The sequence below is a fragment of the Henckelia pumila genome, chromosome 3 (genome assembly GCF_033568475.1).
Source record: "Henckelia pumila isolate YLH828 chromosome 3, ASM3356847v2, whole genome shotgun sequence".
In the NCBI taxonomy this organism is placed as follows: Eukaryota; Viridiplantae; Streptophyta; class Magnoliopsida; order Lamiales; family Gesneriaceae; genus Henckelia; species Henckelia pumila.
The window spans coordinates 199,062,173-199,202,679 of record NC_133122.1 but is presented as its reverse complement, the minus strand read 5'-3'; the positions used below and the strand labels follow the sequence as shown (position 1 = coordinate 199,202,679).

At 36.0% G+C, this 140,507-nt stretch overlaps 10 protein-coding genes across 17 annotated transcripts; 8 read left to right on the top strand and 2 right to left on the bottom strand.

Annotated features, from left to right (window-relative positions):
• Positions 1 to 34,179: 34,179 nt before the first annotated feature.
• LOC140887404 (subtilisin-like protease SBT2.2) lies at positions 34,180 to 40,461 on the top strand. Its single transcript, XM_073294632.1, has 10 exons — positions 34,180 to 35,119; positions 35,689 to 35,842; positions 35,960 to 36,357; positions 36,439 to 36,534; positions 36,767 to 36,839; positions 37,206 to 37,488; positions 38,410 to 38,738; positions 38,871 to 39,141; positions 39,221 to 39,502; positions 39,923 to 40,461. The coding sequence occupies exons 1-10, from the start codon at positions 34,878 to 34,880 to the stop codon at positions 40,342 to 40,344; spliced, it is 2,550 nt and encodes an 849-aa protein (XP_073150733.1). The 5' UTR covers positions 34,180 to 34,877; the 3' UTR covers positions 40,345 to 40,461.
• A 2,809-nt stretch (positions 40,462 to 43,270) lies between these two features.
• Positions 43,271 to 60,705, top strand: LOC140891628 (alpha-glucosidase). The gene is made up of 5 exons (XM_073300216.1): positions 43,271 to 43,631; positions 57,859 to 58,556; positions 58,653 to 58,883; positions 58,975 to 59,621; positions 59,718 to 60,705. The coding sequence occupies exons 1-5, from the start codon at positions 43,369 to 43,371 to the stop codon at positions 60,600 to 60,602; spliced, it is 2,724 nt and encodes a 907-aa protein (XP_073156317.1). The 5' UTR covers positions 43,271 to 43,368; the 3' UTR covers positions 60,603 to 60,705.
• Positions 60,706 to 60,750: 45 nt separating this feature from the next.
• On the bottom strand, positions 60,751 to 74,544 carry LOC140891626 (vacuolar protein sorting-associated protein 54, chloroplastic). Of its 3 annotated transcripts, none has more exons than XM_073300214.1 (19): positions 73,500 to 74,544; positions 72,009 to 72,071; positions 71,853 to 71,932; positions 71,317 to 71,416; positions 69,871 to 69,945; positions 68,975 to 69,110; positions 68,665 to 68,753; positions 67,887 to 68,137; positions 67,128 to 67,299; positions 66,949 to 67,032; positions 66,457 to 66,869; positions 65,806 to 65,959; positions 65,444 to 65,525; positions 65,094 to 65,173; positions 63,863 to 64,024; positions 62,629 to 62,696; positions 61,966 to 62,046; positions 61,648 to 61,889; positions 60,751 to 61,055 (listed from the first exon to the last, which is right to left on the bottom strand). In XM_073300214.1, exons 1-18 carry the CDS (start codon positions 74,301 to 74,303, stop codon positions 61,751 to 61,753), a joined length of 3,033 nt encoding a protein of 1,010 aa, XP_073156315.1. In that variant the 5' UTR covers positions 74,304 to 74,544; the 3' UTR covers positions 60,751 to 61,055; positions 61,648 to 61,750. The 3 variants fall into 3 exon arrangements, with proteins under 3 accessions (XP_073156315.1, XP_073156314.1, XP_073156316.1); XM_073300213.1 differs by having other exon boundaries at positions 60,751 to 61,031; XM_073300215.1 differs by lacking the exons at positions 60,751 to 61,055; positions 61,648 to 61,889; positions 61,966 to 62,046; positions 62,629 to 62,696 and having other exon boundaries at positions 63,887 to 64,024; positions 65,094 to 65,166.
• A 1,528-nt stretch (positions 74,545 to 76,072) lies between these two features.
• LOC140887095 (vacuolar protein sorting-associated protein 2 homolog 2-like) lies at positions 76,073 to 80,328 on the top strand. Its single transcript, XM_073294130.1, has 10 exons — positions 76,073 to 76,284; positions 76,573 to 76,617; positions 78,599 to 78,633; positions 78,747 to 78,797; positions 79,030 to 79,134; positions 79,266 to 79,337; positions 79,436 to 79,507; positions 79,724 to 79,840; positions 79,922 to 79,977; positions 80,195 to 80,328. Exons 1-10 carry the CDS (start codon positions 76,245 to 76,247, stop codon positions 80,256 to 80,258), a joined length of 657 nt encoding a protein of 218 aa, XP_073150231.1. The 5' UTR covers positions 76,073 to 76,244; the 3' UTR covers positions 80,259 to 80,328.
• Positions 80,329 to 81,026: 698 nt separating this feature from the next.
• On the top strand, positions 81,027 to 83,372 carry LOC140887097 (protein LOL2-like). Its single transcript, XM_073294132.1, has 7 exons — positions 81,027 to 81,269; positions 81,656 to 81,769; positions 81,884 to 81,994; positions 82,206 to 82,330; positions 82,797 to 82,877; positions 82,964 to 83,035; positions 83,137 to 83,372. The coding sequence occupies exons 2-7, from the start codon at positions 81,658 to 81,660 to the stop codon at positions 83,167 to 83,169; spliced, it is 534 nt and encodes a 177-aa protein (XP_073150233.1). The 5' UTR covers positions 81,027 to 81,269; positions 81,656 to 81,657; the 3' UTR covers positions 83,170 to 83,372.
• Positions 83,373 to 83,493: 121 nt separating this feature from the next.
• Positions 83,494 to 84,961, top strand: LOC140887096 (CASP-like protein 1B1). The gene is made up of 3 exons (XM_073294131.1): positions 83,494 to 84,147; positions 84,310 to 84,433; positions 84,644 to 84,961. Exons 1-3 carry the CDS (start codon positions 83,912 to 83,914, stop codon positions 84,890 to 84,892), a joined length of 609 nt encoding a protein of 202 aa, XP_073150232.1. The 5' UTR covers positions 83,494 to 83,911; the 3' UTR covers positions 84,893 to 84,961.
• Positions 84,962 to 90,553: 5,592 nt separating this feature from the next.
• Positions 90,554 to 95,748, top strand: LOC140886386 (lysine-specific demethylase JMJ18-like). 3 transcript variants are annotated; one of them, XM_073292943.1, is made up of 11 exons: positions 90,554 to 91,684; positions 91,861 to 91,926; positions 92,065 to 92,142; positions 92,235 to 92,741; positions 92,821 to 93,042; positions 93,136 to 93,297; positions 93,387 to 93,755; positions 93,842 to 94,517; positions 94,618 to 94,721; positions 94,812 to 95,009; positions 95,122 to 95,748. In XM_073292943.1, the coding sequence occupies exons 1-11, from the start codon at positions 91,673 to 91,675 to the stop codon at positions 95,470 to 95,472; spliced, it is 2,745 nt and encodes a 914-aa protein (XP_073149044.1). In that variant the 5' UTR covers positions 90,554 to 91,672; the 3' UTR covers positions 95,473 to 95,748. The 3 variants fall into 3 exon arrangements, with proteins under 3 accessions (XP_073149044.1, XP_073149042.1, XP_073149043.1); XM_073292941.1 differs by having other exon boundaries at positions 90,554 to 91,693; XM_073292942.1 differs by having other exon boundaries at positions 90,555 to 91,684; positions 91,855 to 91,926.
• Positions 95,749 to 100,338: 4,590 nt separating this feature from the next.
• Positions 100,339 to 104,088, top strand: LOC140891445 (primase homolog protein). Of its 3 annotated transcripts, XM_073299935.1 has the most exons (14): positions 100,339 to 100,659; positions 100,759 to 100,892; positions 101,269 to 101,324; positions 101,405 to 101,456; positions 101,548 to 101,658; positions 102,177 to 102,257; positions 102,717 to 102,797; positions 102,984 to 103,049; positions 103,130 to 103,246; positions 103,353 to 103,400; positions 103,502 to 103,587; positions 103,712 to 103,772; positions 103,847 to 103,974; positions 104,029 to 104,088. In XM_073299935.1, the coding sequence occupies exons 1-13, from the start codon at positions 100,476 to 100,478 to the stop codon at positions 103,925 to 103,927; spliced, it is 1,158 nt and encodes a 385-aa protein (XP_073156036.1). In that variant the 5' UTR covers positions 100,339 to 100,475; the 3' UTR covers positions 103,928 to 103,974; positions 104,029 to 104,088. The 3 variants fall into 3 exon arrangements, with proteins under 3 accessions (XP_073156036.1, XP_073156037.1, XP_073156035.1); XM_073299936.1 differs by lacking the exon at positions 104,029 to 104,088 and having other exon boundaries at positions 102,720 to 102,797; positions 103,847 to 104,019; XM_073299934.1 differs by lacking the exon at positions 104,029 to 104,088 and having other exon boundaries at positions 103,847 to 104,019.
• Positions 104,089 to 105,347: 1,259 nt separating this feature from the next.
• On the top strand, positions 105,348 to 114,972 carry LOC140887283 (twinkle homolog protein, chloroplastic/mitochondrial). 2 transcript variants are annotated; one of them, XM_073294443.1, is made up of 21 exons: positions 105,348 to 105,777; positions 106,329 to 106,465; positions 107,182 to 107,237; positions 107,339 to 107,396; positions 107,473 to 107,586; positions 108,572 to 108,655; positions 108,900 to 108,980; positions 109,163 to 109,228; positions 109,358 to 109,474; positions 109,892 to 109,939; positions 110,025 to 110,110; positions 110,199 to 110,259; positions 111,817 to 111,999; positions 112,178 to 112,309; positions 112,669 to 112,730; positions 113,007 to 113,090; positions 113,890 to 114,021; positions 114,202 to 114,298; positions 114,372 to 114,506; positions 114,610 to 114,661; positions 114,752 to 114,972. In XM_073294443.1, the coding sequence occupies exons 1-20, from the start codon at positions 105,519 to 105,521 to the stop codon at positions 114,625 to 114,627; spliced, it is 2,010 nt and encodes a 669-aa protein (XP_073150544.1). In that variant the 5' UTR covers positions 105,348 to 105,518; the 3' UTR covers positions 114,628 to 114,661; positions 114,752 to 114,972. The 2 variants fall into 2 exon arrangements, with proteins under 2 accessions (XP_073150544.1, XP_073150543.1); XM_073294442.1 differs by having other exon boundaries at positions 114,594 to 114,661.
• A 1,058-nt stretch (positions 114,973 to 116,030) lies between these two features.
• LOC140892595 (condensin-2 complex subunit H2) lies at positions 116,031 to 122,594 on the bottom strand. The gene is made up of 11 exons (XM_073301535.1): positions 122,341 to 122,594; positions 122,141 to 122,240; positions 121,133 to 121,239; positions 120,900 to 121,042; positions 120,394 to 120,820; positions 120,117 to 120,292; positions 119,878 to 120,051; positions 119,698 to 119,796; positions 116,842 to 116,943; positions 116,609 to 116,767; positions 116,031 to 116,485 (listed from the first exon to the last, which is right to left on the bottom strand). Exons 1-11 carry the CDS (start codon positions 122,528 to 122,530, stop codon positions 116,195 to 116,197), a joined length of 1,968 nt encoding a protein of 655 aa, XP_073157636.1. The 5' UTR covers positions 122,531 to 122,594; the 3' UTR covers positions 116,031 to 116,194.
• Positions 122,595 to 140,507: the final 17,913 nt, after the last annotated feature.

The following is a 140,507-nucleotide window of genomic DNA, read 5'->3' as shown; positions in this document are numbered from 1 at the left end:
AAGTAGAGGAGTTAGTGGGTGAAAGGTGGAGACTTGAATTTTTTCTACTATGGCTAAGGCCAAGTAGAGGAGTTAGAGGGTGAAAGGTGGAGACTTGAATTTTTCCTACTATGGCTAAGGCCAAGTAGAGGAGTTAGTGGGTGAATGGTGAAAATTCATATTTTTCTACTATGGCTAAGGCCAAGTAGAGGAGTTAGAGGGTGATAGATGAAGAGTTTCATTTTTTCTACTAATATTATAACCTAGTAGAGGAGCTTAAAAGGAGGAAGGTACAATGCATATTTTTTCTATTAAGGTTATAACTTATTAGAGGAGTGCGAGATGGCAGAGGGCCTAGTAGATGTGTAAAGATGAAGTTTTTGATGTTTTTACTGAAGAAAATCCTTGTAAAGGAGTTGACTTAGTTGTGAAAGATGAAAATCTTAATTTTTCAACTAAAGATCGGCGTAGTAGAGAAATTAGTGGGAAGTAGAGGCAAATTTCAATCTTCATACTAAAATCATGATTTGAAGAGTTAGTAGTTGGTAAATTCAAGAAAGCAAAAACTAGAGCATTTACAATTGAGGGAAATAATCGAGCAAGTTGAACTTCACAATTTATCGATCACTCGATGGAGTGCTATGCAAAGGAGGCAAGGATGGAGGTGCGACGAGAGGAGGTGAGGGGGCAAGGATGGAGGTATGGGGCGAGGGTGAGGGTGGAGGTGACGGGGCGAGGGCTGCGAGGGGAGGGGCGAGGGCTAGATGGCGAGGGGGAGATAGGCTGGGCGAGGAGGAGGCTCGGCGAGGGAAGTGAAGGTTGGGCGAGGCTGGGCGAGGGCTAGATGGCGAGGGGGAGATAGGCTGGGCGAGACGGGGCGAGGGCTGCGAGGGGAGGGGCGAGGGCTAGATGGAGAGGAGGAGATAGGTTGGGCGAGGAGGATGCTGGGCGAGGGCTAGATGACGAGGGGGAGATAGGCTGGGCAAGGACGAGGCTGGAAGAGGCTGGGCGAGGGAAACGAGGAGGATGCAGGACGAGGCTGTGGCAAGGGGGCGAGGGAAGTAAGGAGGATGGGTTGGGATCCATTCATTCAAAATTTAAAAGTCAAGGGTGAGAGATGGGCCTAGGGTCCTCAACCCAAACAACTAATCCAGCAAAAGTCATCATGTCGCACCGCGAAGATTTTCGGGTTGGTTGAAAAGAAATTCGGATCACCGGGCTCAAAAAGTTCAACTTATTGAGGATTCAAGAAGTGAGGAGGGTGAAGAGCTTGAAGTGTGAAAGTTGAGGTTCATGCTTATCCTACTAAGACTAAGTTTAAGAGCTTGATGCGATAAAGATGACATTTCATTTTTGCTAGTAAGGGTAGAATCTGCGAGGGGAGCTCGAGTTGAGGGTGTGGATGAAAATTTCGAATTTCCTACTAAGGCTAATCCTAGTAGAGGAGTAAAGATGTGAAAATGAAAATTTTAAATTTCCTACTAAGACTATGTCTAGTGGAGGAGTTAGTGGTTATAGGTAAAAAATTACAATTTTCTACTGATGTAATGCCTAGTAGAGGAGTTAGTAGTGATTGATGAATGAGATAGAAGATAAACAAACATTTGAGTATTTTTGAGTAAAGCCAATGGTCAAACAGTTGGTGAGGCAGCTAGAGTAGCTACTTGTGATCGAAATGATGCAGATAGGGGTAAGAGGGCGAGGATGGTAAGGGTTGACGAAGATTGGGTGTAGTAGCCCGTAACCAAAATCAGCGATTAAGAAATTAATCATAATTACTTGGGGAGGGTTCGGAGGCTCTGAAGGTGAGTTCGGAAGCTCCGATGAGCGATCGGAGGCACCGATGATATTACGTCATCCATGACGTGTGGTTGGATCGGAAGCTCCGATCACCCCGATCCAAAGTCAACAAGTATTATTTTGACACGTGGCAGATCAGGATCTTCGGAAGCTCCGATGGAAGGATCGGACGGTCCGATCGATGTTCGGACGTTCCGATCGAGGATCGGAGGCTCCGATCGTTGTCTATAAATAGAAGGCCGAGAATTCACTTTCAATTGCCAATTCCGGATTTCCTCTCTACTCTAGTCGTATTCGAGTTGTTCTAGCCTTCCTAGGCTTGACCCGGGAGTCGTCAAGGCGTTCGATAGTCGTAGCGGAGTTGTGCCCAAGTTCTGGAGGCATCGACATCAAAGGGCTAACGACGGACGAAGGTATAGCTTTTGATTCCTATAAATATTTAGGAGTATGCAATAGCTTAGTTAAGACTTTTAGAGCACTATAATAATAGTAGTATCATTTGGCAGTGTAGAGCAGACTATAGACGTGGACCTAGAGTTGGTAGAGCTTGCACTGATTTGAGGTACGAAAGTAATGTTCGAGATATCCTGACTGAGTATGCATGTATTATGTGACTGCATGGTTTATATGTCATTGATTTATGCTGCATTCATTTGCATACTGAGCTATCTCCTTTGAGATGTCTGTTAGTAGGGTTTTTCCCTATCCTATTAGTGGTTGGACTTTCATCGATTTGGGTCCGGCATATCCACTGGTATTATGGTATGGGAGCCACCTTCTGAAGCGACGGCACAACATGCTACATACCAGGGCCCGGTCTATCTCTGTTATCTGATCCTTGACCTCGAGTTTATAGGGAGTTCACTTTGCATGCATGTATACTCATACTTTTATACTGAGCGTTTTATGCTCACGTCTCGTACTCTGTATTTTTGGACACCCTATTCCATGGGGCAGGTTTGCGTTTGGATGAGGCGGGTGGATCCAAGAGAGGCTAGGCGGTGGTTGGTCAGCTGGAGCTTCGCCTAGGTTTTTATTTCTGTTGTTATGATACAGTTGTTCGATCTGCTTGTATAATATTTGGGTATTTACAGATTCCTTTACTTGGGATTGTATAATGTTTATGGTTTCCGCAGTTTTATTCTGATATTCATTTAATTAAGTTAATTGCATGCCTAAGTTCTGTTTAGTAGGTGATTCAGGTAAGGGTCACTACATTGGGAGCAATGTTGTAAGCTATGTCGTAAGAGGTGGGCGAGGGTGAAGGCGATGAGGTTGAGGCTGGCCAAAGATTAAGGAATGAAAAGATTTCTAATGAAGGATGATGAAATATACAGCTCGGTCTCTATTTAAAAATATTAAAATCAAGATCTTGTCTATGAAACTCAAACAATCGAGTTTTGAACCTGCGATTCAACTCGACTTGAGAGGGGGAGACTGGTGATACCCCATGAATGGGCCCATCACATGTTTAGGCCCAACTGGAGTCCACGGCCAAGAAACAAGGCTCAGGTCTAGGTCTAAGTGTTAAGATTGGCCCATGGCGGTAGGTGGTTGAGGCAAGACATGTTGGGCTTGGAGTGAGAGTGGGAGTTGGAGTTAGAGTTGAGGATGAGCCTAAGAGTGGAGGAGTGGAAGGAGGTGAGAAGGTGATGAGGTGAGGTGTTGATGAGCCTAAGAGTGGAGGAGTAGAGCTGAGGATGAGCCTAAGCGTGGAGGAGTAGAGATGAGGTGAGAAGGTGATGAGGTGAGATGTTGATGAGCCTAAGAGTGGAGTTGGGGCTGAGGATGAGCCTAAGAGTGGAGGAGTAGAGCTGAGGATGAGCCTAAGCGTGGAGGAGTAGAGATGAGGTGAGAAAGTGATGAGGTGAGATGTGGATGAGCCTGTGATGATGTGAGGTGTGGATGAGCCTAGTAGTTTATGATGACGATGGCGGAGGAGAGTAGCTAGGGTAGAGCATACCCGAGGTGGGTGAGCTCTTAGCCTAAGATTCGTCTCAATGTCAATACCTCTTAGCTTCAGCCTCGCCTCAAGGGCGAGTCCCAGATGAACAAGCGTGTGAGTCTCACTCACGTGGTCTCCTACGGAATGTGCGTGGTCCCCTACCTTCTACTCTATAAATACCGGGTTTGCTCACTTCATTTGCAACTCATTACTTTCATTTTTTAGGGGCGCCCAAGCTCTCATCTTCACTCATATTTTCGACTCTGACTTGAGCATCGGAGGGGCTACGCCGGGACACTCTCCCGGCCCCCTCTAACACTCTTTGCTTGGTTTCAGGTTCGCCTACGGACTTGGAGCTTTGGGCTTAGGTTGGACTCGGGTCATCAAATTTTAATGAGTATCAGGTAGATATACTTTGATGTCATCAAAACATACCAAAATGGTTTTTAAAAGTGGCTCAAATTTTATAAAATAGTAAAGATAAAATAGTAAAGATTATATATGTCAAATAAAGCAATTGTTCGGTAGAAAATGTTAAGCGTTAATTTATACTAGCGGTCAAGCATACACATTGCGTGTGTAACATAATAAATTATGCATGTCGATTGTTCTTCTGACTATGAAGAATTGAGTTTCTAATCATTTACCAAAATGCATGTACAAAAATGAACGAGCAGTTTTGAAGGATTGTGCTAGAACGTGTGTTAGTGTATTGGAGTTGGAAGGGTCTTCAACTTTATACAATAACCCATATAAATTTTTTTTATTGTTGATATGAAGGATTTATTTGGCAAATCACATAAAAAATATTAAATATGATTACTATTACATCCTCTTGATTTATTAAATAGTAAGATATTTTTGTTTTTTATTATAATTAATTAAAAAAATTGTTTCGCCCCCGCCTCTAACAAGAAAAAAAAATGTTTACTTGTTTGCTATTTATAGTTGCGGAATAATTTTTTTTTTTTCACATTTTAATGTTCAACAAGATCCATATAAATACTTAGAATATATTGGCATATTCTCGATGTAAAAATGATTTATGAGATTTTACTAGGGGTGGTTTTTTGGTATACTTTACTACAAATATTGGTATGAAAAAAAATTCATACCGATAGTAAAATTCCAAAACTTTGGTACGAAAAAAATCCATATTGATACCGTATAGATACCGAAAAAACATTCGGTATACCGAAAAAATGTCTGTATATCGAAAAAATTTTGGTACGATATGCTAAAATTCCGGTATTTTGGTATGATATGTCAGCTCTAAATTTTACTATATGTTCACGATTTTAAACCTTTTTTATGGGGGTAGGAAATTTTTCTTTTGTTTTACTTGTAAGAAGTTAGAACATAAGCCCCTCCTCTTTGCAGAAGTAGAGATTATGCTAACTCATCTATAAGATGGTGGACATACTAATATAGAATGCTTATATTTTATTTGGTATCTAGATTCCAAATTTAGAAAAGATTTTGTGTTTGAGATGAAATTATAATAATAAAAAAATAGGAGAAAAAACATTTTGTTTATCTATCTTTACTTGTTTTATCTTTTAGTCTTCTAATTAGTCAAAGTTCTGTATTGGTCCTCTAAGTTTTATAATTTGGCTATATTGGTTTGATTTTTTATCGAAATATCTAATTTATGTCAGAAATTGTTGATTAGCAATAAAATTTGATGATGTGACTTTTCAATTTGAAAGACAATACTTATTTTTATAAATTTCGGTATGTTAATAGAATAAGTATGTGTTTATAATTTTTTTAAAAAAAACTAACAAAATCAAAGTCAAAAACCGTGGACTTCAATTCGAATTCTTTAATTATCTCAACTTTTGAAATAATTCTTGTTTCTCTATTTGAGAAAATGGTTTCCTCCCCAACCAATAAAAATAAAAAAAGAATTAATGTTTAACTCGATTTATTTATTTTTGAATTTGGTTTTGAATCAGGAATGAGAAGGTAAAAAAATGTGATCATGAGCTTTATAGCTCATGTTTTTTCTCATGAAATATGAAAAATTAATTTTTAAACTCAATTACAAACCTCTAATAGTTGAATCTTCATTGTGTTTTTTTTTTTTTGTGACATTTGATTTTTGTTCATGTGTAAATTGTGTCTTTTCTCTAGAGTTTTTGAGGGATCGCTAAATCTGGGCTGAGGTTGTTGATTAGGATTGAAAGATACAAGAAACATGTTTATCACATCTATTTTTTGTATTTGCTTATTATTATTATTATTTTTTTATAGTTCGGTTTACTAGGGTGAAATTAGGGATGTAAACGAGCCGAACTTTTGAATGTTCAAGCTCGGTTCATTTATAAACGAGCCGAGCCCGAGCTTATTTAACGAATATATTCATGGCTCACGAGCTTATCCGAGATTTTATCGAGCCTAAACGAGTTTAATATATTTAAATTATAAATTTAAATATTCATTAAATTAATTAAAAATTAAATTATATATTTGAAAAAATATAATAATATTATTAAAATTTGTAATTTTATTCTAATAAATTAATTTTTATATATTTTTCAATATTTTTCATAAGTAAAGAGTAAATTTATAAATTAAATATCAATACTATTATTTTTTCATCTAAGAGATGACTTACGATCTTGTTAACGAGCCTGTTAACGAGCATGTTCACGAGCTAACGAGCCGAATATTGTAAAGCTCGAGCTTGGTTCGTTTGTCTTAACAAGCCTCATTAAACGAGCTCGAACGAGCTTTTAACGAGCCGAGACCCAAATTGTTCGCTAACTGTTCGTCTCATTTACATCCCTAGGTGAAATTTAGGTGGCATTCTAAATAATATGGTATCATTTCAAATTGAAAAATTCCAAAAATTTTTTGACATTCCGATAAAAATCGGACCAAAATAACCAATTTAAAAGTTAGAGGATCAGATAAAAATAAAAAACCAAAATGACTTTTCTCTTTAAAAAATATATTCCAAACTCGGAAAATGAAAAAAGGGGAAAAAAGGTGAAAGAATGTTTTAGAAAGCAAAAAAAAAAAAAAAAAAAAGCCACAGTACCTAACAAATCCAAGTGGTTAATTTAATTGCTTTAATTAATTATTATACGTGGATGATAAACAATAACAAAGATAATATGTTTTGCGTCTACCAAGATGTGTGCATGTTGATGTAGTAGGTGAAAGTGAAGTTGTGAACACTTTGACTAATGATAATGTGTTTCATTCACTGCTAACAATATATCGAGTATGTTTGTCACACATGATTTGTTTAGTGATATTTACTTGACTAACGTAGTTTGTGAGCTAGTGTGTTAGTGTTGGGTTAAACATGCATAAATGAGATTAATACTAGGGTGGGTGACCTCGTGTGAAACTCTAGTGCATCAAGCTATTTACATTGCATTGCTTGATCTGATTGGCTAGGTGGGCCGTAAAATAGAGACAACATGTCTTAATTGTCTCATGTCTTAATGGGTAATATTGTCTTTGTTGGGGACATGACCGATGGTAGAGAAAGGATAAGACTGATCTCGAAGGTATATGATACAACACCAGCAGTAAGACACACCCCCTGGATTTATTGGCTTAACAACCCGACTCATTTGCGCTGCCACAATTATAAGAAAATAAAGTGATGTCTTGCCTAACACTTGTAGCTTTTGACCTAATGATAAACAGTTAATCCTAACCGTTAATAAAAAAATATCCAATATATATTAAAAAATAACTACTGCAAGTTATATTGTCGTAAAACATAATGGAGAGAATAATGCGTGATACCCCATGAATGGGCCCATCATATGTTTAGGCCCAACTGGAGTCCACGGCCAAGAAACAAGGCTCGGGTCCAGATCTAAGTGTTAAGATTGGCCCATGGCGGTAGGTGGTGAAAGAGTGGGTGTCCGGTTAGAAAACTTGTGGCTAAGGGCTTTTATGACTCTATGTATAAACAATCTTTGTTTAATATAATTTACATTCATTAATGGCATTTTCTTTGTCTTTCTTCATATTGTTATATTGTGATATACTATTGTTGTTTTGATAAAGACCTTGAATATACTATAGCGTAAGTAAGATGAGATAGTGAATAAAGAGAGATCACTATTATGAAACACATCTTATAGTCACTGTATATTCTAAACAGTTCCTAGTCAATTGAGTCGTCCGCTAATAAAGATAAGGATCGCTCGAGATTGAGACTAGCATTTGTGATGCCAAGTACCATGTTTCATTGGTAATGGACATGGAGATGTTCAAAGCATGCAAATGGATATTCATATGATGAATGATCGAACTACCCTATTCGAAATTTCCAAGTGGTTATCACTTATCGAGTGGATAAAGTCCGCGGTTTTGGTTGTACACCATTAGTCCTTACTACTTGAAACATCATTGAGACTCTATATGCTAGTACTGTACTTTGACTCGTTTACCGACTCTATTGGGGTCATCAGGTGTCGGGATTGGGTACAGTTACGACACATATAGGAGTCGATGCTTTGTTGTCAAGGATTCACCACATACTTGCGAGTATGGATATCCTATGCGATCTGAGGAGATATTAGTGTGACGAATCTCTGTCCAGAGTACATGATGTGTTTTAGGTTACTCGGTTTTCGTAGTAACACATGCAATGTCACTATTTGATCTCCAAGATGTAATGCATAGTTATCGAATCTCGAACGACTCTCGATGCACCAATGGTTGTTGATTCGATCGGGATATATGGATGAAGGGACCGTACTGTACGCTAACCAAAATCTACTGGTTCTTGCAGACACTATCAGTGATACCTAGGGAATCATGGGGCGATGTTGCTAGACGCTCTTACCATGATTCGTTGGGCAAGTCGGAAATTGTTGTTCCGAGTCACAAGGAGTTGTGAGCCCACGGCTAGCTGTATGCCTGAACCATTGAGGATCATACAAGTAATGGATTACTAAATCCCATTGAGATAGTTAAATTTAAAGAGTTAAATTTAATGAAAGAGAAGTTGGACTTCTTAAATAAAAGGAGTGGAATTTCCTAAAATGACATAGGGATGGACATTTTTTGAAATCACTGAATTCGGATTCAGAAAAATTATCTTGACTTTAAAAGGTGCAGAAATGGTTTTTGTGCACATTGGTGAAATCGGTTTATCAATCGGAGTCATGATGAATTTTATATTAATTTCTATAATAACAGGCTTGGCTTGTTGGGCTTAAGTTATGGATTGTGGGCCCTAAGAAGTTAGAGTCCTAATACAATTATAACTTAATCTAGTCTAAAAATTATCTATAAATACATGTGTAGTGTTCGAAAATCATAAGCTTTCAGTCTTGCAATTTTCAAATTACACATATATTTTCAAGAGGAATTTTTGAAAATCCTCTGCTCCTTTTTGAGATAATTCAGTCTGTAATTTTTGTGAAAAATTACTTTCTGAATTGACAGATCAAATCTGTTTATTCTCTTCGATAAACATCTGATTGATTTCTAGTGCAATCAATCAGAAGGTTTTATTTTTCTATTCGTGGACTTAATTCCGGAGGTTGATCGTGATAGTCATCGGTTCCCGGGATTTACAAGAAGAGCAGATTAAATTCTGTTGGAGTCCATAATCAAGCCTTTGCTTGAATAGGTAAAAAATATTTAATTGTGTATTTATATTTTTACTTGCAAGATTTTAATCATTAGGATTTGATACCCACGATATGGAATCGTTCCATATCGAAAAATAAAATTTTTAAACTTCCGCTGCTCCGGGTATCACATCCGTGTGATCAGAGAACGCGTGTTCCAACAGTGGCGTCAGAGACAGGTCGTAAACTTTGATCAAACGATTAAAATTAATCGATTGTACAAAATTTTTAGCCTCGATTTTTGAAACAAAACGAAAAATTTTAAAATTAAATTTGAAAGGAAACAAGGCAATCGGGCAGCGACAAGCTGCCCACCTCCACATGGGCAGCCCTGTCCCACGTGGAGGCAGGGCTGCCCGGGAATGTCCCGGGCAGTCCGGAAATTTAAAAATTTGAATTTTTGAAATTTTTAAAATTTTAGTTTTTGGTCCGATCGAAAATTGTTTTTGATTGGTCCACGAGGCATCAGATCAAATTGTTTGAGTCCGAAATTTTTAAAATTGATTTTTGGATAAATTTGAATTTTTGGAAAATTTATAAATTTTATCCGTTAAATTAGATTTTATAAAATTAATTATTTTGGTACAATTGATGATAAGATATGATCTTATGAAAGGATAAGATAAAATTTGATTTTATCTTTTTAATTATGATGTCATTGAATGTTATCCAATTATTTAATTATTGAATTAATTATTGGATAAAAGGATGATCGATTGCCATGACCAATTTGGTAGGTATATGTTAGGTTATTTACATTTGGTTTTATTGTTGTTGGGTTTTATTATTGGGCTTGGTTTATAGCCCAATTTGAATTGTCATTTGTAATAAAAGTGGGCCTGGTTTATGGCCCGTTCCCACCCTTAAATATGTATCCCCTACTTGTCATCGAAATTTATTGTAAATTTATTAGACTTAGTGGGAGATAAAGATTTGAAGACAAAGGTGGACCCAGCAGACAATAAAGACCGAAGAAATGTAAATTAGAAGCACAATGTAATAGGATTGTATTGCATACTTGCATATCACCTAGGATTGGACTTAGACTCGTGATTGAAAACCACAGGTCGATTAGTGATTGAGATCGATCATCCTTTAAATAATATATGATATTATTGTTGTATGCATGTTCAGACTAAATTGTATGAATTCCGCAAGCATACAAACTTTAAAAGATGAGACGAATTTTCAAAATTAAAAATCCCTCATTTTAAATATGATTTAAAATTGATATCAAAATTTATAAAATGGAATTTAAATATTGTTTAAATGTTCCTACCTTCTATCAACGATCAATGTATGAGATGCTACCCGCGGGCACGGTCCGGCTCATATTATTGGGGGGGACCGTTCGTCGAAAAGCTGTACATTGGATCGACACATGTTGTAAGTTGGGTGGAACTCCCATGGGATTGGCTCATATTATTGGGGATCCACATGGCGACCGTCCATCACAACTTAATATTGATGGGTAATCTTGACATGTCACAATAAACGGCGTCATATTATTGGGCCCTTATTGGACATGAGGTAAAAACATGGGGGTTGCTTTGGAAGCAATTGGGCTCTACCTTTTGAAAATTATGGTTGGCTGATATTATTCGGGACTATAGTTTGTCAATTAGAGGGCTAATTGCATTCACACCCCCTGTGAAAAGTCTAAAAGACATAAAACCCCCTAAGAAATATTAATAGGCTAATGCATCCCTCAATTTTTTAAAATGTAGCACATTTCACCCCTATGTTATACAAACTCGGGCACCTTTATACCCTCTCATAGGGGTTTTATGCTAATTTTTTTAAAACATAGGGTCTAACATGCTATTAATTTTACACAGGGGGTTTTATGTGTTTTAGAATTTTCACAGGGGGTATGAATGCAATTAGCCCGTCAATTAGACTCCATGTTCCCACTAAGGAAACTAGTTTCCCGTTTTCACTAGAGGGTAGTGAAACCGTTAAAATAGTGGGAGTGAAATTCATAAAATAAATTTCGCCATATTTTATGTCTTAGTAAATTAATTAAGCAATCATCGATTATTGTCTGTTTCATCTCAGTATATCATTATGATGAATCTTCGTAATCCACATGTTTCAATTCTCGAACAAAACAAACTTTCTGGCGCAAACTATACGGAATGGTTCCATAAGTTAAGATTGTCCTGAGTTCGGAAAAGATTTTCTAAGTGTTAGAAAAGGCTCCTTCGAAAAACAGCCCCGGCTGATGTAACTTCGGAAAGGTTGGCCGAACTATAGAAATGGTAGGACCATGATCTCAAGTCCAAATGTTACATGCAAAGATGGACAAGTCTAAATAAGTTTGCCATCACTGCAAGAAACCCGGTTACTGGAAGCGCAACTGCAAAGAATGTATATCGAGTAGTTACGAACTACAAAGGATATATTTTATAAATGTTTCACTTAATACTATTTCTTGGGTATTGGATACCAGATGTAGATCTCACATTTGCAATGAGTTGCAGATGATGACAAGAAGTAATAGACTAAAGATGGGTGAGACCCAGTTAAGGCTCGGGAATGGTTCCAGAGTTGAATCCAAATCTATGGGAAACATTTGTTTAATTTTGCAAAATAATTTTAAGTTATATTTTGAGAGAGATGTTTTTATTTGTGCCAAGATTTCATTAAAACATTATTTCTATTTCTATGCTTGATAGAGATGGTTTTTCTTGTAATTTTGCGAATGGGATTTGCAATATTTACAAGAATGAATGTTTGATTTGAAATGGACAACTTGAAAATGATCTATATAACTTAAAATTAAAATACGTTCCAATTAATTATGTTGATAAACCGGTAACAACAAATAAAAGGAAAAATGATAGTCAAAACCCGGCAAACCTTTGGTATGCTAGGCTAGGTCATATTTCCTCAAGGAGGATGAACAAGCTAGTGAGAGAGGGCATGTTTGATATGTCTGATATTAACTCTACACCTACTTGTGAGTCCTACCTAAAAGGAAAAATGACTAAATCTCTTTTCAAAGGGAAGCCTGAGCATAGTCAAAATCTGTTGGATTTGATCCATACAGATGTTTGCGGATCATTTAGTATCGGTACTAAATTTGGTCACACCTACTTCATTACCTTTACTGATGATTATTCTAGGTTTGTGTATTTATATTTAATGAAATATAAGTCTGAATCATTTGAAAAGTTCAAAGAATTCAAGGCTGAAGTAGAAAACAAACAAGGTAGAAGTATTAAAGCACTTCGATCGGATCGAGGTGGAGAATACTTAAGTACCGAGTTTTTGAGCTATCTAAAAGAGAATGGGATTCTCTCTCAGTGGACTCCTCCTATGACACCTCAGTTGAATGGTGTCTCGGAGCGTCGCAATCAAACTTTGTTGGACATGGTTCGATCTATGATGAGCTTCACTGAGCTCCCTCCTTCGTTTTGGGGCCATGCACTTGAAACGGCGGTGTTGTTGTTGAACAATGTTCACACCAAAGCAGTGAATAAAACTCCATACGAGTTATGGAATGGCAAAGCTCCTAAGTATTCGTACTTGAGGATTTGGGGATGTCCTGCTTACGTGAAGCAGACAGTGGGAGATAAGTTGGATAGTCGATCCACCTTATGTTATTTTGTAGGATATCCGAAGAATTCAATCGGATATTATTTCTATCATCCTAATGAAACAAAAGTGTTTGTTTCGAGGAATGCCACCTTCATGGATAAGGAGTTCTTATTAGATAAGAAAGGCAAGATGATGGAACTCAAAGAAATTCGAGAAGAACCCGAGATACAAAATAACGATCCCACACCTTAAGAACCTTCAGTGGACACGCCTACACCTAGGAGATCCGAGAGGACTTCTAGACCTCCTATTCGATATGGTCTTCTTCTTGAAGGGGATCAAAGTGAACCCGACATTGGATGTGATCCAAGAAACTTCAAGGAAACAATTTTTGATGCGGATTCGAATTTATGGCTTGATGCTATGCAGTCGAAAATAGACTCGATGCATACAAACCAAGTTTGGTTTTAGTAGATCCTCCCAATGAAATTGTTTCAATAGGGTGTAAATGGATCTACAAGAGAAAACTTGGGCCTGATGGCAAGGTACTAACCTACAAGGCACGATTGGTAGCAAAAGGTTATACTCAAAGACAAGGAGTTGACTATGATGAAACTTTTTCACCAGTCGCAATGTTCAAGTCCATAAGAATCCTTATTGCCATAGCAGCATGGTATGACTATGAGATATGGCAAATGGATGTGAAGACTGCATTTCTTAATGGAAACATTAAGGAAGAAATCTATATGATGCAGCCCGAGGGATTCACATCCATGGGAAGCGAGCATAAGGTATGAAAGCTTCAGAGATCAATTTATGGTCTCAAACAAGCATCAAGAAGTTGGAACCAAAAATTTGATGAAACAATAAAGGACTTTGGTTTCATCAAAAACCCGGAGGAACCATGCGTGTACAAGAAAGTAGTTAAGGATGCGGTGACGTTCTTAGTGCTTTATGTTTTTGACATCCTACTCATTGGGAATGACGTAGGGATGTTGCATTCAACAAAGATATGGTTATCAGGTAGATTCTCGATGAAGGATTTGGGTGAGGCCTCCTATATTCTAGGGATACAGATCTATAGAGATAGATCTAAGAGAATGATAGGACTCACTCAAGCAACCTACATCGACACCATATTGAAAAGGTTTTCTATGGATGAGTCCAAGAGAGGACATCTACCTATGTGTCATAGAGTTTCTCTATCCAGGTCTATGTGTCCCAAGACTGATGAAGAGATAGAGAAAATGACACACATACCATATGCGTCAGCCATAGGTAGTATTATGTATGAGATGATATCTACCAGACCGGATGTAGCCTTTGCTCTGAGTGTCATGAGCAGATATCAGGCCAACCCCGGTCAAATGCATTAGAAAGTCGTGAAGGATATTCTTAAGTACTTGAGAAGGACTAAGAATATATTCATGGTTTATGGAGGAAGAGAATTGAAATTGGAAGACTATACCGACTCTAGCTTCCAAAGCGACGTGGATGACTCGAAGTCAACCTTTGGATTTGTATTCATGCTCAATGGCGGTGTTGTCTCTTGGGAGAGTTCCAAGCAGGACACCACAGCGGATTCCACCACTGAGGCAGAATACATTGCAGCATCAGCTGCTGCTAAAGAGGCCGTTTGGATGAGGAATTTCGTCCAAGAGTTGGGCGTAATTCCTGAAGCTGTTGGTCCAGTTCCGGTGTACTGCAACAACACTGGTGCCATTGCTCAGGCAAAGGAACCAAGGTCTCATCAAAGATCCAAACACGTACTGAGGAAATACCACATCATCCGGGAGATTGTGGAAAGAGGAGACATCACTGTCGAGAGAGTGGCCTCTACAGACAATATCACTGATCCACTTACTAAGCCCTTGCCAGGACCATTGTTTGACAAATATCGCGAAGTAATGAGATTACGTAGTATGACTAGTTGGCTTTAGGGCAAGTGGGAGATTGAAAGAGTGGGTGCCCGGTTAGCAAACTTGTGGCTAAGGGCTTTTATGACTCTATGTATAAACAATATTTGTTTAATATAATTTACATTCATTAATGGCATTTTATTTGTCTTTCTTCATATTGTTATATTGTGATATACTATTGTTGTTTTGATAAAGACCTTGAATATACTATAGTGTAAGTAAGATGAGATAGTGAATAAAGAGAGATCACTATTATGAAACACATCTTATAGTCACTGTATATTCTAAACAGTTCCTAGTCAATTGAGCCGTCCGCTAATAAGGATAAGGATCGCTCGAGATTGAGACTAACATTTGTGATACCAAGTACCATGTTTCATTGGTAATGGACATGGAGATGTTCAAAGCATGCAAATGGATATTCATATGATGAATGATCGAACTACCCTATTCGAAATTTCCAAGTGGTTATCACTTATCGAGTGGATAAAGTCCGCGGTTTTGGTTGTACACCATTAGTCCTTACTACTTGAAACATCATTGAGACTCTATATGCTAGTACTGTACTTTGACTCGTTTACCGACTCTATTGGGGTCATCAGGTGTCGGGATTGGGTACAGTTACGACACATATAAGAGTCGATGCTTTGTTGTCAAGGATTCACCACATACTTGCGAGTATGGATATCCTATGCGATCTGAGGAGATATTAGTGTGACGAATCTCTGGCCAGAGTACATGATGTGTTTTAGGTTACTCGGTTTTCGTAGTAACACATGCGATGTCACTATTTGATCTCCAAGATGTAATGCATAGTTATCGAATCTCGAACGACTCTCGATGCACCAATGATTGTTGATTCGATCGGGATATATGGATGAAGGGACCGTACTGTACGCTAACCAAAATCTACTGGTTCTTGCAGGCACTATCAGTGATACCTAGGGAATCATGGGGCGATGTTGCTAGACGCTCTTACCATGATTCGTTGGGCAAGTCGAAAATTGTTGTTCCGAGTCACAAGGAGTTGTGAGCCCACGGCTAGCTGTATCCCTGAACCATTGAGGGTCACACAAGTAATGGATTACTAAACCCCGTTGAGATAGTTAAATTTAAAGAGTTAAATTTAATGAAAGAGAAGTTGGAATTCTTAAATAAAAGGAGTGGAATTTCCTAAAATGACATAGGAATTGACATTTTTGGAAATCACTGAATTCGGATTCAGAAAAATTATCTTAACTTTAAAAGGTGCAGAAATGGTTTCTGTGCACATTGGTGAAATCGGATTATCAATAGGAGTCATGATTAATTTTATATTAATTTCTATAATAACAGGCTTGGCTTGTTGGGCTTAAGTTATGGATTGTGGGCCCTAAGGAGTTAGAGTCCTAATACAATTATAACTTAATCTAGTCTAGAAATTATCTATAAATACATGTGTAGTGTTCGAAAATCATAAGCTTTCAGTCTTGCAATTTTTGAATTACACATATATTTTCAAGAGGAATTTTCGAAAATCCTCTGCTCCTTTTTGAGATAATTCAGTCTGTAATTTTTGTGAAAAATTACTTTCTAAATTGACAGATCAAATCTGTTTATTCTCTTCGATAAACATCTGATTGATTTCTAGTGCACTCAATCAGAGGGTTTTAGTTTTCTATTCGTGGACTTAATTTCGGAGTTTGATCGTGATAGTCATCGGTTCCGGGATTTACAAGAAGAGCAAATTAAATTCTGTTGGAGTCCATAATCAAGCCTTTGCTTGAATAGGTAAAAAATATTTAATTGTGTATTTATATTTTTACTTGCAAGATTTTAATCGTTAGGATTTGATACCCACGATATGGAATCGTTCCATATCGAAAAATAAAATTTTTAAACTTCCGCTGCTCCGGGTATCACATCCGTGTGATCAGAGAATGCGTGTTCCAACAGGTGGTTGAGGCAAGGCATGTTGGGATTGGAGTGAGAGTGGGAGTTGGAGTTGGAGTTGAGGATGAGCCTAAGAGTGGAGGAGTTGAAGGAGGTGAGAAGGTGATGAGGTGAGGTGTGGATGAGCCTAGGAGTTGAGGATGACGATAACAGAGAAGAATAGCTAGGGTAGAGTATACCTGAGATGGGTGAGCTCTTAGCCTAAGATTCATTTCAAGGGCAAGACCTCTTAGCTTCAGCCTCGCCTCAAGGGCGAGTCCTGGATGAACAAGCACGTGAGTCTCACTCACGTGGTCCCCTACGGAATGTGCGTGGTCTCCTACCTTCTACTCTATAAATACCGGGTTTGCTCACTTCATTTGCAACTCATTACTTTCATTTTTGAGGGGTGCCCAAGCTTTCCTCTTCACTTATATATTTCCGACTCTGACTTGAGCGTCGGAGGGGCTACGCCAGTACATTCTCTCGGCCCCCTCTAACACTCTTTGCTTGGTTTCAGGTTCGCCTACTGACTTGGAGCTTTGGGATTAGGTTGGACTCGGGTCATAAAATTTTAGTGAGTATCACTTGGCGCCGTCTGTGGGAAGTTTGAGTTGAGACGTAGAGATGGTTGGAAGGAGAGGGAGTAGAAGAGCTCACACCACCTGATCTCGCCTAGGGCCGATGATGGAGGAGCCTCCCCCTAGGAATACGGTGGGAAGTATGACCTTGGAAGAGCTGGGCCAATTTATTACCAAGGTTGTGGGAGAGGCCTTGAAGAAAAATCAGGAAGTCTCGCAAGGCCAAGGTCGTGAGGAAGAGCGAGAGCAGGAGCAAGAACAAGAACAAGAACAAGTGCAAGTGCCAGAAAAGGATGAAATGGGTCAGCGGAGTCAGGTAGGGGGAACCCTACCCCCTCCGGGCATGGATGATCAAGAGAAGGAGGAAATGTGGAAGGAGATAAGGATGTTGAGACAACAACTTGGAGGCAAGGGTTCAACTCTTAAGAAAGAAAGTCCTTTTTCCTTTGCGATTTTGGAGGAAGAACTTTCAGCTAGTTTCAAGAAGCCAAGTATGGGAGAATATGATGGAAGTACGGACCCGGAGGAACATATGGGAAGATTCGAGAACGCCGCCTTATTGCATCAATACTCCAATGGTATAAAATGTCGAGTATTCTTGAGCACGTTAGTGAAGTCCGCCCAGCAATGGTTCAATATGTTGAAACCCGGTTCCACAAGGTCTTTCGATGATTTCAGTGTGGTTTTTATGCATCGGTTTTCTAGTAGCAAGAAGTACCAAAAGACCTACTTGAGTTTGTTTGTGATGAAGCAACAAGTCCAAGAAACTTTGAGGGAGTTTATCCAACGCTTTAATGGTGCGGCTTTGGAAGTGCCGACTGCCACTCCTGATATACTGATAAGTGCTTTTACCCAAGGGTTGAAAGGAGGTGAATTCTTCAAGTCTCTGGTTAAGAAGCCTCCATCAAGCTACGACGATCTTTTGGCACGAGCGGAGAAGTACGTGAATCTAGAAGACGCTCAAAGACACAGGAGGACCGAGCAAAGGCAAGGAGGTAGTAATGTGGAAGGGGCGGATAAGGGAGGTAGGAAGCGAGGAATGGGAGAAAGAGAAGATGATCGAGCACGAGGCAAAGGGCAATTCTCACCCTATGCTCCCTTGGCTCAAAATTGGGACAAGGTGATGGAGGTGGAGGAGAAAAGAAGAAATCAAGGAAATTCGCAAAGGATTGATTAAGGCCCTAAGTTGCCTCCACCTATGAGGAGATCAAGAACTCTGTCAAGAGGTAATCAAGAGTTTCATTCGCCCCCGAGGCGAGGGCGAGGCCCTCCTTGGATAAATCAAGGAATGGAGGAGCCGAGAATGGATATAGAGGGTCAGGGTCCTCCTCAAGGATTTGACCAAAGAAGGAGGATGATGGACGAAGCTAACAATCCTATGAGAAGTATGATTCATATGATTTCAGGAGGTGCCACCGATGGTGATTCTGGGCGAGCACGTAAAGCACATGGTAGAAGGATGGAGAACTTTGAGATATCTAAAGAACTGAATTTACCACAAGATCCCGTTATTAGTTTTGGACCCGAGGACCTACGAGGTGTTGTGGCTCCACATAATTACGCCTTGGTGGTGACAGTTACAGTTGCGAATTATGATGTAGCAAGGATATTTGTTTACAGTGGGAGTTCAGTGAACACATTGTTCAAATGGACGTTGGACCAAATGAAGATAGAAGGATGTGAATTAAAGTCGATCTCTACACCATTGTATGGATTCACAGGTCATGTTATTCTACCAATGGGACAAATTGATCTCCCAGTGTCCATGGGAAGCGATCCTAAGAGGGTAACGAAGACGGTGAGCTTCACGGTGGTAGATGCTCCCTCATCGTACAATGGAATTTTGGGTCGGCCGACTATGAAGGACTTTAAAGCCATCGCTTCTACATATCATCAGAAGCTCAAGTTTTCAGTAGGGAGAGAAGTTGGGGTCTTGCGTGGGGATCAAATGGTGGCACACAGATGTTATGATGAGGTGGTGAGAGAGGGAGGTAAAAGGGCGCGGATGGAGGTTAACATAATAAGAAGTAGAAGGAATATGTTGTCGATGGTTGAGGAAGAAATTCAGGTACTAGAAGAGGAGGAAAGTCATGATGAAGTAGAATTGGGGTCCTAGGAGGAGAAACTTAGTTCTTTTGCTTACTACTAGGAGACGCACATGGCGGGGGCTTGGAAGAGGTCTTGGAACCCTTGTCGCCTTAGAAAATGTTATCCTTAAACTAATTGTTGATGTATTTCATTTTTAACTATTACTCGTGTAATCGTTTGAATTTCAATGAAATCAACTTCTCTTTTTAAAATTAATAAGTGTTATTTTGATCGAGGGTGAAGAATGGTTTTGTTGGGTCCTTAGGTGTATTTCGCCTATAATGAATTTTTCCTACTATGGCTAAGGCCAAGTAGAGGAGTTAGTGGGTGAAAGGTGGAGACTTGAATTTTTCCTACTGTGGCTTAGGCCAAGTAGAGGAGTTAGTGGGTGAATGGTGAAAATTCATATTTTCCTACTATGGCTAAGGCCAAGTAGAGGAGTTAGTGGGTGAATGGTGAAAATTTATATTTTCCTACTATGGCTAAGACCAAGTAGAGGAGTTAGAGGATGAAAAGTTGAAGTTCATATTTTCCTACTGTGGCTTAGGCCTAGTAGAGGAGTTTGAGGGTGAAAGGTGGAGACTTGAATTTTTCCTATTATGGCTAAGGCCAAGTAGAGGAGTTAGTGGGTGAATGGTGAAAATTCATATTTTTCTACTATGGATAGGCCAAGTAGAGGAGTTATAGGGTGGAAAGTTGAAGTTCATATTTTCCTATTGTGGCTTAGGCTAAGTAGAGGAGTTAGCGGGTGAAAGGTGGAGACTTGAATTTTTCCTACTATGGCTAAGGCCAAGTAGAAGAGTTAGAGGGTGAAAGGTGGAGACTTGAATTTTTCCTACTATAGCTAAGGCCAAGTAGAGGAGTTAGTGGGTGAATGGTGAAAATTCATATTTTCCTACTATGGCTAAGGCCAAGTAGAGGAGTTAGAGAGTGAAAGATGAAGAGTTTCATTTTTCCTACTAAGATTATAACCTAGTAGAGGAGCTTAAAAGGAGGAAGGTACAATGCATATTTTTCCTATTAAGGTTATAACTTATTAGAGGAGTGCGAGGTGGCAGAGGGCCTAGTAGATGTGTGAAGATGAAGTTTTTGATGTTTTTACTGAAGAAAATCCTTGTAAAGGAGTTGACTTAGTTGTGAAGGAAGAAAATCTTAATTTTTCAACTAAAGATCGGCGTAGTAGAGAAATTAGTGGGAAGTAGAGGCAAATTTCAATCTTCATACTAAAATCATGATTTGAAGAGTTAGTAGTTGGTAAATTCAAGAAAGCAAACACTTGAGCATTTACAATTGAGGGAAATAATCGAGCAAGTTGAACTCACAATTTATCGATCACTCGATGGAGTGCTATGCAAAGGAGGCAAGGATGGAGGTGCGGCGAGAGGAGGTGAGGGGGCAAGGATGGAGGTGTGGGGCGAGGGTGATGGTGGAGGTGACGGGGCGAGGGCTGCGAGGGGAGGGGCGAGGGCTAGATGGCGAGGGGGAGATAGGCTGGGCGAGGAGGAGGCTGGGCGAGGGAAGTGAAGGTTGGGCGAGGGCTAGATGGCGAGGGGGAGATAGGCTGGGCGAGGAGGATGCTGGGAGAGGGCTAGATGGCGAGGGGGAGATAGGCTGGGCGAGGAGGAGGCTGGGCGAGACGGGGCGAGGGCTAGATGGAGAGGGGGAGATAGGCTGGGCAAGGAGGATGTTGGGCGAGGGCTAGATGGCGAGGGGGAGATAGGCTGGGCAAGGAGGAGGCTGGAAGAGGCTGGGCGAGGGAAGCAAGGAGGATGCATGACGAGGCTGTGGCAAGGGGGCTAGGGAAGTGAGGAGGATGGGTTGAGATCCATTCATTCAAAATTTAAATGTCAAGGGTGAGAGATGGGCCTAGGGTCCTCAACCCAAACAACTAATCTAGCAAAAGTCATCATGTCGCACCGCGAAGATTTTTGGGTTGGTCGAAGTGAAATTCGGATCACCGGGCTCAAAAAGTCCAACTTATTGAGGATTCAAGAAGTGAGGAGGGTGAAGAGCTTGAAGTGTGAAAGTTGAGGTTCATGCTTATCCTACTAAGACTAATTTTAAGAGCTTGATGTGATGACGATGGAATTTCATTTTTGCTAGTAAGGGTAGAATCTGCGAGGGGAGCTCGAGTTGAGGGTGTGGATGAAAATTTCGAATTTCCTACTAAAGCTAAGCCTAGTAGAGGAGTAAAGATGTGAAAATGAAAATTTTAAATTTCCTACTAAGACTATGTCTAGTGGAGGAGTTAGTGGTTATGGGTAAAAATTTACAATTTTCTACTGAGGTAATGCCTAGTAGAGAAGTTAGTAGTGATTGATGAATGAGATAGAAGATAAACAAACATTTGAGTATTCTTGAGTAAAATCAATGGTCAAACAATTGGTGAGGCAGCTAGAGTAGCTACTTGTGATCGAAATGATGCAGACAAGGGTAAGAGGGCGAGGATGGTAAAGGTTTACGAAGATTGAGAGCAATGTTGTAAGCTATGTCGTAAGAGGTGGGCGAGGGTGAAGGCGATGAGGTTGAGGCTGGCCAAAGATTAAGGAATGAAAAGATTTCTAATGAAGGATGATGAAATATACAGCTCGGTCTCTATTTAAAAATATTAAAATCAAGATCTTGTCTATGAAACTCAAACAATCGAGTTTTGAACCTGCGATTCAACTCGACTTGAGAGGGGGAGACTGATGATACCCCATGAATTGGCCCATCATATGTTTAGGCCCAACTTGAGTCCACGGCCAAGAAACAATGCTCGGGTCCAGGTCTAAGTGTTAAGATTGGCCCATGGCGGTAGGTGGTTGAGGCAAGACATGTTGGGCTTGGAGTGAGAGTGGAAGTTGGAGTTGGAGTTGAGGATGAGCCTAAGAGTGGAGGAGTGGAAGGAGGTGAGAAGGTGATGAGGTGTGGTGTGGATGAGCCTAGGAGTTGAGGATGACGATGACAGAGAAGAATAGCTAGGGTAGAGTATACCTGAGGTGGGTGAACTCTTAGCCTAAGATTCATCTCAAGGGCAATACCTCTTAGCTTCAGCCTCGCCTCAAGGGCGAGTCCTGGATGAACAAGCGCGTGTGTAACACCCGGTATTTTTAAATACGTAAATTCGCATGCATAATTAGGAAATTTATTTATTTAAAATTTTAGATTTATGGGTTAAATAATCATGTGAAATTATTTGTGCATGTTTTAAGTTATTTTTAAGCATTTAACCCATAAATAGTGATTTTCACGATTTGTGGAAATTAATTGTTTTGATCGCGTAGACGGGACCGTGGACGGACGAAATGACAACTTTCTATCCAATTTATTTCATTAGCATTTTTAGAGCCCAAAAATATTATTTTGAGTTTTATTTTCTCAATATTTTTAGTATTTAATTTTATATAATTTTAGGAGTTCGTTTTATTCAAAATAAGCCAAAATAATGACTTTTTAGTATTTTTAAAATTCTCTTAATTAATATTTCGGGATTTTAATTTAGTTATCAGATTTTTACTTCTTATTTAGAGTTTTTAAGTTATATATTTTATACTTAAAAATCCTTATTAATATTTTAATTAACCAAACCCCTATTTTATTTAAATTACACCCTAAATCTACCCTAAACCCCACGTTTTCAAGCCTGGGCCGCCACCCCCTCCTTTGTTCATCAGCTTCTTCATCGACCAGCCATCCCCAAGGACTCCATAGCCACGTTTTTGAAGCTTCCAAGTTGATTGTCATCGCCCCGTCGTCCCGGATTCGTTCTACACGCTCCTACCTCTTCTTTTATCGGTGCAAGGCATATTTCCTTTCGTTTTATTGTACTATATCAGTGTTCATGTGTGTGTGAGTTTGTATACATCAGTTTTATTCAAGGAATTTCAGAAAATAATTGAAATTGGTTGGATGTATGCGCTTTATTCATGTTTTGTGGAATCATGCTCACGTTTTTAAGCCATGGGTGCGTCTAGCTGCTGGCCAAGGATTCCTAGGTGGTGTGAGGGGGGTCTGGACTCGAGTGGCTTGAGTGGTTCGAGCCAAAAGAGCCCAAGAAGCAAGCTAGGTTCGATCGGGTTCCAGGAGTGCGCAGGTTAGGGTTTTGAGAAGGAGGTTCGGTGATGGGGGTCTAGGCTGCATGGGGCTGGGGGCTGGTGCAGGTTAGGTCCGCCCAGACGTGGGCTACGTCTGGGCGGTGGCGCTCCGGCCAGGGGCGGCCGGAGCAGGCCGCCAGCAGCCAAGGAGTGGCTGCTGCTCACGGCCGCAGCCGAGACGGGAATAGGGCGACGAGTTCTAGGGTTTCAGGTGGGTTCCGGGTCGGGTTAGTGGTCCGGGTGAAGTCCGTGGGTCATGGGTTAAGTTAGTTGGGTTCGGGTCTGGGTTAAGTTAATTGGGCTCGGGTATTTTTAATTTTAAGTTAATTATTAAGTTTAAGTGTTTTATTGGGCTAATTAGAGTAATTAAATTAATGGGCTACTTTTAAGTTTATTAATGGGCTTGAATAATTTATTTAAGTTAGTTCACTAATTTTTATGGGCTTTAGAGCCCATGGAAATTATTGGGCCAGTATTTGGGCTTTTGGGCCCATTGGGCCAGAATTTAAGAAAATGGGCTTGAGTGTTAGGGCCAGCAGTTCAGTACAAACCATGAAAAATTGCATGTGTCCTAAATATATATTTAATTATTTTATGCATGAATGTTATTTTAGTATTTATATGTTAGTATAAAAATTAAATTAAATATATATGAAGGACACACATTTTATTTAAGTATATGCATTCATGAAATAATTTTTATGCATGATTTAATGTTTAAGGTTGAGCAAAAAAAAATAATTTTATGTTGAAAGTTGAAGTAGTGTGACAATTTAAGGGAGATTCGTCCCCATATGTGAACTATTGAAGGGCAGTTTACTGCCAATTTAAGAGGTGATTCGTCACCGCCACGTACGTTGGTTTCCACGCTGATCAGTATTTAATGTATGATTTAAGGTTACACTATGGATACAACCATGCAATGTTAGAAAATACTTTGCTCAGCAATGTTTATGTATTATGTAGGATTATGATATTTAAGTTAATTTAAGTTATGTTATGTCATGATATGTTTTAAGCATGCTCATTCATGTATATGTTACATATTAGTATTAAAGTGATTTAAATTATTTTAAACCCTTGTTATGTTAGCATGTTGGGCCTCTAGGCTCACTACACTGGTATGGTGCAGATGAGTACGTAGAGGAGGATGTGGTACCCACCGGCGGCGAGGACATATGAGCGGACATGCAGTGACCCCGTGACCGTGATAGTCTTCTGAGTCTTTATGCATGTTTTGAATATTTTAGCATGTTATACATTTATTTATTTATTTTCACTGGTTGTCAGTATGGAATATTTTATTTAAATATTTTCAGTGCATGCAAATTTTATTTATTTTTGCTTATGTCAGTATTTTATTAAATGTTTGACTCAGATATTTAATTTATTAAAGGTTGAATTTTTATTTAGTTTATTTATTTTTAAATCTATTTATTCTGTGCATATATGTATGGGCATGTATGTACATATCTTTACTTAGTAAGTATAAAAAAAAAAAAAATTCCGCATATTTAATTATATTAGAGAGTTAGGGTTGTTTCAGTTGGTATCAGAGCATGGTCCTTGGAGGGGTCATTACTGCTATGCGAGCTCAGAAATCCACGCTACCGGTCTGTAAGTTTTAAGTGTTTATAGCATGATTTACTTTTAAGAATTTAAGTTAGCATTAATGTTAAAACACTTAGTTATGCATGGCGATTTACGTAAGGAAATATGTGGTGGTGCAGAATGCCTCCCAGACCGATGAACAGACGTGGGGAATCTACACCTACAACTCCACCTCCACCTCCACCTCCACCTCCGCAGAACCCACTTGCAGCATTGGAGCAGGCCAATGCTACTTTGATGGCAGGGGTTACTGCTCTGTTAGAGCAGCAGGCTTCACGTCCTAGAATGTCCCATGAGGAGGACGTAGCTGAGCGGTTCCAGAAGAAGGGGCCGAAGGAGTTCATTGGTACCACCAATCCTTTGGTGGCTGAGGGGTGGATTCGTTCTTTGGAGTTCATCTTTGCATATATGGGGATCACAGATGCCGACAGGGTGAACTGTGCGACGTATATGTTGAGGGGAGACGCAGCTCTTTGGTGGGAGGGTGCTGCCAGGGGAGTACACCTTCCTACACTGTCTTGGGCGGAGTTTAGGCGTATCTTCTACGCCAAGTATTTCACGGAGGATGTGAGGAGTTGCAGCGATGGAGACAGAGAAGATGAGGCAGTTTGTGGAGGGACTGAGGGCGGATATTAAGCATGACGTACGTATGATGGACGTCGCTACATATGAGGCGGCAGTTAGTAGAGAACTGAGGTCAGAGGAGGGTAGGAGAGAGATACAGCGAGAGCAGCAGGGGAAGAGACAGATTCAGTCTGGGTATCAGCGACCATCTTCGCAGCCTCCTGCGAAGAAACAGTTTACTGGGCCGTCTAAGGGCTCGAATCCGCAGCAGAGGCCACAGCAGTTGAGGGGCGGGGCCCCTAATGCTATAGGTTTTCCTACTTGCCCGAAGTGTCAGAAGATGCATTCGGGACCTTTTCTGTTGGGAGCAGGAGTTTGTTTTCACTGTAGGGAGCCAGGGCATCAGATAGCTAACTGCCCGAGGAAGAAGAACACCGCTGGTAGAGTGTTCGTCATGCAGGCAGAGGAGGCAGATCCAGACACCTCCTTGATCACTGGTATATCTTACCTCTAGTATTTTATAATTTCTTCTTTTGGTTAAGAATTTCGTTTTCTGTGGAATTGTTGTTATTTGGATTATCTATTTTCATGTTAGAATAAGAAGCATGTTTTACTTGTGATTAGAATTAAGGGTTTTAGCGACTCTTTGGGGAAAGTTTAGTAGTGGTATGAAATTGTTGGGATTCTTCTGCGTGCAGGAAGAATTCTAGTTGGAGGCAACTCCACGTTTGCGTTGCTAGATTCAGGGGCTACGCATTCGTTTATCTCCCTGGAGTTTATCAGACGGATAGGCATCACACCCGAGATTGTTGACAGTGGTTATGATGTTACTATGCCGTCAGGACAGATTATTTCTACCTCTAGTATCATTCGAGAACTGGAGTTGGAGCTTCAGGGGCACTCCATTCGCGCAGATGTGGTGGTTTTGCCATTGAGTGGATTTGATTTGATATTGGGTATGGACTGGTTGACAGTCAATGGAGCTTCGATTGATTTTCGTCGAAGGACAGTGTCAGTGAAACCGCCGGGAGGCGACCCGTTTACTTTTCATGCATCTCAGAGCAGTGATATTCCTCAGGTGATATCTCTTATTCAGGCGAGGAAGTTGTTGAAACGGGGTTGCCAAGGTTTTCTAGCAAGTATTGTCACGGCCTCAGAATCACCTAGCAGATCATTATCAGAGATAGAGGTGTTTCGTGACTTTCCGGACGTCTTTCCGGAGGATGTTGCAGGAATTCCACCAGTGAGAGATGTGGAGTTCAGCATCGACTTAGTGCCAGACACCGTGCCTATCTCTAAGGCACCATACAGACTTGCTCCTACCGAAATGAAAGAGTTGAAGGAGCAGATACAGGAATTATTAGAGAAAGGCTTTGTTCGTCCTAGCTTTTCTCCATGGGGAGCTCCAGTGTTATTTGTGAAGAAGAAGAATGGCAGTATGAGACTGTGCATCGATTATCGAGAGCTCAATAGGGTCACAGTGAAGAATAAGTACCTACTGCCAAGGATAGAGGACTTATTTTACCAGTTGCAGGGAGCTTCGGTGTTCTCCAAGATCGACCTGCGATCTGGTTACCATCAGCTGCGAGTTAGAGAGGCAGATGTGTCCAAGACTGCTTTCCGGACACGTTATGGGCATTATGAGTTTTTAGTGATGCCATTTGGGATGACCAATGCTCCAGCGGTTTTCATGGATCTCATGAACCAGGTATTTCAGCCGTATCTTGATCAGTTCATCATAGTCTTCATTGATGATATCTTGATCTACTCTAGGAGCGTTGAGGAGCATAGGCAGCATCTACAGACAGCCTTGCAGACTTTGAGGGAGCATCGTTTGTATGCCAAGTTCAGCAAGTGCGAGTTTTGGCTCGAGCAGGTGGCATTTCTTGGCCACATTATTTCGAGAGATGGGATTGCAGTGGATCAGTGGAAGGTTGAGGCAGTGCAGAAATGGGGTATTCCGAAGAATGCTTCAGAGATTCGCAGTTTCTTGGGTTTGGCAGGATACTATAGGAAGTTCATCAAGGGTTTTTCCTCTATTGCAGTACCCTTGACTTCCTTAACCAAGAAGAACGCGAAGTTTATTTGGAGTTCAGACTGTCAGAGGAGCTTCGATCAGCTGAAGGAAGCACTCACTACTGCACCGGTTTTAGCGATGACAGTACCACACGAGGAGTTAGTGGTGTACACCGACGCGTCTAAGCTAGGTTTAGGCGCAGTACTTATGCAGTGTGGTAAGGTTATTGCTTATGCGTCGAGGCAGTTGAAGATTCATGAGCAGAACTACCCGACACATGACTTGGAGTTAGCGGCAGTGGTTTTCGCTTTGAAAATCTGGAGGCACTATCTGTATGGCGAGAAGTGCAAGATTTTCACTGATCATAAGAGCCTCAAGTACTTCTTCACTCAGAAGGAGTTGAACATGAGGCAACGGAGATGGTTGGAGTTGGTGAAGGATTACGACTATGACATTAGCTACCATCCGGGTAAAGCTAATGTAGTGGCCGATGCTTTGAGTCGGAAGTCGTCAGTGGTATCGTATTTGTCAGTGCAGCTACCACTGCAGAGTGAGATTCAGAGGTTTGATTTGGAGTTTTACTCGAGTGGTCATGCACCGAGCTTGTCAGTGTTGACGGTGCAGCCAGTTCTGCGAGATCGGATCAGGGATGGACAGTCTACTGATGAGGAGTTGCAGCGATGGAGACAGAGAGATGAGGCCAAGGGTAATCTTCTGTATACAGTTGTGGATGACATTGTTCAGTACCGTGGTAGGATGTGGGTACCGAACGTTGATCAGTTGAGAGCTAAGATCTTAGCAGAGGCTCACACATCTCCATACTCCATTCACCCCGGAAGTACGAAGATGTATCGAGATTTGCAGCTATTGTATTGATGGCCCGGGATGAAGAGAGACATCGGGAGAGTTGTGTCAGAGTGCTTGACTTATCAGTAGGTCAAGGCTGAGCATCAGCGTTCAGCAGGACTTCTTAGACCTCTTCCTATTCCGGAATGGAAATGGGAGAATATTACGATGGACTTTGTAGTTGGCTTACCGAGGAGTGCCAGAGGTTGCACAGCTATTTGGGTGATCGTGGATAGACTCACCAAGTCAGCTCATTTTTTACCGGTGAGGACTACTTACTGGTTGACACAGTATGCAGAGCTTTACATCAAGGAGATTGTTAGACTGCATGGCATACCAGTGTCGATAGTATCAGACAGAGATCCGAGATTTACGTCTGCGTTTTGGAGGAGTTTGCACACTGCATTGGGGACTAGACTTTTGTTCAGTACAGCGTTCCATCCCCAGACAGATGGTCAGTATGAGAGAGTGATCCAGGTTCTCGAGGATCTACTGAGAGCTTGTGTCATCGACTTTCAGGGCTCGTGGGAGACTAGACTGTCATTAGTGGAGTTTACCTATAACAACAGTTTTCAGTCGTCTATAGGTATGACTCCTTATGCAGCATTGTATGGGAGGAGGTACAGATCTCCTGTGCATTAGGATGAGGTCGGAGAGAGGATTTTACTTGGTCCTGAGATTGTGCAGCAGACAGCTGATATTATGACACAGATTCGGGATCGCATGAGGACTGCTCAGAGTCGTCAGAAGAGTTATGCAGATACTCGACGACGATATTTGGAGTTCGCTCTAGATGATCACGTATTTCTGAAGGTGTCACCTATGAAGGGAGTAGTGCGATTTGGCCGGAGAGGCAAGCTTAATCCGAGATATATAGGGCCATTCGAGATCTTGGAGAGAGTTGGCACGTTGGCCTACCGTTTAGCTCTACCACCAGGGCTAGCGGCAGTGCACAATGTATTCCATGTATCCATTCTTCGGAGATACATCTCGAACCCGTCACATGTGTTGGATTTTGAGCCTCTTCAGTTGACACCGGAGTTAGCATTTGAGGAGAGACCTATACGGATCTTGGCTAGGGAGGAGCGCAGATTGAGGACACGGGTTATACCGATGGTCAGAGTCCAGTGGCTGAATCACTCGGAGGAGGAAGATACTTGGGAGACCGAGGCAGATATGAGGACTCGCTACCCGGAGTTGTTCGGGTAAGTACTTTAATTTCGAGGACGGAATCCAATTTAAGGGGGGGGGGGGGGGAGAATTGTAACACCCGATATTTTTAAATACGTAAATTCGCATGCATAATTAGAAAATTTATTTATTTAAAATTTTAGATTTATGGGTTAAATAATCATGTGAAATTATTTGTGCATGTTTTAAGTTATTTTTAAGCATTTAACCCATAAATAGTGATTTTCACGATTTATGGAAATTAATTGTTTTGATCGCTTAGACGGGACCGTGGACAGACGAGATGACAACTTTCTATCCAATTTATTTCATGAGCATTTTTAGAGCCCAAAAATATTATTTTGAGTTTTATTTTCTCAATATTTTTAGTATTTAATTTTATATAATTTTAGGAGTCCGTTTTTATTCAAAATAAGCCAAAATAATGACTTTTTAGTATTTTTAAAATTCCCTTAATTAATATTTCGGGATTTTAATTTAGTTATCAGATTTTTACTTCTTATTTAGAATTTTTAAGTTATATATTTTATACTTAAAAATCCTTATTAATATTTTAATTAACCAAACCCCTATTTTATTTAAATTACACCCTAAATCTACCCTAAACCCCACGTTTTCAAGCCTGGGCCGCCACCCCCTCCTTTGTTCATCAGCTTCTTCATCGACCAGCCATCCCCAAGGACTCCATAGCCACGTTTTTGAAGCTTCCAAGTTGATTGTCATCGCCCCGTCGTCCCGGATTCGTTCTACACGCTCCTACCTCTTCTTTTATCGGTGCAAGGCATGTTTCCTTTCGTTTTATTGTACTATATCAGTGTTCATGTGTGTGTGAGTTTGTATACATCAGTTTTATTCAAGGAATTTCAGAAAATAATTGAAATTGGTTGGATGTATGCGCTTTATTCATGTTTTGTGGAATCATGCTCACGTTTTTAAGCCATGGGTGCGTCTAGCTGCTGGCCAAGGATTCCTAGGTGGTGTGAGGGGGGTCTGGACTCGAGTGGCTTGAGTGGTTCGAGCCAAAAGAGCCCAGGAAGCAAGCTAGGTTCGATCGGGTTCCAAGAGTGCGCAGGTTAGGGTTTTGAGAAGGAGGTTCGGTGATGGGGGTCTAGGCTGCATGGGGCTGGGGGCTGGTGCAGGTTAGGTCCGCCCAGACGTGGGCTACGTCTGGGCGGCGGCCGGAGCAGGCCGACAGCAGCCAAGGAGTGGCTGCTGCTCACGGCCGCAGCCGAGACGGGAATAGGGCGACGGGTTCTAGGGTTCCAGGTGGGTTCCGGGTCGGGTTAGTGGTCCGGGTCAAGTCCGTGGGTCATGGGTTAAGTTAGTTGGGTCCGGGTCCGGGTTAAGTTAATTGGGCTCGGGTATTTTTAATTTTAAGTTAATTATTAAGTTTAAGTGTTTTATTGGGCTAATTAGAGTAATTAAATTAATGGGCTACATTTAAGTTTATTAATGGGATTGAATAATTTATTTAAGTTAGTCCACTAATTTTTATGGGCTTTAGAGCCCATGGAAATTATTGGGCCAGTCTTTGGGCTTTTGGGCCCATTGGGCCAGAATTTAAGAAAATGGGCTTGAGTGTTAGGGCCAGCAGTTCAGTACAAATCATGAGAAATTGCATGTGTCCTAAATATATATTTAATTATTTTATGCATGAATGTTATTTTAGTATTTATATATTAGTATAAAAATTAAATTAAATATATATGAAGGACACACATTTTATTTAAGTACATGCATTCATGAAATAATTTTTATGCATGATTTAATGTTTAAGGTTGAGCAAAAGAAAATAATTTTATGTTGGAAGTTGAAGTAGTGTGACAATTTAAGGGGGATTCGTCCCCATATGTGAACTATTGAAGGACAGTTTACTGCCAATTTAAGAGGTGATTCGTCACCGCCACGTACGTTGGTTTCCACGTTGATCAGTATTTAATGTATGATTTAAGGTTACACTATGGATACAACCATGCGATGTTAGAAAATACTTTGCTCAGCAATGTTTATGTATTATGTAGGATTATGATATTTAAGTTAATTTAAGTTATGTTATGTCATGATATGTTTTAAGCATGCTCATTCATGTATATGTTACATATTAGTATTAAAGTGATTTAAATTATTTTAAACCCTTGTTATGTTAGCATGTTGGGCCTCTAGGCTCACTACACTGGTATGATGCAGGTGAGTACGTAGAGGAGGATGTGGTACCCACCGGCGGCGAGGACATATGAGCGGACATGCAGTGACCCCGTGACCGTGATAGTCGTCTGAGTCTTTATGCATGTTTTGAATATTTTAGCATGTTATACATTTATTTATTTATTTTCACTGGTTGTCAGTATGGAATATTTTATTTAAATATTTTCAGTGCATGCAAATTTTATTTATTTTTGCTTATGTCAATATTTTATTAAATGTTTGACTCAGATATTTAATTTATTAAAGGTTGAATTTTTATTTAGTTTATTTATTTTTAAATCTATTTATTCTGTGCATATATGTATGGGCATGTATGTACATATCTTTACTTAGTAAGTATAAAAAAAAAAAAATTCCGCATATTTAATTATATTAGAGAGTTAGGGTTGTTTCAGCGTGAGTCTCACTCACGTGGTCCCCTATGAAATGTGCGTGGTCCCCTACCTTCTACTCTATAAATATCGGGTTTGCTCACTTTATTTGCAACTCATTACTTTCATTTTTGAGGGGCGCCCAAGCTCTCATCTTCACTTATATATTTTCGACTCTGACTTGAGCGTCGGAGGGGCTACGCCGGGACATTCTCCCGGATCCCTCTAACACTCTTTGCTTGGTTTCAGGTTTGCCTAGGGACTTGAAGATTTGGGCTTAGGTTGAACTCGGATAATCAAAATTTAGTGAGTATCAATGCGCTTTGCCAAAGAGAATGATTTCAAAAGCAGCACAAAAGGTGCACTCATTACTCAAATAATCTGTTCCTTATCCTTGATAAGCTCAACATTTCTTGCTAAATTTAAGGACATCCCACGGCTATTATAATATCATGTTTATCAAATTGCTGATTTATTTGGTATCGATCATAATTAACATGGCCCTCCTCGCCTCCCTCTCGCGGAGGGAGAGCTATGGAACATGAAATCATTATTACTCACATATTCTCCAAATCATATCATTATATTTCCCTTTTTCAACAAAAAGATGAACTTTTATAATTGATAGTCTTGTGATGAATTTATACACAAGACAGTGTACCTAAGTTCACACATATTTCTTTACACAACATCGCTACCGTCCAAAAGGGTCGATGATTATCTATAAAAAAATATCTCCTAATTGTTTTCCAACTTCAATCACATTATTTATACGACAGAGCTAGCTAAGGCTTAGTTTGTGGACAACGCCGAAAAAAATGTAGATATATATAGGTGCAAAGCACATACATAGATATATATTATATATAATTTTTAGATTCAAAATTTTAAGTTTTTATATGTTATTACTAGTTCAGGTTTAGCTATTCAAACTGGACCTAAAAAACAATAATATTTTATTTTTATATTTTTAACCCAAATTTTAGATTCAAATATTTACATATTAGTTATTATTATATAGGTACACAATATATAACTTTATGTTGAATGTACTTGTTCGTTTTGGTTAACAACAATTCCAATTGATATTACTTGTTTGATATCACAAAATATTTACTAAATCCAGAATTTCACCAAATTTTAGATTTTTCTCTTTCCTTCGATGTTCATTAATTATTAAGTTGTTTTTAAATTTTGTGCATTTTTTACAATCGAAAATATCTTTGTTTTATTTATTAATAATATATTATTGCCTACACTGAACCAAAATTCCGACTCAATTTCTAATTCAAGGAGTGTTTCGTGCGATGCAATTCTCTTCGAGACTGAAAAATGCCAATACAAAATGACTTAAACATTTATTTAGAATATAAGTAAAGGTTAAAGAAAGCACTTATATAAATACTGACAGAAGAATGAATACAACCAAAAGGATTCACTACTCACATGGCACTTTTTTCTCTTGCAGTAATAACAAAAGAATTGGAACGTTGGGAGGGATGACCCACCACCCACCCCCACTACTATCTTAATCATGGTAAAAACAAAAAAAGGGCCAAAAAGAATGACTGGGTCCGCCCCATAAGGATCTCCCTTAATTCTTTTTTTCACATTCATGTCACCAATCACTCAATCTTGTAATAAATCAATTATCATGCAAAAAAAAATAGTGTGATACCGTTTCATAAATGAATTTTTCGAGATTCGATCTCATGAAAAATATTATTTTTCCAAATCTAAGAACACTCTGAAAGTAAATTCTATCACTCCAAATGGATGATTTAGTAGTCTCGGTGTAGGGTAGAAAGAAGTCAAAAAGTAGGTGTTAATGCAAAATCTTTTAATATCATAATCCTAGTTTATTATTATATCGATTCAAGACTAAGCTAGGAGGGTTTGGCTTGTTTTTAATTAGTTTGGCATGTTTCTTCGACAGTCATGCGTGTCCACGACAGTGCATAAAACCCAGTACCATTACGAGTCAAAACGAGTAATAATACCAAAATAACGTTCCCAATTCTCTCCAATCTCCATCTTGCCTCACTCAACACGCCCCTTATAAACAAAACCTCCTTTGTACTCACCACCCAAGAAAGTTGCAGAAATCTGACTTGCTCCAACACACATACATACGTATGAATGGGACAAGTGATTCTTGGTCCATGATTTGCAGCAGTACTGGTACCGTATAGTCAAAAGGAGAGCAAGAAACTTTCTTTATGGCGAGACGACCTGTGATGAAACTTTTTTCTTGTAAATAAGGAGGTATGGGGAGAAGTTAATGGGGTTTTGGAGCTTCTTTCTACATTTGAGAGTGGTTAGTTCAAAGGGTTTAATGCTTTGTGAGTGTCCTCCACTCTGCTGCATTTAGTTTATTTTTCTGGGTACCTGAAAAAGAAAGCAGAAGATTGTGGTCCATTTCATATGGGTGGTTGTAATCATTGAAGAAAGTTTTGTACCTCAGAAATAGAAATAACAGTTCTAGCCTGAGAGGGAAGCTTGTGCTGAAACCAGAGTTGTAGTGGAAATGGATGGTTGAACTTCGTGAAATAAAGCTTGTACCTTCTACTGGTGGAAAGATCCCTTTTTTATTTCTATTTTACTGGTATTCTTGAAAAATGTTTGTTTCCTCTGAAATGGGGTGTGTTTGCGGAAGTGGATTCATGTTGGTGATGTTCAGTTTGGTGATCTTTGTAAGCTGCAATTATGCTCAAAACAGTGGAGATGCACTTCCTGCTGTGTATATTGTTACTCTGAAACATGCCCCCACCTCTCATTACTGTAGTGAGCTTAGAGTGAACCAGGGTCCGTATATTAAAAACAATGGATCTCGGAGAACGAATGGATTGGATACGCCAAGGTTCGTTTTTTTTCTCTTCCTTCCAATCGTCTGTACTAGTAATTTGGCTTATTTGGTTTTTTTAAGGTAATGACAAGTGTGAGCAGTTAATTTCTTGTTTGGAACTTTTTTTGCACGTGTACTTCTATACGACGTATCTTTCATTTGTTTTTATTCCTTGCTCTTGGTTTCTAGAAAATTTGCGGTATTATGGTTGTATTAGGAAATTGTTACCGAATCCCATTTCTTGAATATGATTTTTTGTTCATTTTGAAAGTTGAAACAATTGGGGTGTTCTTTGTGTTTGGTTTTTTGAATTCTCAAGAAGAGGATGGAATTTAAACTGTGCATTCAGTTACGGTTCTTATATGTGGATGTTGAAGGTTGATGTGATGTTTTAGAATCTTGTAACCGAGTATTGTATTCAGACCTTTGGAATAAAACTCGTAAATCTTTTGTTCTAGTAAAGCTAAGTATGATGTGGGGGAGGGAATTATTGAGAAAAAATGATTGTTTTGTTTGTTTAATGATTATATACATTTGTTGCATCTCTGTGCCAAATTGACTTGTTAGTATTTTACTGGCATCAGGATTACGACGAGAATAAATTGGCACAATGGATCATACATAGCGGGGCTACACGATTCTCTATTGAAAAAAACATTAAGGGGTGAAAAGTATCTAAAAGTGTACACCTACCACTATCTAATCAATGGATTTGCAGTGCTTGTCACTCCACATCAGGTTAGTATCAGTGACTTTGTATCTTCATTGCCTCTATTGTCCAATATTTTCGGAAGTGTATCAGACTTTCTCTCTTTTTGTTTTCTTGATTCTTACATTCTCAAACCGGTTTTGAAGGCTGACAAAATTTCAAGGAGAAGGGAAGTGTTGAATGTGGTTATGGATTTTTCAGTCAGAACCACCACCACTCATACGCCACAGTTTCTTGGTCTACCTCAAGGAGCATGGGCTCAAGAAGGTGGTTTTGAAATGGCAGGGGAAGGACTTGTGATTGGATTAGTCGACACTGGAATTGATCCCACACACCCCAGCTTCTCTGATGATACACCTACGAACCCATATCCGGTTCCCAAGCATTTTTCTGGAATTTGTGAAGTCACACGAGACTTCCCATCTGGATCTTGCAACAGGAAACTGATTGGTGCTCGTCATTTTGCAGCATCCGCCATTACCAGAGGGATATTTAATGCCACTCAGGACTATGCATCACCCTATGATGGTGATGGACATGGGACGTGAGTGTAACCGACTTGATAAAAAACTGGCATTATGATTTGAGGAAATATTTTAGCACATAATAAGGCAATTTCTTACAGGCACACGGCTGCTATTGCATCAGGAAATCATGGGATTCCTGTGGTGGTAGCTGGACATCACTTTGGAAATGCCAGTGGCATGGCTCCTCGTTCTCAGTAAGGAGTCTAAATCAACTTTTTACCTGTTTTTCACCACGAGAGTTATCAATATTCTTTTTGGAGTCATATATAGATGAAACAAACTAATTGATCTACCGTCATGTTCTGTTCTCAAGTTTCTCATTTATGGAGCAGCAGCTTTAACAAACTATTATTAAGTTCTTGTCCCAACCTGCTTACACTTAATTCCCCAGTCCTTTACAATCTGCTTTATTTATTAATTTTGTAGTATTGCTGTTTATAAGGCATTATACAAAAGATTTGGAGGCTTTGCTGCGGATGTTGTTGCTGCCATAGATCAGGTAACCCTTCCTAGTAATTTTAATAAAGGAAATTCTCGAGGCACATATCGAGCATGATGTGAGTATCCCATATTGAATTTATTTATAATGAAAAGTAATAATAGCTGGCATACTGGAATACAAAGACCACTTTCTTGTTTCTTGCTTCTTTTTCTGGCACATATGGAGTGAGATGTGAGCATATTAGTTTAAATAAATTTAATGAAAATAATAATTGCTGGCATTCTGGAACACGAAGACTGAGTTTCTTGTTCGTTGTTTTGTTCCATCTTCCCTTTGATGTTGTATCCTATTCACCTCTATGTAACTTCAGGTACATAACCACTCGCTTGCAAATTGATAGTTAATAATGTCTCATGTTTGTAGGCTGCACAAGATGGAGTGGATATAATAAGCTTGTCAATAACTCCGAACAGGCGGCCCCCTGGCATTGCCACTTTCTTTAATCCTATAGATATGGCTTTGTTGTCAGCTATCAAGGCTGGTATCTTTGTAGTACAAGCAGCAGGGAATACTGGACCCTCACCCAAGAGCATATCATCCTTTAGTCCATGGATCTTCACTGTTGGCGCTGCAGCACATGATAGGGTATACAGCAACTCTATAGTCCTGGGCAACAATATCACAATTCCTGGAGTTGGACTGGCTCGTAAGTCAGCATTCTTCAGTTCTTGATAGACTCTCCTATTCTTATGATTAATCACATTTAAAAGTTTCTGAAACCCAGCTAATTCATATATTAAAGTCGTTTTAACCTACACTAATGGTAAAATAAGATTCTTGGTATTTAGTTTGAAAGCATTTAATAGCATGTGCTCATGATCGATCACCTTAACCTTTTGCGCTGAGATTGTCAAATATATAGGTAATGGCATACAGTCTTTACCCTTCATTAATATTTCCCATATACATGCATATGTTTTTGTTATGAGATTTACTTCTAGATTGATCAACTGCACTCAAGAACTCACCTACGTATTTCCAAAAACTTTGATCTATTCGTGATAGATCAATGTCATAAGATCTTCGATCAGTAAGCATACAATCAAACACTTGGAATTCAAACACAATGCAAGAAAAGAAAAAAACACCAAGTTTTTGTGGTTCGGTTCAAAATGAAACTACATCCACGACAGCCAACAACACAAAACTTCACTATCACTCTTTGGAAGAAAAATGAGAGATTACAATATGAGTCTCAAATATCTATCACTTACCATTCACGATATGTGTGTGTGTGTGTGTGTGTGTGTGTACATATATATTATAGATTCAGTATTCTACATCACAACTAGAAGTCACGACTCCTAACTGTCTAACTATTTAACCAAGTGAATCAAGACCATTCTAACTCCCTCTAATTAAACCATCCTCCCAGTAGTAGTGCTCTTTTAATCCAGGAACAGGACCAATCTTTAACAGTTTTTTTTTATAGCACATAGCACAAAATTAAATTTCGCCACCCTGAAATCTTGAAATTATATGGTTTATTTTTAAATTTTACTACCTTTTATTCATTGTTTGGACCCATCACAGACATGATATTATGCACTTGAATTGGTTTGTCCAGCTGGAACCGATGAAAATGTCATGTATACCATGGTTTCTGCTATCGATGCATTGAAAGACTCGACAGCTGCAAAGGATATGTATGCTGGGGAATGCCAAGATGCCAGCAATTTTAACGTTGACTCTGTTCAAGGGAATCTCTTGATATGTAGCTACTCAATTCGCTTTGTACTTGGGCTTGCCACTGTCAAACGAGCTTTAGAAACTGCAAAAAACCTCAGTGCAGTTGGTGTTGTGTTCTACATGGATCCGTACGTGATTGGCTTCCAGCTCAATCCAATCCCAATGAGAATTCCTGGCGTTATAATTCCATCTCCAGATGACTCCAAAGTGAGTACTTGTCTTTTCATGCGTTTCATGCTGCTATGATACGAGCCCATCAAATTGAAATGTGCAATCCTTTATATTATTCATGAACAAAATGGCCTAAAATGGTGACTAAACTCAACATTTATGTGGCAGGTCTTTCTTCAGTACTACAACTCTTCTTTGAAAAGAGATGAAGCTACAAACAAAATTGTTAAATTCGGGGGCGTGGCTCGGATCTCTGGTGGAATAAAAGCTAATTTTAGCCACGCTGCTCCAAAGATTATGTATTATTCTGCCAGGGGGCCAGATCCAGAAGACAATTTCCTCGAGAATGCTGACATTCTAAAACCAAACATTGTTGCACCTGGAAATTCTATATGGGCTGCTTGGAGTTCAGGTGGCACAGATTCTATTGAATTTCAAGGTATTTTTCTGTTTCGAAAGATACTTTATGATATCTGTCAAACAACAATTGAACAGGAATTGACGGTGAAATGTTTTAGGCGAAAGCTTTGCTATGATGTCCGGAACAAGCATGGCAGCTCCTCATGTTGCTGGACTTGCAGCAATAATCAAGCAACATTTTCCCTTTTTCAGTCCTGCAGCCATTGGATCCGCCCTTTCAACAGCAGCTTCTCTTTACAACAGAGATGGGGGTCCTATAATGGCGCAGCGGGCGTATGCTAATCCAGATTTGAATCAATCTCCTGCCACTCCTTTTGATATGGGGAGTGGTTTTGTTAATCCTACTGCTGCTTTGAATCCAGGTCTTATTTTCGACGCAAGTAAGTCACTCTGTTTATATCCTGAATATGGCCTAGCCCAAAACCATGGGGATATGGTTACATGGTCCCTACATTTTATCGTGAGGAATATGTGTTTTATTGCAAAGAAAGAAAACGTTACTTGTGTTGGAGTACGTCAATTGCCCAAACAATCTTGTATAGTTGTATGACTCCACATATAGCATAGTTTTGGAAATGTATCATTCGGGTTGATGTATAGTTTACACATTTGAGTTGCAACACTACCGTCTGCTACATTTTTTGGAATAACAACATATATTCGATTCTATAATCGATTTCACTGTTTTGTACCATCTGTTTCTGATGTATTGCTCTTTTTATTAAAGGTGTTTCCTCCATACGTTTCATCAATATCAATTTTAGATTACAAAAATAAATCTTTCTAGCTGCATTTTGCAGGTTATGATGACTACGTATCGTTCCTCTGTGGGATAAACGGATCATCTCCGGTAATCCTAAACTACACAGGCGAAAGCTGTGGGGTGTCTACAACTACCGCCGCTAATCTAAACTTACCTTCCATCACGGTGTCAAAGCTGAACCAATCTGCCATCATGCAACGTACCGTGACCAACGTTGACGTGAACGAGACGTACAGAGTTGGTTGGACAGCTCCTTTTGGAGTTTTAGTAAAGGTGATACCCTCATATTTTGTCATTTCAAGCGGGGAGAAACAGGTCTTAACTGTAGTGCTTAACGCGACTATGAACAGCTCGATCGCGAGTTATGGAAGAATCAGATTCTTTGGTAGTAAGGGTCATGTGGTGAAAATCCCAGTCTCGGTTATTGTCAAAATTTCATTCAACACAACTGGTGGATGATTCAGCTGTCTGATTGATGATTACATATTGGCTAACTTGTCTTATTTTTTCATTGTTTGCTTTGTAAATGTTCTCAAATATGTAGGTAACATTGGTACTTGTTGAAAGACTTTAGCCTTTTTCTTGTCTCTTTTTGCCCCCTTCTCTTTCTCTCTCATAGAATTGTTAAAAACAATTTTGTCTCAAAATTTGTCTTTACACAAGTTAGAAAAAAAGTTGAAAAACGTCTCGTATACCAATTATTGTGTTATTGTGCCACAAAATGTATCGACGAAGCCTCTGATCAAAGTCTAACTACAAAAATCAATGAATTATATTAATTGCATTAAATAATGCATGGAGAACATATAATTGTAAACTAGGGCTGGGTGGATTCACAATTTTTTTCGCTGTAAAGATTCATATTCCTACGTGCGATTGTATACTAACTATTGATTAACGTTTATCATCACTTAAGTTTCTACTATTCCACATTTTTATTTTATTTTCTGCCATTATCATTTCAAAAACAGATAACTTTCAATTTTTAATATTATAAAAAAAAATTTCCTTTATTTTTTTTCGAAACACGTGCACAACTCACTAGTATCCATTATTATTACTAGTCAATAAGCACATGCGCGTGTAACATAAAAAAATATATAAAAACTTGATTTTTGTTGTCTTGTTCCATGGAATCAATGTGATGCACGTAACAAAACATCTTTGATCCAAACGACAATAAATTCATTCAAGAAGAAATATGTGTTCTAACTTACAACTTTAGAAAAATTAAATTAGAGAAAATCAACGATTTGAATCCTCCATAGATAAGGAAAATGAAAAAGTGTAGGAACGAAAGTAAGCAAAGGAAAATCAATAAAAATAAAAATCCAGTTCCGAAGTAAATCGATTGCAGCGAAACCTGGGATGAACTAAAAACATTCAATAAAGGTTTGAATCCTAAAAAACGAATGAGTGGAGCAATATAATTGACGAAAACTACCGACTGCGACAAAATGATGAGAAAAAAAATTCAATAAAAGGTATAACATATCTGCGAAGAGGAAAACAACAAAAATATTAATGTACTAAATAAATAGATTGAAATTAACGGATTCTTCACTTTTTTGGTGAAGAATAATCGGAAATATTTGTAAAAAATAGAGAGCATTACCTAGTAGTTGGTTGAAGATAAGATACAAACCTGAGGAAGTAATTTGAAATATGAGATTACATTGAGAAACGTGGGTTTGAGGTTGTGTAGTGGGGCCAACTCAGGAATTTTGAAATATGAGATTAGGGATTACGGTTAATGAGATTAGATTGAGAAACGTTGGTTGAGGTGAAGTGGAGCCAATGTTTTGAAATCAGATTTGGTAATTGCACGTAATTACAATTTTTAAGTAAGGGTAATTCAGTCTAAACATTAAATTGATCATGACAATTTTTTTAAGGTGTTTAACAATTATTATATAGTAAAGATAGTAAAGATATAGTAAAGATTATTGTTGTTGTGGTGGTGGTGGTGGTTGTTGTTAAAGTTTAACAGATAATACTAACTAATTTTTGGTATGTTGTGAAGTTTTTTCATAATATCGAAAATATTATTTATCTTTTCAATTTCATATTTTATAAATTTATTTTAATTATATCTCTGATCTTTTATCATTTAAATTTTAAAATTTGATAACTTTAATTTATTTAAAAAAAAATTCTAATTCTTTTACGAATCACATGCAACACGTATATCATATCGTATTAGTATATATTAAATTTAAAAACATTTTGGACTAACTATTTTGATGTAACAGTGTAGCTCTTTCAAAATCCCAAAGCTATCCCTTAACTTATTTTCATTTTTCTAGCAGTTTTTTTTAACAAGTCATTTTTCTAGCAATTTATTACTATTCAATATCTGGTATCCAAATCTTGATTATATATATACTTTATGCTATTCATTACACAACATTTCATAATATTTATACTTTATTTTGTACTTATAGCACATACACAAACTGTTGTAAGCTAGTATATATACTATATATATATATATATATATATATATATATATATATAATATCTAGACAAAAATGAACACCAACTTTTATTTTCGATATTATCTTCATATTAATATTTTTTTTTCTCAAAATTGCCTTTGCAACTTATTTTTCATTTTATCTATCAAAGTGCACCATGGCTCCTCGTGACTAAGCTTCACAATTATGACATCATCTTTATTTTAATATACCAAATTAATAATAATAAAAAATTATATAAACACGTGACACATCCGTTCGGAAATATTATATTAAACGGTTGATCTCAAGTCTCAAGTCAGCGATTAGGGGTGCAAACGAACCGAATCGATCCGAATAATGGTAAAATTTTAAGGCTCGAATTCGGCTCGATAAGAGTATATTCGAGTTCGAGCTCGATTCGAAGCTCGATAATTTCAAATATTTTGGCTCGAGCTCGGCTCGAAATGAAATTCGAGTTCAGCTGAAAACATTCGAACCTATTAGTGAACTATTGCTTGGATATTATGATTCGAAAAACTCGAAAATATTCGAAATGTATATATTTATTATATAATTATATTATATTAATTAAATATTAAAGTTCGCGAACTATCGAACATAATAATTTTGGCTCGAGTTCGGCTCGAAAAAAAGTTCGAACATGTTCGAATTCGGTTCGAATTCGATAAGCTTGATACGAATCAAAATATATCGAACGGGCTCGTAAAGCTCACGAACCGGGTCGATTCGTTTGCACCTCTACCAACGACAATAGAAAAGATGGGACCAAATATTTAAACGGTTGATTAGAATAAAGAATTTATAAAATAAATATTTTAAAAATTATATATATTATTGGTTTCAAAAAAAAAAAGTTATATATATTATACGTTAAAGTTTCCACCAATACCATATCCACAAGTACCTTGCCAAAATAAAGCATCCATCTACCCCTCTCTCTCTCTCAGATATTTATGCTCGACACTCTTCTGCGAGTGTCTCCTCTGGATTTATCGCTGTAGGGATGATGAAGACGAAGAGGCGAACCAGTAGTATTTTTCGCACAGATCGTGGATTCAGATTTAAGCTGTTGACTTTGATTTGTGCTTGGATCTCGAATCCGGCGATATCTTCGGAGCCGAAAAACGAGCAAGTGATCGGATACGGTTACAAAGTTGGATCTGTCACCAACGATTCCTCGGGAAAATCGATGAATGCTCAGCTTCAGCTAATCAACAGCACCTCCGTCTTCGGACCTGACATTCAAATTTTATCTCTCTCTGCAAGGTAATTACTCGGATTATTCTTCTACATATGTTCGTTTTTCAAATGCTCGTGTGAGTGCGTGCGTGTGTGTGTGATGGTAATCATATTTTGCTTCTATCATGAGTTGGAGTTAATTAATTTCACTTTGGACAAATAAATAATTTCTACACATAAGATTTATTAAAATTAGTTGAAATATGATTTCACATCGTGATTTTATTTTAACGACGAAATTACTCATACAAGATTCGATTAATTAACTAATGCGTGACTGCGTGTACCTAGTTGAGAAGGGGAAAATCAATTTAGGGGTGGTTTTTCGGTATACTGTATCAAAAATATTGGTATGAAAAAATTCATATCGATACCGATACTGAAATTCTAAAATTTTGGTACGAAAAAAATCCATATTGATATCGTATAGATACTGAAAAAAAATAGATATATCGAAAAAATATTTGTACGGTATGCAAAAATTCGATATTTTGATCCGGTATGCCGGCTCTTAAATCATACATTTAACCATTGGTGGCTATCGGTAATAAAAGCTAGTGAACTTTACACACACGTGATTGAACTATGCACACATGCTATACGCATAAAATAATGGAATTATTTGTACCAACAATTCCTGTGAAATATTGAAAATGCACACTTTTTTTCTATGAAATTTTAATAGGCATCTTAAACCCTGACCTTTTAAAAAATTTGCACACTCGCCACTTCAGATGAGTGATTGTTGCGCACGCGCCCCTTATGCGACTGAGCAAAGATTTTGATTTTTTTTTTGCACCAAATATCCCTGTGAAATATTAAAAATGCATATTTGACTCATGTGAAAATAATTTTTAAATCTATTCAACCCATAATACACAATTTTTATTAAAATCTAATTATAAAATATATAGCAAACATTTTTTCGTTTTATTAATTTTATTTTTAATTTTAAATTTATTATGATTATATAATTGTTTTCTTAAAAATATTATTATTTTATCTTGTTATCATTATTTTCTTAAACTTTCTTTTTGTTTCCAACTTCTCCATTAAATATGCATTCATAAATGAGATTTAAATACCTAAAAATACCAAAATATTAAATCAAAATGATAAGTGAATGATAAGTACCAAACTTTTTAATTTTATTTATTTTAATTTAAAATTTAAAATTTAAAATTTTTAATTTATTTATTTTTTAAAAAAATATTACTTTATCTCTTTATCATTAATTTATCAAATTACTTCTTATTTTCACCAATTCCATTAAACATGATTAATAGATAAGAATTTAAATATTTAAAAATACCAAAATATTGAACCAAATGATAAGTTCATGAATGTTACTTTTTCGATTTAGAATTATATAAGCATGTTATTTTTTTTATTATTTATTACAAATTATGCAATGCATATTCTCGAAAAATTTAAATTTTGTTTCAATAATATATAGTCCTAAATCGAAAAAACAATATGTTTGAATTTATCAGTTTGGTTCAATATTTTGATACTTGAAATTATTTAAATACTTGTTTATGAATGCATGTTTAATGGAAAAATTGGAAATACGAAGTAAATTTAATAAAATAATAATAACAGGATAAAATAATAATATTTTTTTAGAAATAATTAATTAATGATAATACATTTAAAATAAAAAAATAAAATTAATAAAACAAAAAATGTTTTCTAAATATTTATAATTGGATTTTATTAAAAATTGTGTATTATGGTTTGAATAAATTTAAAAATTATTTTCAAATGGGTCAAATATGCATTTTTAATATTTCACAAGAGTATTTGGTGCAAAAAAAATATCAAAATATTTGTCCAGTCGCATGAGGGGCGCGTGCGCAACAATAACTCATCTGAAGGGGCGAGTGTACTTGTGCTAATTTTTTAAAAGTTCAGGGTTTAATATGCCTATTAAAATTTTACAGGGGAGAAATGTGCATTTTCAATATTTCACAGGGGTGATTGGTGAAAATAAAAATAATGATCATATTTTATATAAGCCAAGTGATAATCTTATTATTTTATTTCATTAAACACTTTATTTTATGTCTAATTTAAGGGTTTTTTTTTTAAAATTTAAGTTTAATAAAATAAAATTTAAAAAAGCGGATGTTGCTTATGTGGCAGCGTCGACGGCCATCACGTTAGACACTAGGTTGTCACCTAATTTAGCACGCATTGATGTGATCGATCACTGTGAATTGAAACAATCGATCACACGTTGATATCTCAATTCCACCGGCAAGATTCACGCATGACACTGAAACGTATTTTGCCGACATTGAATTGAGCATGAATCTATAAGAGGGGAAGATTCGATATCATTTTATCAATTCCTTCTATATCTCTTACGTAAACTTATTCAATCCTAAAATTTGTGTTTTTTTCTATCTGTATTTCTTCTTCAGAAATGGATAACGTTGATGTGTTTTTATATTTTGGTGGTGATGTTATTGTCGAGAATTGATCAGTCAAATATAGTATCCCTTATATTAGACCAATTCGAGTATTACGATCTATTACTTTGTTCGATTTGGTTGAAGTTGTGCATAAAATGTTGATGATTGATCCAATGAATTTTACTGACAAAATACTCATTCATGGAGAAATCATCTTGGCATGAAATTCCAGTCAATCTTGTTGATGCTGCCGCTCTGGAGTTTAATGCAATGCCCCAATATACATATATTGCATTTGTACGTTGAAGAAGATCAAATTTTGTAATGACCCGCACCGTGATCACCTACTAATCAGAAGTTTAAGCATGCATTTAACTTAATAAAATAAATAATCAGAAATAACAGTTGAATCCATAAACAAAATACAATCCCCAATAGAGGAATCTGTAAATACAGTTATACAACCATATCGAAATCCAAAATGTATCAACCCGAAAACATAACAACCGAAATCTTAGACAAAACATCTCTTCTGGTCATCAGATGCCTAAGCCCTCCTGGAACCACTCGCCTTATCCAACCGCAGACTTGTCCCATGGAATAGGGTGTCCAGAAACAAAGTACAGGACATGAGCATAAAACGCTCAGTACGAGAGTATGAGTATACGGTATTATACGTGCATGTATGCAAGTGAACTGGGTACCAAGACACTCAGGTCAAGAAACAAGCTCATAGACCGGACTCAGGGTATATAGCACGCTGCGCTGTCGCCTTAGGAGGTGGCTCATATACCCAGTGAATAATGGTGACCTGATACTAGTACAAGTGTCCAATCATAACGGTGACCTGACACAAGACTTACGTATCCAACCATCCACAACTCGTAGGGTGAGCGCCCTACTACTACAAGATATCTCAAAGATACTGGATCAATATGCTCATGTATGCAACATACAGTCATGACATGTTGTATCATATAAATCATGCAATTACATAATACATGCAAACACATAATACATGTATACTCAATCTGGATATCTCGAATAATACTTTCGTACCTCATATACTAAGGCAAGCTAGATCAGCTCTAAGTCCAAGCCTACAGTCCACACTACAATGCAAAATACTCGTGCATTATAATCTTATTTTAAAAGCCTTAACTAATATATATCATACTCTCTATTTACTATAAGGATCTAGAGCTATACTTGCGTTCGTCGTCAGCCTACTGATGACGACTGCCCCAGAACATGGGCACCTCTCTGCTGCAACCCCGAAGCACCTTGCCATCTCCTGGACCAAGCCTAAGAAGGCTAGAAATCACCTGGAAATCCCTAAAACCGAGAGAAGAGTTGGGAATTGGTGTGAAAACTATGAAGCTCGGATGGCCTATTTATAGGCAACGATCGGAAACTCCGATCCTCGTATGAATGCCACGTTGCGGAAGGTCCAGATCGGAAGCTCCAATCCCTTCTTCGGAGGATCCGATCTCCTACGTGTCCAAACTCTTTGACACGACTTAAGTGTGCTCCGATCTTACTTCGGAAGCTCCGATCCTGACGTAGCCTCTGAATATCCAACATTGCTTCCGAACTGATCGGAAGCTCTGATCCTGAGTTCGGACGCTCCGAACTTCCCTTAGCCAAAATTCCGAAAATTGTCCAATTAATTTCAAATTAAGCCTCTAATCCTTGCTTAATTATTTTTACTCAATTAATCTTGTAAAATGGAGTCGGTCTACTACAATGTTGGTCATGATGACAAAGAACCCTGTATTCCACATGTCACTGAAAGATTGAGAAATATATACTTGAATCATGAAAATGGATCGTGGGATCAATATATCACCGGCCCATCCGAACCTGATCCTTCATGTTGGCCAAATACGACACTTGGTTGAGAATAAAATGTTGGTGCAACAAATTGAAATTCAGAAAGACAATTTTGCACCACATATTGATGTTCCTGGAAGTGATAACGAAGATGTTTCTAAAAGTGATACTGAACCAGAGATGTCATACGAGTAGTTTGAAGAAGATGATGATAACGATGTTGAAGATGTGAATCATGAACATGCGAATACACATGCAAATATTGATGAGGGGGCGTCATCTCATCCACCACCTCGTCAAACATTACAGAGGCAAGTCGTACCATTTATTTCTAGCAATTCTGATATGCTATCATTTTTCAATAAATATTCCGGAGAAGAAACTCCTGATTCTATCGGTGTACCTTCTGGATGAGAACAAGATACTATAATCCGGAGAGAGGAGAATTATGTGTATACATGTTGTTTAAAGATAAGAATGATCTGATCGCATATGTGAAAGATTATTCAATCGGAGTTTTCAGGCGTGAGTATCGTGTCGTTGATAGCATACACATTTTATGGAAAATACAACGCAGAAATGATTCTTCTACTGTCAGATGTCGTTGGGGTCTTTGAGCTTCTTTCAAGGAGAAAACTTGTTATTGGATATAAATAAATATGGCGGGCCTCACACGTGTATATCTACCAACGTCAAAATAGATCATCATAATTTGAATAACGATAAGGTTACAAAGACGTTGTTAGGTATTGTACGATGTGATCATTCGTACGAGATTAAATATATAATAGAAAATGTGAAAGATAAATATGGATATCAAATCTCGTAAAGGAAGGCGTGGAGAAGTTTGAAACGCGCGGTGGAAATTGTTTATGGTACCTTGGGAATCCCTGTGCGACTACTTCCAAAATATATGCGTTCTCTATCCAAATATAATCTTGGAATAGTTGTCGAGTAGAAGCATCTCAGATCGAACACTGAAGCAATAAAAACATTGAACTATGTTTTTTGGGCATTCAAGCCGTGTACAGATGAGTTTTGGCAATGTCAAAAAATCATTATTAGTGTCGACGGTACACATTTGTACCCAAAATACAAGCATAAAATGTTGATCGTTGTCACTCTGGATGCGAACAATCAGGTGCTACCACTGTAATTTGTCATCGTGGATGAAGAAACATAAGATTCTTTGAAATAGTTTTTGGAGAATATTGGTCAACATGTTGTTTGTGGTGAAAATGATGTATGCCTAATTTTTTTATAGGCATAAGAGAATTGTGCGAGCAGCTGAGGATTTACCCTATTTTAAACCTCCCCATGGTGTGCATTGTTTATGTTTGAGACACGTGTGCTCAAATTTTAATGTTAAATTCAAAGACATGCATTTGAAAGATTTATGTTGGGAAGCGGGCAAACAACATCAAACTTATAAGTTTGACGCAACAATGGAGGCAATCAAGAACAAAAACATTTTAGCACACAACAGGTATTTGGCCGGAATTTCGAAGGAGAAATGGAGCATGACCGACCCATAACGGAGGTTGACGCCATGGGGTGAAGACGACCAACATGTCTGAGTGCTTAAACAATATGTTAAAGGAAGCTCGTAGACTTCATATATCTGAGATAGCACACTTAGCTCTTCTAAGATGTGTAATATACTTCATCAAACGTGTGACAAAAGGTCAACGTATGGTTCAGAAAAATCAACTATGGTCAGATTATGCATGTAGGAAATACGAGGAATGAGCAAGAAAATCTAGCGAACACCGTGTCGTCAAATATGATGTACGATCGCAAACTACGTCAGCTGCGACCGAGGGAAGACCAAGTCGCGTCCACCAATGCAAGAGATCCCATAATTTCAAAGCAAATCAGAGGACAAACATATCGTTAAATATTATTATCGCATGAATCAATTATTGTTTCTACATCTGGATCATTTTTGTTGTAAACTATCCAGTTAAACTGCAAAATAAAAAATTTCAATGTTGGTGAAAAAAATTAAATGAATTCCATTGTTGTAGATTTTCAATATTTTAGTAGTATACCTCATCATGATTCATAAGATCAAAACAGTCTCTTATAATTCTAAGAGCATGTGTCGGTGAATGAGTGTAACTGAACACATTGTTCCACTTAAAATGAAAAAAAACATGATTAGAAACTTGAGAAATTAAGTTATAGTTTATATTATGATAATAATTTTTAAATATTACCGTGAACCATAGGGAGAAAAATGAATAATTTCATCAGCCGAATTTTGAGACACGATAAGAGAAACCATTTTGATTAGGGTTAACACATTTAATCATGCTTCATGTCTATATCTGTCATTAATAATAAATAAAATTAGAAAATGTTGACTTGGTCTCAGTTAATTAATATATTATACCTGCAGGATATATAGAGGCCCGATTATTATATATTTTCCTATACTTGTTGCATTGCACAACTCACGATATAGGAACGTTAAAACTGCATATCCCAACTGTAAGATTTAATTCGTTCAATATTCCGGAGTAGTTGCAAAAATATGAGTCTAGCAAATCCTCTTTGGTAATCTGGAAGCATTATTCCTCCGATAATCATCATTGCTACACACCGGCTATATTTTACAACATCTATCTCGAAACTATTATCTTCAATAGGTGTAGACATACAATGTTTATATAAAAGCGGTCATTGACAAGTGACCATCTTTGAAATGCGATGTTAATGGCGTAAATCCCAACAAGTTCAGACATATATGTTGTAATTCTTCAACTATGTGTGAAACATCTATACCAATTACAGACTCACCATCAATAGGCAAACCTCAAATAATTGAAATATCCTGTAATGTGATAGTTGCTTTACCACATCTAAAATGTAACGTGTGTGTATCATGTCGTCATCGTTCAACAAGAGCAGTAATCAAATGATTATCATAAAATCAAAACCCACATTGCAAAACTCTATAAAATCCCATATGATTTAAATACGTTTTCACACGGCTATGCAAACCACTCTCAATATATAATTTCCAAATAAGATTATCTAATCGTTTGACTCGAACAATATCATCAATAGTTTGTGGAGAAACTATTGATGAAATATGTGTCGCTTGTAAATATAACACACTAGGATCTACTGCTCCTTGATTTTTTGACATTCTGAAAAAATTAGTGACACTCGTTAATCAATAGAACAATTAATATTATGAAATCAAAAAGTAAAATAAAATAATTTTCCTAAATTAAATACATAAACATCAGTAAATTATAAATCATAATTAAATAAAAACATGACATGTTTCTTCTTCTACGAACTCTTCACTTTTCCTCGCTTGATATTGTGATATAATTTCCTTTTGATACGCACTTCTTCCACTCCAAAACAAATGCTTAATATTCTGATATCGGTGCTTTTCAAATGTGAGACTAACACTACAATCATGTTGCATTTTGAAGCAATTTTCGTTCAAACTTGGTCAAAAACGCAACAATTTTTTTCCCCCACAAAAGTAACATGATTGTCAACAATAATTGATTATTAACGAGTATCACTAATTTTTTCGGAATGTCAAAAAATCAAGGACCAGTAGATCCTAGTGTGTTATATTTACAAGCGACACATATTTCATTAATAGTTTCTTCACAAACTATTGATGATATTGTTCGAGTCAAACGATCAGATAATCTTATTTGAAAATTATATATTGAGAGTGGTTTGCATAACCGTGTGAAAATGTATTTAAATCATATGATATTTTTATGGAGTTTTGCAATGTGAGTTCTGATTTTATGATAATCATTTGATTACTACTATTGTTGAACGATTTTGACCTGAAACACACACGTTCTATTTTAGATGTGGTGAAACAACTATCACATTACAAGATATTTCAATTTTTTGGAGTTTGTCTATTGATGATGAGTTTGTAACTAGTATAGATACTTCACACATATTTGAAGAATGACAAGATATATGTCTGATTTTGTTGGGATTTACGTCATTAACATTGCATTTCAAAGGTGGTCACTTGTCAATGACCGCTTTATATGAACATTGTATGTCTGCACCTATTGAAGATAATAGTTCCGAGATAGATGTTGTAAAATATAGCCGGTGTGTAGCAATGATGATTATCGGAGGAATAATGCTTTCAGATTACCAAGGAGGATTTGCTAGACTCATTATTTTGTAACTACTCCGGAATATTGGACAAATCAAATCTTACAGTTGGGGATGTGCAGTTTTAGCGTTCTTATATTGTGAGTTGTGTAATGCAACACGTATATGAAAATCTATAATAATCGGACCTCTATATATCCTGCAGGTATAATATATTGATTAACTGAGACCACATTATCATTTTTTAATTTTATTTATTATTAATGACAGATATGGGCATGTAGCAGGATTAAATGTGTTAACTCTGATCAAAATGGCTTATCTCTTATCGTGTCTCAAAATTCTGCTAATGAAATTATTCATTTTGCTCTCTATAGAGCACGATAATATTTAAAAATTATTGTCATAATATAAACTATAACTTAATTTTTTCGGATTTTTAATCATATTTTTTCATTCTAGGTGGAACAATGTGTTCAGTTACACTCATTCATCGACACATGCTCTTATAATTATAAGAGATTGTTTTGACCATATGAATCATGATAAGGTATACTATTAAAATATTTAAACTCTGCAACAATGGAATTCATTTAAATTTTTTTCACTAACATTGAAATTTTTTATTTTGCAGTTTAACTGGATAGTTTATAACAAAAACGATCCAGATATAAAAACAATAATTGATTCATACGATAATAATATTTGGCGATGTGTTTGTCCTCTTATTTGCTTTGAAATTGTGGGATCTAACGAGTGACATTTCGCGTTGAAAATAGCATGAGAACATGAGATACCGAAAATTATACATTTACCACATGAACAATCACTAGTTGATAACTTCACTACTTGCGTATGTTGGCCGCAACTTGGTCTTCTCACGGTCGCTGCCGAAGCAGTTTGCGACCGTACATCATATTTGACAACACGATGTTCGCTAGATTTTCTTGCCCATTCCTCGTATTTCCTACATGCATAATCTGACTAAATTTGATTTTTTTGAACCATATGTTGACCTTTTGTCACACGTTCGATGAAGTATTGTACATATCTTAGAAGAGTCAAGTGTGCTATCTTAGATATAGAAAGTCTACGAGTTTCATAGGAAGTCTATGAGCTTCCTTTAACACATTGTTTAAGCACTCAAACATGTTGGTCGTCTTCACCCCATGACGCCAACCTCCGTCATGGGCCATGCTCCATTTTTCCTTCGAAATTTCGGCCAAATACATGTTGTGTGCTAAAATATTTTTGTTTTTGATTGCCTCCATTGTTGCGTCAAACTTACAAATTTTATGTTGTTTGCCCGCTTCTCAACATAAATCTTTCAAATGCACGTCTTTGAATTTAGCGTTAAAATTTGAGCACACGTCTCTCAAACATAAACAATGCACACAATTCTCTTATGCCTATAAGAAATTAGGCATACATCATTTTCACCACAAACAAAATGTTGACCAATATTCTCCAAAAACTATTTCCAAGAATCTTATGTTTCTTCATCCACGATGAAAAATGACAGTGGTAGCACCTGATTGTTCGCATCCAGAGTGACAACGATCAACATTTTATGCTTGTATTTTGTGTACAAATGTGTACCGTCGACACTAATAATGCTTTTTCGACATTGCCAAAACTCATCTGTACACGACTTGAATGCCCAAAAAATATAGTTCAATGTTTTTACTGCTTCAGTGTTCGATCTGAGATGCTTCTACTCGACAACTGTTCCAAGATTATATTTGGATAGAGCACGCATATATTTTGAAAGTAGTCGCACAGGGCTTCCCAAGGTAACATAAACAATTTTCACCGCGCGTTTCAAACTTCTTCACGCCTTCGTTTACGAGATTTGATATCCATATTTATCTTTCACATTTTCTATTATATATTTAATCTTGTACGAAGGATCACATCGTACAATACCCAACATCTTTGCAACCATATCGTTACTCAAATTATGATGGTCTATGTCGACGTTGGTAGATATACACGTGTGAGACCCGCCATATTTAGTTATATCCAATAACATGTTTTCTCCTTGAAAGAAGCTCGAAGACCCCAACGACATCTGACGGTAGAAGAATCATTTCTGCATTGTATTTTCCACAAAATGCGTATGCTATCAACGACACGATACTCACGCCTGAAAACTCCAACTGAATAATCTTTCACATATGCGATCAGATCATTCTTATCTTTAAACAAATGTTTACACATAATTCTCCTCTCTCCGGATTATAGTAGATTGTTAGCATCCCAAAAGGTACATCGATAGAATCAGGAGTCTCTTCTCCAAAATATTTATTGAAAAATGATGGCATATCAGAATTGCTAGTAAGGAATGGTACGACTTTCATCTGTAATGTTTGACGAGGTGATGGATGAGATGATGTCTCCTCATCAATATTTGCATGTGTATTCACATGTTCATAATTAACATCTTCAACATCGTTATATTCTTCTTCAGACTCATCGTATGACATCTCTGGTTCAGTATCATTTCTAGGAATATCTTCGTTATCACTTCTAGAAACATCAATATGTGGTGCAAAATTTTGGCTTTTTGAATTGCAATTTGTTGCATCAACATTTTGTTCCTAATCAAGTATCGTATTTGACCAACATTCAGGATCAGGTTTGGACGGGATGATGATATATTGATCTCACGATCCACTTTCATGATTCAAGTATATATTGCTCAATCTTTCAGTGACATGTGAAATATCTGGTTTTTCGTCACCATGACCAATATGATGGTCAATTTGATTTGCTTCAACGTACAAATGCAATATATGTATATTGGGATATTGCATTATAAACTTCAGAGCGAAAGCATCAACAAGATTGACTGGAATTTCATGCCAAGATGATTTTTCCATGAATGAGTATTTTGTCATAGTAAAATTCATTGGATCAATCATCAACATTTTATGCACAACTTTAACCAAATCGAACAAAGTAATAGATCGTAATACTCGAATTAGTCTAATATAAGAAATACTATATTTGATTGATCAATTCTCGACAATAACATGACCATCAAAATATAAAAGCACATCAACGTTATCCATTTTGAAGAAGAAATTTCAGCTAGAAAAAATCACAAATTTTAGAAATGAAGAAGTTTACGTAAGAGATCTAAGAGAAAGGAATTTTGATAAAATGATATCTAATATTCCTATCTTATAGATTTGAAAACAATTTACGCGTCACACTACATTATGGAATGCGAGAATCACGCTCAATTCAATGTCGTCAAAATATGTTTCAATGTCATGCGCGAATCTTGTCAATGGAATTGAGATATTAACGTGTGATCGATCGTTTCAATTCGCAGCGATAGATCATATCAACGCGTGCTAGGAAATTAGGTGACAACCCAGTGTCAGCAGCGTGATGGCAATCGACGCTGTCACATAAGCAGCGTCTATTGTTCCCAATAGCGTTTTGAAATATTTTTAACACACGCCCCATGTCAACGTATTTTTGAAATTTTTATTTTTTTTAAGTTAATTTTTTTTTTTTAAAAAAAAAGAACCTAGTGAATGGGAGTGATGGGACTGGAGCATTACATGCAACGCTGCATGTGATGCTGAGAACCCTACAATTTTGCACGGTCCGCGCCTGACAACAACATTTTATGATCTAATTTAAAAGAATAGATGAGTTAAATTTTGGGATAATAATAATATAACAAGAAATTTTGACGTACTAAAACGATTATTGATTGGTCTGCAATTGTTATAAGATAAGATAGATTAAAGGACCGACGTAAATTAACTCTTTTTTTTTTTAATTTTTTAAATATGTTTTTGGATTAAAATAATCTACAGGGATGATTATATATGTCCTTTGCAATGCGGAGTATACGCGAAGATTATACATATATTAATATTTTCTTAATTATTATTTGGGAGGAAGAAAAATTCTAGGAAGAAAAATTCTATCAAAATTTAGACCATGAGAATTGAGAGTTTAATTTCTAGTCTATAGTGGGCCAACCCAGATTAGCATACGAGTAATGAGTATAACCAAGCATTGAAAATAGTAGTCACTAGTCCATGTAACATCTTCTCAAAACTAGTGTATTTGCACACACCGTGTTGTGTGACGAAAAAGTTGATTTTTTTTATTAAAATTAATTTCGAAAAAATCTAATAAATTTATTGAAACAAAATGAATGTTTTTTGGATTAAAATATTAACCATAAGAAGTAGTTAAAAGAAAATAAATTATATTAGTTATTTTTCACTTTTTCTTTTCAAATAATTTGAAATTTCAAAATTAAGATGTCAAAATAATAATAAAATGTGGGCAATATAACAGCCAATTTCTAACTTTGTGTTGAAATATGACGTAAACTATTAGAGATATAGTTGGCATACTTTAATTTTATAACACTAAACTATAATACCTACTATTTTTTACATGTGTATATAAATGTACACGTACAATTTTCCTTTTTATAATAATTAAAAACTAATACGCCCCGAAGGGGGTGTCATCCACGTTGGTGGGGTATTGGAGTAGGTGAACTTTTGGCCAGAGGTTATGACTTTAATTTTTTGTACCAACACTTTTTTGGATTAGCTTATCAGACATGATTTGTCTAGTGTGTTTTACCTAAGGGTGTGCATAATATGGTCAAAACCAAAAAAAAAACTGAAAATCCAAACCAAAGAAACCGAAAACCAAACCGAACCATTATCCGGATTTATTATTTTGGTTTTATAACTTAAAACCGAAATTATTATGGTTTGGTTATGATTTTATGTACTTCAAAACCAAACCGATCATTTAAACCGTACTTTAATAAAATAAATGTTTTATTTATATTTAGACTATTGTTAAGTGAATATAATTTTAATAATTCAAATATAAATTATTGTATATTTATTTGTATATATTTTTTATGCATTAAATTTGTATAACTAATTTTAAATTTACTAAAAAGTTTCTTATAAGATATTTGTATACATTTTAAAATAATTTAATGTATAAATTCTTTAATTGATAAAGCGATAAAAACAATTTTTATCAAATTTTATAATTTTAAACTCTTAAAACCTAACGAAAAATTATATAAATTATCAATTTACAACTCATAGAATAATACATAATTAATTGATTGAATTTGTTTTTAAAACCGCAAAATCGACCGTATAAACCAGATCGTAGTACTATAAAACCGAAACATACCGTAATTAAATGTTTTTGTTATCAGATTAGACATTTAAAAAATCGTAGCCGAAAAACCAAACCGTAATTATGCAAAACCGAACCAAGACCGACCGTTGCACACCCATAGGTTTACCTGGTTAGCGTAGTTTGCAGGCTATTGTATTAGTTCGGGATTTACCCAGTGCGCACCGAAAAATAGCGGCTACAGGTTCTCACGTCATAAAAATTAATTAAACACTAATGCGGTTGCGGGTTACCACGTCATAAAAACTAATTAAAAACTAGTACCTGACATAAGAGCTGTACAAAATTGACCCGACCCGTGAACGTTCTCATAAGAGTTGTGAATTAAAAATATTTTTAAAACCAATAATAGAATCAGATTAATGTAGGGCACATAATCTGAAATAACATTTAAATAAATTAGATCTATTATTTCTTATGAATTAAATAAATCGGGGATCAATTGATACAAGTGGCCAGATTATATGTCAATGTTGAAATAATAATAATAATAATAATAATAATAATAATAATAATAATAATAATAATATACATCAATAAATAAATAACCGTTGGTATCTAAATTATAATAATTGTTTCTATAATTTAACCTTTTATCTAGTTTCAAAAAAAAAAAAAAAAAACTTTTTATCTTTGTGGCCAAAAGCAACGGCGTTAACTCTTACCTGTCTGGCTGGCAGCTTTGAAACAAAAGACCGTTTGAGAGTCAAAATAACAGACGCCAACCGTTCCCGTTGGGAAATCCCGGACGAAGTTCTTCCCCGACATCCATACACCCCACCTTTCCACCGATTCCTCCCAGAAAACCACCGTTCTCCGCCCTTTCGCCGCCGGTTCCCTGCACTACTCTCCCACCCCGACTCAGACCTAATCTTCAGCCTCCACAACACCACCCCATTCGGCTTCACCGTCAGCCGTCGCTCCTCCGCCGACACCCTATTCAACACAAACCCAACCAACAATGATTCTGCATACCTCATCTTCAAAGACCAATATCTCCAGATCTCCTCGTCACTTCCGCCGGAAAGCTCGAATCTTTATGGAATTGGGGAGCATACGAAAAGTTCTTTTAAGCTGCAGCGTGATCAGACATTCACCCTTTGGAATGCTGACATTGGAAGTTCACAGTTGGATGTCAACTTGTACGGTTCCCACCCTTTTTATATGGATATCAGGTCTCCTCAGGGGATGACTCATGGAGTTTTGCTGCTCAATAGTAATGGTATGGATGTTGTGTACACAGGAGATAGGATTACCTACAGGGTGATTGGCGGGATTCTTGACTTGTATTTCTTTGCGGGGCCGACGCCGGAATTGGTTATGGAGCAATACACTCAACTAATTGGACGCCCTGCTCCAATGCCTTACTGGTCTTTTGGTACTGTTACATTTTGATGAAATTATTACAGCTAAAGCAATTTGATCCAGACATGAATTTTCTTTTAACAAATCTATGATATGTCTCTTTTTCTAGGATTTCACCAGTGCCGGTATGGGTACAAGGATGTCTCTGATCTTGAAAATGTAGTTGCTGGTTATGCAAGGGCTAAGATTCCTCTAGAAGTCATGTGGACAGATATCGATTACATGGATGGATACAAAGATTTCACACTTGACCCCATTAATTTCCCTGCAGATAAAATGAAGAAATTTGTTGACGCACTTCATCAGAATGGACAGAAATATGTGGTTATTCTTGATCCTGGTAAATGACTTCTCTTGTGTTTTCTATGCTGATACAGGTACGTAAATGAATAAATTTTTAGTATCATTTTGCATTGTTTTGTGGACGGCAGGAATCGCTGTAAATGAAACATATCCTACCTACATAAGAGGAATGGAAGCTAACATCTTCATAAAAAGAAATGGCGTTCCATACCTTGGCAAGGTTTGGCCTGGATTAACCTACTTCCCTGACTTTCTGAATCCCTCTAGCGAAACCTTTTGGAGCAATGAAATAAAAATATTCCATGAAACTATTCCTGTTGATGGCCTTTGGATTGACATGAATGAGCTATCAAATTTCATAACCTCACCTGCCAATCCGTCTTCCACCATCGATGATCCACCTTACAGGATCAACAATGCAGGATACCAACGTCTCATCAATGAGCGAACCGTACCAGCAACTTCTCTGCATTTTAAGAACATCACAGAGTATAACATTCATAATCTCTACGGTTTCTTGGAATCCAGAGCCACTAATGCTGCTTTAGTTAACATAACTGGCAAAAGGCCATTTGTTCTTAGTAGATCTACCTTTGTGGGTTCTGGCAAGTACACAGCACACTGGACAGGAGATAATGCTGCGACTTGGAACGACTTGCAATACTCAATCCCAGGCATCTTAAATTTTGGACTGTTTGGAACTCCAATGGTTGGGGCAGATATATGTGGTTTCTCAGGAAACACAACTGAAGAACTTTGTCGGCGATGGATTCAGGTATGTCCCACTTAAAAAAAGGAAGACAAAATTTGATAATTGAGATTAAAGCTGTCGTCTAGTTTCACCAATTGACATTCCGGACTTTTTTACCAGCTAGGTGCATTTTACCCCTTCTCTAGAGACCACTCAGACAAGAACACAATCCGCCAAGAACTCTACCTCTGGGATTCAGTTGCTGCAACAGCAAGAAAAGTATTAGGACTTCGTTACCGGTTATTACCATACTTCTACACGTTGATGTACGAGGCACATTCCAAAGGAACGCCTATTGCACGGCCAATTTTCTTCTCATTTCCACAGGATGTCCACACTTATAACATCAGCTCGCAATTTTTACTCGGTAAGGGAGTGTTGGTGTCCCCTGTACTACAACCTGGAGCAGTTTCTGTTGATGCATATTTTCCAGCAGGAAACTGGTTTGACCTCTTGGACTATTCGCATTGTGTGAGTGTCAAAGAAGGGAGACGTGTCAAGCTCGATGCACCCGCTGATTATATCAACGTGCATGCTCACGAAGGAAATATAATTCCTATGCAAGGCGAAGCAATGACAACTGTGGCTGCAAGAAGCACACCGTTCCAGTTGCTGGTTGTGGTCAGCGGCAGTGGAGGGACCAGTAGTGGACAAGTTTTCTTGGATAGTGGAGAAGATTTAGATATAGGGGGAAAGGGGGGAAATTGGAGCTTGGTGAACTTTTACAGTGGAATTGTTGGGAATAACTTGATCATCTCATCGGAGGTTAAGAATCAAGACTTTGCTTTGAATCACAAGTGGATAATTGACAAGGTGACTATTTTGGGATTGACCAGAAGAGTTAACATGATGGAAAGATTCAGGTTGGTTACAGATTTTGTATCAGAGCTCAGAGATACGGCTTTGAAGGTACAGAGTTATTGCGATGGATTTGTCACAGTTGAAATATCCAATCTTAATTTGCTTATGGGGAAGGATTTCTCATTCGAGCTTCCTCTCAAATAGGAAGTTTGTATGACTTGTGTAATATTAACGATAATGAAAAATAATGTCATTTGCTGTTGCAGATGAATTATTGTATTTGGCAATAAATAATAAATTTTGAATCGATGATGATTTAAAAGTACAGAGTTATTGTATAATGCCACGATAATGAAAAATAATGCCATTTTTTGAATCCTCGCTACATATTTGCTGATTTACAGGTTTACAAAGTCTACAAAATATTGCAGCAAATGAAATATAAGAAAAGAAAACATAAGGCGAAACTAGGTCAAGCAGCTTTCTTTTTTCTTTATGGTTCTTTGAATAACAAAAATGAAATAAAAATAATACAGAACCTATTACAAAGAATACATTCACTCATTCCTCGGCAAACAGGCATCCAATTCATACAAACTCCGCATCCGGAACCATAAGCAGATTATGTTACCCCTGGAAATTTCAAACAAATGGATGCTAAACAGAGCATCAATAGAAGTGGAACAGTATAAGCTTTAATAAATTAGCGAATGATAGTCGTGCAAGATAAAAGCATGATCCGAACAATACACGGGGCATTGATTTAGAGAGTTTCTGGTGGATCCCATATATCAAGTCAAGTATGTTTTACAATATGTAAGTTATTCAATCATCAACCCTTCAAAATTCCAAGATCGCCAATGTCCAACAGTAAATAAAGATATTTGTTTCAAGAATCTAAGATCCGTACATAGAGATTTGAACATCGTACAGCAAGTGAAAGAAAGGTGTTGAACTTGAAGAAGTTGACTTACAAACTACTGGGTGAGGTGAAGGCAACTGAAAGCAGCATACAATCAAGATGGCAGTAGTTGAAAAGCGACATCGGTAGAGTAGTTTGGTTGTTAAAGAAGAGAACTGAATCTATATGTCTAGATAACAGCATGAATTCAGATTCACACATCACGTCTCTCCGGCTAACTCTCCCAAACGGAAAGAAATGGAGATTTGCTAAATAAGCAAATGCGAATTCGGTAACTGTCCCACCAAAAATTTTCCCCAGCCAGATATCAGAATGAAAAACTGTTACCTTTTTTGAAGGGCCACCTTGGCTAAGAATCTTCTAGATGGAAAACCAATAATAGCAGTACCTCCTCAAGCAATTATAACAATCAACTTCCTCGCCAAAAAGTTTATTCGCCAGACTGAGACCCAAAGTGTTGTGCCAGGAATTCATCCAGAAGCCCCCAGTTTGGGGGATCCGATTTACTCAAATTATCAGAAGGTAAAGATCTGATGCATCCAAGTATATGTTGGATGTCATACTGAAGTCTGCCACAGGATAATGCAAATGATTATTATCAATATAATGCCACATCCCATATGAAGCATAAAAGGACATCAATACCTGCTTTTCGCCTGTGGAGTGCTTATCTCTAGGTGAGAAAATGCTTCAAATATTTGGGAGTGCAAGATGACCACAACTTGTCTGTAATAGAATGCAACGAATGCATTAATATAACAGAGACAGATTCCAAATGTCAACGAGCCAATAATTTTCTCCGACAATATAAACAGCTTTGGAATATTACCTTTCATTAATTTAATTGGTTCGGGAGGGAAGTCAACAACCATTTTTCAATTAAATTCATAGGGTGATGACTCAAGACATCATGTCATATTCAGGAGAAACTTCAACATAAGAACATGTCATGGTGGCAAGAAAAGTTTGGTTATTAATGTCAATTATTATTATTTATTTTTTAATAGGAAACTGAATAATATTAATAGAAGAAATGAAGAATAAAGATAATTACATGGAGAAAATAAAGATAATTAATGTAAATTATAGATCTCTGTGTGTTGCAAATCAATCTAAATTTTTTTTTGCAGTGTAAGCAAACCTCAATCCTCAACCTTCATACCCTCCAGTTTAAAGACGATCTCAAGTTAAAGCAGCATATGCAAGCTAAGCATGCTCATGGATCATAGAGCGCACAGTAAAAAACCAAAGTAAACTAAATAAGCAAACAATGAGAATCCCGTTGCTCTATTGGTGATCGATGTTTACCCAAAAATAGCCTGAACATCCTCTTCAAGCAGATGCTTAGATAATGTACGTAACAGCTGGCCGACCTCCTGTGACAAATTTAACATATTCAGTTGAAGATTCTAACATGCAGAACAGCAACAAAAACACAACAGTGCAAGGGAAAATAAGTACGTGTTTATTCATTTATTTGCACCCATAAATAAATTAAACCAAAACATGGAAAATGCCTACAAGAATTCCTGCACCAAGAAATTAAGTAAATCAACCAGGCTGAAGCATACTTGGTTCTAGCTTTCTAGCAGGTGTCTCTTTCTCATCCCACAATAAGATTTTTTTTATCTGATCAAAGTCATAAGCAGTGGCTATCACAAGATATGAAAGAGGACCGTACATAATATTCATTATGATGACACAGCTGGTTGTACTTATCCGAATGAACAAGATCCATATTTGAAGAATTCTATACTGTAACTAGATGATTCAGCTCTCAACAATTTCTTCTTTGAGAACAGATAAATACTAAAAAATGAAACTGTCATGAAACTAGTTTGTGGAACTACTCGGGCAAAAAAAATTTGAAGCCAAAAGCTTCAATCACAAGTAGGGGTGCAGCATGTCAAGCTACTCATAAGTAGCACGTGAGTTGCTCGATCAAAACTCGACTCGAACTTGATTTGACCGAGTTCGAGTTTTAATTGCTCGTCGAATAGCTTGCGACTTGCGAGCTACTCGAATAATTAATAGTATTTTTTAAGGTATATAATTATGAAATGGCTCAATTTTATTTTTCAAGCTCAAGCTCGAAGTCGAGTTCTATTACGTTACAAATGTATTCGAGCTCGAGTAACTCGATATGTTCACGAGTCGAGCTCAAACTTGAAAATGAATATTTGATTGAGTTCGAGTCGAGCTTGAGCCAACAAGATTTGAATTGACTCGAGCTCGAGTAGTATGACACTCGAGCTCGACTCGAATTGTCTCGTGTGCACCCCTAATCACAAGTATTTAGATTAGTCAATTACTAAGCAGGCCATAGAAGCTTCCACATGAGAAAATTGTAACCACACTACAAAGCACAAATAAAGTTACAAAATAGAACTCATCAACCAGAAACAAACTCCTAAAGGTACAAATTGTAATAGATGAAAGTACCATGCATCCCATGGACTTGCCTCGCATGGTCAATATCGCAGATAAGACTTTCTCAACAATCAATAATAATATATATAAAGTTGGGAGTTCGGTTCCATACCTTGGTAAGAGACCGAGCAAACTGACTAGGTTGTAACTCAGTATCCACAGATCTATTCCAACCTTCAACAATTTGTGCCATGCTCCTCAGATGCAGAAGCAACCTTTCTCTCATTATTTGAACCAGCTTGGAGTGAATCTCATCTCGGTGATTTTTGTAATCCTAAAGTAAATAAATAAACAGTACTATTATGAACCACACTCAGAAACAGAAAAGATCAAATGTCTGGTGACTCTGACATATACTGAAGTTTCCCTGGGAAAAGTTTGCGGTGATTCAAATATTGAGTTTCATTACATGGATCAAGGAAACAAATCTATGAGGGCATAAATGTATTGGTAATTTTACCATTATCAGATTATTATTATCACTCTTCCCGAAAATAGCTCTCTTGTCACCACAGACTGATCAATCATATCAGAGAACTGTTTTGACAGTTAAAAGATACCAGAGAATCCTCTTGGAAGAGAAAAACTAGTAGACTTAACAATAGCACAATAGAAACTCAGTTTTAACATTCTAACCCTGATCCAATGCTATCAGATCGCTCATGTATGAACAGATGATAGAATTTCTTCATCTTACGTCAGATACTACAATCACTCTTTATGCTCAAGCCTTGACCTTCTACAACTGATTTCTTACAAGGTAGTTGAATCCAATATGATTGTGTATTCGATGATACAACTTTGTACTAACTAACAAGCAATGACATGAACTCCCACCACAAAATTATTTAGTACATAGTATTCTAAAGTTGCATTTGGATTGATGGACTTGATTGGAATTTGGAGGGAGGGATTTGATTTGAAGAATGTATTTCAAATTACACTCACGTTGAGTGTAATTGAAATCCAGCACAATTACCATTGATTTTTTTCGTTTACAATCAAATAATCAACTAATATCACGTTGAGTGTATTTGAAATCCAACACAATTACCATTGATTTTTTGTTTACAATCAATTACTATTTGATATAGCGGCTTTGGAATTCAATTGAATTTTATTCATCCAAATAAGTCAAGAAATTTCAAGTCCATTTCTAAGCACAACTACGGGAATGCAAGGGGATTCATAGATATGAGATCCACGTCATGGTGACTTTTGAGGTACTGACATCATACAAAGATAATGCACACTACTTTATCAGTACGTATTTCAGTGAAGTGGTAGATAAATTGTACTACAGATTTTTTTAAAAAAAAAACAACAATCGCTGCTTCTCTTACCGTTGCTACACGACCAATCTCTATCTGTAATAGCCCCTTGTAGGTGTCAGGAACTTTGAGCAAGAGAATCCTCCTAATTTCTTGGCACGCAATGTAAAACATCAGCCATTAGAATAAACCTCCAATTTTTTTCTAAGGAAAATCTTATTTGATTAAATGGACTCTGACTCTTTCTCTCAATTTTGCTAAGAAATGATGAGGGTAACAATGAAACTTTTTGATGGCATATCATAAATTTTTTTACTTACAACTAAAAAAAATCAAATGATGATGTTGTTTACGTAGGGAAAAAAAAAAGCATGATATCATAGCACAATATTATTGCCTAACAGGACATAACAACCACCTACCGGGGATGATGGCGTATGTGAAGCTGATAACCTGGCTAGCCATAGCCAAGTGTCTAGCGGTAATAGATTTCAAACCTGAAACCTGAAACAAAACAAATGAAAGTAGAATAAAATTGGATCAAAGTATATTATCCACTCATCAACTAAATATGGATCCTAGTCAAGTAGTTAACATCAAATAAAAACCCCTCACGTGATCACAGAAAAAATATATTTCTCCAAGAGACACTGAACATAACAGGAATATATAATCGATCACATCAGCATGAAACCCTCACTTGCAATGTATAAAGATTAATTATCAAATAATCTAAAAGTCAAAAAGACTACATCCAGCTCAAAAGAATATTCTTGACTAGTACCTGTAAGGCATTCGCTCCAAGCACAAGATGAGCAGTCCTTGAATTGAAAAACTTTAAGATCTCAGCAACCCGGTGAACTATTTCCGCAGATAGACTGGGTAAACAATCGTTCATATCTATGTACTCTGACATCATCTTCACTAAATACAATCCACTGAAGCAACCAACGAAAAAAGCATTGTAGTTAAAGCCGGTACAAGGACCAAAACAGTGTAACAATCAAGTTAAAAATTCATATATGATATGTTCATAGTATATGATTGGACTATTCGGTCAGACGCAAGGAGACATGGACAACATGAAAATGTAGGCATAACCAATACCAACCAGTAATAATAAGCTAGAACTGAAATATTAGCAAGGGCATGATACACATAAAACTTGGCAAAGTGGAAGAAACAAAGCCACCCAAGATGACGAGCCACCATTCAAATTAACCATTCACATTACCCACAACTCCAGCAAAAGTCCAAGTTCATCAAAGTTTATAGCATTCCAACGATATCTGGCAGTATCAGGAGGACGAAGGTTTTCTTTTTTAGGGGTGGGTGTGCAATGGCGAAGTGTATTTTAGCAAAGCCTTTCATTTACAATAATGTTTAACCAAGGAAGATAAGCAACACAATGGCTTATGTGATCATGATAGCTCACCAGTTCACCATGTGATATCCAACACCTTTAAAATAAAGCATTCGAAGGGAAGATTTTCCACGTTCCTTAATGCTGGTACTGTTACCATGAGCGGAAGTACTAACATCAGAATTGCTGGCCCCGCTCAAGCGTGATGATTCAGTATTTGGCATATGATCCAGATATGTCCCATTAGAATTAGGCTTCTCGATATGTGGAGATGAATTTGATGGACCAGCATCCACTGTGGCTGCATCATCATGGCTTGATACCAAGTCACTAGAGCTTGAAGTGAGATCACCAGGAGCTACACCATTATTTCCAGAAGGTTCGGGTTCAGCATAAGAGAACAATGTGACAATGGTCTGAAACTCATCCGGCACATCTATCTCAGCCCAATTTTCTTGGTCAAGTAAAGCCCTCATCTTAGCCATCTGCATTACCAGCAAAAAAGTCACTTGACTTGAGCAGGACTATGGTAAATACAACAATACTGGTCGGAAGGGTACTAACTCGAGATTCGTGCTGGAAATCAATAAAGGATTTCGCTTGTGATTGTAGTGTTCCACGAATGCTATATCCCAACCTTCCACCAATCTGTTTATGGTGAGCATAATATGGTATCAAATTTGCGATGATACAAAGCTCTATCGCTGGCAGCATCAAAACAAAAGGTAATAAATACAAGATACCTTTTCTGTTGAACTTATAAATTCCTGGCTGATGTTATAAACACCAAGGAAGTCCTGCAATCTAAGCTTTGGGTGAATTTGAGAACGGATTCCAACAATCTTTGCCCATCTACCATGAGCAGCATCACAAGCTGCAAACAGAGCTTCCGCATTCTCCCTTAAAATATCAGCTCTGTCCAGCCAAAAGAAATTCTTAAATATCTTCACAGGACACACGGTGAAATATTTCCAGAATTATGATCACATTTTGCTCAAGCATTACAACACAAAATTGTTATTTTAAAGATAATAATATAAATAAAAGTGCAGATTATATAGGTGAGAATAAACTTCATATAAACCAGTCCTTAATGGGAAAGCAAGGTTTGATATCCATCTCATCAGTCCATATCTTGAATCTGGGATCATATAGCAACTCTGAAAAATTACCATTGTTACTACAATAAGATTTTGCAGCCAAGAATATATGTGGCACTTGTAACTCCAACTACAAAGCAGAATCAATAAATCTAACAGGCTGACAATTCTAGAGCTAAGTTTTTTTGTGTCATGCCCAGGGCACCTATAGCAACCACTTCATATCCGTTTTTCCTTTACAAAAATGAATAACTTCAGCTGCTACAGAAGTCCAATTGTAACAATTATAGCTATTTTGAACTTACATTTCAACCAATGTGGGACAAGGGTATCACATTCTGAGTCACCCCAAATACAGGACTGGTGCTACCAACAGTAAAAAACAAGAGAAAGAGTTTTCACCTAAAATTTCTTGAGAGACTTGGATTTGTAGCATCATATCCCCTTCCCTGGATTGATGAAACCCTTGCGGCATTCTGGGAATAATGTGGTACAAAGGAACTGACATGACCATCAGAGTCTGGAGCTGCTTCTGGAACTGCTGCACCATGTGCAATTGCAGCAGCAACTGAAGCAGCAGCATAGTGGCCATCAATATTTCCCATGATCCATTCAATTGCTCTTTTGACTTCAGAAGCTCGCAATAAGCGCGTCTGCATTCACTAAATCAAAGGAATGTAAGGTAAGATTGTAAAATACATTAACCAATAAATATTTGCAGTACAAACACACGTTATTTTCTTCCTGAACAAATATGTCTAAATGCAAATCAGGTATATCCTCATGAAAAGCTTGGGTAAAAAAGTTGTGGGGCTTATTAGTTATACAAACGAGAATTACACAAACTAAAAAATGTATTAAATACGTGGCCTAGAACACCTCCAAAATTATAAGAACTTATTCTACAAGTCCTGTTTAAATCAAGGACTCTTTACAGATTATATTACCCACCAAGTAGACTTCTTTCCAGATAAAAAATTTCAAAACTTTCCCTGGGATTTAGTTTCTATGAAGCGCTGAGTGCTGTGAAATGTGACCCTCCAAGAGAAACTAGTCTTGTTTGAGTCAAGAATAGGTAAATGGTTGACTTCTCCTAGCAAAAGATTTATATGCTTTGATAGACACAGAAATATAATCTAGAAAAAAAAAAAAGTAACAAAAATTGGCAAGCTTACATTACCTGCACTGTCTTGAAAATTTCCTCCAAAAGTTTAAGAAAGCTCTCAGGTGATAGGCTCTTCAACTTACTTCCGAGAGACGAACCTCCACCTGAATCAGTATCAAGGAATGAAGACAAAAGAAAAGGATCTCAAACTAAGGGAGGAGTTTGAAGGAAAGTGTCTCATAGAGATGTCCGTTATTGATTTTGATTTGTCAATCAAAAGGGGGGGAAAAGGTGGACTAGCAACATCCTGTGCACAAGTAATTGTTGTAAAACAGATGCAGTTTTTGAAAGTAACAGAACATCATTATAGTGTGTGTGAACCAACCATCTGCATCCGCCATCCCCTCTCCAGAGATGGTATCTGACTCCAATGGCCTATTCTCAACCATTATTTTGACAGAGGTCTTTATATCAGAAGCAAGTGTATCACAATAGATTCTCAACACTGCGGGCAATTTTCCCTGAAAAATTTAAATGTCAGGAAACAATTTATAATTTCCACGTGAGTAGAGAATAAACAATTAAGGCGGGTCAATAAGACTACCCACTATCTGTTTAAGTGAGCAAAATATGGAGCACATGCGATGAAAGCTACCATCTAACATTGTTTAGCACACAAAACATCATACACCGTGCTACAAGAACAAATGAAAATATATATTTCCTTGCCAACCTACTACCAACCACAAGAATAGTCAACAAAATGTGACAGTAAGGTAATGATAATTTTGTTACACTTCAACAGGTTTCTTACAACTTACCTGAAAGTTGGATTAAAATGAACTGAAGCACATTAGGCAAAAGAGAGAAAAAAAGAAGTTTGGCTCTTGTAGATGAGTCAATTTAAGATCTAAGCAGGCGATGTATATGATACAACCATTTGCTGGGTTGGTAATGCAACCAATTTGCAACTGAATGAAGTGGAAAGACTTCCCAGATGTGAAAGTTCAAGATAACCAGTTATCATGCAAAGAAAATGGCAAAATCATTTTCCCACATATCCCACAGATTTGAGTTTACCAAGTGCATGCATTATTGCAGTTCACGATGACATACCGCTAAGCAATAGCAAACACGATAATATCTAAGTGTAAGACCAGAAACCATTTCACATGCCACTGACAATAAGCAAAATAATGCAGGAACACAGATAAGAAGCCATCATTTAAGACAGATTTTAGTAAGAGATGATAAGGATGCAAAATAAATATGATGTCTCACCGTCCTAAGCAATCCAATGATGAGAGGAAGAAGCTGGTCTTGAAAATGAGAGGATCGTTCCTCCATCAGTCTAACCTGAAAATTAGTACAGTACTCAGTAAAGTTTGCAATCAGATTATGTAAAAAACTCTGGCAAGCAACAACTTATTTGTTTCATCCAAATAGCACAATCTGACTGAGAAATCAGCAAAAAAACAATATTAGTATACAATATGTTAAAGAATAGACTTGGACCAACTCACCCCAAAAGCTGGCTCAAGGAAGAGGATTGTCTTTGTCTATATATTAAGCTCTAGGAGGATTGTCTTTATCTATGTATTAAACTCCCAAGATATTTACCCAACCAATGTGGGACACAACTAACACACCGCTCACGCCCAAGAATGAAACGACTGGAGCGTGGAGACATTAACGGGTCGCTCAACTGTGGACCTAACTCACCCCAAAAGCTAGCTCAAGGGGGAGATTGTCTTTGTCTATACATTAATCTTAGGATTATTGTCTTTGTCTATATATTAAACTCTCAGTATATTTATCCAACCGATGTGGGACACAACTAACACACTAACACAGTAATCAGAAGGTAAGCAACAGTCACAGTAGAAAAGATTTGGTCAAATCAAGTCCAACAATGTGGACGGTAAAACAACCTGAAAATAGGCATAGCTCAGATCACATAGATATTAGGGAGTCAAATATAACATGAGATAAAGAGATTTTGAAGGAAAGTTTCAAAACTAGGAAACAAGTCGACTTTCTCAACAAAAAACAAGGAAGCAACTCGACATATATGGCCAACGCAAAGTTTGGAGCATAAATCAAACCTTAAACAAGGCATTTTTTATGGACTCAAGTCAACTGGTAGTTTACTAAAAAGAGTATACAAAACCTAAGCCAGTCATAAAACGAGTATAAGTTAAAGTTATATATCTTTTCTAAAATGAAACGCAGGACAAATAAAATAATAATACTACAAACACACATAAATAAAAACTGTACATATGCACATATCTGCTGAAACCATTTAAAAAGACAATGCACACTAAGTGTAAATAAATAGAGGACAAGGAAAGTTAAGGGAGAACAAAGAGTCCATGTCTCACAAGCATATTCCACCTCTACTTTACAAAGATGAAGCAACTCCACTATAACAGAATCACAACTCATTTAAATGCTCTAACTGTAATCATGAGACTATCAGAGACTCGCCCTACAAGAAAGTTAGGGAATCAAAATATTGATTAGAATATTTATAGAAAAAAGTAGCATATAACTTATGAATCAAACTACTGCAAATCTACAACTTTGTTCTTATGTGCCCTATGTGAAACTCCAAGAACATGATCCTATCGACCAAACAACCTTCAAGGAAAAAAAGAAGATAATTGGCCACAAATGATATCTGTGATCATCAACATATCAATACATATACAACACTTATCTTACTTCATCGTTTGTTCCATCAAAGACGAAGGTAGATGTAGTAACCGATAGATCATTGTCAGGACCACGCAACGATGCACGGACAAACTCTGCTGAAAGAATGCTACAAGAATGAATCTGATGAGTCAAACATCAAATTACTATACATCATAAGTCCATAATCAAAATGCATTTATTGGAACTTATTCCACAAAATATACAGTTGCATTAAGCGGCCAGAAAACAAAAAAAAAATTTTAGTCAAAGAACCCTGAGACGACAAGCACCAAAGTCACCGTCCCTCACGCAAAAGCCAACTGATCAGAAGGGCTAAAAATTTAAAATTTCAAACATCTACTACAAGGAAGACAACTTTCACTAACAGGTTAGAGTAAAATGGTCCGCTGTCCGCTGGTTTAAGGCTGTGGATCGAACATCACATGACCAAGACGTCCATCCTTAATATTGTTATCAGAGCCTTACAGGTACAATGTAGGAGATATGAAAAAATATTAAGAACCTCACAATTCTCGTCATCTAAGCATGAATAGGCAGCGAACCTGTTAATAGTGTCAATTGAAGCTGCTACATGATCACGAAGATGGCGGAAGCAGTGAAGACCAATCAGCTCATCTCCATCCTATCAAAAAATTTAAAAATTTGCAAGGTTCGCCAAATGGAGGAATAAGAAAAAAATTCTCACAATTTGGACCTACCAATAGATTCTGTAGATCATCGATAATATCTAAAGCTCCAACACAATCTGCAGAGGCGACAAGCTGCAAAAACATTAGGTAACAAAAATTGTAAGTCAATACAATCTTGTCACCTTCCTAGCAATGCCTATAAATGAGACATACTCCAGGATCTCATTTACTGAAATTCATTATGCTACACGAAAAGGCTAAAACATATAATCTTGGGATCTTCTCAGATAAACTATACAGCAACACGCATGCAATTCAGCACACGCTGTACAGTTGTACTGCAGCACATCTAGTGCCAATATAAGCTTCCAATAGCTTATACATTCCAATGCTTCAAAATTATGAAAATGAATTGAGCAACATCATCAACTTCCAAAAGACAGTTAATGAAATCCTACCGCAACTATATCCAAATAGATTTTGTAAATGCCGAAAAAATTGACGGAATGAAATCATTTTTAAAATCAGCTTCAATGTTCCCAAATTAAGGCCAGCTATAAAAAAATTTCAAATCTAACCCTGGAAATAATAATATCTTAAATAAGGCATCCAAATCTTGAAAAGTGAAAGGTCGACGAAGAGAAATACTCAAAATTAGAGTTAATAAAGTAGCAGACAATATATAAAACGGAAATAATGGAAAGTAGGATGAATCAATTTGGGAGCTCACAATATCCATTGATTGTGTTTCTATAAATTTGTATCTCATGCCACTGACAGAGCTATGAGTTCTGCTTACTGCTAAGATGGAGGAACGTGCAATAGAACCCATTTCAGGAAGGTAAACCTACAAATATATTTGGGGGAAATTCTAATCTTCAAATAACGCAATCCAGACACAAAAAACGTAGGTGCCGTGCGTGGTAACTGATTGGGCATCATACAGTAATCTCTAGTGTGCACCACAATGCCGAGTCATTGCCTTGTACCATGCAAAAGTAATTTTTATATATATATATATATATATATATATCCTGTACTATGGAGAAATCATGGAAAATAGGATGAATCAATTTGGGAGCTCACGATATCCATTGATTGTGTTTCTATAAATTTGTATCTCATGCCACTGACAGAGCTATGAATTCTGCTTACTGCTTAGATGGAGGAACGTGCAAAATAAGTATAGAACCCATTTCAGGAAGGTAAACCTACAAATACATTTGGGGAAAATTCTAATTCTAATCTTCAAATAATGCAATCCAGACACAAAAAACATATGTGCCGTGCGTGGTAACTATTGGGCATCAGACAGTCATCTCTAGTGTGCACCAAAATGCTGAGTCATTGCCTTGTACCATGCTAAAGTATTTTACATATATACAGTACTATGGAGAACATGATTGGGTTCTAATTGACATTAAAAAAACAGGTGGATCTGGAAGTAATTGTCATTGTCAGCGATGATTGTGTTGTCATGCACATCGATTTCATCAAATACAGTGTGCCAACAGTAGTGGTATCATCTTTAAGCATATACTTCGTGATAAGAGAACTCACTAACTGTAGGGTGGAGAGACCCTGATTGACTGACATCACCAGCCCAAGCTTATTCTGCAATGCAATCGAATCTCCACGTTTCATGCTGAGCTCTTGAACCCTCCTAGCTGAACCCACCAAATCTGAATCCAGAAGTCTGATTGTCTCCTTAAGCTCCCTAACCCTCCTGCACCCTTCCACGATCTTCGCATTCAAATCTTCCAACTGCCCCTGTGCCTCGAAAAACGAGCTTGAACGCAATGAAATCTCCCTCACCAAATGTAGCTCCACCACATCCAAATACTGCGACAGCCGCTCCTGCAATGCGAAATTCTCCGACGTTGTTCTGAACGGGCAAGCTGTCTTAAACGTTGCGCCATCCTCCAATTCAAAATCTTCTTTGAAATATAGCGCCGGAACCTCCCTCAGGCATGCCACCAACGCCTCACCCGCAGCAGTGGGAGTCAAATTCCCCTCGAGTCCTAGGTCATCCCTGTCATGCTGCTTGAGAATGTCGACGAATCGAGAATGAGAATCATATATAGACGATAGGTAAGTGGCGAAATCGGATCTGCTGAGTTCTGATCCGGGTTTTGGTACGGATGGCAGAGGGGCGAATTCCGGGGCGGGGACAGAAGTGGAGGAAGACCACCAACCAACGACTGATGAAGAAGGATTAGGATTGTTTAGAATGGAGGAGAAGCTTTGGCTACTCGAATCGGTGATTGATTTCGACAATGATGAAACGGTGAGATTGAAGGGTTTCCTAGGGTTTGCAGTCGGGGATTCCGAACTTCCCGGCGATCGAGAAGACGGTGAATCCATTTCCGTCAATAGATTTGATATACAAACCTATGAACTACCCCCGAATAGCACAAACAGTGGTTTCGAGAATCTGATTGAAATTTTACATGCGATCTTGATCTTCTAGCGGCCACAGATCGTAAACAATGGCCGTGACTCGGTGGTTCTCGGAGAAGTGAGCAGTGACTGGATCTCAGATGAGAAGTGGAGGTGGGGGAGATGTGAGAACCGGGTTGAAGATGTTGTATTGGATCACCCGGTTGGAGGCATTTAACGGGTATATAATTAACATTTTACACTTTCTTTAATTTGTAATTTATAATTTATAACTAGTACCCGCACACGCGTGTTGTATGTCTTCTATTGTTTATTTTTTATCTGAAAATAATAAATAATAATAATAATAAATAGTGAAATTAAAAAATTAATATTTTTTTGTAAATAAATATTCATGAAATGACAAAAAAATATAATGAAAATGACATATGCATAATTACATAACCATTGAAAGATAAAAATCAAGATGGTGTTCATACCAAGAGACCACTTGTTTTTACATAATATATAGTATTATATTAGATATAATAATGGAAAAGTATTGTTTTTTATGTCAAAAATAATATTTTTGCTCTAAAGTCCATAAAAATGATCTGTTCTACCCGTCATGATCGAAGTTAATAAATGGATCGAGCTGCCCCAAGGGTAGTCCAAGTTGGTGGAGCAGGTGAACTCTTGGACAAATGTCAGGAGTTCAATTCCCCCTGCCAACACTTTCTTGAACTAGCCTGTCACACAGGGTTTGCTTAGTGTGATTTACCTGAGTAGTGTAGTTTGCAGGTTATTGCGTTAATCCGAGAGTTTACCCAAAGCGCACCGAAAAATAGCTCACAAAAAAATAAATGAATCGAGCTCAAACACCTACACGAAAGGAAATCCCAAGCTAAATTTAAGATTTTTCAAAAAATAAAATGGTTTATACACAAATTTTATTGCCCGGATAACATATTCTGATTTATTTCAAAAAAAAAATTCATATTCTATTTTATATAAAAAAAAACATATTCTATTTAGAGAAAAATCTATACATCCACATTATGTTATAAATCTCGGAACTATTATAACTGTTTTGGTATGATCTTCCTAAGTTTGATGTAAATACTCAAATGATATAAAAATTTTATTTGATCCGTATATTTATTCATACAATATATGTTGGAATTCGGGAGCACTATCTGAGACGAAGATGTAATAATATCGAATCAACTCAAATAAGATATTTTGAATTTGAAGATGTCCAACTCAAATCGAGTAGATAAATCATATATCTTGTGTTTTTTTTTTCTTTTCTTCTTCCTTTTTGAGGGAAAAAAACAGCCACATTGGTATCAAAATTTATCGATCAATGGTTTACAAATTAAAACTTGTAATATAATTATATCAAGCTAGATATTAGATAAAAAATATAAAAACATAATAAAGTTAAAACCAAATGAATTAATTTTATATCGGAGAAATTAACGAGCTCAAATTAAAAAATTAACCCAGAGCTCATATTTAAATTTGTTCAAGCGCTGATCTGGGCTATTGGGCCTTGCGATGGAACTACTGTAGGTTGATGTACTTATTGGGCTGGACTTTTTCTTTTGAAATTTTGGGCTTTTTAACTATGCGTAATGGGATACAGCGGTGGCCGATCGTCACCCAAAATTACAACGGCTACTAAATTCTAACCGTTGGATTGGCAATTATACGACACACGCTCCCCAAAGCAATCGTCCGCTTCAGAACTCTCCTTCATGTGCTGACAGTGAGAAATCAAGAAAATTGCTCTCAAAAACTTTGCAGTCAAATTAAACCCCTGAAGATTTCTCTCCCATATCTCTCAAATATGCGTGCTTTTCTATTCTAGGGTTCGTTGGCACCAAACCCCTCACCAGTTGTCTGTTTCAGCATACAACGAGAATGAATCTCAACATTTTCAAGAAGAAAACTTCGCCTAAAGGTAACCTTTTTATGTTTCAGTTTTGTCATTCCGATCATGGGTGTTGGGCTTTTTTCGAGTCTTTCGTATGATTTGTCCTGCTTCATTGTGCTACATGAATTCTGTCGCTAAATTTTCACCAATTTTGACTGATCTTCTCTACTGGAGTGGTCACGACTTCAATTAATGTTATTGTTCCGAAGAAAGATGTTCTTTTAGCGTCTTTTTTTGTCTCTCGTCATTTCTGGTGTTGGGGAGTGTTGAATTGGCCAGAAGAATTTGATGGATGACAATGCCATGTTTTTACAGATGCACTGAGAACCAGCAAAAGGGAGATGACGATTGCCACGAGAGGTTAGAAACTCACATATATTGCATGGTCCTAACATCATTCAACTATTGTTGTTGTATCCTTAAAATGTTAGATTTAAATCATCTTTAAAAAATTATAATGATGTGATTTGCATCTAAACTACCTGTGTCAAGGACTTTGAAGTATATTCCTAGTAATACCAAAGTATTTAAAAAGGAAGAACGCATAATGACTTCAAATATATGTGGGGATGGCAACGGGGTGGGTTCGGAGCGGCCAGGAAAAACCTGGTCCCAACCCGCCCGCCTCAAAATCCGGGTTGGACCCAGGAAAAACCCATTGTTATCCCTAAATAAATATATGTACTTGGTTAAGGTGCATCATAAATATATATATAATATACATATATAAATTTATATATGTGCGGGGCGGGTCTACCCAAACCCCGGACAAGTCCCCGACCTGGTTGACCTGGCCCCGTCCCGCAACCCGTTTGAGGGTTTGAACCCGCACAATACGGGGCGGGTTTCATACAAACATACAAACAACCTGGCTCATTGTCATCCCTAAATATATGCACTTGGTTAAAGGTCCATCATAAGGCAACAATAATTGAAAGGTGTGGTGAGTTGGCCATGGCTATTGAGTTGTTCAAAATAGTATTTGCATGATTTTGTTCCGTTTTGTTTTTAGTCTCTCAAGTTGCATGGAAAATTCAGTCGGGGATAGGTTGTTTTGTCGCCAACAATATAAATCTATTCCATAATGGTTAGTGATGCGAATGGAATGCATATTATGTTACTAGCTTTTACAAGATTGTATATAGTTTGTGGACATCGATTATACAGAAGTGTAACCACCAAATGGTATAAAAGAGAAAACATACTTGTTTGTATCAACGGTCATTGAAATGCAAATATAATTAAATTTTCCCGATTTTAATTCTTCAGGAGGTTAGCTACCTCGAATTAGCTATCGTATCATTTGGTGCTCTCATTGCTTTTTTGAATAATTGAATTCTTGAATAGTTCAAGTTATCACGGTGGAAGAAATAAAAGCAACAAAATTTGACAAAATTCTGTCAAATCTTAAAATGCATTGAGAAAATTTCAAAACCTTCAAAAAGGATTTGGAAGTAGTGAAACAAAATGTGGCGGGATATAAATACAACGATGGAAGAAAACTTCGAGAAGCAACAAGAACCAAGAAAAGCCATATGTTATGCGAGAGGGAGCATGAGGCAAGTATGCGAGAAGGAGAATGAAAGTGTTTTATATAGAGGGTGGAGAAGGATCTCAGCTGATGATGATCCTGGGAACCGAACTGTTGGCCCAAGAAGACGAGTGGTCGGCCCATCAGACATGAGATCAGCAACGTCAGACTTGTTTCTTGCAAGTAAGGATCGAGAATGCTCTAATGGAGTTAGGACTCACCCATTTGGTTGCCAACGTATTCTGTTGACAGTATTCCAAAAAACCTTCCGGGATGTGAGTTGGATGGGTTCTTTTGCCAAAGAGGGTCAACTCAAGGCAAACACATCTACTGCTTGTGGGCACCAAGAATTCCATAAAGGCAGAGCAAAGGGGAAGGTTCAAAAGGCGTATGCAGGGCTGAACAAAAGCAAAAAGAGGCTGCAAAGGATGAACCGAGGGCCAAACATATAGTTGTTTGGGAATTCCAAATGCCGTGGAGTTGTAGGTTTTATCTAGTAGCCTATTTCTTTGAGGAAGACTCGTGGCTTAGATGCTACAACAATTCACCTTGAGAACAAGTTGCATCACGAGGGGGTGGGTAACGATGCGAAGATGGAAAGGAGATTGTGTGAAACCTGTTGGTATAGATGAGAAACAAACTTGTATTAGTGGTCATTGAATGCAAATGTAAGGAAATTTGTCACTCAGTTCTTGTTTTTCTCTTCTTCCAATCTTCATTCTTGAGGAGGCTAGCTACCTCGAATTAGCTATTGTATCAGATTTTACATTTGCATAAGTTTCTCTATTGATATGTTCTATGGAATCACAGGGATTGAACGTGAGATTGCATCTTTACAAATGGAGGTATGTTTTTATCCCACAGTGTTATATCTTTCTGATCCTTTTGAATGTCCCCTTTATTTATTTTTGTGTGTCATATTACTTACGAGAAATCTCGTTGTTAACTACTATTTTAGGAGAGGAAATTGGTAGCAGAGATCAAGAAAACGGCTAAAACAGGAAATGAGGTGAGTTTTAATGACGAATTCTTTTATATAGATAAATAATATAATAAACAATAAAATATGCCCCTGCGGCCTATCAGATTTTCTCTCTGTAGCTTTTCATTGGGTACACTTGAAGGACACCAGAAAATGCATATAATTCCATAAAATAATCTGAGAAAATGCAAGAAATAGGCACAAGAATCAGATTTTGAAAGCTAAATTTTAGTAACTTGCTATTTTCTTGGCAAACTAGGCTGCCACAAAAATCTTAGCTCGTCAATTAGTTCGGCTCCGGCAGCAAATAACAAACTTGCAAGGGAGTCGTGCCCAGATCAGAGGTGTGGCAACTCATACTCAGGTGATCACTGTGACCTTGGGTAAATCTCGACCTTGGAAATGATGACATTACATCATCTAGAGATTCTTTATTTCTTGGTGTATAACTGTTGTGCTTCTCATGTGTTCTGAACATTCTTACCACATGTGTAGGCATTGTATGCCAGTACTTCAATTTCAACTGGTATGAAAGGTGCAACCAAAGCCATGACCGCCATGAACAAGGTAGGCGTTTCTACTTGATCTTTTTGCTTCTGTTTCAAGTAATTAAAATGAGATTTTCATAGATTCAGTTAATTAATTTGTTTTTCATTTTCTTTTAGCAAATGGAACCTGCAAAACAAACTAAAATGATCAAAGAATTCCAGAAAGAGGCAGCGCAGATGGACCTGACGGTAAACTTTCAACTTTATAGATTCGCGTTTGTTTCTTTATGAGCATTTTCGGAAAAACAAACATCATGTTGAAATAAAAATATTCGGGACTAAGGTAAAAAGTTTTTGCTATAGGTTAATCTAAGTTTGCCAATTTCCCTCTTTGCCGTGTTTATCTCCTGCTAGACCTTTTCTTCAATCTGATTACATATATTACCAAAATGATATTCCTTTCAGATTGAAATGATGTCGGATGCGATTGATGAGACGTTAGACAAAGATGAGGCTGAGGAAGAGACTGAAGAACTTACCAACCAGGTGCTTGATGAGATTGGCGTCGACATTGCATCACAGGTTTGTTTCAGTTCATCTCTCCACGCATAAAGTTCTCTCATACATTCCTGGATTCTGATACCCACCTTCTTTGAGTAACAGCTATCCTCAGCTCCAAAAGGACGTATCACATCAAAGAAAGCTGAAAATGCTCCCAGGTATGTGTCATTTTTTGGAGCACCATCTCTCGAAAACCTTCCATTTTTTATTTAAAAACCTTGTCTCTGGATTCTTCCATGTATATCATTGCACACAGCATTCATTACAACCTCATCTGGTTCGTTTCTTGAACTTTTTCTCCATCCGAAGGCTATATGATGCTTGAAGTTACTCTTATATAGGTTGCTATAAATGCTTTTTGTGTGAATTTTCCAGTTCTGTTGCATCCACTGATGTTGAAGACCTCGAGAAAAGGCTGGCATCCCTTCGACGAATATGATGAATGAAACTGTAGAATCCATTGCTTACTTCGAAACATCATATGCTGTAAAACATTATTATGAGATCTGATAATTTTTATTGATTCGTTTGTTATTATAACTTTCATGTTGAAACTTATGCGTTAAGATAGCAGCAGACCAATCCAACGATCCATATTAAAAAAATAATTAATCACTGATAATATAACATAATATTATTGACTGTGAAATTGTTCACATCTGCCATATAGTATATGTATTTTATAAGAAGAGAAAATAACAAAAATGATATACGTTTGTGTAATTTTTTTTTTAAATCTTTTGAGTTAAATTATATTTTGATTTTTCGTGCTAGTTGGATTGTTGACATATTTCGAAAAATGCTGGCATGTCTTGTGAAAAATAAAAATCCAAATTTGAAACTGAGAAGACCATTTTGGTTATAATCTCCTCTTAAAAACATATGTATATTCTTCTCTGTGATTTCTAATTTGTCCATATTATTTTATATTTTTTTATATATCATATTTTTCAAATTTGTTTTTTTTCCACAAATTTCAGTTTGTATTTTAAGAAATGTTATATTAACTTGGCTCAAGTCCAACAAACAAATTAGTTTGAAAATTTATATCGGTCAAATATTCGTTTTTTATTTGTGAACTTTCGAAAAAAAATGTTTTGCAATTAAAAAAAACAAAGACCAAAAGAAAGGTTATAAATTGTGTTCAAAAGTCAAACTTTAGAGTCGTTATAGAAACTTTCATTATAAATACGAGGATAATGATATTTTAACATGAAGCCTTCGTTCTCCGTTGAGGGTGTCAACCACGAACTCGGGAAACTTTCAACGGGGAAAGTTGAAAATTCAACGTTATTTAATCCAATCGCGGAGAATTTGATTGCGATTTTTATTCATTGATTAATGATTTTGTTGCAGACCTTCCCCATATATTGATTTTATTGGAATCGACGATTTCCCTTTCTATAACTCATCAGATTCTTGTTTGCTCGTCGTATGCTCCTCCTGTAAGGTATACTAATTCGGTTAGGATTGGGAAAAACTCTTAAATCCTGTAGATTGTTTCCTCAAAAGGTTAATTTTTCATGTTTTGCGCTAGATTATTGAACAATTTTGAGATTATTGAACAATTCATCTCTTCTTCTGTTTTGGTGGGTTGTGTGAAATTTCTGTGAAAGATCTTTTTTGCATTGGGCAGTTGTTATTTGGCAAAGTTATTTTGCATCAATAAGGTTAAAAACCTATCACTGGCGGCAGCATTTCTCTCAGAAAACATTTTCTTCTGTTGGTGATTGGATATATTTTATCTGAACTTCTGGAAAATGGTCAAGAAAAAATAAAGAGAATGTCGAATCTCAAAAGTTTTGATTTTTATCCTGAAAATTTTGAGTTCTGTAGATATGCAGAGCCAGCTTGTGTGCGGTGGGTGTAGGACTGTCCTGCTTTATCCCAGAGGAGCAACGAATGTTCGCTGTGCAATATGCAATATGGTTACTCCTGTGCCACCAACTGGTAATGCTTGAGATTCTTCTCCTTGATGATACTAGTGAGAAAGCGTTGGGCATTGCACTGCAACTGTATTTGTATGATATTCAACATGGGCTGAGTCTTTTTTAGCACGCGCAGGCATGGATATGGCTCAATTAATATGTGGAGGATGCCGGACCTTACTCATGCATGCGCAGGGGGCTACCAGCGTCAGATGCTCTTGCTGTCATACTGTGAACCTGGTGCCTGGTACCAATTTAATGAATTGGAATTTTTATAGCGATGCCAAAATCCCCTTATTATTTAAACCTTAACCCCATCGATGGTTTTCCTGCTGTCTTTGCTGCAACAGAATCCTTCTTTTTGAATGTTGGTTCCTCGCTGATGTATATGACCATGGAGTTAGTTATCCTAGTTTTTCCTTCTCATTTGCTTACTATCTCTATGTATGGATTTGCAGCAGCGGCACCAATGCCTAATCACGTTGCTCATGTCAATTGTGGAAACTGTCGCATTGTTCTGATGTATCCAGCTGGAGCTCCATCAGTTAAATGTTCAATCTGCCACTATATTACAAATGTCAATGTTGGTAACCCTTCACCATTATATTTACCATGTACGGTGTGCAGTTAAAATATAAATTATAATCTCTCCCTTAAGCTGACAGCTGAAACATGAGCCTTTCCCCCTCCTGCGCTCCTCTCTATGACTCTACAGGATTGCTTTGGAGCTATACACAAGAAATTGTCCAACTAATATGCTATAGTTAATGAATACCTGTTGTATTTATATTGACAAAGAGGGTGCAAACTGAAAGTTGAATAGATTCATACTTCTAGGTAGTCGGAGTGAGTTGAATTGTGTTGGGAACATGTAAAACAGCTTACAAATTGTTGCATTTTCTGTGGTAATTTGTCCCTCGTTTATCTTTTAAGCAAACCAAACAACCAAATGTTTAGCCTCTGATACTATCCGTAGCTCCTGGACCCTGGTTCTCCCAAATTCTGTAATTAATCTGGATATTATCGTTCCTTATTTATATCTTTTGCAGACGGATGACACCAGGTCATCCCTTCAGGTGCATCGAACTGTTGTGAATTCCCTGCGGCCATCAGAGCCATCTACTTCCTCGGTGAGCCACATGATCATGCATGTGTTGCACTAATACGACGGCTGATTAAGGAGTGATTTTTTTTAAAACTTCCTTTTTTGCTACAGGCAAGAGTCCCCACTCAGAATCAAACTGTTGTCGTGCAGAATCCCACGACAATTGATGAAAGTGGCAAGTTGGTGAGTTCTTCATACATTTCACTTCTTGCTTCTCTGTTTTATAGTACAACGTTGCTGTTTATACACACCTGGGGCTTATGTCATTTATTATATTGCCATAGGTGAGCAACGTTGTCGTTGGAGTGACAACATAATGGTAATGGCAATGAAGTGGGAGAACCAACCAAGTTTTATAGAGACAACTTGTGCATATATTGGCTATGAGATATATGGGATTATAAAATTATTTGTAAAGTTCATTAAGAAATCTGAAATTTCTGTACCATGTGGGTGAACTTATGAACCTTTTGAATCTACAGCTTTCTGCAATTATATTAATGAAAAATTTGTTTTGTAACAGCAAGACAGCAACTTAGTAGGGTGAATTAGCATTATGGTATGGTTTTCAGAAAAACAAAAAAAGTCATAACCTATCCACTTAAACTTGAAAGAATTATGATTAGTTTATGTAATCGGTGCTTTTTTCTGTTCTTTTTCTTTTCTTTTCTTTTTTTTTTTGAAAAAAAAGGTGGAAGAACAGAAAATCCATACATATTTTGATTTGATTTGTGGGCTATTTTATCAGTAATACCTAAAACACCGAAACTTAGCCTCTTTCTGAGAATATAATCAATAAATAACAATACAATTGTTGCAAATCTTGTACAATTTAAGAATCCATATTAGTTCCTTTTTCCAATCAAGATTCACCTAAACATAAGTCCCCTTCATCGCTTTTCCCAACAACTAATAAAACAAACAAGCAAGTGATCGTTAGCTAGCCAAACGAACCAAAAAATTATTTTGTTAAAAAAAATTTGGATCTATTAACTCTGTTCTGCCACTCTTTAAATACATTTATATCTCATCTACATTCTCATCTATCTGATATTCATCATGGCTTCGGAAAGAGTTGAAAGACCCGAGGTCGGTTCCGACCGAGAACCGACCCCTAGTTCAAGGGTGGATTGGGTAGTTCCCTTGTTGAGATTGCTAGCATTTCTTGCAACATTAGCAGCCACCCTAGTAATGGCGCTCAACAAAGAAACCAAGAATGTGCTCGTGGCTACGATCGGAACCACGTCTATTTCAGCTACTCTCACGGCCAAATTTCAACATACTCCAGCATTTGTGTATGTTACTGGTCCTACTATAACTATTAATGTTAATACTGGTATCATCTGGGATTCTGGTTGAAGTTAAGATTTTATAGTCAACAAATTAACTTGAAATATTTCCTTTGTTGAGTTGAAATAAACATTTTTCTTTCAATTTGTTGATTGTGGGTTTTGTAGGTTCTTTGTGATTGTTAATGCAAACGCTAGTCTCCACAACTTATTGATGTTGGTGGTCAGTTTTATTGGATACAAGTTTGGTTTGAAGGGACATGCACCCCTGGCAATTGCAATCTTGGACTTGGTAATAGAATACTAAAGTTTGTTCAACAGTACTTGCTTAATTGTTTGAGATAGACATTTATCATACATGTGATGCCGCCAAATATAGATAAACCTGTATAGCAAAAACATTTGTAATACTTGATAAAATCGGCATTCTTTTCCCATTTATGTTCCAGCTACTACCAAGTACTCGTTTCTTGATTTTGATGATGAACTTGCTTATGGCCAGATGAACGTGGCTCTCGTCTCCGGCGGCGAAAGCGCGGCGGTTTTCATGGGGCAGTTGGGTAGGGATGGGAATTCTCATGCACGGTGGAACAAAATATGTGATAAAATCGAGAGCTTCTGCGACCGTGGACGAGCAGCCATGGTTGCATCACTCATCGGACTCCTACTCATGATCATCGTCACCATTATTTCCATCATCAGACTCAGCAATAAAAATAAGAAGCTCGTTTCTTCTACCAATGTTCCTTGATCATATATCGATCTTAATTTCTTTCGTTGAACTTTTGATTTCAATATGTTTTGTTATTTTTGGATTATGGGTTTATGTATACTCTATAAATGATATATATATTTCGCTTTTGCATTAATGTGCTCTTTTTATCGTCATTTTTTAAACTCCCAAGAAGAACGCACAAAAATATAGGATGCGAATTCAATATCAATGAAGACCCAATACTCGAACATCAATAAATTTACCTCGTGTCTTTTCAAGACTAGGTCAGGCATACTGTATCGTATCAAAAAACGTATGTTGTATGTTGTATCGAAATTATGGTATAATAAAATTTTATCGATATTGTATCGAAAATTTCAGCAGTACCTATAACTGTCATACTGATTATATCAAAATTTTACGGTATATCGAGATTTCGGTACGATATCGGTGTTTACCGTTTTATACGAATTTTTTTTTATATTTTTTAAATTTTATAAATTTATTGATTAAAATTATTATATATATTTAAATTTTTATATAATATTTCGGTATATCTGTATACTGGTACATACCAAAAATTTCAAATTTCATACTATCATCGTACTGAAAAATTTCGCATCGTACCGAAATCTTTGATATATCGAAAATTCGGTATTTTTTCGATATCCATACGGGGGCGGTGAAAGAAAGTCACAGTGATAACTTCGGTATATTAAAATTTTGGTATTTTTTCCCAACTTTATTCAAGGCAGTGCTCTCAAGGAATATCCAATGGTCGGAATAATTTTTTTTTTTTCAAAGGTAAATTTTATAAAATCAAACCGGGGGAAATACAAAGGACGACAGGTTAAGAGCCCGTCGGTCACGATCAGTCGAAGAACCAGCCGATCTAGCTAGTGAATGAGCCATCTGGTTCGCTGATCTATAAACAAAAGATAAAATACAAGATGGTAGTTCTGATAAAAGGAATCTACAATCTTCCGCCAAAAGGCCTAGGCTTGAAACATCCATCACAGAAGAATGGATGACATTGATCACTAGGAGCGCGTCTGATTCGATGATAACGTTGATGAGCTTTAGCTCCTTTATCCAGCTTAGAGCTTCGCGAATTCCTAAGGCTTCAGCTGTAGACGAAAGGAAATTGCCTTGGAAGAATCCATATTTAGCATTGATAATAGCTCCGGAGGCGTCGCGAATAATACAACCATAACCCATGCGAGGTGGATCCTTGAAAAGAGCAGCGTCGACATTACATTTTACAAAATTTTCTGGAGGGAAGGTCCAAACATGCGTGGACTGATGGGCTGAATGAGAAGGACTTTTATTCCTTGAATTAGCTATCAGCCATTGGTGACAGATATTTATCAATATGTGATATAATGGACAATTTTTGAGGTAGTGGAATTCTGAATGACTATTTTACAAAATATTTCTCTTTAGTTTAACTAATTTAAATCTATATCATCGTAGTTATTAATGCTAATTAATAAGTGCAATAAAGTTCATATGATTTTTAAGTTGCAGATCACTTGCAGTGGGGACTGTGGGTATATATAAAATTCCGGGTCAATGCATGCAATTGTGGAAAAGATTGCATGTAATTTTAATGCATATACTTTTTGAACTCGTAACTATAATTTCATGATTTACTAAATGCATTAAAATTATAAAATGAGTACATGCATTAAAATTATAATTTCATAATTTCTCGTATTGCGGAAAGGAAACAGCATAAAATCCCATCCCAAGTTCGAAGCATTAAATATATTCATGTATTTTAAAATTTGGTACAAGTTAGTGTAATCTTTTTATTAATGATAAATATTTTGTCAAGTTTAATGATATTAGAGCAATTTTTATCCTACCAGCTTTTATTTATTTATTATTTGAGAGGATCCTATCACCTTTTATAGCTTTTGTCTGTAATTTTATGTCTTCATAAAAAGAGAGAGAGAGAGAGTATTTTGGAGAAGTGATATTACGGGAAGAAAATTTGACATATCTTTCTTAAAATTCAAAATTATTTATTTATTATAGGATTTCTCATTTAATTATATGTAGCAGACTAAAATCAACTTTTTTTCACTCATATAGAACAATTCAAATTTTGGAGGTTTTGTTCCTTTGGAAATTATTATGTGTATGAGGCAAGAAATCAATCCCAGATTCTCGATTGGGTAAGTTTTTTTTTACTGCAATACGATAAATTTTTACTTATTCTAGTCATGAAAAAATTAATTACGTATGTGTACTACAAATTTATTATCAATAAATAAATAAATTACCTATCTATTATCTATTATCTATTACTATATATAAAGAAAGAGGACATAATAGAAATCGTCATTTAGTAAAGTTTTTTTACATTTCAATAATACCCTTCTAACTTTCAACCATCCATTATCCACTTTTTTTAAAAACAAAAATCTCATCCAATAATGTTAATCTACATATATTTTTTTCTCACAATCTAAACATTTTTACACACCAAACATCAGTATTTTGATTGGTTAATCATTAAATCTATCGGTGGATTTTCAAATTATAAAATGAAAATCTTATCATATGATGTAAATATTAAAAAATTTATTAGGTTCCGATTTATTTTTGGATATAAAAAATTGTATAAAAATTTCATTAAAAAAACTAATTTAAAAAATAAAATATTTCAACGTGTGCATTGCCGCTAGTAGGTTGTACTTGGCAATGCCTTGATTCCCGTACCCATTTAATGTTAGGAGCGAGTTTTTTTTTCTTTTTTTTTATTAAAAAAAATGTCTCTTTTCTATTTTCATTAGATGTCCAAATTCCCAATATGCTTATTTTTTAAAGCCATTGTTTGACCTAAACAATTTTTAAATAGATCATGTCCACTTTGCTACAAAGTAGGAGGAGGGCCGGGTCATTATCAATTCCACTTTGATTTCAGCGAAAAAATTAAAAAAAAAAAAACGAAGAAGAAAAAGAAAAGTAAAGGGATTTTGATTTCCTGATATATAGTCATAAAACGAGTACATTATTCATAACTAGGAAAATTATGACAAACAACCTTAAAATTTGAAAATAACAGTACGGTATTATCTTTTTTTTTTTAACTCGTAACTATATTTTAAATTATAATTTCAATTCTAAGTTTATTGCATCTCTAATTTCGTTTTTTTTAGATTCACATCTCTAATTTCTATACAAGCATGTTTAACATTAAAAATGACATGCACAAATTTTTTCCCTTTAAGTGGTAACTATTTTTTGGGTTATATACATCCGTGAAACAAGTAGATTCAGATCATATTTAAAATAAAAATAATAATATTTTTAGCATAAAAATTAATATATTTTTAGTTGAGTCGAATATGAGATCAATCTCACAGGAGTTATTGTGTTTTTGATATACCAAAAATATACTCTATCTCCATTGAATAAAAAATATTAAAATCGATTTTAAAATATTTATATCTATCCATAACTATCATCTTTCAATAAAATATTTTTTATCGTTATCTATATTTTGAATTTAAAATAATCATATCACTAACAATATAAAAATTTATTATAGAAGTTTCAGTTTTAAAATTTAAAATTTTAATTTAATATCTATACTTTTTATGCAAAAAATATGAAAGAATAAAAATCAGACATATAACTCCTACAAATGCGATAAATATGCTCGAGTTTTTTAATAAAACAGGAATGCAGTGTACTTGATTTTAAAAATACAGTGGTGTATTGTCGAAAAAAAATTACAGTGGTGTAAAAACGTACTAATTTTATATTTTTTTGTACATTTTTACGAGGGTGACGTGGAATAACATTTACCCAATATTATGTATTAATGGGGTCAAGTAGGAGTGAGCAAAAACGAATTGATTTGGTGATTGGTTATATGATAAAACTCGAAGCCAAGCTACTAGTTTATTAACAGTGTCGGACCTGAGTTTTGTGAGGCCTGACTCCTGAGGCAAATATAAAAAAATTGTTGCCCTTAAAGCTTAATATTTATATATATTTTTATCGATAAATATGATAATATAAATAACATGACTTCTACAAATAAAATTAAAAATAGATGTCTTTCAAAAAAAATAGATAAAAATATGTCATAAACAAATATTAATAAAGCCAAGATCATCCAAAAAATATATAAAATTAATGTTTTGAACCGGTAAATATTTACTTGAATATTGATCAGTCTCTTAGTTTTGAAAGTGAAATATTGATTAATTTTGCATAATAAGTGTTATCAAACACTTTTTTTTTTCTTGATTGATGTATGCTCATTTATCTTTCTTATAACAAAGTAAATTCAACTTGAAAATTCCTCTTTCGGTCAATACAACTTTTGATGGACACAAAAATTATTCAGTTAAGTGTTGGAAAATATCCCGAAAAGAATCTATAAATAGAGATCGAGTGATAGTGAGCTTGACTATCATAGAATAGTGGGGATTTGATTTTTAGCGCAAACTTGATAGATAGATATTTCGTATTGATTATCAATTTTTGCAGAATATTTACGAGAGATAAAAAGATAAATGGACAGTGAGACCTCAAGTCTTCATAACAGGCTACTATAAATTAATTATTATTCATGAGATGAGGTCATAAATTAATTATATATACTATACTAATATTTTTTTAAAATTTTGGGGCCCGATACAATTGCCTCAAATTAGAACTACATGTTCGGGCCTGTTTATTAAAAGAGTGATCTCTGTCTCAGATGTTTGTATACGTGAAATATGTCGACTCATTCTATAATTCGATGAAAATTAATATTTGTGACATAAATATATATCATTAACGATAAGTTTTATTTTGGTTTAACTCGACGAAAATTAATATTTGTGACATAAAACATAAATCATTAAGAATAAGTTTTATTTTGGTTCAACTCGACTTAATTTGAATGATCAATTATAATTTTAAGTCGCACGAGTTTTTTGTGAAAAAAATTATCTATCATCCTCTATCATACTTCAGAAAAGAGAGATACTGATCTTCTATATCAATTCAACTTCTTTTTAAATAATTGAAAATTTTAAAATTTATAACCGTAACATCTACTATTGTTTTTTTCATAATACTAATGATATGATATAAATTAAAAATCAAATAACTATACATATATACTTTAAGATATTATATCTTTACAAAATCGAATTGGTTCGATTTGACTTAGATTTTTTAGAAATTTGGTTCGATTTGTCGGTTTGGTTGATTTCAAAACTAATTATATTAGCGATCGACTAACAAATTAATCTACTATTTTGGTTCGGTTCGATTCGGTTAGTCTAGTTTTTGCTCATCCCAATCATTAGAGAATCTTGTACCCAAATTGTACTTTGGTTAGCAAATCAAGAAAACAATGGGGCACACGGCGCAGTCCCCATTCTATTAAATTAAGGATTCGTGAAACCGTCCTTTTCAATTTCGTTACCACTCGGTTTCTTGATTTTTTCACGCACATACACACACGACACGAGGACTCTATCCTCCTTCCTCTCTCTGCATTAAGATCCAACTCCCTCGATTTCTTTTAACATTTTTTTGTTTTCTATAAAGCAATATTATAATAAGATTTAACAATACATATCTCTGTTTTTGCATATTTTTCAAGTGAAAAACAAGGAAAAAAGAATTGGGTTACAACGTGGAATTCTTGAGCTGTCGCTTTGAGGTAACCCTGGCATTCATGTTTTCATCTTCTTGAATACTTGTCAACGTCTCCGCAGTAACTAAATTCCCATTAAAAAAGGACACGCCTATGAAGCCCCTTTTGTTCTTATTTAATATCATTGATAAAATTGAATGCCATTTTTTTTTGTTGGTCAAGTAGTTGTTTGTTTTGTTTTGTTTTGTTTTGTTTTTTATTTTCCCCCATACCCTTTATGTTGTGGTTAAATATTTAATCTGTACCTTCAAGATTTGATTTTTCACCCTTTTGTTTGAGTGAAAGGTATCTTTATCTGCGTGTTAATTCTGGGATTTTGTTGAAATTACCTTTAGTCTGGAGGATCTTGGATAATAAGTCCTTTTGATTTTTTCATGTGATTTATGATATTTTCTGGGGAGATTTCGTGGAATTTCTTAGGGCATTAATGAATGGGCGAAAAAGTAGAAACTATTTGGCTTTACAGTTACAATTTGGTTTCCCTTTATTTTCAACAATTGTGTGTACATGTAGAGATTTTCAAAGATTCGGGTCTCAATCGATTTCTATTAATTCTTGGTAAGTTATTTGTTTACTGATCAAATACATAATTGCTTCATTCCATAGTATGTGCAAATCTGATTACTTTTCTATTGTCTTCCAAGATTTTGCATCGTATATCACGAAGGCAACACATGTCTTTAGTGTTTGATTGTTCCGTGTGTTTTGTGGTGTAAACTGCTTAATTTATTCTGTATTCAGTTTATAATCGGTGTTTTCTTCTCAACCATGTTGAATATCTTGGGAAAAATTGATCTTCAAGTAAATTTGTTTAATTCTTCCACAACAGTGGAAAATAGAAGGAAGGTAGGTGATAATTAGACATAACATATCAGTATCGTAAGTGATTAGTGAAGAGGTACTGTTAAGGCTGAGAATTGCTCAAGCAAAATGTTAATGCCTACACGCATGATCCCAGTTAACAATCTCCATTAGAACATGAAATTAAATTTTTATTGTTTCAGATCTGAAGACGATTAGTTTTGTTCAAGAACGGTTCCGCGTATAGATTCTATAGTTTCCATTCTTACGGCAAGGCCTGAACCATCCATCAGCACGATCTTTTGCTGCTAACATACGCTTCAACCAGAGACTGAATCATCATGAGAATGAAGGTTTGCATCGTCACCTGAATCATGCATGATTTTTACCCTTACGAATCATTTTATATTTTACATATCGTATGCCACTCTCATATTTCCAGTGTAACTCGGGCTTTGATTTTTCATTGATCGGTTTCTTTAGAATATGAAATAGCCAAATACTCATAATACTTTTCTTCCAGGAGCAGCATTCCAGAAATATGCCGAAAAATGATGACAGCCAAAAGAATACAGGCAGTCCGCTGAATGGAAAGGTGCAAGAGTGACGGAATTGCAATTTCCTCCATAATTGTTTTTGAGTTGTTTTTTGATAAATTTATTTATGCTTATTAGAATAGCACTTCTTCGTAGTTTTACAAATTTTTGACAAGTTTTCTATTTGTGAAGCGCAGGTATCTGCAAGATGGGTTCCTTCTGCAGCATGTAGACCTTTAATCCAAGAAGCTCCAGTATTCTATCCAACAGCTGAGGTTCATTTTTTCTTTTGCAATCTGGAATAGAGATCATAATGTTACTATCTTGTTGTACCTTATATGAAGTTGAAATATTCTTCAATTTTTAGGAGTTCGAAGATACCCTGGGTTATATAGCGAGCATAAGGTCCACAGCCGAGGCATATGGCATTTGCAAAATTGTACCTCCTGCATCTTGGAGTCCTCCTTGTCCGCTAAAAGATAAGAGAGTATGGGAACACAAAACATTTTCTACAAGAATTCAGCAAGTAGATCTCCTTCAGAATAGAGAGCCCATGAAGAAAAAACTAAAGCCAAAGAGAAAAAAACGGAGGCTCTTTAACACTAGACCGAGGAGACGTGCTCATCCCGATGGTTATGAATCATGCGGTGCATGTGATACTGAAGAAAAGTTTGGTTTTCAGTCGGGGCCAGACTTTACCCTTAAAGATTTTCAAGGATTTGCAGAGGAATTTAAAGAATCGTACTTTGGATTGCACGACATAACTCAAGAATGCTCTGGTGAGGCTGGACAGGTTAAGAAGGGGTTTCCATCAGTTGCTGACATTGAAGGAGAGTATTGGAGAATCATTGAGGAGCCTACAGATGAAGTTGAGGTAAGGAACACTAAATTTAACCATGTATTTCTACGTTTCTTCAGATCCTTGTATTATATGGTTTGTGTGACAACAATAGGTATACTATGGAGCTGACTTGGAAAGTGGAACATTGGGGAGTGGATTCCCTAAAGAATCATCGTCATTAACAGACTCTAAGATAAATCAATACGTGAGCTCTGGGTGGAATTTGAATAACTTCTCACTTCTCCAGGGCTCAGTTCTGAATTTTGAAGAGCACATCTCTGGGGTAGTTGTACCATGGCTTTATATTGGAATGTGCTTCTCATCGTTTTGTTGGGTGAGTTACTTTCAGTAACTTACCATCTATGTGAATTTACTTTTGTATGTTAGCCTGATTCTTATGTATATGATGGTTCTTATGTGATTAAAGCATGTTGAAGACCACCACCTCTACTCTCTGAACTATCTCCACTGGGGGGATCCAAAAGTTTGGTATGGGGTGCCTGGAAGTCGAGCCTCAGAATTGGAGGATGCTATGAGGAAACACTTGAAAGATCTATTTGAAGAACAACCGGATTTACTTAATGAATTGGTAAAACATAATCCTCCATGTCTTTTTCTTTTTGGCATCACCACAATTTTATGCTACATCATGTATGACTTTATCACCACTTGTGACAGGTTACTCAGTTGTCTCCTTCGGTTTTGAAATTAGAAGGTGTACCCGTGTATCGAGCGGTCCAGAAATCTGGGGAATTTGTTCTTACCTTTCCACGAGCTTATCACTGTGGATTCAACTGTGGCTTTAACTGTGCTGAGGCAGTAAATGTGGCTCCTGTAGATTGGCTACAACATGGACTAAATGCAGTTGAGCTGTATAGTAAACAGTGTCGCAAAACGTCATTGTCGCATGATAAGTTGATGGTGGCTGCAGCCCAGAAAGCTATCCGGGCTCTCTGGGAGATCTCCATTCTCAAGCAAGAAAACTCCGACAACTTGAGATGGAAAAGTGTGTGTGGAAAGGATGGGAAGCTTACCGAGGCTATTAGGGTAAAGTGGCAAAGCTGAATTTATATCCATGTCTGATTCCTTGTTTAATATCTATGATATTTATTACTCTTTTGTTTGAATTGTAGAGGAGGGTTCATTTAGAGAAGAAAAGAATTGAGTGTCTTCCACAAGTTATCAGCTTTCAGAAGATGGAAAAGTATCTTGATCTGAACACAGAGAGGGAATGCTTTGCATGCTTTTATGACTTGCATCTAACTGCAGCTTCTTGCAATTGTTCCTCGAAAAAATTTGCGTGCCTTAAACATGCAAATCTCATATGTTGCTGTGAACCAGACAACAGATTTCTCATCGTCCGTTACACCATTGATGAACTGAACACATTGGTTGAGGCACTGGAAGAATGCACGGATGCTCTCAAAATATGGTCATCCAAATACTTTCAGATGGCATCGTTAACTGATAAAAACTATGATCATGACAAGCTGGATCGAGGCAAATATGAGCATGGAATACACCACCCCAAGACAGAGGAAAGAATAAATAGGAGTGATTGTTACTCATCTGAGTCAAATGTTGTTACAGATGGTGGCGGGCCTTTAGGTTCAAGAAATACAGGTCCATCTTCAAGTGTTCCATTCAATAGCTTATTGAAAAACGATCCGGAGGAGCATTTATCAAACAAGATTTCTGAGGTTGGGCCAGATTCTGAAGAGAGGCTTGACTTATACGTTGAAACTATAAATTTTGGTTCTGTTGTTTGTGGAAAACAGTGGTGCAACAAGGCTTTCATATTCACGAAAGGTATGTGTCTAGTATATACTCGTAGTGGACAAAAATTTCCTTACAGTCTTCCATAATTATTTGCATGGTTCTTACGGTGGGTCATGAATGACTTATACAGGATACAAAAGCCGGGTGAAATTCTTTAACATTTTAAATCCGATGATTAGGATTACCTATACATCAGAAATCCTTGATGGTGGACTCCTGGGCCCCCTATTCAAGGTAATCTTCCTAGGTTCCAGTATTAAAAAAACCCCACCTTTCATTACTCTCGCTTCAACAACCATTCTGATAGAAAATTTCAATTATCAGGTTAGTCTAGAAGAGCATCCACACGAGAGCTTTACAAACATGTCAGCACAGGGATGCTGGGAAATGGTGCTTCAGAGACTTAACCAAGAAATTACGACGCAGGCATGCCTATGGAAGCAAGGATTGTCTCCATTGCAGCCTGTTAGTGAAGTGGATGGTCTTCAAATGTTTGGATTTCGTTCTTCATCCATCATTCAGGTAAATCCGGCTTCATTTTATTTAGATCCTTCGTTGAGATCTCAACCAAGAAATAATATGGCTACTGTGTTCATTTGATTATTCAAGAAAATGCTAATTAGAGTATATTCAGGCAATTGAGGCTCTGGATCCGCATCACTGTTGCGTTACATACTGGAATCACAAGCTCGTAACTGAGAAGTCATCAGAAACATGGTCCGGCGAAGGGGGGAAGATAGCAGAGAGCTATGCAACTGACTCGGCCTTGCAGGAATCTTCTGGCAGGTTAACTCTAGGTAGTGATAATTTTTTGTCTGATGATGAAATACGGCCTGTATTCAGAAGACTATTGAGGAAAGCTGATTCTGAAGAGATGGAAGTAATGCACAGAATATTGTGCCAAGAATCAAGAAATCATCTATGGAGAGTAGCTGTTGAAACACTGACAGAGGAGATCCAAAGATTCCCAGCAATAAAGAAATAATTGAAGTGGCAAATCTTTAACATTCCACCATTCTTTTTGGGGTTATGCAGCCCTCTTTTTTTTGCCAATTCTCATTCTTTTTCAACCTTGGTATAAATAGGGAAAGTTCCTGGTTTAGCTGATGCAGATTTTAGAATCAATTTTTTTCCCAGTATCTTCAGTGAATGACCGACACAACTTTTGACTTTTTTGTATAGTTTAGAGAACATTATTATTGAATCTAGCTTGTAATAATTTCAAAATAGTTTCTAAATATTGAAGCCGATCTTTCTTCTGTTATTACGCCTGGTTGGCCGTGTTGGGCATAGCGATTGTTTTATTTGATGATTTTTTTGATTGATTGATATGCACTTAAATAAGATCACATCACAGAAGAAAAAAAAAACGATTGTTGTGGTACATAGATGAAACTATCTCGAGTCATTGAACTTGCTAACAGATCACGTCTCAGCAAATATTGAATTCTTGAAAACAAATCATATTAGCCCAAGAAATGCTTACAAGACAGTACTCACTCAACAATTTGACTTAAAAGAATCATAGCAAATCAAGAATCCATGACGCTTTCTTACTGCTACATTTCTATGATATGCAATCAACTTGATAGATTCTTGGATGCAAAAACGGTGCAAATGACACAAAAGATAACCAAAAAGTCAGTACACGAGCATGCTGCAGTACTGGAGCTAAGATCAAAAATAACCTCCCCTGAGAAATTCTGGTTCGGCGGTACGTGCGAAGATTTAGGCCTCGGGGGCTTCTTCTTATTTTCCTTGGGTGGTGAAAGAAGACCATCTCCGCCGTAGAGAGAGTAATCAAGAACGTTCTTGATGCCATGGAGGGAGAATGCGGGGTTCACAAAGATATCAGGATGCGTGATTTGTGAGTCATCCACAGTGAAATTTGAAGGGGAATTGTTGGTGATGAGAATGTATTTGGAGGGCAGCAGAGTGGGCAGGCGCGTGTGAGTTTTGAATTGTCTGAGATCGGAGAAAGTCAGGCGCTGCGGGACTATGTGATACGGTATGAGAAAAGGGTTCGCGGTGGCGGAAGGGAGCTGCGACTGGGAGATGGCATCGTTGCTTGGGATGAAGAGCGTAGCTGTCAGGGGCAGAGACGAAGGGTCGGTGGAAGAAAGCACGTTAGCCCAACCCGCGAAGTCGCCGGCCCCGATTAGCGCGTCGATTATCTTGTTCAGTTGATTTTCTTGAGGAGTCTGATCAGCAGGCGGCGGAGGTGTCCAGCTCGTTAAGGTGGAGTTTTGTGGCGGTGGTACTAGAGGTACTGGAGGTGGTGTCACCGGTGGATGAGAGGGTGATTGGGACGGCGGGTTTGAGGGTGGAGGGGTACTTTCTGTGGCCGACGTGGGGCTGAGACTGGTGGTGATAATGGCTGCCACAAGGAGGAGGCGGCGGCGGCGTAGAAAGGAGAATTTTGACATGAGTGCTTTGGAGTTCATTGGTTTCAAGAATTTGCATGTTCATGCAGGATTGAGATACTCTGTAGCTAAGTTATATATATATATATATATGCGTCAACTAACTCCTAACCAACTTCCCATTTCAACCACTTGTGATTTTGTGGAAAATTTTGAAAAATTATTGAGTCGTAACCCGAATAATTAATTGGATATGAGTTCGAATCTACTTTAGAATAAACAAAATATTCATGTTATAATTGTTGAATAGTATTATTTTTTACAGTAAATATAAACCTAATCGATTTGAAAATTATTTTAAGAAACGTTCTCCAAAATAAAATAAAAACACTCACCACATTATCTTTATAACAATAATTTTAAAAAAGAATTGGGTAAAAAGTGAATTAAATTAAAGAATATTAATGCTAGAGGTACAACCAATATATCGTACAACGATATTTACAACAATTATGTCGTGATATTTTACTATTATCTCGTGAGATTTTGATATGATATCGTGAGATTTTGCATTCAATGTATCGTGAGATTTGATAAATTTAAATTTTGTATTGAATTTTTTGTGGTGTAAAAATTGTTGTACAAATTTGGTTGTACATATAACATTCCTCTAAATTAAATTATATGTTCGAGATTTTAATTATATATTGAGAGTAAACTTTTTAACCACCTTGAAGTGATTAAAAGGATCAAAATCTTCCGTCCTTCAACTTCTTTGAATGATTCATTTTCAATTCTAAATTAAAATTGAAACAAATTAAATATACGTCCGTATGTATATTAATATCTCCCCTTTTTTCGATTTTAGAACTTATAATAATTTTTTTGGAATCCAACGATGGAGTTTATAATATTATTTTATGATCTTCTTCCATTTATTTTCCCTAATTAGAAACGTGACGTCAAATGTAACGTGAGAAATCATTATTATTCCATAATAAAATTAGAATAAAAACTGAATTAAAGAGCATTAACGGTGAAATTAGACTAATAAATTGATGCATTAACATCATTTAAGCTTTAAATTATTGTTATTAGAGTGAAAGAATTAATTAATTAATTAATTAATTAATCAAGAAATTCAATTCGACAACACAACCGTTTAATTTCCATAAAATACAATTTACACTAAAAAGCAAATACAACTCTTGCATGCAGATAAAGAAAGAAACTTGAATATCATTTAAACATAATTAGGCTGTAAGATTATTTCTAAGGCAAGGCAGCAAAAAAACATTGCCTGTCTTCCAATATTAATTCTAGCTAAGTACTTGTTGGGTTAATTAAGCAGATGGATCAAGATCAACTGTGTTCAGTGATTGGACAAATTTCTTGGGAACCAAGCATTTCTCTGCAGAGAACAACTTCTCTTGAATCAATGGAGATTGAAGAAGATCATGCAAATTATAATAATGTTCTTCTTCCTCTGGAAATGATGATTCTTTATCCTCCTGCGTATATATCGCATCACATTATTAATCTTAAATTGTTACAGAAGTAGTTTAATTACACAGATTTATGAATAATCATAAATTCAATTACCTGGTGACATGATGATTTCGTCATGAATTCAAGAATCCCAACTTGAGCCTGCAAGAAGTTGATGTATTTATGAGCAGCACCAAACATTTCAGCGGTGTTCATCTTCTGCCCACCAGGAATCAGCTTCCCCAGCTGCTGAGTCTTGTCTGTGATCTTCCGCCTCCTCTGCCTCGCCGCCACGCTTTGCGCCGATAAGCCTCCGCCTCCGCCTCCGCCTCCGCCGCTTGTTGCAGGATGCTGCTGCTGCCTCTTCTTCACACAACTAGTATCACAGCCGATCATATTGTAATTAAGTACTGGTGGAGCCAATATCGGAGGATCCGGCAACAACAACGAAACTTCCTGCGGATAATCTTGAATTAACCCGTAGGCTCCAAAGTACTTTTGGCGCTTGGCCGCGGGGACTACTTGTTGGAAATGGGCAGCTGCTGCAGGGAGTATTCCGGGCAAATAGTCGTAGTTTTGATCAGATATTGAATAAAGCATGTTGTGATGGTTGAAGAGATCATGATCGGAGTAGTCCGCGAAGCCGATATAATCGGAGCAAGCTTCGAGCTCCGAAAAGCAGAGCTGCTCATGACTTGTTTGATCTTCTTGAGCAAAAATGGTACTGGTTTCTGCATTGAAGTACGTCTGGTGAAAGGAATCCCAGTAAGAGTAGTTACTCAAAGCCATAACTGATATATATAGAAGAAATCAAAAAGTCCCTAATTAGATTTCAAGAAGAATATTATTTTGTTCGTTTTTTTTGGGAAGAAAAAGACATGAGTAGTAGTTGAATATCATTAGACACAGAGAATTAAGAAAGAAAAGGGATCGATATATAGAGGGAGGAGAGAAAGATGGGGACGTGGGTTAACTTCCTCCTATTTATGAGGATGGCGGTTGCTTATATATAATCCTTTTTAACTTTCATTGCTTCTTATAGTATGCATTGTGTTAAGAAAACATAAATTTTCTTTCATGTGATTGTCCAAAGAGTTATGGTATACCTATACATTTACGGTTACACACAAGTACTACACGTTAATTTTAAAATTATAAAATGATTTTGAATGCACTGATGAAATAATATTTGATATTTTCGTTAGAATAATACTATGATTTGAAAGATTTCATGTCACCTTGTGTATTTGTACTCGTTCACGTGACATTTTTCTTTTCGAAAAAACAACATAGCGTCAATTAGTTTATTAATTTGGTTTACAAATAAGTAGCAAAAGGTAGTATTTTCTTGAAAATAGAAGCCTCAAATTCGTGTTTATGTAAATTGTAATTGAATCATTGATAGCGTATAAATATTAACGAAAACGATCACGATCCTCGTTTATTATTTTTTTTTTGTTCATTATATTTTCAAAGTTTAGTTTTTTTTTATAATAATTTTTGATTATTTTAATTTAATTATTGACATGACAATTGACAAGTCGACATCTAAAGTTTTTTGGTTCCAACTTGTAGCTATTTTTTAATAACACATCAATATTTTACTCTGTCACAAACTAAAATAATTAAAAACTAAAAATTAAAAATGAGTAAACCAAAATTAAAATGTACTCCCTCCGTTCCAATTATATTGTTCACATTTTTTTTTTATTTGTCCCAAATATATAATCATATACCATATTTAGTAATATTTTTTACATTTTTTTACTAATATACCCCTATTAACTATACCTTGAAAATTATATAATTATTTTTTAATATATTAAATAAAAATAAAATAAAAAGTTTATATAAAATTAACTTTTTTAATAATTTTTTTTTAATCAAAAAACAAGACGACAATATATATGGGACATCTGATTACTAATTATTGGAAAAATAAAAAACTATTTTTCCGAAATATTATCTAATCGACTAATCCACGTCTCCTCAACGCCTCCACCACCAACATTTTGGATTCCCAAACCCAATGCAGTGAATAGTGTTCCTCAAACATTATTCCTTGTGTTTTTTATTCTCGAGAAGAAAATGGCCTATTCACCGCCGTCTTTCAGCTCCAGGAACAGTTGATTTTGAAATGCCTTTTCTCCTCACATCACCGCTACCGAAACCGCCACCTCCTTGTCACCCGAATCCCAAAACTTTGTCAAATCTACCATCTTTCAGTATATCGGCCTTTTCGACAAAGCCCGTCTCCTGGAATTTAGTTCACAATTATGGGTTCCAGTTTTTGTCTCATGTTCGGTCTGCCAAGACGACAGGTTAAAATTTTCGTAGCGAGTCTAGATGAGAAGCTGTTTTATTTGGCATCTTTATGTCAAATGCAAATAATTGATTATGTCGCTGTTTTTTGTCCTTAGAAATTATAGCTGAGATGGATGAGACGGGGGAAGAGAGGGCTGATTTTACCAAACTGAGGGAGAAAATGGACACCCGTGGAATAAAAATTGATTCTTGTACACCTGGACTGTATGATCTTTTAGTTTGTCCCAAGGTATGTCTTTCTCTGGCGTTCTAAGTAGTTGTTTTTAATATTCTACCAGCTATTATGGTTAATTTTGTTCTATGAATTTGCTTGGAGCTAAATACTTAATCAGGGAAATGCAGCGAGATGAAGATGTTTTTTGTATGAGATTTTACAATTCTATGTCTCAATCAGATAATGACTAGAGATTATATTCGACTAACATTCAATGATGCTGGTAGGCGGATTCTTGATAATCATGTCATTGAATGTATAGGCATTTTTCATGTAATCATGTTCTCCTCTCTAACTTTATCCACCATGATGATGGTAAATTTAGTATGCGTTGTAGAAGCTGCTGAGGTCTAAAACTGGCACTCAATGAATCTACCTTCTTTTGGTTCAGTGCCAAGGTGGACCATCTATGCAGAGAAGTCTCTCGTTTCATGTTGGCCAAACTTGGTACATTGCCTTCAAAATTTTTCAAGGTTACACATTTCTTGAGTTTGATTAAGTATATACATTTATATAATATATATTAGGAGTTATGCAATGTGGAGATGTTTTGATACACAATGTGGATGGGCAGGACAGGTGGCGTGATGTGGTTTTGTTTACAGCTTCTCTCTTTTCTCTAATGTCTTGAAGCCATATTTTTTTTGAGAGATGCTGATTTTGATTGCAGGTTGTTGCAAACACTAAAAAGCCTAATCCTGGTGGCGATCTTCATGGGAAAGTCAATTCCATTTCGCCATCGACAAGGGAAAGTCTAAGGCTAGAGGTGTTGGGTGAAGAGGTAACAAATTTATCAAACTGACCAGAACTTTTACATCTTATGAAGGGTTTCAATTTTATTCAACTTACTGCATCGTTGACATGATTCGGTTGTCCAAGGTTTTTGAAGAACGAACATTTGATTTTATATTTTTTTCTTCAGCCTTGTGTCTATAGACATATTGAAAGGGATAGTCTAAGAGAATATGTGGTCATCAACTTCTTTGTAACAACCTCACGAGTATCAAAATTTAGAAAGTCTAAGACTAATAACTAGTAATGCAAATCTGATTGGAATTTGAGGAGCGAGTCAATGAATCCTAGTGATTCTAAGTATTCTGTTATAGTGCAGCTGTGTCACTCTGCTGCCACTTCCTAGGCAGCTTCAATTTCTTGATCTTGTTTCTTTTGGAGACCTGGTGGAAATTGTCTTAGAAGACACATAAGTGATGTGAATGATGAGGATAAGTTCCTGGTTCTTCACCAAGGTCTCAAGGAGTTTTCACTTCGAAGTTTATTTCAAGTTATCTTATGTTTCAGCTGGTAGATTACTTTGCTGGAAGAATGATATCCAAGGAAACATTGCAGAGAAATAAAGTGATGCAAGTTTCTGGTGAAAAGGTACGGATACTCACATTATATACCTCTATTTCAGATTGTAATTTGTATGTGGTCCAGTTCACTATTCCTGTTCAAATTGAAGAGTTTTTGGGTTCATAATTTTTATAGAAAATACGATGATTGTATGTGTTATGTGCAGCTTCAGATGATGTAAGTTTCTTTTTATTAATTTAAGATAAAGAAAATTCTGGATCTTACTTGTAGAAGACAGAGAAGCTTTTAGTGGTAATGAGAATTTAACTTCCATGGAAGTAGTAGACAAGAATAGTTTTATAAGCACATGGATTTTTTCACCTAGAGCATGGGAAGCCCGAGTGGCAGTTGGCATTGGGAAGAGGATTTTCTTTAGATTCTTTATCTTCGTCCTTTTGGGAACCAATGCCATGTGTTGTGGGATTTGGGAGTTCTTTTACTTGGTGCATTGATGCTCGTGTTATAGTTTGTAATTTCTCAATGCAGAAGATCATTGCCTTTACTTACAGACAAAATGGGCTACTTGTTGGCTGCAAGTACAGAACAATAGAGAAAAAGTTTTGGCAGGTACTTCACAAACATCAAAAGTCTACTTTGGAAGTCCGCTTCAGCGAGTTACTTTCAAAGCGTAACAAGCATGATTATTTAGTCCTTTCGGTTAAAGTATTATGCATCCTAGTTTCTGAACAGACCAACAAAGTAAAACATCTGTAACTGACCTGATTTTTGTAACTTATTGTCTTCAAATTTCAGGACAGCGGTACTGAAAAAATGTTATATGGACTGGACGACATAACGAAAGCAGATGAGATTATCATTGTATTCACTCGAGCATTTTTCTGTGATTGACAGATTCATCTCTCCTTGCTCCCTTCCTCATTTATCTTTTTCGAATCCAGGTTGAAGGTGAGATTGATAAATTGTCAATAGAAGAAGCTGGCATTTTCAATTGTGTAAGTGTTCCTGGAGGAGCACCACAGACAGTTTCGATCAAAGAACTACCATCAATGGATAAGGTTCAGTCGGTGGTTCTCCATACTCTGATTCTTATATGCACTCATTAATCAATTGTTGAAGTAGAAGTTGAGCACAAAGTTTCAATATACTGTGCATCCTTATCAGGACGTGAGCTTTCAATATCTATGGAACTGCAAAGACTATCTGGACAAGGTTCAACATCTAAAAATCAAGATTTATGATACCTCATTGATATTCTATAGTTTGCCCTTAAGTGGTCTACTGATCTTATATGTGCTTGTAAACCCTTTTAGGCGTCTCGAATAATCCTGGCAACTGATGGCGATATACCAGGCCAAGCTTTAGCTGAAGAGCTTTCCCGCCGCCTTGGAAGAGAAAGGTTACTATGCTCGAATCGCGTCATCCCTATTCCATTGCATCTGTATTCAGTAAAAAATATTTTTTTTTAAAAAAAAAAGCCGTTTTACCGGACGACATCTCCTTTGATGGTCTTATGTTTCCAGGTGCTGGCAAGTAAGTTGGCCGGAGAAGGATGGGTCGAACTCTTTCAAAGATGCAAATGAGGTAGTATGACTGTATGGATATTTTTCCATTCACCTTTTATATTGATTTGACCATATTACATTATCAATGCATAGGTTCTCAAGAATTTGGGCGCAGCTGCACTCAGAGATGTCATTAGCAGAGCTAAACCATATGAATCACAGGATTTTAATTGATGAATTTCGAGATGGTGTCAAATTTTGTATTAATTGAACAATGGAATGATCAAATCATTCCATTGTTATAATTTTTATTTGCTCAGCCCAACCCTCCATCTTATCAAACTAACCAAATTAACCAAATGATTTTATTATATCATAACAACATTTTTATTTTTAAATTTCTTTTCCCACCATTCAATTTCAAAAATTTATAACTTTTATTTTTAGAATTTTTTTAAAAAATATTCATTCTTTATTTTTTTTTCACAAGACATCACATAGCGCGCATGTACTACAATGCACTAGTATATAAGTTGTTGCTCAATCTTGAAAGTTTGTAGGGTCTTGTTCGATCAAAATACAGAATGCTTGGAGTGTGTTTTTACCCAAAAAATGTGTGGCATTCTTTTGGAAAACAAGTAAAATGTGAATATGTTCCATAAACAATAAATTATATATATATATTCGAAATTAGAATAATAACATAATACACCATAAATTTATACTTGCACTTGAAATTTCTGTAATGAGAAAATTGCCACACAATTTATAAGGAGCAGTACCATCTCGTGAACCACGAAGGGAAACCAGTTACAATATCCCAGATTACAACTTGAGGAACAGAAAAACCGAACAAAGCTAGCTTATGAGCTATGGAAATAGATTGCCGCCTCACATGCCAAATTCCATCAAATGTGTTGACAGAGCAACATATTTTTGATTTGGAAAATTAATGTTCCTTCAGTACTGAGGCACTCCTTTGGTTCCATCGCTGCTTGGACCGCAACCAGCGAGTCCGAAAACACACCAACCTGATTAATCAACCACAAACCTTTAAGAATCGGCATGAGCTCACCCTCAAAAACTGAACCAGGATATCGAATTCTTGCAGCCATTGCAACGATAATATTCCCCAAATGGTCGCGATTGATAGCCCCGACTGAGTATCTTCCCAACCGATCATTAAACCCCACATCAACATCCTATTCCAATCTGTAATGGCCGGAACTTGGCTTTACACACCTTATCTTAGGCTGAGCGTCCATGATAGGCACCAGTGGCCTCAACACAGCATTAGCATTAAGAAATTCCCGAAAATGCGATTTTGCCCTCCCAACATGAAGAGCCTGATCGCTCAAGGAAGCGTCATGTTTGCGTCGACATAACTCTTTCCATGTTGCCTATGTAATTGAGAATGTTTGGAAATTTTTTTTTTTAAATATAAATGATCAATTTTTTAAATTGAAATGTTAGGAAATAAAGATGTAAAAGAAACATAAAAGTAAAATATACTATGAGCTATTATATTTTTGGAGTAACATTAAAGTTTTGCAACAAATAAAAAATTAGTGTATTTTTGAGAACTTAACTTTATATAATATAATATAATTAATCAATAATCCTTTATTATTCGAGACTCGTGCGCAGGATTTGTCAAAAAAAATAAAAAGACTCGTGCGCAGGAGGAAATTACGACAGACTGAAGCCCTTTCTTCTTCTTCTTCTTCTTCTTCGTCATCTTTTTCTTCCCATGAAAGTTCAAATGCTCCTTTTTATTTACTGTGGTCTGTAATAAATAGGCACAAGTTTTGAAAACCCAAGAATTATGCTTCTTTCGCCTCAGCGTAAACTATTCTTGACCCTTAACTCCAGTATTTTCATGGGCTCCAAACACCTGTGCCTGCTCAAGTGCACAGTCAATCCTGCCCAGTCTTCCCGTTTCTCTTCCTCACGAGCACTCTTTTTTCAAGTCCGTGGGGAACTTCTGTGTCCTGCTTTTTCCCGTAAACCCATTTCTCCTATTTATCATAGAGCCTCTGGTTATAGTTATACGCCTCATGCCGCGCTGCCGATTCCCAGACCGAGTAATGTTTCTTTTTCCTGTATCCCTTTGAGCCCCATTTCTTGATTTTTTTTTAATTTACTGTCTGTGCCGTTTCTTGGTTTCTTGATAGCTTTGTTACATTTATTCTTGGTACTTTATTCTCATTCTTGAAATGATAGCTCTTGAGGTTCATGAAAGCTTATGATTTCTTGATGTTTCTTTCTTTGTTTCGTTTTAAGATTTGGGATTGGGGTGTTATCCCGTCTTTTGGTCTATATGTGTTTCTAATGTGAAAATAGTGGAGACTGTAAGCATATTTACACCGAGATTTAGCATTTCTGGTTGCATTGTTGCATAATTCATATCTAGATGCTTGCTACGTGTTCCCGGAAAAATACAGAATTCCATTGATGTTATTTATCTGGTGGGCCTGAATGGTAACACTGTTCGAGATATTGGAATTGGATGTATTGGCCATGATATGTTTTGGCTGTCTTTCACATGGCAGGAATCAACACAGCAGGTTTTTACCTATATTAATTACAAAAACGCGCGCTAAGTTTTATTGTATTTATGTTGCAATGATTCTAGTTTCTAGCGTCGATTTGGAGACTGTCGATGTAGCAGATCCAAAACAGCTAACAACGTTGAGGCAGAAGTTGCTTGAGATTGGAATTGATGGCAATGCTTGTATGCCTGGGCAATACAATGGTTTGATTTGTCCACATGTATGGGTTCTTTTTTTTTAATGCTTAGAAGTTTGATATTTTCCATTGTTTTTGCTGTTATGCAATGATGTTACTTAAAGTTTCCATTCAGTTTTTCACGGCAAATGTGGATTACAGTATCAATTGCTGTCTGCTTCAAGTACGAAATGTGCATTGAAAAGCGAAAAATACTCGATTTTAGCTTGTGACTTTGTTGTTTGTGAACCGTATTTTAAAAATGAGACCTACTGGTACTATCTGACAGCAATAGAGCAAGTAATTATGTTTTATTGGTACCATCTGACAGTAATAGAGAAAGTAATTGTATTTATTCCCGGGTGGCTGCTGGAACTTGACAATCTCTTTTTATTCTGATTAGAGTGTCCTCCATCTCTAACAAATGAAAAAACATGCTGATTTTTCACAATATTTATGTAAAAAGTATGGGGTTCATGAATGTATTACTTCAACTCTAGCGTTACTTAGTTGCACTGTTAGAGCTAACCGTATTCAGCATTTTCCAGAGATTTTGTTCCTGCATTTGATTAGACTAATAACAAAACTTGAGACATCTGGGCTTGAAAATTGCTGTTGCAAGATTCATCAATGTATTTTTTAAACATGTGATAAACTAGAAGACGGGAAACTTTCTTAAAGTGGGATTTGTTGTCTTATGCATTCTTTTTTCTTCAATTTTGATGCATGGCATTGAGTTCCTGTTAATGTTGACTTTGTAGTGTAAAGGTGGCGATTCACGTGAGAAGAGCTTGTCCGTTCATATCACAAAGGATGGGTATTTTTCTTATTGTATCTATGCTCCTTTGTTTTACATGGTGTTTTCCTACATGGTTTTTGTTTCAACAGCAGTTTAGTGACTAATGCCTGTGTTGATAGAGATGCAGCAATGTGGACCTGCTTCCGGGCTAAATGTGGTTGGAGAGGCACTACTCGCGTAAGATATTAAATGAGGCTTGTCAAACATTTCTGTTGATTCCATTCTCATCTATACTTGTTTATTGTGGTTTCAGGCCTTTGCAGAGGTGAGGTCAACCTTTGCAAAGATGAATAGAGTCATCACAGTGAAGCAACCAATCAGAGTGATCACAGAGGAGAGTTTGCTGTTGGAACCGTTATGCAATGAGGTAGTTGTTGGTTGTAAAATCCAGCTAATCGTCAATATTTTTGGCTGGTAGTTCTTTTTTTGGCCGAGAATACCTTTTCCTATTGACGACGACCTTGGAAGATCTACTTGTCGGGGAACGAAATATAATTCTGTTACTATCTGTACAGCTGTACTGGTTTGGAATATGCATTTGATAAGAATGGTCAGATGTGTTATGAGTCTGTTTTTCTTTGTTTTATTAAGATTTTCTTCTTTGGACATACCAACGTGGCTATGGATGAATCAGTCTGATTGTGAGTTAGTTTGGGAATACAAGTCATAGTTTAAGAAAACACCTTATTAATTTGGATTTTTGTAGTTGTTTTTTTAAGCTAGAAGCAATTCTAATGTTTAGATTTAGCAAAAAGTAATTTTTTTATTTTAATTCTAGGGAGAAGTTGAAATAGAAGCCACATTTTCTTGTTTCTGGAAAAGAGTTACTAAGCGCTTTTGTGTAACAGTTTTTTGTTTTTTTTATTTAAAAAAAAAAACAGCCTTCATGGTCTGACAGTTTCTTTACGCAAAGATTCTATATTGTGTCTTCGTTTTTTACCTTTAAACAAACGCCAAACATAAGCTGTAAAATATGTAGATGGTTTGAAAATAGTTAGCATTTTTAGCCTTTCACCTTTTGCTTTTCCCTTTACTTAAATGATACAAGTTTGAAGCTTTTTTGAACCATTTTTAGTTTCCTGTTGGGAGGATAAGGTGGTAATGATGGTAGCCTATTTGTAGTTGTTTATCCATTGTGGTGTAAGTTCAATTTTTAATATCACATTACTGGCTGGCAAGCAAGGTATCTAGTAAATGAGGATGAACATGTGTGAACTGATCTTTTCTTTTTTAAGGTAAAATTAGTCGTTTGTTCACTTCTTGAATTTAATTGGTTCTCTTGAAGTATTGAACTATGGTCTCATGTCAACGAAAATATGGAACTCTGTAATTCTAACTCAACTTTATTCCAGTTGGTTGCATATTTTGCTGAGCGCATGATATCGAGAGAAACTTTGCATAGAAATGCTGTCATGCAGAAAAGAACCGGTAATCAGGTAGTCAAAATTAAAAGTTTCAGCATCTTACGAATATTATCTGTTTGTTTTTATAATCATGACACTGTCTTTATACAATAAATGTTACAGTATTGCTACAGTATTCACCTTCCTACCTATTTCCTAAATGGCCTATTTTTCACTCTTCCAACATGTGAAGACTATCACAATTCACAATTAGCTTGTGTGAATGTCGGTACTGTCAATTTACTTCATTTGACTTTCTGATGATTATATTTGACAGATTGCCATTGCGTTTACTTATAGAAGAAATGGAGAGCTCGTTAGCTGCAAGTATCGGGATATCACCAAAAAGTTTTGGCAGGTATATTCATTAACTGATTTATGGGTTGGTTTTAGCTCGCCATCCTAATCCCTGAAGGATTAAACTTTCCAAGTATCAATAACCAATGGTTACTAAGTTCTAGTTGTGGACACGTTTTTTGGTATGCCATGACATAATCTGTTGCATTTCAACTGTATTTCTCTGCTCTTTTGGTGGTGCAGGAAGCCAATACGGAAAAGATCTTCTATGGATTGGATGATATAAAGGAAGCAAGTGATATTATAATTGTAATCGCTTCTGACTGCTGGATTGTTTAGTTTCATTGATTTCACTTACTCTAACTTACCTGTGTGTGTGTGTGTGTGTGTGTGTAAATAAATAATTGATCAGCTACCTCCTTATTTTTTATTTATAAGGTTGAGGGTGAAATGGATAAGCTTGCAATGGAAGAAGCTGGTTTTAAAAATTGTGTGAGTGTTCCTGATGGTGCTCCTCCAAAAGTATCGGATAAGGCATTACCTTCTGAAGAAGAGGTACTTATCCAAATGTACTTTTAAAGTTACCATCTTGCCACGTCATTGTTTTCCAAGAGCAGTAAAGCAAAATATGACAAAATTTTTAAGTTTTGTGATGGCTCATGTGTTTGACATCTGTAGATGATTTTTCACTCAATTTCTTGAGTCAAATACATTTTCTATACCTTCACCTCTTAGAAAGCTGCAGTCAACTCTGATTCTGTCTTCCATGGATATAATGCTTGATCTTATCCAATATTAAATGTTATATGACAACTAGAGCTACTATATGACAACTAGAGCTACATCATAACAAGAATTTGGTTAGAAGGATAAGGCAGAGATTCATCATGGGGTGTTAAAATCACTTTGTTATTCTGATGAAAGTTGTACTTAATGTTCCTAACTCTCCTTTTACACTTTTTTTGAAGCTAGGACACAAAATATCAATATCTATGGAACTGCAGAGAATATACTGAAAAGGTTTGTCAACGCATTTCCATCATTTTATACTAAGATTGCAAATGTGAAAGGTTTACTTTGAGAATTTTGTCTTGATGTTTTATAGGGATCTCGAATAATACTTGCTACTGATGCGGACGCACCTGGTCAGGCCTTAGCCGAGGAACTTGCTAGGCGATTGGGAAGAGAAAAGTTTGTCTTAGCTGTGTTGTCTATAATCACAACTATTATTCTCTGCGAAACATAGTTCTTGAATCCAGTGGTTTTACCGATTGATTAGGTGTTGGAGGGTAAAATGGCCGAAGAAGAATGATATTGAAAGTTTTAAAGATGCAAATGAGGTTTGGTATCCAAATTTGGACTTCCTGCTTTGCATTTCATACCTACCCTTCCTTACCTCCTATCGCTCTTCATGCAATTTCTATTGGGCCTTTTGTTTTCAGTTGCAATTGTTAAAAGAACAGGTTCAGTTGTGCAGAAAGGAAATCAAAGATCTAACGCATAAAAGTAGTAGTAATAATATGATGTGAATAAGCTTTTAGGGCTTGCGTGGTTTTGTTTTGGGAGAATTATTGATACAAATGCCAAATGATGTTTGAAATTGATAAAGCTATTTCAATATTTTAGAATAGTGTATTCTTGGTTAGAATATGATATAATAGAATGTTTTTGAAAGTAAGAAAAGTATAGTTAAAATAATGACAATTATATTAGGAGATGGAAAGAGGGAACTCTGTTCTGGGGAAAGAAAAAAATGAATGATCTTGTTATTTTTCTGACAAGTGGAAATTGTTCTAAAAAAGTAAATTAAACCTTGGACTTTGGCATAAAGAGTGCATTATTAATTAGATAACTGGTACACTTGGATAATATCCTGCTAAGAATCCTGTGCTGGAAGTGGTAAATGAAGTGGCCTAGATATGTGTGTGTAATGCAATATCGCATGCCTAATCCAAACAACTATTGGGTGCTACATAGTATAATTAGATAAAGTTGAAAAAAAAAAAAAAAAAGCAGCCAGAAGAGAAAAACATACACCCTTTTAAACAGGAACCAAGATTTATTGATAATCATATTAAGTGGGCAAAGCTCTAAACATCGCATTTTGGAATATATCTTAGTCGAAAAGGAAATCATGTCAGGGAAAAGCTGCCTTCTTCATAGCTTTATTTTTCTCAGGGGAAAAAATGAAGAAAAGAAAACGCAGAGAGTAAGCTATTTCCTTCTTCATGTCTTATTACCTTCTTAATATGCTACCAATTGTTGCATATGTTTGCTTTCTGCCTTAGGTCTGCCGATTTTGTGTCTGTCAACTCTTCCCGTGGTTGCTTTAAAAACTTATATCGGCGAGATTTTCAGGGGGCATATTTTCTGAACAACATTTTGGGTTTCTATAACTGATACCTTAATTAGCTTATCTGAATGAAAATTATGTTTGTTTTTGGAGTTTGTGATGGAATTGAGCTTAGTAGTTTTTTAAAAAAATTTCTGAACTGTGTCAGCGTATGCAGGTTTATGCAGCTCACCTTCTGTTAAAATATACGACTGGAGTCCAACATATCTTCTGTTCAATTTATGAAATTACAAATTGAATCTGAACTCGTTGTTCTCTGTGCTTCAGAAGCTAATGTCGAACCTACTGAATCATTTTAATTTCTGCTGGATGATATTTTTGTTGTTCTATCGAAGATTTTGAAATGTTTCATGTTTTAAAATGTTAACAAGAAATTGTTTATATTTATTTTTCCTTTATGGACCTATTGCAAGAAACTTTGGCTTTGTATTCATCAGTGTAAAAAAAATAAATATATCTATTAGAAAGGACTTGATGATACTTCCTTTGTTATTTTACACTTTGTGGTGTTGCCTCTGACTGTACTATACGTGTTTAAATGTAGGTGCTTATGTATATGGGCCCTGATGCCCTGAGAGAAGTCGTTGAAAATGCAGAGCTTTATCCAATTAAAGGCTTGTTCAATTTCAAAGATTACTTTGATGAGATCGATGACTATTATCACCAAACACTTGGTTTTGAGCTCGGTGTTTCGACTGGATGGAGGGCTCTGAATGAATTATATAATGTAAGTATGACAATGATTTGGAATGTATACTGCATCTGTGGGGCAACTTGAATTTCATACTATTTGGGTTATAAATAACTCATTTTCCGTCCTTCTGCTTGTTACTCAGTTGAAGTGGATGTCTGGGTTTATCTCTACATTCTTGTACTTCAAATTTTTAACTATCTATCTGAAACAGGTTGTGCCTGGAGAATTGACAATTGTTACGGGAGTTCCTAATTCAGGCAAGAGCGAGTGGATTGATGCTCTATTATGCAATCTTAATCATAGTGTTGGTTGGAAATTTGCATTATGCTCCATGGAAAATAAGGTAATCTGTTGAGACTTCACATTTTTTATTCTTTTGTCTGGTCACAGTAAAATTATAAGAAAGTTAATTATTAGATAAATGCTGAAAAAGGAGATACCTGTTGGAGCAAAAGTAACATATAAAGTTATCTTGTGTATAGTAACAATGTACAGCTTAAATTTGTTTGTGTGAAGGTTCCTGTAGTGATTAAATAGGTGAATTGTTCTGTCACCTGTTGGTGCTTGTTAATGTAATCTCATGTGCTGACAAACTAGATAGATGTGACGTCTCTCATGTTTATTTTTCCCATTTTCAATTTGGAGATGGCCAGCTCTTTTATATTGATCCATTCTTGACATTATTTTCGTTGGGTTTTACAGGTTCGTGAGCATGCTAGAAAACTTTTGGAGAAACATATCCAGAAGCCTTTCTTTGATGTTAGGTATGTTTGAGATGGCCAGCTGTAAATGAGTGGCACATAATGAATCAATTGAGTAATTTTCTTTTGATTAGAGTTGTTTGTACCTCAATTCCAAATTATGATCTCGGAGATTCTCTATTTCATTAAGTTACACTAGGAAAGCATTGTCCATCTCCCTCAGTTGCTATCAATTTTCCGACTTTCCTTTTATTTGATGTGCTTAATCATGCTTTTCACCCATTATTTGTTAGTTTTCTCGATCACTTATGTTCGGAATCCTTTGTTGCTACTGAATAGGTATGGAAAATCTGGTGAAAGGATAAGCGTCGAGGAGTTGGAGCAAGGGAAGAAATGGCTCAGCGAATCATTTTCTTTAATAAGGTGACTGTTACAGGCCTGGGATCTTAGGAGTTCAGTGGGCTGGACCAAGATTGTGAATATTTAGTGGAGGGATCTAGAAATTGGAGAGAGGGAGAGAGATGGTCAGCACGTGAAAAAGAATATAAGGGGAGGGAAATTAGTTGAGGGGTATGCATATTTTTCATATCATTCTGTGTTTGGTGGCTAGCGTGAGCAAGGGGCAAGTAGCAATACGTGGTTTTCCCCTCGTCATTACGTGTTACAGTGTATTTCCTTTTGAGATTTGAATATATCATTTACTTTGTACGTACTCTTCAGTTCAGATTTATTTGTGTTTGTGTGTGTTTAAGAATTGCGGTTGAAACAGACTCCATCTTGCTCAGGGATGCATAAGTTGCTTTTTGTACATGTGTGGGCATATATGTATCGAATAACAATGGCTTGTTTATATTCATTTTCATGGAATATAGTTATTGTCTGTATTGAATTTCAATGCATTATGGTTCTTTCTTGGTTAATTAACTGAGACGCATATTAGATCTGTGGATTGACATTGTCATTAAATTTGGTATTTTGTCATTTTGTATGTTAAATTATTTAATCAAGTCCTGACGTACACCAAAAATTGTAATGAGATAGGCTCATGTGAGTTTATATAGGTTGTCTTGTGAAATGAAGCTTCATTTTTTTCAGGATACTTGTATTCATCATATGTGCTCATTGTGAATTGTTTGGTTCCCCTCTTACTTTTGACATCTATAAGTAAAATACAATGAAGGGCTGATATGAGCTTATACACATACATTTTCTTATGAAACAGGTGTGAGAATGATTGCCTACCAAGCATAAATTGGGTTCTTGAGCTTGCAAGAATAGCAGTTTTACGTCATGGTGTTAATGGGCTTGTAATTGATCCATATAATGAGCTTGATCATCAGCGTCCTCCTAACCAGTAAGTCTTTTAGTCATTTTCTTCCATTTCCGCTTTCCAATTGCTATCTTCATCCAAATTATAGCCTTCTCATTCGCAACTGCTTTTAATCAAAGGTTTTACGGTTTGTCTTCCAAGCTAATTGATTTTAGTCTCCAACCTTACGACATCATCTTATTCTGTGCTAATTTTACATGACAGGACTGAAACAGAATATGTTAGTCAGATGCTGACGAAAGTTAAACGATTTGCTCAGCATCACTCATGCCATGTTTGGTTTGTAGCACATCCAAGACAGGTTTGCAGTCAAGCCTTCATATTTTCTCCACTCCAAGATTATCTTATAAAATAACCACGTTTATTTTTCTTAGTTGCATAATTGGATTGGGGGTCCTCCAAATATGTACGACATCAGTGGAAGTGCACACTTCATAAATAAATGTGATAATGGGATTGTTATTCACCGTAACAGGGATCCAGATGCGGGTCCTCTCGATACAGTCCAGGTATTTGATTTTTCCCATCATACTATCAATCTAAAGATATTAGGATCCAAAATTTTCTTTTTTTTTTATTGATCTATACATGCACAGGTTTGTGTTCGGAAAGTGCGTAATAAAGTCATAGGAACAATAGGGGACGCCTTCTTGTGTTATAACAGGTATGAGCATGTGATATTTGTGAATTGGGGTTCGGGTTGGATTCAGAAGAGAATCTCAGTTTGCTAATGATTTCTATAAAATCTGGATAGGGTTACCGGCGAATACATGGATGTCGATGAAGCATCCCAAAGAAGATGATTAAGACATTATTTGTAGCATAGTAATCGGCCTCCTCCCTTTACGTTAGTGTAATTGGCATGTCAAGAAATTGGAAAGTAATGTTGTATTGAATTTATTAGCCTTTTTAGCATCCGGGCCTGATGCAAATTTTGTTCTGGTATGAAAGTTAAGTATAAGTATTTGGCTGATATTATCTTGACTCATCATTTTCACTTGGTCAAAACTCACTACTTGAGAGTTGAGCCCTTTTTCATCGAAGAATCTCTTCCCTGCACAAGTAAAACTTTTTTTTGGGGTATTTATGTAATTCACTAAAAATCGGTCAAGGTGGCCGCCTAGACACTAGGCGTCGGCCGACAGCATTGAGAATGTACCGCCTGGGCAGACTTGGGCGGAACCTAGGCGGCTGTGGACAATTAGGGTTTTTAAAATTTTTTGGGCTTTTAATTTAAAATTCCAACATAACCTTTCAGTTGTTTTAATTGGGTTTTTAAATTAAAAGCCTGATCAAAATCAAACCAACATTCAACAAAAAAAATTAATTTGTTGGCATTTCTAACACCAAACTTTATCTTCATCATTTTTTTGCGGTTTGTGCATCATTTGGATTTCTTTTTTGTTGCCCTAAATTTCGAACCAAGAGGAACTCCAGATGCAAATAACCCAAAATTGGTATTCTATTAGTTTTATAATTTTGAAGTCATTTTAAATCTGATGTTATTTTGTTGGAATTATAATATGTGATTTATTATGTTGGTATGAAAAACTTAGTCGTCTTGCCTAAGCATTAAGCGATGCTGATCTAGCACATGACTAGCGTCTAACAAATTTTAAAATTTTATATAATTGTATAAATAGAATTGTATAGTATTTTATTAACATGGTTGGTTTCCTTTTTGTTGAAAATTTTGTATTTCCTCCTTGATCTTGACCGTGGACGTCAGTATGGCCATCATTTTGGTGCATAACTTGACCTATCTCCTCAACATGTATTCAAATTTCTTTATCATAAAATGTCATAAATAATAACAATATGACATCTCGTATTTCGATTATTATTTGGATCATAAAGTAGACTATGATGGGTAATCTTAATATAATTAAAAAGAAATTATGATTCTATGAACTGCGTGAATGACAAACCACAACCTACTTGACAAGTTACTCTGTACAAAGGCCGAGTCCCTTCCGAAGTCAGATTAAATTGGAGGAATTCGTGCACAGAATGTCACTGTTCTTACCGTACAATGTCGCAACATTTGATTACTAGTTAGTACATATGCTATAAAAATTAATTTAATCATCTGTCATTGGGTTAATTTGAAAAATTATAAATTACAAGTGAATCTAATCTACCTCAAATTAGTTCTTGAAAATACATGGAATGAATTACCTTGCTGATAGACGGCATGTCACGGTGCAAAATGCATACCCGTGATCCCGGATTTTCGCCTCTTTTTGCCTTCAGGAGTGCACTTCACACCACCTGATTTTCCCACCTGATTCTCCTTTTCCTCTTCGCTAATGATTTTGGCACGTACTTTTATTAAAGGAGTTTTAGCTCTCCTTTTGGACGACTGAAGCTTCACTCCACTTCTCCTCACATTCCCAAGCAACTTAACATGGAAACCACTCACGTTTGTGTAGCAAGTTGAGGAACCTTTTGAATTGCATTTCACCAGATCAACATCTCCATTGTTCACCTGAACCATTACAAATGAAAATGAGTATACAAAACTCGTTCATGACCAGGTCCTCAGAACTATCCCCACATTTTGGTGACTTGAAAAGGGACACAAGTGCAAAGTGCATATCAGTAGGATTACCAATTGCAGGAGGGCAGAAAACGTTCTAGCAACATCATGCTTCTCTTGACCCTTGACTACATCTCCAAAAGACAAGGTACTTAAATGATCTTGTTCCACAGAGAGCTTATCTAGAATTCTTTCACCGTACTTGTGAATATCAAATGGTGGGCGTGCATCCTGGCAGAAACGGTTGCTGTTAGTCGATAAATGATTATGAGGCCGAAAGCCAATGTAAACCATGATATACGCACTTGCTCTTCCAAATTCTTTTCGATTCTTTGTTTCCATGTAGACACCCGGCTAGCCAGTTCGGTTTGCCTCACACTTTCAGAGATGTTAGCGAGAAGAGCATCCTGCAAGTACAGGTTTAGACAAGCATGTATCAGATCACCAAAATTTCAACAGGTAGAAGCAGTAGATAGTTTAGCGCTTTCTTGTTTAAATCGTTCACACAAACTTATCTCAGCGTGGGAATAAAAACATATCTTCCACAGAAATAATATCTGTGGTCACCACATTGGATAAATCAATTAATTGTCAACAAAATATTAATTCTTCATTGAACACTACAAAGTTTTGATTTGTAAAGAGATCTTTCTCCTGTCTTGGTTTATGAAATTAGAAGCTCAAATGTAGTCACATCAAAACGATGTAAAAATGGTTTTTTCTTAATGAAGATCCTACCAAGGATGTTAATATGCAGTCACAAGAAGATTTTTCCATAGGAGGTATTAGTAGTCAAATAGTCTGTAGACATGATACGTCAATTTATGGATAGTCACAAGCTTCCCGCCAATGGTGTATCAAATTTAATGATATGATAACATCTTTGTACTTTAATGAGAACACTACTAGATAGTGCGGAGCAAGTTTATTTTCTAGTTCAATATGCTGAAAAATGAGTTCCTGCAAATAATTCAAGCATATTGCTTGAGACTAAGAATTTTCTCTTGAAATTTTTTGAAATGAAAGGTATGAAACAAGAATACTACGCAATAGAAATATTTTGTCAAAAATTACGAGGACTTGTCTATCAGAAAACTAAATTGAGAAAATTCTGGAGAACTTAAATATTCTGGAGAACTAAATGAGTTCTGAAGCTATTCCAGACAGATGGTCAATGGATAATAATTACAGGTTCATGTAATGCCCAAAAAATGATGCAGAATACAAAGAAGTGGAATCGATTCCGTATGCATATACGTTGGTTATCTAATTTATTCGAAAACCTGCACAAAGGTGGATATAGGTTTGTGGTCTGGAAGGTAAGGTAATTGTCAAAGTAATACAAGATCTAGTAATTGGAAATCTCCAAAGAAAGCGTTAGATATCTTCAGAAAACTAAGAATGACATATTCGAGTTTCAAAGAACCAATAATTTAGAAGTATTTGTATACTCAGACATGGATTTTGCCAGATGTTTGAAACTAAGAAATCCACTGTTGGTCATGTCTTTCATGTCTTTCAGTTATTTGCAGGAGCAATATCTAGAAAATGCGCAGAACAATCTATCCTTGCTTTATCTACTGCAGAAGAAGAGTTAGAGCCATGGCTTGAAGCCACCGTACATGCATTATCATTATGAACACAGGATTTTATTTCTGGACTTGAAATTGTCGACTCCATGACCAGGACGTGGAAAATTTATTGTTCTCATTCTGTAACTGTGACAGTATTCTTCTCTAGGTATGGTTAGTGTTCAAAAGGTTATAAACATATGAAAATAATTTCCATTGCGGATGAGGTTGAGAAACAAAGTTTTTGTTGAGCATATCAATACTGCTCCCTTGATAATTTCCATTATAATTGTTTAACGTGTTCTAAATATGGATCTTGGTTACCTGAAAACTCATATGATTGGCACTTCAAGATCTCTAATGTATTTATGAACATAAGATTAAATTTAATATTATATTTTGATCTTGTATGCAAAACTGTCATTAAATTAAATTAACAGAAAAGTCTTAACAAGACTCATTGAAACCATAATCAAATTAAACTTTGTAATATATGGAAAGATGTTACCGTATACATAAAGAAAACAGTATATGATCACAATAACTAACAAATTTATGACGATGAAAGATTATTTATGCCGTATTTATGTGGAAGAATTAACAAAGTTTATTGATTTCATTTAAATGGAAGGTTGCTTGATGGAAGTAACGTGGTAATGCAGCACTTATATAGCTGGTCCTCTCTCAGTCTCGCTTCCAACAAAACATGAGAAAACCACCAAGATTATGAAATTAAAGAAAGGTTAGGGACAGAAATTAGCTTTAAGAATTGCTTTCTCATATGATAACTCGGTTATGTAACCTCTCTATTTCATGAGATGTACACGAAAATATTCAATTTCAAGATCCATTGATAATAATAATAATAATAACAGTAATAATAATCTTAAACGAAAAGGTTTTTTGTAACATACCCAATGCTGTAAATGGTGGGAGACGGTGGCGGGGCGGTCAGTGACCGTCTACCGCCTCGGTCGCCCAGGCGGTGCCTAGGCGGTTGTATTTTTTTAGCAATATTTTAAAGGAAATTATATATATCATGCAATGTAATTACAAATAGTCATGGTTTTTTATGTAATATATGTAATTAATTAATGTTTATGCATAAAGAAGTTTTATACAATATAATACAATCTAAACAAAATGCAAATAAATATATGAATGCAAACTAACAAGATAATTAAGGTGGTGGCTGATGGAGGCAGCTGGAGGCGGTTTGAGGCAGGTGGCTGATGGTGGAGGACACTTGAAACCAAAAGTAAATACAAAAAAAGTGAGAGATGTTTTTATTACATCTAGTAGGGTTTTTAAAATTGATTGAATTTGACTGGTTTTTAAAATTATTTGACTTTGATAGTTGACTGGGATTTTAAAATCATTCACCGCCTCGACTGCCTCCGCCACCTTGACCCCCTGCTTGCCCGCCTCGCCCGCCGGATGACCTCGGACCGCCTACTGAGACCGCCTTAGACAAAGGCGGGGCGGTCGAGGTCCGCCTACCACCTAAGCACCGCCTAGGCGGCCGCCTAGACCGCCATTTAGAACACTGAACATACCGTTCATTGGAAAAAGCTAAAGAATCTGCCTTACCAAGTGAGTCCGACAAAGGTCTTCAAGGCTTGTATGAGCATCAGCATCAGCACCATCACATTCATTTTCCATGCCAAAGTGGTGACCACCATAATCATGCTGCACGTGTTAAGACTTCAAAGTAAGTTTGAACATTTCAGCATTTACATGCATTGAGGCGTTCTAAATGTACAGCCAAACCTTTTCCTCCTGTGGTGGGATATCTTTATCATTGAAGACACCATCTGGCATGCCAATATCTGTTGGCCCTGGATCTGCATCCTCACTGTCATATCCAGTGTCTTCATATATATCTTCAGGATCATAGGAGGAACTGCCTTTTTTCTTGTCCCCAATAACAAGTGATTGACGAAGCTGCATGTAGCAATCAAGTGTTAAGAAAAAAACTTAACCCACGAGCATAATTAAAAAATGCCAACCTTTTCATACAGTGATGAAGTTTGTGATTCATCGTGCATCTCAGAGGCATTAAATTTTGCCTCCCATATTTTAACCAGCTCTGGACCAATAGGGCCATGAAGTTTTGCAAGAGGGAATTCTGTAGCCACGGAAAGATGCCTCCTGTAACGGACCCCTACTCTTCCATTTGTTTTCACTGCATTGGAGTACGAATGAGATCAAAAGTATCGCGTGCCTACATGGTACATGCAAAACACTTCTTGTAAATCAAATCACGGAGAAGGAAGTTTAGAAAACCTTTTCTATAAGGCTTAACTATCAAATTCCCCAATGCATGAGGATCCAAATGCTTCCATGGATCAACTTCGTTGTCTGAGTCAGACAAATCCCGAGGTTCAGAATAGCAGTCTCTAATTCCATCATCGTCAGAACAATGATAGGGAGTCGAGCCCTTTTGATTGTCATGGGATTGAAACCCGTGGTTATCACAAGGTGACTGGGTAAAATAAGCTTCAGGTTTCTTCCATGCTGACAGCTTTTGGCCGGAACCTACAGATCTTCTCGACGGCGACTGAAAGCTCTTGCGACCTTTAGAGGTTAGAGAGCTGCCTCTATATAAATTATTTAGTCCTTTTCCACTTTTACAGCCGAGAAAATTATCAACAGTAACAGCATCGCAGTAATCCAGAAGAATGAAATCCCGGTAAAGATCATTTGTTGCTAACTGCAAGTATAAACACATGAATTTAAGAAAGAAATATTTACAGTATGCATACCACGACACAAGACTAATATTACTGTACCAGGTACGCTTCTAGCTCCCCATCATCACCTACACCATCTAAGCAGTCACCTTCCAGCACTACTAAATTTGCAGGTGGCCTCACAAAAACACTAGGTGCCACATCTCGAGAGACCGAACAATCTAACAAATTCTTTGCTTCAACTGAAAAAACAAAAAGAAATAATTTAGGCAATCAAAATTTTAAAATTGCCCATTAATAAAGTGGCCTAAAGAATCGGTGAAACTACCAACCAGGGATATCATCTAAACCCCAAAACGGATCATCTTCTTCGTCTTTTGCAGGATGGGAAGCAGATTTTTCGTTTTGAGTGGATGTGCTCGCAGATTGATCTTCTTGACTGTAAGAAAATGCACATCGGCAGACATCATATCATGTTTATTTTTGTCCATTGAGAAAAAAGGCAGCATACTAAACTTGATGCACAACCATTATTAATACATCATATTGAATATTCTAGAGGACAATTTGAGTTAGGTGTAAAGGAAAGCAGTAGCCACAGGCATCACAAGTTTTGTACTCGTGATCTTGTAAGCATTTCCATGTTCAAAAGTTTTTTTAAAAAAAATCATCTTTTATGCTGTCGTGCATCAATATTACGTCCAGTTGGTGAAAACAATATGAACAGATGATTCCAGCAGTTGAAAATCTATAATGTGACGTAATATATGTGCACCTGTGTATATGGCTCTCAGTGTACTACCCAAAAATCATAACTACAATCAGCCAAGATCATATAAAATCACAATTTTAACTTCACATACTGAAACTTAGACTGCAAGAGTATATTATGACTCCAGGAACAAGTCCAATGGCTTAGATTTAGAATTGTTTTATTTTTCTCAAGTAAATGAACGAAATGTGTCCCACATCCATTAGTCCTCCAGATGTCCCATATCCATTAGTCCTCCAGAAATAGATGAGATATTAGATGAACAAGTTTTTTGCGCTTAGCCATTTACATCCGCTTGGCACAAATAATAACACTTAAGCGATTCAAATTCTTACTATTGCAGGTGTTGAATCCACAAAGCTATCCATACATAGATGCTAAATGATAAATTTCGCAGTTGGTTCAGTCTTGCTTACCATCAGTCCCGTACAACAAGAAGTTATATTTATCCATGAGAAGTTGAGAAACAAAAGCCAGATTTTCTCAGTAATATAAACCTCCACCTTTCACACAATAAGCTATAGGAGTAAAGCATGAATTCAAGAAACCTAAAAATTTAGAGTTAAACCTATTTTTGGAAATAAACTCCAAAGCGTGCAGAACCAGGGAATACAAATACTCCACCTTCCTACCATAAACCTGCGCCGACCCCTGAAGCACCAAAGCAGCTACAAATTCCACGCAAGAACAGCAAAATAAGCTCCGAATTAAACCAAAAAAAATAAATAAATAAATAAATTCTAAGTGAAATGAAGCGCACAGACTTACCTTCAGTAAAATTTACGGAGCCTATGGAATCTTCGTTGCTCAAAATCTCACCAGAACAAATTTTCAGCAGATACTCTTCCAAATTCTTTGCTAAATCCACGCTCCAATTAGCTTCGAGATCTCGAAGAGACTGTACTGTTTGGAGAAACTTCGCAAATGAAGACTCGGGTTTGTCAAATTCGTTATTCATTTTTTGTACAAGTATTAATTACTTCCATCAATCCAGATTTCTTCACGTAGTGTTGAAGATGGTGTGTGTGTGTGTGGCAGTGTGAGGGAATCGGTGGGAGACAACTGAGATTAAAATTTTTCGTGGCTTTTCCCGCCCAGATTGAAAGAGGTTTTGGGCCTCACTGAGTAGCCCATTTAAGTGTTTTGAGCAAGAGATCTCCACTTTTCGGTATGGTCCAGGCCCAGTAATTTTTTTATTTTTTACCCACAATCCTATTAACATTAACATTCATTATTTATAGATCATATATTTCACTCAATAATATAACATTATTTTATATTAAATAAATACATTTTTATATATTTTAATATATTTAAAATTATATTTATTTTTTTGAATAATAATCTTATTTTTTTAGTTTTAATTATATGAAATTAAAAAAAAATATTAAAATATATTTATAGATGATAATTCAAACTAGCCGTTACAATTTTTTTTTAAAATTAATTTAATTAAAATGTAATTAAAAAATAAAAAAAATGGCAGTTAAGAAAAATCAATCCGTTGGAAATTTGGACAAATTCATATAATATTCACATTTTTTTAATATTTTAATTTTAATAAAAAAAACCAAAAAATTTTAAATAAATAAATAAATAAAGGTGCAGACGCGAGCCCCATGCGTCTGCACAAGCATGCGCCAGACACAAAGTATCTTCACGCGTAGTTTAAAAAATAAAAAAAAATTGAGGATGGTGAACGCCCATCCTCTCTCTCATTGTGGGTGCCCTAATGATTATAAAAAAAAAATATGTATTTTATCTCATTACGATTAAATAAGTGTATCAATAAATCATATGAAACGGAAAACTAAAGGAAAGATGGGTGGTGTTTCGTTGAAAGTTGATTTCAGTAAAGCGGTTAATGAGATCCTAACCTAAGGATAATATTCAAATCATGTATTCAATGGTTCGTATTTTTACACATAGGCGCAATTAATGATATATTGTTGACATGAAAAATCATTGGATATTAGATCTATCATTGGGGTATAATACTCATATGTTATGTTGAACTCTACCCAGTAAAGCATGTATAGAGTTTATTGGGGATATATCTCAAATGTATATTGATTAAAATGGGATTCGACACACGATGTGTAAATATTATTCTGGAGTGTGTAACTTTTCTTATATACTTTATTTCCATGAACAATTAAGAATTGGCCATGTTAAACCCCAACGAGGTCTTCGACAAGATACTTTGTCTTTCGATCCACAACTGAAGAAGCTCGAACCATGAGGAATATTCTCACAACATACCATGAGGCATCTGGGGAGACAATAAAACTTGGCAAATCGGGTATTTTTTATAGTTTGTTCATCTTGATGCAAGAAATGCTATCTCATCAATTTTACTGGTGACATCTCCTCTTGATACTGGTAAGTATCTAGGCCTGCCATCACTGATTGGGCGACCGAAAAAGTGATCTTCAGCTACCTTAAGGAGAGGATTTGGTCGTGTATTCAATCATGGAGTAGCAAACCACTTTCAAAAGCAGGCTGCGAAATACTTATTAAGGCAGTGGCACAATCTTTTCCATCATACCGAATGAGTGTTTTCTTTTGCTGGTGTCCATAGTAGAGGAAATTCGGAGAATGCTAAACTTTTTTTGGTGGGGTTCGAAGAAAAATAACCAACGATGCATCCACCGGCTTACATGGGACATACTAAGTGTAAGAAAGAAGAACGGTGGTCTCGGATTTAGAAATCTCCACGGCTTCAATATTGCAATGTTAGGGAGACAAGGCTTGTAGCAACCCAATCTGAATCAACTACTTAATATCACAATTAAGCATGCAATTAAAAATAATTCGCTGCGAAAGACTTACATAAATGTTGATCGGCGGAATACAACCAACTAAACAAATTCAATATACAACTCAATCGAATTAAATAAAACCTACAGCTAATCTTGTTGTCTTCACAGATCGCTGGCCTCTCCAAGCTACTGGATCGGAGGATCCGAACCTAAGATCGGAGGATCCGAACTCGGATCGAAGGCTTCGAAGATATTACGTCATTGGTGACATCATTGATAGGACTTCGGGGGATCCGAAGCCAGGATCGGAGGCTTCGAACAGAAACGAAGGCTCCGAAGTCAGGAACGGGGGATCCGAACTAGTTCGGAGGATCCGAAGTCGAATTTGGACGGCCCGAACTTCGCCTATAAATAGAGGTCCGAAATTTCATTTTCAACTCGCACATCTCCTTTTTCTCTCTCAATTCCATAGCCTTCTAACTCAGATCTAGGGAGATCTAGGCGTCCTATGGAGAATCCGAAAGTGGCATAGCGATCCAGGCGTCGTAGCGGAGTTGTGGCCTAGTTTTGAGGCAAGAGACAACAAAGGGTTGACGACGGAAGCAGGTATAACTATGGTCTCCTTAAATTATTTAGGAGTATACAATAGCTTAGTTAAGACTTTTAGAGCTTATTAAATGATGCATGTATATTTGCATTGTAGAGTTGATGATAAACTTGAAACCTAGAGTGGGACTGCTAGGACTGCCTGTAGTAAGGTACGTAAGTACTGACTGAGATAGCCAGCGGGTTTTGCATGTTTATATGTTGCATTTGTGTGTCATATTATTATGCAGCATATGCATATCATATTGTGTTTGTCCATCTTTTGAGATGAGCCATGTATGGCCTCTCAGCCCTGTTCGGACGGTTGATGTCGAGCGCCCCGCGACCGACGGGTTAGCCAGCACTGGCATCTGGAAGACACTGTCTACGTCCGTTAGGAATTAGCAGTGTACGAAGGGTTTGCTCCCCGGGTTATACCATTCATGTCCTAGGCACCATTACTGAGCAGTTGTCTACAGTTATCCCAGATATGGATACTATGTCATTTGCATGCATCATATTTGTATGTTTTACCCGTGCTTTCGTATTGAGCTTAGAGCTCACGTCCAGTATTTTCTGTGTACCTGGACACCCCATTCGACGGGGCAGGTGTAAGTGCATGATTGAGCACCACGAGCTTGGTGTGGCCAGTGACCTTGAAAACAACAGGATTAGCTGTAGGTTTTGCCCTTTAGGTTTATTTATTCGATTGGGTTGTGTAATCGAATTTGTTTAACTGGTTGTATTCTGCCGGTCTGATTTTATTTAAGTCTTCCGCAGCGATTTATTTAATGCATGCTTAATTATGCTCTTAACTCTGATTAGATAGTGGATTCGGGTTGGATCGCTACAAAAAATGTGTAAAATTTTAATTTATAAAAAAAAAATAGAATGGAATTAAGCCTACATAAAGTCTCGTGACGTGCAGTGTATGATTTGAGTTTTCAAAAATATTTAAATAGGGAAATGTAGTATTTTGTGAGGTACACTTTATCTTTTTATTTTTTTATTTTTTTTGGTTTTTTGGCCAAAAAATTAATTAGGTAACTATCAAATGAAATGAATGTGGGGAAAGTCCACAATTCTAGATGGCACATGTATGCGTATTTGCGGGATGTGATGCATTGCTAGAATGCTAGTTGCTACCACAGCCATATGTTTTTGCCAAGACAAGAAACGGTCAAATGATTTATACAAATTATTTTTCCTCTAATGGTGCAAATTTCAATTTTTTACAATTTAAAATTAGTTGACTTACCTAACTTCTCCACTACCTTTCCAATAAACAGAGTCGTGTGATATCAGAATTGGTACTGCTAAAAAAATGATAATAATAATAATAATGATAATTGTTGTGAAAAAGTAAAAATTTACGGTAAAAAGTAAAAACTCAAAAACTCAAAATTTATCAAATTCTACACTTTATAAAATTTTTCTCTCTTCACAATTGTGTTTTTCTACACAAATGGAGAGACCTATTTATAGATCTCAATTGGAGATTAGTCAAAAATTAATACATCATTAATTACATCATCACACACTAATTTTCAATATTTTACAACTCAATTTTCAACTTTCAACCTTCAATATTCAACAATAAATAATAATATATATTTATATATATTTTCAACACTCCCCCTTGTGATGATGATCATGATAGAATGACTATCTCCATTACGTGTTGTATACTGCCTCGTTAAAAACCTTACTAGGAAAAACCCATTGGGACAAAAACCATAGTAAGGAAAAAAGAGTGCAGCCACGTAAACTCCCCCTGATGTCAACATGAATGATTCTTCACATATTTCGTAGATTGCGCATCCCAATATTATAAATGTGTTTTCTGAATATCGCCGTGGGAAGTGCCTTTGTGAAGAGATCGGATGAGTTCTCACTTGATTGAATGTAACAGATATCAATATCTTTATTCTTCTCCAGCTCTTGAGTGTATGCAAAGAATTTAGGAGGAATATGTTTAGTTCTGTCACTTTTGATGTATCCTTCTTTCATTTGGGCAACACATGCGGCATTATCTTCATACAGTGTGATTGGATTCTTGTCCACTGATAATCCGCAAGAAGTTTGGATATGCCGAGTCATTGATTTAAGCCAGACACATTCACGGCTTGCTTCATGTAGTGCAATAATCTCGGCATGATTTGATGAAGTTGTAACAAGTGTTTGTTTCTGTGATCGCCAAGAGATTGCAGTGCCTCCACGAGTAAATACATATCCGGTTTGGGAACGTGCCTTATGTGGATCAGATAAGTATCCAGCATCAGCATAACCAATTATTCTCTGATTTGTATCTTTTGGATACAAAAGTCCCAAATCCGTCGTTCCTCGTAAATAACGGAATATATGTTTAATTCCGTTCCAGTGCCTCTTCGTTGGACATGAACTGAATCTTGCCAATAAATTTACTGCAAAAGATATGTCTGGTCTAGTGCAATTTGCAAGATACATAAGGGCACCAATGGCACTTAGATATGGTACTTCAGGACCAAGAACAACTTCATCATCTTCACATGGACGAAATGGATCCTTTTCTATATTCAATGATCTGACAACCATTGGAGTACTTAAAGGATTTGATTGATCCATATTGAAACGTTTAAGGACCTTCTCTGTATAATTAGACTGGTGAACAAAAATTCCACATTCTTTTTGTTCAATTTGTAAACCAAGACAATACTTGGTTTTTCCAAGGTCTTTCATTTCAAATTCTTCCTTCAAGTATAACATCACTTCTTGAATTTCTTTATTCGTTCCAATGATGTTTAAATCATCAACATATACAGCAATAATCACGCATCCCGATGTTGTTTTCTTGATGAAAACACAAGGGCATATTGGATCATTTACATATCCCTTTTTCATCAAGTGTTCACTTAGCCGATTATACCACATTCGGCCGGATTGCTTTAACCCATACAATGATCTTTGTAATTTCACAGAATAAAATTCTCTGGGTTCTGAACTTTGTGCTTCTAGCATCTTAAATCCTTCAGGGATTTTCATGTATATATCACTATCAAGTGATCCGTATAAATAAGCTGTAACAACATCCATTAGACGCATGTCCAAGTTTTCAGACACTGCTAAACTGATCAAATACCGAAACGTAATTGCATCCATAACAGGAGAATATGTTTCTTCATAATCAATTCCAGGTCTTTGAGAAAAACCTTGTGCAACAAGTCGAGCTTTATATCTCACTATTTCATTTTTCTCATTTTTCTTTCGAATAAAAACCCATTTGTACCCAACAGGTTTAACACCTTTAGGTGTAAGGACTATAGGTCCAAAAACACTACGTTTATTTAGCGAATTTAATTCAACCTGGATGGCATCTTTCCATTTTGACCAATCCTTTCGAGTTTTGCATTCACCAAAAGATTTTGGTTCATTATCTTCATTTACGATGTCACATGCCACATTGTACGAAAATATCTCATCAATATCTTGTACATTCTTTCGGTTCCATATTTTTCCAGTATTAATATAATTGATAGAGATTTCATGATTCTCGTCAATTTGTGGTTCTGACAAAATATTTTCATCATCGTGTGTTTCTTCTGGAACACCATTTTCTATTTTCTGATCATCATTTTTCTCTATGTATTTTCTTTTCCGAGGATTTTTATCCTTTGAACCGATTGGCCTTCCACGCTTCAGGCGTTTTATGACATCATGAATGTCTTCATTTTGTTTCTTTGGAATTTCAACTCGATCAGGGGCATTTACAGCAGGTATATATGATTTTGTTACCCCTTTTGTGTCTGCAAATGCATCTGGCATTTGATTTGCTATTCTTTGCAAATGCACAATTTGCTGTACATCTTTATCACATTGTTTAGTTCTAGGATCCAAATGTAATAATGATGGTACATACCATGTGATTTCTTTTTCGATGTGTTTCTTTTCTCCCCATAACATTGGGAAGTTATTTTCATCAAAATGACAATCAGCAAACCGTGGTGTAAACACATCGCCTGTCTGAGCCTCAAGATATCTAATGATTGATGGACTATCATAGCCGATATAAATACCATTCTTTCTTTGAGGTCCCATTTTTGTTCTTTGAGGTGGTGCAATAGGCACATACACCATACATCCAAAAATTCTCAAATGAGAAATATCTGGTTCTTTGCCAAATACAAGCTGCAATGGGGAGTGTTTATGATATGCACTTGGCCTGATGTGAATCAATGCAGCAGCATGTAAAATTGCATGTCCCCATATAGAAATAGGGAGTTTCGTTCTCATAATCATTGGTCTAGCAATCAACTGCAGACGTTTAATCAATGATTCAGCTAATCCATTTTGTGTATGAACATGAGCTACAGGATGTTCAACAGTAATTCCCATCGACATACAATAGTCGTTAAAAGTCTGGGAAGTAAATTCTCCAGCATTATCAAGTCTTATTTTCTTGATCGTATATTCGGGAAATTGATTCCGCAATTTTATTATTTGAGCCATCAATTTTGCAAATGCCACATTCCGAGTGGACAATAAACATACATGTGACCATCTGCTAGAGGCATCGATCAATACCATAAAGTATCGAAATGGTCCACATGGTGGATGAATTGGCCCACAAATATCACCTTGAATACGTTCAAGAAATATGGGTGATTCCTTTTGGATTTTAGCTGGTGATGGTCTTATAATAAGTTTCCCCAGAGAACATGCCTTACACTGAAACTTATTATTCTGAAAGATCTTCTGGTCTTTCAGTGGATGACCACTTGTATTTTCTATAATCCTTCGCATCATTATTGAACCAGGATGTCCCAATCGATCATGCCAATTTGTTAGTATTGAAGAATTTCCAATAACCATATTTGATTCGATTGGACTTATATGTGTATAATGCAATCCAGTAGGGAGCATTGATAATTTCTCAACTACATATTTCTTTCCTGATTTATATGTAGTAAGACACATATATTTCTCATTTCCTTCGATTATTGTTTCCGTATCATAACCATGAGAATATATATCATTAAAACTCAACAAATTTCTTTGTGATCGTGGTGAATATAAAGCACTATTTATCAAAAATTTTGTACCATTAGGTAACAAAAATTGTGCTTTGCCACATCCTTCAATCAAGTCTACAGGACCTGATATTGTATTCACCATTGTTTTTGTTGGTTTTAATTCCAAGAAATATTTTTTATTTCTGAGGATAGTGTGCGTTGTACCACTATCTGGTATACAAACTTCCAGTGCATTATTTCCATCTTTGATCATAGCATTTTCCATAATGATCTTCAAAAACAATATGCAATAAAATGAATTAAGAAAGATACATGCAAACAATACATGCAAAATATAATATGTTTTATAAAATAAAAATTACATTGTTACATTCTTTTCCCACCAGTATATTTAATCAATATCTTCGAAATCATTCAAAAAGTAGGCAGCATCTAAATTCATTGAACCACTTGCATGGTCAATGTTTTCAGTAAAATTGGTCTCTTTTTCTTTCCCCTTTATTGAATCTTTATAGAGCTTACACAGATGCTCAGGGGCTCGACAAGTTCTTGACCAATGTCCTGGAGTGCCACATCTATAACAAACACTCTTAGTTCTTTTTGGATGATTTTCATTTTCACCCGTATTATCATGCTGCCTCTTTTGTGGGTGGTTTGTGACGTTCCTTTGAGATGAGTTATTGAAATAACTATCTCTTTTATTTTCAAATCCACGGCCTCGACCACGACCGCGATCATTTCTACGCCCACGTCCACGCCCACGTCCTCGTCCACGACCTCGACCAAAATCTTGTCTATATCTTTGATTTTGGTTTTCATTTTTACTTACGACATTTGCTTCAGGAAATGCCGTTGAACCAGTAGGTCTGGACTGATGATTTCTCATGAGCAATTCATTATTCTTTTCCGCCACGAGTAAACATGCGATGAGTTCTGAGTATCTTGAAAATCCACGCACTCTATATTGCTGTTGTAGAGTTATATTTGATGCGTGGAATGTGGAAAATGTCTTTTCAAGCATTTCCATCTCAGTAATATTATGCCCACAAAATTTCAGCTGTGAGACAATTCGATACATCGCAGAATTATAATCACTCACCTTTTTAAAATCTTGGAATCTTAAAGTATTCCATTCATCTCGTGCGGTCGGAAGTATAACTTCCCGTATATGCTCAAAACGTTCTTTTAACCCTTTCCACAAAATCATTGGGTCTTTTTCGGTTAAATATTCACATTTCAACCCCTCATCAAGATGTCTGCGTAAAAATATCATCGCTTTTGCTTTATCTTGTGAGGATGATATGTTATTTTCTTTGATAGTTTCGTTAAGACCCAATGACTCGAGATGCATTTCTACATCGAGGGTCCATGGCATATAATTCTTTCCGGTTATATCAAGTGCAATGAATTCGAGTTTCGCCAAGTTCGACATGGTGGTACTAGAAAATAACAATGCATTTTATTAGTTAATTTCCATAAATATGACAATACAAAATAATGGAAGAACGTAAATTACAAGTGCGTATACAAATAGAGAAAAAATATGTGTTGGAAAATCGCTGGTGAGTAAAAGACTCGTGAGCATGATGATCATAGTCGTTATGAAAAATATCCTTATAAATGTCATCATCTCCATCTTCGAAAAAACCGAGGATAAAATATTTTGAGAGAAAGAATGAATTTGGTGTGATTGAAAATGAGTTTGAGTGAACATATTTATAGGGCAAAAACTAGCCGTTTTGTTACCGTTTGTGACCGTTGGGGGTAAAGAAAAAATTGAGTATGTGTTGAATAAAAATTCGTGATAATCATGTAATGCATATAATGATAATCATAATTAAATAATTATGTATATCATATCACATTATTATAAGGTCAGTGTCGTAGACAGCCTTTTATATAATGTTGTGAAATTATACCAATATAGTTAGTATAAAGTCAGGTATAGTATATCATATCACATTATTATAAGATCGGTGTCGTAGACAACCTTTTATATAATAACATGAGATTATACAAATATGGTTAGTATATAAATACACAATAATATATATCATATCACGTTATTATAAGGTCAGTGTCATAGACAACCTTTTATATAATAATATGAAATTATATATTAATATAGTTAATATATATACATAATAAATATATATCACGTTATTGTTTAAAAACCTTAGAGGCTTTTATACTTGTCGTATCCCTTACCGGGAGTGTGGGATGTCGTCTTAACATCCTCCCAGGATTTATAACAAGTTTTGAAAAAAACTTATTTTTTTTTTTTTTATAACATGATATTATATATTAATATATACACAAAAAATATATAAACAGTAAAATAAAAATTCTTACTTGTTGAATATTTTTGACTTCTTCTTGTATTTTGGAGCGTCGTAAAATATAGAGAACCTTCGAGCGATCGTGCTGATAACGTGTTGTGAAAAAGTAAAAATTTACGGTAAAAAGTAAAAACTCAAAAACTCAAAATTTATCAAATTCTACACTTTATAAAATTTTTCTCTCTTCACAATTGTGTTTTTCTACACAAATGGAGAGACTTATTTATAGATCTCAATTGGAGATTAGTCAAAAATTAATACATCATTAATTACATCATCACACACTAATTTTTAATATTTTACAACTCAATTTTCAACTTTCAACCTTCAATATTCAACAATAAATAATAATATATATTTATATATATTTTCAACAATAATAATAATAATAATGATAATATCTTTTCTACAAATATATATATATAGCTTTAATATCATGAGTGTTACTCTGGATACTAATGTGAGCATCAACTGAGATAACATATATATACGTATAAATGTTTGTATAAAGAAAATACGAAGATGAGATGTGATAAAGATAAAACGTTTTTAAAAATGGACATCCAAACCCATTACGTTATTTTATATCAGTTTAATTTTAAAACAATGTTCTTTTTATCCATCAGGAAAAAAAACTCATATCTAACATATTGATAAGTGCATTTTGTATGTATTAGTTTGTTATATTTTTATGTCTATTTTGTGTGCATTCATATTGTTTTATAAGTTTTATTCATGATTTATTGCATGTGTGTGCATTTCACTCTCCGGATTGATTTTTGTAGAAATATTGAAGAAAGCATGATTTTTGGAGAAAGAGAAGAGCCATAAGTATGAATTACGGAGCAGCTATGGTCAAAAATATATTTTTAATGCTAGAGAAATCCAAATCCGATATTCACCGTTCAAAATCAAGTTCAAGATGTTTTGAAGCTGCTGTCCAAATTTTAGCTCGATCCGACAGCTAGAACTGAAGATATGAATTTTTCAAGAAAATTGCGCGCAAGCAAGGATGTATACACGGATCCCGTGCATGGGTCCGGATAAGGGTCCGTGCATCTTCGTAAAAAAATCGGCGTTTTCAGTTTAATGCACGGACCTTAACACGGACCCTTATCCAGGGTCCGTGCATGTCGCAGAATCAGAAAAAATAGAATTTTCGGGAATTAAAACTTTCAAGTTTTCGGGCTTTATTTTTTAGGCTTTCAAAGACATATAAATAGGAGATTGTCATAAGTGAAAAGGGGTTGGAATCGCATAAGAGAGACGGCGGCTAGGAGGCTTGGAGATTGAAGAACGCTTCATTCGAGTTTTTCTTCTTTTCTTCTTTAGATTATTAAACTTTTGTTTGAACTATATTTTCGTTTATTGATTAGTTTTTTTTCAACCAAGACCACGAGATTTGGCCAGACAGTTTTATGTTGAATATTTGGATGTTTATTTAGGATTTTTGGATTTTTGTTAATATTATTGATTGTTGGATTTAAATTATGTCTTGTGAATAACCTGATCAACTATTTACTTGCTTATTAATTGATTCCAAGTCGACAGAGGATGAATTGATTTCGATCACTCCAATAATTGACATATGATTAAACCGACTAGAAATAGTATTCGGTTTCAGTATGCGGCTTTAGGAGAAAACTGAATTATCACAAATATTGAATGCATTCATGTTTGATTAGAATTATGAAAATTAATCCGTCATAGCTTGAATAGGTTTAACATGTTCTAGAAATAGGCTGTTAAACAAGATAGGATAATTTACCGTGATTTAAGATTAAATCTGGATCCTGGATTTGCCACTTATTTGCATGATTTGTTTGGTACCTGCGTGTGTCTTGGTTGTCTCTATTTAATTGAATTTATTCTTCTTCTATTTTTATTTTTATTTTATTTTAATAATTAAATTTTAGTTAATTCTTAGCACTTGTTTTATTATTTTGTCTAGATTAAGTAAAATAATTAATTCTTGAAAATTGACTGCAGTCCCTGTGGGATCGATACTTGAACTCTCTGTCCACTTTACTATTACTTGACCTAGTGCACTTGCTAGTTGATACCGATTTAGCCGGTCACATATCAAAGTGATATTCATGAAATATTCTTGATTATTTTATGGGTTAATTGTCAATCACTCCCTAAACCACTTTATAACTTATTTATAAATCCCTACATAAATAAAACTTACTTTCAACTCCCTAGAGAGATAAACTTTTTGTTTCTAAATATCAATTTTATCCTTATCTTTTAAAAAAAATATGAGAGAATGGATAATAAAAACAAAACTAATCCAAATAGTATATATATAAAAATTTAAATTAAAATCAAAGAACATAAACCATATCATATACATGCTTATGTTGATACAGGAGCAAGTATGTGTTTAGGAAGCAAGCATATACTTCCAAATCATTATTGGAAGAAATATGATAAAGGATTAAAAGTTCGAATAGGAGATGGATCAATAATCATGCATAATACAGTAGCAGAAAAATTAAAAATAGAAATAGAAGAAACAAAATTTGTAATACCCATTATATATCAAATAGAATCAGGAATGGACATTATAATAGGAAATAACTTTTTAAGAGAATATCTTTCCTTTACACAATTTAAAGATCACATAACTTTAAACAAATGATCATCAATGATTTACATTCCCAAAATACGAACAGCATTTCGCGTAGGAAATGAAGGATTTACAAAGAATTTTCATAAACGAAATACAAATCCAATAGAACTAAAAATAAAAAATATTTTAACGATTAATCCTGAAAAAGAAATCATGAGGAAATTTCATGATATATGTTCTGAAAATCCTCAGGACAAAATTAAAAAAAGAAAACAATTCATTGCTTCAATAAAACTCAAAGACCCTAATATCACAATCCGTGAAGCACCAAGAAGATGTAACATGGATGATGTAAAAATATTTGAAAAAAAAGTTCAAGAATTATTAAAACTTAAGATAATCATCCCTAGTAAAAGTCCACACTCTTTACCAGCCTTTTATGTCAATAAGAAAGATACTGATAAGAAAAGAATGGTAATTGATTATCGAAAGATGAATAAAGCAACAATTATGGATGGATATCATATCCCAAATAAAAATAATTTACTATCTTATATAGGAGAAATGAAATATTTTTCCAGTTTAGATTGTAAATCAGGATTCTGGCAAATTCAACTAGAACCACAAACACAATTACTTACAGCATTCAGTTGTCCAAAAGGACAGTATCAATGGACTGTATTACCTTTCGGACTTAAACAAGCACCAGGTATCTTTCAAAAATATATGGATGAATCTTTTAAATCATATATTGATTTTTGTTGTGTTTATATAGATGACATATTAATTTATTCAAAAACACTAGATCAACATTATAAAGATCTCATGACAGTTTTAGATATTTGTCATAAAGATGGAATTATACTTTCTGAAAAGAAAGCACAATTATTCAAAACAAAAATAAATTATTTAGGATTACAAATAGAAGATGGAAAACATTGTTTACAACCGCATATACTTAAGAAAATTCATGATTTTCCTAGTGAAATCAAGGATAAAGATCAATTAATAAGATTTTTAGGATTATTAACTTATTCTGAAAATTACATTAAGAAACTTGCAGAAATCAAAAAACCTCTTCAGATAAAACTTAAACATGACTATAAGTGGAAATGGTCGAAAGAAGATACTAATTACATAGACACTATTAAAAAGAAAATAATTAGTAATCTTCCTGAATTATATTTTCTTTCAAATAAAAATATAATAATAATTGAAACAGACGCTTCAGATGAATACTGGAGAGCATGTTTAAAAGCTTATACTGGAGAAAGAAATTTAGAAGAACTTACTAAAACAGCTACTAGAAATAATGAAAAATTATGCAACTATACATCAGGAACTTTTCAAGGTGCATAATTAAATTATCATTCGAATGAAAAAGAATTATTAGCTTTAATATTCAAAATTAGAACTTATGAAATTTATCTTATTTCTAAACCGTTTTTAGTAAGAACAGATAATATGAATTTAACATATTTCAAGACAAGGAAAATATCAAGAAATGCAGGGAGAAATGCAGCAAGGCTAATTAGATGGCAATTGGAATTGAACCATTATCAGTTCGAGATCCAACATGTCAAAGGAACGGATAATTCATTACCCGACGCATTAACCAGAGAACTTCATCCAAACTATACTATCCGTAGTAACGGAATAACAAAGGAGATCATAAGTGATCCAGAAAATGACTGTGAGTCATCCGAACATGCCTCAGAAAGCATGGGGAATATAAATTGATGAAATGAGATTTATATTCAGAAACATGAATTATTTTATGACTTTCAGTCATCCGAACATGCCTAAGAAAGCATGTGAAATATAAATTAATGAAATGAGATTTATATTCAGAAACATAAATTACTCTTTGAGTAAAATAATCAATTTAAGATTGATTCAATTCTTGCAAAAGAATTTATAAATGCAATTATACGCATAATAAAACTATCCGAATTACTCACGAAAAGAGTTATTTTACTAACCATTATATATATAAATATGTTTTCTTGTGCAGAGTATAATCAAGATGGAGCAACTAAGTGGATTGGAAGTCAGTCCCAACAATCAAGAAATAGAACTATTTTCATATCAGTTGAGAAATAGTATCATCCAATTCAAGAAAGCAGTCTTTAAGGACGATCCAGTATTAACATTGAGTATTCACTCAACCCTTCCAGATTTGGATGATAACAAATTCTATCAACCAATGGTATATATTCAATGTCGAAAACAAAAAGACAAGTTCTTATTCGAAAGATCAAATGAAGAGAAACCAGTAATGGATATCTCAACACTTCCTGAGATAAGAATAAAGACATTGATTGATATGATCTCAAAGACAGGAAAGATTGATGGAAACTCAAAGGTTAAAATAAATTTTGCAACCAGTAAAATTTTATTAACCACTAGACACAAGGAGACAATCCAAAAGAAAGAACAAGCCATGTTAGCTCAATTCGAAGCTCCAATCTATGAAGCAAGAGTTGACATGACCCGAGAAACCCAACAAATGTTATGTCAAAGACTAAGAACAATGATTTCCACTCACAAATGTGGACATTGTCAACCCATTCAGACAGAAGAAGCAGATGTCAAAGAGGACAAATCAGCTGTCAAAGAAGACAAACCAATAAAGAAATGGTCCGAATGCACCAGTGATTCAGAGAGTGACACAATGTAAAAACAAATAAAATCGTGGACCACACCACATGTTAAAGGCATCCACTCAGATGTAAAATGAGCTATTTCCATTATGTAGTGTCAGGTGGTTCCCCTCTTTTCTTTTATTTTTAATTGTGTATGCGTTTCTCCACGCCTGTAAAAGGAGATGTTTTGTGCTGTAAAAGAAGAAGTGAAGTTTGAGTATCTCTCTCTTCTTAAAGTTTCTTATAATCTGGTTCATACAAGACGTATGAAAACTATCAGAAACTAAGAAACATAAAATCAGAAACAAAATAAGCCTTATGGCTAATAACTAAACAAGCAGGGCGTAAGGAGGATAAGGTTGGAAACCAATCATTGAATATTCATGGTTAAGAGTAAACCTAGAGATCCATAGAACAAGTACCAGTTGATCAAGTGATCGTTAAGAGAAATCAAGGATTTGGCCTCTGCTCAAAACCAAGATTCATTCAAACAAGGTAACCTTCCTAAACCTCCTGCAGCCCTTAATTCAAAGAAATAGTCAAAATACATTAATCATGTCATCATCCTTTATAATAAATGGAAGATTAATAATAAAAAACTGGTTCGAAATAGAAGATGATCATGAAAAACTAGTTCGAAATAGAAGATGATCATGAATATGATACATTTCGTGAATATCATTTAAATACTTATGATTTAACCATATTTGAATCAATTTATCAACTAAAATTTGTATTAATAACCCATGAATGGAACCAAACTAATATGAAAACATTTATCTGTTATAAATGAATCGGATCTGTAAATCCATGAATCAGATCTGTAAATCAATGAATAAGAAAATTCATAAGAATTTGAAAAATTCCGCAACCTGGTATCAGAGCTTAAATAAAGCAGATTATTAATGCCTGGATTAACTTTAGATATTGAGATTAAAAATCTATTTGATAAAATAATCTATTCGAATTACTCACGAAAAGAGTTATTTTACTAACCATTATATATATAAATATGTTTTCTTGTGCAGAGTATAATCAAGATGGAGCAACTAAGTGGATTGGAAGTCAGTCCCAACAATCAAGAAATAGAACTATTTTCATATCAGTTGAGAAATAGTATCATCCAATTCAAGAAAGCAGTCTTTAAGGACGATCCAGTATTAACATTGAGTATTCACTCAACCCTTCCAGATTGGGATGATAACAAATTCTATCAACCAATGGTATATATTCAATGTCGAAAACAAAAAGACAAGTTCTTATTCGAAAGATCAAATGAAGAGAAACCAGTAATGGATATCTCAACACTTCCTGAGATAAGAATAAAGACATTGATTGATATGATCTCAAAGACAGGAAAGATTGATGGAAACTCAAAGGTTAAAATAAATTTTGCAACCAGTAAAATTTTATTAACCACTAGACACAAGGAGACAATCCAAAAGAAAGAACAAGCGATATTAGCTCAATTCGAAGCTCCAATCTATGAAGCAAGAGTTGACATGACCCGAGAAACCCAACAAATGTTATGTCAAAGACTAAGAACAATGATTTCCACTCACAAATGTGGACAATGCCAACCTATTCAGACAGAAGAAGCAGATGTCAAAGAGGACAAACCAGCTGTCAAAGAAGACAAACCAATAAAGAAATGGTCCGAATGCACCAGTGATTCAGAGAGTGACACAATGTAAAAACAAATAAAATCGTGGACCACACCACATGTTAAAGGCATCCACTCAGATGTAAAATGAGCTGTTTCCATTATGTAGTGTCAGGTGGTTCCCCTCTTTTCTTTTATTTTTAATTGTGTATGCGTTTCTCCACGCCTGTAAAAGGAGATGTTTTGTGCTGTAAAAGAAGAAGTGAAGTTTGAGTATCTCTCTCTTCTTAAAGTTTCTTATAATCTGGTTCATACAAGACGTATGAAAACTATCAGAAACTAAGAAACATAAAATCAGAAACAAAATAAGCCTTATGGCTAATAACTAAACAAGCAGGGCGTAAGGAGGATAAGGTTGGAAACCAATCATTGAATATTCATGATTAAGAGTAAACCTAGAGATCCATAGAGCAAGTACCAGTTGATCAAGTGATCGTTAAGAGAAATCAAGGATTTGGCCTCTGCTCAAAACCAAGATTCATTCAAACAAGGTAACCTTCCTAAACCTCCTGCAACCCTTAATTCAAAGAAATAGTCAAAATACATTAATCATGTCATCATCCTTTATAATAAATGGAAGATTAATAATAAAAAACTGGTTCGAAATAGAAGATGATCGTGAAAAACTAGTTCGAAATAGAAGATGATCATGAATATGATACATTTCGTGAATATCGTTTAAATACTTCTGATTTAATCATATTTGAATCAATTTATCAACTAAAATTTGTATTAATAACCCATGAATGGAACCAAACTAATATGAAAACATTTATCCGTTATAAATGAATCGGATCTGTAAATCCATGAATCAGATCTGTAAATCAATGAATAAGAAAATTCATAAGAATTTGAAGAATTCCGCAACCTGGTATCAGAGCTTAAATAAAGCAGATTATTAATGCCTGGATTAACTTTAGATATTGAGATTAAAAATTTATTTGATAAAATAATCTTACTAAAAAATTTACGTCAAATATATCAATTATGAAATAAAATAAAAGATCTCCAAACCTTTTACTTCAAAAATCATAAAAAAGAACATTTTTCAAGCAACTGAAAAATGATAATTCAAATTTCTGAAAACGATGAAATTGAAGACATAACAATATGTTATGAATAAGAACAAACTTTGTTATCGAAATCCGATCAACAAAAACAAAATAATAAAAGTAACAATTTTTACTAAATGGAAAATGTATGAAAATACAAAAATGAATATCTTTAATTTACATTCTCAAAATATAAATTTTGATATATAAAATTATGAAAACAATTTGAAACATCTTAAAAATTGTCAATCTTCAATTGATAGTTTCGAAGATTTTCAGAATTTATTAGAACAGATAGATTCAAC

What these genes read in the sequence shown, in the direction of transcription:
- LOC140887283 (XM_073294442.1), top strand. Translation starts at nt 105,519, where the DNA reads ATGCTTCTTTCGCCTCAGCGTAAACTATTCTTGACCCTTAACTCCAGT. An exon ending in AAGCCTTTCTTTGATGTTAG is followed by an intron (nt 112,731 to 113,006) that starts GTATGTTTGAGA and finishes GCTACTGAATAG; the next exon opens with GTATGGAAAATCTGGTGAAA. An exon ending in CATCAGCGTCCTCCTAACCA is followed by an intron (nt 114,022 to 114,201) that starts GTAAGTCTTTTA and finishes TTTACATGACAG; the next exon opens with GACTGAAACAGAATATGTTA.
- LOC140887404 (XM_073294632.1), top strand. Translation starts at nt 34,878, where the DNA reads ATGTTTGTTTCCTCTGAAATGGGGTGTGTTTGCGGAAGTGGATTCATG. An exon ending in TGCTTGTCACTCCACATCAG is followed by an intron (nt 35,843 to 35,959) that starts GTTAGTATCAGT and finishes CCGGTTTTGAAG; the next exon opens with GCTGACAAAATTTCAAGGAG. An exon ending in AGGTCTTATTTTCGACGCAA is followed by an intron (nt 39,503 to 39,922) that starts GTAAGTCACTCT and finishes TGCATTTTGCAG; the next exon opens with GTTATGATGACTACGTATCG.
- LOC140887095 (XM_073294130.1), top strand. Translation starts at nt 76,245, where the DNA reads ATGAATCTCAACATTTTCAAGAAGAAAACTTCGCCTAAAG. An exon ending in GAAGAAAACTTCGCCTAAAG is followed by an intron (nt 76,285 to 76,572) that starts GTAACCTTTTTA and finishes ATGTTTTTACAG; the next exon opens with ATGCACTGAGAACCAGCAAA. An exon ending in TTGCATCTTTACAAATGGAG is followed by an intron (nt 78,634 to 78,746) that starts GTATGTTTTTAT and finishes CTACTATTTTAG; the next exon opens with GAGAGGAAATTGGTAGCAGA.
- LOC140887096 (XM_073294131.1), top strand. Translation starts at nt 83,912, where the DNA reads ATGGCTTCGGAAAGAGTTGAAAGACCCGAGGTCGGTTCCGACCGAGAA. An exon ending in CAACATACTCCAGCATTTGT is followed by an intron (nt 84,148 to 84,309) that starts GTATGTTACTGG and finishes TGGGTTTTGTAG; the next exon opens with GTTCTTTGTGATTGTTAATG. An exon ending in CAATTGCAATCTTGGACTTG is followed by an intron (nt 84,434 to 84,643) that starts GTAATAGAATAC and finishes GCTTATGGCCAG; the next exon opens with ATGAACGTGGCTCTCGTCTC.
- LOC140891445 (XM_073299935.1), top strand. Translation starts at nt 100,476, where the DNA reads ATGCCTTTTCTCCTCACATCACCGCTACCGAAACCGCCACCTCCTTGT. An exon ending in TTTCATGTTGGCCAAACTTG is followed by an intron (nt 101,325 to 101,404) that starts GTACATTGCCTT and finishes AATATATATTAG; the next exon opens with GAGTTATGCAATGTGGAGAT. An exon ending in AACTACCATCAATGGATAAG is followed by an intron (nt 103,247 to 103,352) that starts GTTCAGTCGGTG and finishes CATCCTTATCAG; the next exon opens with GACGTGAGCTTTCAATATCT.
- LOC140892595 (XM_073301535.1), bottom strand. Translation starts at nt 122,530, where the DNA reads ATGAATAACGAATTTGACAAACCCGAGTCTTCATTTGCGAAGTTTCTC. An exon ending in AGTTAAGCCTTATAGAAAAG is followed by an intron (nt 120,293 to 120,393) that starts GTTTTCTAAACT and finishes ACTCCAATGCAG; the next exon opens with TGAAAACAAATGGAAGAGTA. An exon ending in TTTCTGCCCTCCTGCAATTG is followed by an intron (nt 116,486 to 116,608) that starts GTAATCCTACTG and finishes GTAATGGTTCAG; the next exon opens with GTGAACAATGGAGATGTTGA.
- LOC140891628 (XM_073300216.1), top strand. Translation starts at nt 43,369, where the DNA reads ATGATGAAGACGAAGAGGCGAACCAGTAGTATTTTTCGCACAGATCGT. An exon ending in AATGCCTTACTGGTCTTTTG is followed by an intron (nt 58,557 to 58,652) that starts GTACTGTTACAT and finishes CTCTTTTTCTAG; the next exon opens with GATTTCACCAGTGCCGGTAT. An exon ending in TGTGGTTATTCTTGATCCTG is followed by an intron (nt 58,884 to 58,974) that starts GTAAATGACTTC and finishes TGTGGACGGCAG; the next exon opens with GAATCGCTGTAAATGAAACA.
- LOC140887097 (XM_073294132.1), top strand. Translation starts at nt 81,658, where the DNA reads ATGCAGAGCCAGCTTGTGTGCGGTGGGTGTAGGACTGTCCTGCTTTAT. An exon ending in TACTCCTGTGCCACCAACTG is followed by an intron (nt 81,770 to 81,883) that starts GTAATGCTTGAG and finishes TAGCACGCGCAG; the next exon opens with GCATGGATATGGCTCAATTA. An exon ending in ACTATATTACAAATGTCAAT is followed by an intron (nt 82,331 to 82,796) that starts GTTGGTAACCCT and finishes TATCTTTTGCAG; the next exon opens with ACGGATGACACCAGGTCATC.
- LOC140891626 (XM_073300214.1), bottom strand. Translation starts at nt 74,303, where the DNA reads ATGGATTCACCGTCTTCTCGATCGCCGGGAAGTTCGGAATCCCCGACT. An exon ending in GTCTCTCCACCCTACAGTTA is followed by an intron (nt 72,072 to 73,499) that starts GTGAGTTCTCTT and finishes ATGTTTTTGCAG; the next exon opens with CTTGTCGCCTCTGCAGATTG. An exon ending in AGATTGGTCGTGTAGCAACG is followed by an intron (nt 64,025 to 65,093) that starts GTAAGAGAAGCA and finishes TATTTACTTTAG; the next exon opens with GATTACAAAAATCACCGAGA.
- LOC140886386 (XM_073292941.1), top strand. Translation starts at nt 91,673, where the DNA reads ATGAGAATGAAGGTTTGCATC. An exon ending in TGAGAATGAAGGTTTGCATC is followed by an intron (nt 91,694 to 91,860) that starts GTCACCTGAATC and finishes TTCCAGGAGCAG; the next exon opens with CATTCCAGAAATATGCCGAA. An exon ending in GCAGTCCGCTGAATGGAAAG is followed by an intron (nt 91,927 to 92,064) that starts GTGCAAGAGTGA and finishes TGTGAAGCGCAG; the next exon opens with GTATCTGCAAGATGGGTTCC.